This window comes from Gouania willdenowi, chromosome 15 (assembly GCF_900634775.1).
Source record: "Gouania willdenowi chromosome 15, fGouWil2.1, whole genome shotgun sequence".
NCBI classification, from domain to species: domain Eukaryota; kingdom Metazoa; phylum Chordata; class Actinopteri; order Blenniiformes; family Gobiesocidae; genus Gouania; species Gouania willdenowi.
In genome coordinates, this window is record NC_041058.1 from 26,913,061 (window position 1) to 27,057,239 (window position 144,179).

Genomic DNA, 144,179 nt, shown 5'->3' on the forward strand with positions numbered 1-144,179 from the left:
ATTATTATTATACATCAATTTTATATAGTGCTTTTCCTGGGTACTCAAAGTCGCTTTACATTCAAGGGAGTAGTGTTGGGGTTTGGTGCCTTGCTCAAGGGCACCTCGGTAGTGCTCGAGAAGTGCCCTGGCACCTCTCCAGCTACCAGAACAATTTATGATTTTTTTGGTCCGCACTGGGACTTGAACCGGCAACCCTCCGGTACCCAAACCCATGTGACCACCATCTAGCCGTTATATGGGGGGAAATAGACAAATAAATACAAACTAAATACATTTTTCTGAACAACTGTAGCATATCTGTCAAGTCACCCATTTTGGCCAGAAAACTACCGTATTTTACCTGTCTTTCATGTCATTCTCCCGTATGAATATTCTCTTGTAAATGTCCTGTATTATAATGTAATAATAATTAAAAGATAGAAGGAAAAAAAACTAATACATCTCAAAACTGAACGCTGTCACTAGCCTCGCGAGAACTGCCACCTGAAGTGGCAGAGATAACCTAGATAACCACTCTAGTGAGCATGAGAAATATGAAATTTATTATATCTAAAAGAAAATATGTAATGAAAAAAAAATGTAAATGTCTAACTTAAAGACAAGTGAACTCTAAGTATATTCATTTAAAAATGTTCTTCATATACCCATTTATGTTTTTATTTAGGCTGTATTATATCGTAGGAATGTTCACAGCGTTTCACTGTCAACAAAGGTTGGCCTACCACATTCGAATCACCTAATTGTGTTTAGCAAGTGGTTGACAAGTGGCTGTTCTAGATTTTTTGTACAGCTGAGCTTGGTTGAGGTGGTGGGACGGCTTGTAGCGGGCACCAGAAAATTTCCCATATTTTCAAATCCAAAACTTGACAGTTATGAACTGTACACTGTAGTTTTTTCATTTTTTTTATTTTTTTTTATCAGTCTTTTCATTTATTTTTCACAATGTTAAACAAGAAAAACACAAACAAAACAAAACAAATCCCCCCTTCCCAAACCCTGCTATACCAGATCATAAAATCAGGTTACATATTTATGTGGCACTGATTTGTATACAAAGTACAGAGCTTATGCAAAATAAGAAAGTTTATCAGCAGACACACTTTAAAAATAAGACAAAAACGGCAGCCACTGGTCATAAAATGTATTAATAGATCCTTTCAGTGAGGATGTGGATCTTTCCATTTATACAATATTAGCCTTCGAGCCAACAATGAGCAAAAAGCAATCATAACAATTTGATGCCTACTTAAGGGAGCATCCACAGAGACCACCCTGGATAAGGATGTCAAAGGACAAGGATGTACCGCTTTCCCACAGACGCTGGAAAAAGCCTCAAAGATGGATTGCCAATATCCAAAAGGTTTCGGACAGGTCCAAAATGTGTGCAGTAGCGTAGCAGGAGTTTGTTTGCAACGTTCACATGAAGGATCCAGGTCCAGCTTGTCCTTGGACCAGTGCAGATGGTGTACCACTTTAAACTGAACCACAGCATGTCTAAGTGAGATCGAAGAAGAATAAATGTTCTGTATGACCTTTTGCCAAACTGAGTCCGTTATGATTTCATTCAGATCGGGTTCCCATTTCCACATACTGTAAGTTCATCCAGGCTGGTCACATAGTATGTAGTGAGAAGAGCATAAATCCTACTTAAAACCTTTTTAGTGTTTGACCGGCAGTCCAGGAGTTCATCCACCAGTGACCGAGAGGGACATAAAGGGAAACACCGTAGTTTATCAACTAATAAGGCTTTAACTGAAGTTAAACGTGTGCTGTATCACTTCACAGCAGTGGGTGGGTTTAAGTCTGACTGGAAAATGTACTGCCTTGCATTGCTCATCTATCGTGAATGAACCATCTGTCTTGGGGATTTGTTCCATTTTTCACCTCTTCCTAAAGCGCATTGTCTCTGTCTTACAACGCCAGCCTACCTCAAATTAGAAGACATCTATTTGATTTCTGCCAGTGATCAGACGATGGTGGGGTTTATACTAGGTCTGATTATCAAATCCTGCATTACATTATTTGAAAAATGAGTGGGACACAAGAAAACCTTGTCAAGTGGCAGTGATTCACTCTGTACAACGTTTTGCCACAGGACACAACAAATGTTCTTTTTCACTGAAATGTAACTAAAAAGGAGAACAACCACACTCAGATTTGGCTGCTGTAATATGCAACACTGAAAAAAAACGTATATAACAGCAGATTCATAACAAAACGTACAATCTCAAGACGACAGTAAGATTTTCAATGAGAAGTCTCTCTCTACCTCATTTAATTGCTGATTTAGAATAAGACAGCCAAGCATTGTATTTGTTTTCCCAGTGCCTGAAGATGCTTAAACAAGTTGCACAATTTCCTGATAGACATATTTAGATACCGCAGCTTTCTTACAGGAACTACTACTGCAGGAGAAAACCCTGTCTCAAAACATCCCCCATTTAGAATGCAGGCAGATGAAAGTGAGTGGGAGAGAAAATGAGCGAACATCTAGAAAGTGCACCATGAAAGATGCCACAAGTTGTGGCACCTCAATGACACCATAAAATGACTCTTCAAAGCTCAATGGGTGACCTACTTTTGTACCACCAATTATATTATATATCCATGCAGTGTCTATTTTCATTCCACTGTGGGTCAAAAAAATAGTATAAAATAAAAAAAAATGCAAAATTCTACCTCAAGGTGGAGTTTTACCCCTTTTCATTCTATCTCAAGATGACTGAAGCCTTTTAGACTTTCTATGCTAATTGAATATGAGGCTGTCAAGCACTAAGGTATGGTAATGAATGGCAAGATATAACAAATAACAACACGCTTTGAGGTAAAAGCAGACTTGTTACAGTATTTTATGCACATTAGGATACAAGACACAATGGTTTCTTTTTTGTTCTGCCTCTGTCTGAAAAATCCAATAAGTAATTTACTTTGGGAAGCAACATTAGTATCACAAGCATGTCACACAAAAGACTGTGACTGATTACTATTGGATGATGAGCATCAGTGATAGCAGAAACACTGGCAACCTGTCAAACAATCTGCTGTTCAACGAAACTGCTGAGCTTGACTGGGATGGAGCATTTAAAAACAGAATCTTTACTTACAATGCACCAGATTTGTATCTCTTTGCTTAAACTGTTTTAGTTTATATCTAAGGTTGTGTATACACCAACATATAGTGAGAAAGTGAGGCACAAACAGGGTCAGTTGTAGGCAGGCATATATGAGGGGACAGTCAGAAATGTTACAGGGGCATCATATGTTCACATCACGCTCCAGCACTTTGTTTCCTATGTTTATAGCAACAGTGTTTTCTTCATTGAATTGGGTTGTTAGCTACTGTATGTGTCCAACCCTGACCTAAAGAAGTGAATTGTACTTAGTCAGGTCTCTACCTTCAAACCTGTCCAACTTGGGTGTCCCACCTGAAGACTAAGCTACTGCTGGTATAGCTCTTAAGGTCACTGAGACACACAAACCCCTTTACCACTATAAGGTGGCAATTTCTAAAGGGAGGAAACTGAAAAATAAAAATTAAATAAAATGAAAAAAATATCCTTCATTCAGATTTTATCAACCAACAACATAACATATATCTTAACTCGATTATTTTGATTTTGGTTCTGTGTTGATGAGTTCACCCAGAGGGAGTGGCTGTGGGGTCCTCTGGGGTTCTGGTGAAACTGTTTGGGTCAGATGGGAGCAAATTTCAACAGTAGTGGCTGTTTCATTCGCCCTAAATGGAGACCAATCCCTTGTTGGCTCTGTCGTTGTCGCCATGGTGGTAACCATTGAGTATGGTCTGGTGAGAACAGGGGGTGAAATAGGGGAAGGGGCTCCATCGCCTGCCAGTGTCTTATAGGATACATTTTAGATATCTGGTTCTAGCCTTCAGAGCCTTGCAGGGTCAGGCTCCTTCTTACATTAGTGATCTGATCCAGCCTTACACCCCAGCTCGGGCTCTGAGGTCTGTGGATTAGTATCTGCTGATGGTTCCTCGCACTCGTTTTCGGACCAGAGACTGATCCTTCCAGGCTTTAGAACAAGTTTCCGCTCTCTCTGCATTCTATTGACTGTAGACACCTTCAAAAGCCAACTAAAGACCTATTTGTTTGCGCAAGCTTTTAATTAGCTCCTCTTGTGCTGCTATGATTTTATGCTGTCTTGGCCTTTGATAATGTGTGTACTGTTTTTGCTTTTAAACTGTGTTGTGAAGCACTTGTGGCTTTTTGTCTGTGAAAGGTGCTGCAGAAATAAATGTTGCTTACTTACATACTTCTTCTGGTAGACTTGCTTGTTAATACATGTCTAAAAATGTTCAGGAATAGAGTGTAATAGATCCGTCTCTCGTGAAATGTAAGCATGGTGTGAAGAATCATATTTTTTTTTATTTGAGGGGGCAAGACACAGGAAGGAAACAAAATAAGGAATGAACAAATTCACTTTTTTGTGAGGCTTTCAGGAGAAAGGCTGGGAAGCACTTTGTACACCTGCCATGATAAAGTTTGGAGTAGGATGTAGATTTACAGCAACACAAAACCAATCCCCACCATCACCACCACCTTACCAAGAATAATGACTTACTTTATTAGAAGAACCAAACATCTCCACCTGAGCAAGCCTTTGCAAAAGAATGTTTAAAGCATGTATTGACCCCACTTACACACATACATTAAAGAATAATGTACAGGCCTATATCTGACTGGGCTGCTGAAAGATGGAAATATTAAATATGTTCACTCATAAAACACACAGTATATCAAAGTTATTGATTAAGAGCAGCTTCTCTGCTTTATCACACTGAAGTCACTGTCAGCTATGATCTCCATCTCCTGCACTGTGCACGTTTCCACAGGTTTTCCACATCCATCGGCCTGTATCATTTCCTGTGCATGCTGCTTTGTTCATCCCCATATTCAAGAATTTAACTTAATAACGTAGATCAAATACAGTTGCGATGAAGAGACCTGTTGGATCTATTTACATAATCCAGGTATCAAGTGCTGGAGAATGAATGAGCAGGTGCAGAGGATGACGAGGACAAAGAAAAAGAGAGCCAAATAATGTTTTGGCTTTTTGTGGTGCAGATTTGCTTTTAAACACAGTGAATCTATTTCCATAATTCATGTATTAAATATAAGGATAATCCATGTTCTTGTGCAGAAAAGAGATTGCATAAACAGTGGATGCTTTAAGCCAGCCTGCTCCAGATGACAGCACACAGTGAGTGCTGCGCTGCTGCACTCACTGCTATAGCTGTTACTAAGGTAATGACGTCAACGTATCAAATGCGCATCAAATCTGCCTTGGGTGTTCACACTGACGTTGCATTGAAAAAGATCCAATCTGTATCCGATTCAGCACCACATATGAAAGTGGTCTAAATATGATTTGAAAAAATCAGATATGGGTCGGAGTTGAGTGTTGACTGCTTTTAAAAAATCAGATCTGGTCAAATTTGGGCCACATTGCCTGCAGTGTTAACACAGCCTGTCATACAGTATGTGGTCCTGAATCAACTACAGATCTGATCTTTTTCAATGCGACCTCAGTGTGAACGGCCAAGGCGGATTTAATGTACGTTTGATACATTGACATCATTAGTAACAGCTGTAACAGTGAAAGCAGCTTCAGCGCTCTGTCTTCTACAAGCTGTCCTCTGCTCACCATGGAGCAGAGAGGGACAGTCTTGAAGCATCCACTGTTGAATCAATCCTTTTTCAAGAACATGGTTTATCCTTAGTTTTGATACATGTATTATATAAATAGCGCACCATCTATAGCTATCGCCACTTCCGGTTCCGGATTCATGACGTTTGTTTAGGTTCAAAAAAAAAAAAAAGGTCAATATTAAAAACGTTTTTGTACCGCTAAAAGTCATTTACGTTAATATTTCATGGTTATTTAATATTATTCCCATGATTCCAAACTTACTTTAAATCTCGGGTCACAGACTTCACTTTCTCCTTCATCTCCATGAGTGTGGGCGGTGGCTGTGCTGACGGTCGTTAGCCGATTATATCACAAACATTCTGATTCTTCAAACAGAGGAATGTAACGTTATTGTGAAAAATACACCAAACAACAACACAAATATGACAAATATTTATACAAAAAGTACACAAATAGACAACAGAAATTCATTGAAATATACAAAAAGGTTCCAAAAACACACAAAATTACTCCAAAAAGCATACGTTACAGAAAAATACACCAAACAAAAAACATATGAAAATGACTCAAAATACACAAAACTAAATATTTATACAAAAATTCACAAAATAACAACAAAAATGCACAAAACTACACTAAAAAAGATACAAAAATACACAAAAAGATTCCAGAATCATACTGCAATGGCAACAAAAAACAATAATTATACAAAAAATACACAAAAAGACAACAGAAAGATACAAAAATACACATAATGACTCCAAAAACATACATTACAAAAAAATACATCAAACAAAAAAAATATAAAAATGAGTAACAAAAACAATAATTGTACAAAAACACAACAGAAAGATACAAAAATACGCAATTATTCCCCTTATGCTCCCACATGAATGCATACTTCCGACGGGCACTGTACTAGTGCTGTTAATTTCATATCTTCTGTTGCGTTGGGTAACTATACGTCAAGATTTACCCAGACATGTGCTCTTTTCACAGCTGGATAATACAAACGGACTGGGTTTCCCAGGGCCCCTGAACGCAACATGCTAATTTAAATGACCATAACTCTGTTCATATTTGCTCTATCGGAGAAATTCCACCAGTTTATGAAAAATAAGAAGTTGTCAGCAAATTGCGCTAATTTTACTCACACGTAACAGAAACATTAAAGATGTCGCTTTGTTTTGACGAAATCGACTCGAGGAACAGAGAGAGAACCAAGTGAGTGAAAAAGAAAGAGAGAGATTAAACAGAACAAATAGTGGTGGATTTATTGAAAATGAAAACTCTCTGATGATGAAAACCACCATGGATGGATAGGGTTGGGCATCGTTTGGATTTTACCGATTCTTATTCTGATTCTGATTCCGATTCTCAATTTCGATTCCTGTTCAGCACGTCACAGATTTCACAGGAGAATTTTTTAATTTAATTTTTAATTTTATTATTCACTTAGCTGATAAAGTTTAATTTGGTTGCTGTACTGTATTTAGGGTATTCAATTACAAAGGTCCCCAACTGTAAATGTGAAACTTGCTGAAATAAAACTACAAACAAGTTGTCAGCAGTGTAAAAAAACAAAGAGCTACAGGTAGATGTGAAACTAAATAAAACAAACTCAAACCCTGGAAGAGTCATGTGACAAATCAATCAACAGTTCTTGTTGAGAAATATTATTATTATTCTGGATACAGTGGAAACAGAAACTATAAAAAATAGTTATATTGTGAACCTGTTTATATTGCAGGGAACATATTATATACATAAATGTAATCGGAGTCTAAAGACACAAAAAAGAACACCACTTTAAAAAGAAAATAGACTAATATAAGACCTCTTTACAGTTATTTGGGTCATTCTGCGCTTACGTGACTTTCCGATGACGCGCTGGTGACGACATAATTCAAGATGGAGGCGGCCTGGACTACAGCCGACACTATTTAATAAGAGCTTTTAAAGACATGGATATAATGAAAAGAGTGGATGGACGGAGGCATAAACATGTGTAATGGGGGTGGGGTGTTGCTGGGGAAGTTTGAATAACAGTGAATTGACCAAATGTTTATGGAGGGAGAGTAAAGCGACCGGGTGTGAGCACCTCTTAGTTACCAAGGAGGACAGCAACTGCAGAAGTCACAAATTTTTTAAAAAGATTAAGGTAAAACAGATTAAAATGCCCACAAATTAAAATCAATGTATGCTAAAATCCATTAACAATGTGGGCTAAGGAACGAATAAAATAGGGGAAAAAGTCACTGTCCACAATAAAGTGCAATGTGCAGCTACGCCCAGGTCCTCCGCTCTCCCTTGTCCCAAGGCAGTAGATCCCTCTGGTCACAGGCTCAGGGTCCCCTGAAAATGCAAAACATAGGCCAGCACGGGGGTCCGAGACTACGTCCGAAGGAGGGGTGTTGCCACGTCACTTACAGGGCAAGGCAGAGTTCCCCTCTGCGTGTATGTGGCTCTTAACACTCCAATCAGTCTCGATATTTCCCGCTGGCTCCAGTCCTCCACACGCTGGGACAGCTACACAGAACAGACGGAAGGCAGAGTCCTCCTCTGCCCCTGCGTGTATATCGCCTCGCAACACTTGTGATCCCGGCGTGCTTGTGGTCCCCAATGCGTGTGTCGTCCTGTGCCCTGGGAACCTGGAAGGCAGAATCATCCTCTGCCCCTGGGAACCTGGGGAGGACCCACAGCTTCCCTGCTGCTCCTTCTCCTGTCTGCCCCTTTTATTGTGCTCCAGCCACAGGTGCTGATTAACCTCAGGTGTGTTGATTAGCCTCAGGGGTTGGACATAGTCATGTGATGGGGTTGATCAAATTACAGCATGTGACTGGCAAGGTTCATAAAACAAAAGCTAAAATGCACTGCAAAAAAAAAAACCAATACAAAACACAGCACACAATACAAAATAAAATACCATTTCACAGCAGGATCACACATGCAGACTTTCACACGGAAACACACAGACTTAAAAAACGCACACGGACCTCGGTAAACACGGTAAATGGAACAGGCTCTATCGGACGGCAGGCACTAGGACCAGGAGGTGGAGTAAATGCACCCCCGTACTGCATTCACACACACATCTGGTCAATACCCATCACTTCCACACACAACAGACAGAATAAAGCTCAGAGTCAACATGAGACCATGGGATGCACTTATTTATTGAAATGTACATTAAATGATTATTTAATATTCGCAATTTTATTTTCTAGGAGATGTTTTTCATTATTTCAATAATTTAGAGACTGAAGGAAAGTTTATATATGTTTCAAGAACAGATTGTTATAATGCAAAAGGTGATTTACTTGAGTCACCACTAATTTAAGATTGTTTTGTATAAAGAGGATGTTTATGTGCGGTAAAGCGTTGCGCGGTACCAACGTCATCACATTTTGCGCGCCGGTAGAGTCAAGTTGTGTGTGTGCATGCGCGGCCCACCATGTCCGGCACACTGTTTGGCCCAACTCTTCTAGCAGGACCATCGGGCCGTTACTCCCCCTGCAGTACAATTCACACCCTGGTTGCCAGTGTGAGTACACCCTAAAAGTGCCAGAGTTCATTTATTTTTGTTCATGGCTGCAGCATGTGAAGCACCGCCAAACGGAGTCAATCACAGACAAAAGGTGTGTGTTTACTGTTGTTATTGCTACTCTGCCTCGTCTCTGTACCTATAGTGTGTTTGTGTGTGTTTCATTAACAGTAACAGTGACTGACATGCTGTGGAGGCCAGAGGAGCAGACATGACGTTATATTTAAAGCAATCTTTAAAGCATAATCCCTCTCCAACTCCCCACGGCCTTGGACCCAGTTAGGCTCACTCTCCGCTCTATGGCGGGGTCGGTGTCCCTTCACCCCCGGTGTGACTGTTGACCGGAGCAGTTGACAGTCCGCTCGATACACATTTTACCGTACTTTGTTTACGAGTTTCCTATATGTTTATATTGAATAATAAAGTGCACGTTTTGAAACCATTGTTTTAATGTTTGTGGCCAACAAAACACACATGGTTAGGTACAGTAGATAAGTAATAATCCAGAAATAAATTACATTTTAAGATGCTTAAAAAACAAAACATATTTTTCTGTGACCCTAAGATAAACAAGGCTTTTTTAATGCTCATTTGTAACAACAACACACAGCCACAACCTCCTAGCGGCAGGCGCGGCCAATCACATAGCGAGGCGTTCCCTCCATGCAGAAGTAAAAGGGCCAATCTCCGCGTCACATTGACGGCATTACCCTGGTGTAGGTCTTGACGCTGAACCTTAAACCAGGCTTTATTCCCTCCCCGTACAAATTGAGGCCGGTGTGTTAAAAAGTCAAATTTTGCAGGGGAGTGTTCAGTCCAAGTGGGCCCAGTTTGTTGATGCTGTGGGATTATGGTATTAAAGGCGGAGATAAAATCCACAAACAGCATTCGGACCATTCGGACCACAATGCAGTGTGCGGCTGAGATGTCAAATCAATCTGTTCACAGTGATGTTTGACTGTCTCATATCTTAAAGAGCCTATATCATGCTAAATCAACTTTTTAGAGCTTTTAGCCTTGTTACAATATTAATTCCTTATCAAAAACACCCCCAAAGTATTATTGGGCTTCCTTCCTGCATCTCTGCAATCCTCACTAATTCTGCTCTCTGAGCTGCTGCTCTGCTCTCTTCTGAAAAATGAGCAGTCAGACTTTTGTGACATCACAAAAGTCTGAACCACCCGCTCTCGGAAGTGCCTGCTGCCAGTGTACGTACCAAATGCAAGCATATCCAACTGCAGCCGTGGGTACAGTACAAGCAACACCCCCTACAAGCCACGCCTACGCAAGCAGTTTTTCAATACGTTGAGCCATTTAATTTTTAGTATCCGTTATATCGCCTCGCATCACCTTTGACTTGACTGACGTGTTTGTGACACGAAGCGACGCAGCGGTTGGACAAAACAAATGATTATCACCGTAAACACACTATTCCTGTAGTTTATAGAGATGAGGAGAAGAAAGTGACTTAGCAGCTTAACACTCTGGTATTTGAAGCAACAGCAGCTGCAGCTGAAGCACACGCACCACCTGAAGTGCTGAGACGGACTCACAATCACGATAGCCGCTTAAATATCCATGTGTTTTACTGTAAAGCACAGTCTTTTGACTGAAAACAATAACAACAGTGTATGGATAGCAAAAAAAAAAATTGCTTTGGTGATCACTGATCTCCCTCGCTAGAGCGAGGCATGAAGTCAGCGTCTACAGACACGCCTACTCATGAATACGCATAAGTAGGCTCCAAAACTGCTTTGTAATAAGTTATTAAAATACATTTTTCTTGATTTATAATTTTTCTTGTCTTGTGGTGTACTTTTATATTTGTATACATTTTCTCAGTAATTTTGTGTATTACTGCCTTTGTTTTGTTCATTTTTGTTGTAGTTTTGTGTATTACTGCCTTTGTTTTGTTCATTTTTGTTGTAGTTTTGTGTTTTGAGTATTTTCTCTGTTTTTCTATTGTAATGTACTGTATTTTCCTGCAATGTTGTAACTCTTTGTATTTTTTTTTTAAAATATTCTTGCTTTTGTTTTGTGTATTTTTTTTGTCATTTTGTACGTTTATGTTTTACATTTTCGGGGGCAGCATAAAATTAGACCGTGGACTGCATGTGGCCCCTGGGCCGCCAGTTGTCTGTGTCTGAACTAGCATATATGAGCTAAAATGAAATCAATGGATGCTGATTTGACTTTATTTTGCAATACAGATATACAGTATTTTCTGCTTTTTAAATTATATTTACAGACAATTTGTCACAAAAGTCCTTGGTTTATGATAAAAGTCCACCAAAAACATATTTGTACTGTTAACTTGGTTATTATACATGATGTACTTTATGAAAAGTATAAGTTGTGTTGGTGGTGGCACAGAAACTTCAAATTAAATTTGTGAGGATAATTTTCTGAAAGAGGTTTACATTACAGTTAGTCTGTTGATGCTTACATAGATGGAGTAGAACAGCAAGAACTGCAATGTCAAGCTTACCTTGAAATTACATGTCATCCTACACTGGAAGGGATATTCTAATTAAATCAGTGACAGGGTTTGATGTGCAATATATTCTTGAGGGGACGGGTTGTTTTACCAATCTATTATTGTGTATTTTGAGAGTTTGACAGGAACTTGAAGCAGAATATTATCATTCTGTCATGACCTAATTCGATAGGATATCAAAAAGTATTTAAGAAATCTAAACAACAACAAAAAAAAAAAACGATACATAAAGGGTAAAATGGTTTTACAGTTGGACCAAAAAAGGCCACTTTTTAAGTAAATCACAAAGCTAGGATATTAAATTATACATATCTGAATGAGTAAACACAGTTTTTTCTTTTTTCTTTTTTTGTGGATTATGTGTCTTTGTGCCAGGAGCAGCATTTATTTTGTGCAATAGTAAAAAAAAAAAAAATCCTGCTTAGGTTTGGGGAGAATCGCGCCTCACTTTCTGCACAATATCAGCATATATTAACATCATCCAGTTTTCAGCCTCTTACATGTAAGTAAAAATAAATCTGCGTGTGTGTGTGTGTGTGTGTGTGTGTGTGTGTGTGTGTGTGTGTGTGTGTGTGTGTGCGTGTGTGCGTGTGTGCGTGTGTGCGTGTGTGCGTGTGTGTGTGTGTGTGTGTGTGTGTATACAAAGCAAAGAGAGCTGCTATGAGAGTGGATGCGAGTGTAATGGTCTGGAGCTGAGATTCAGAGATCCCTTTTGGAAGCATGTGGTGGGAGGACAGGATGGGTGGGTGGAGGAAGTGGAGAGGATGAGAGCCAGAAATTCTAATTTGCTCAGGGTTGCATGTTAAATATTTGCTGTTCAAAATTTCAAGCTCAGAAATGCAGCCTGGTAAAATAGACCATCCTGTTTATATCATTTATAGGACAGTTACATACTTTAGATAAATCTACGCTAAAATATACTGAACCGTTTAAAGCAGTTTGGAGCTTTCAGCTTTCAGCCCCAATATTATCAAACTATGCAGCTGTTTTATAATCATTTGTAAAGAAAATACAAAAACTGCACCATATATTATCCAAAGTATTTGATGTACTTTTATGTATGGTATCCATCAGTCAATGTCACTGTAGCTCACTAGCTGGGATAGGGTTGGGATGGATAGATAAAGGCAATGTAGAGAGTAGTAAATTCTGCCAAATTAACAGGTCACACAACCATGTACACCAGCACATTAAGGAGCCAGCAGCTAGGGTTGGAGACTCCACCCATCCTGTTCATTGGCCGTTTCTCTCTCTGCCCTCAGGCTGGAGTGACACTTCAAAACAGTTTCCATGAGGGAAATGTCAGTCATTCTGAAATGCTCATTGCACTGACATTGGATTTATTTCATTAGAACGATACTTTGAACTATTGACTGCTGCTAACAATGCTCTTTTGTGCATCTTTCTACATCATTTATTGTTTATCTGAATTTTAACTTTTACAACAGGAGCAGAGACTATCTTTTTTGTTTTTGTAAATAATATAGGTCATTAAATAAATTGCTAAATGTAATTAGGTAGACTACAATACATCATTATCCTTTCCAGAAACATTTGATTGCTCATAGCTTCATACAAATATTTGTTTGAGGAACCATTTCGTTACACCCTGTATATGTTTGATCTAATTATACTTTTTAAATTTGAGTCCACATCATAAATGTAATCGACATTAAGGGGCAAATTAATTCCGTAATAAGTGCTGTATTAATTATTCTGCCTTTAATTTTCAGTTTTCAACTATGTCTCAATGGAAAGGGTTGATAGTAGTATTTTGGGACGTTTGTTAGGTCAACATTGATTCTCAAGCACTGTGGCTTTTATGATAAAATGCCTCAATGAGTTAATCCATTCATCCATCTCTTCAATTCATAATATCTACAGTATTTACTATTTACAGTAGGGTTCTGCTTCAAATGCAGTTTTAGTTTGGGAAGGGTCTCTGTTGATGATGTAGCTCTGTTGTGTATGTTCGGTATTGGGACACAAACAAATTCCTTGTTGTTTTGCTAAGTCAGATGCAGGAGGTTGTATCTTGTGTACATTTATTTGCTGTTCCCTACATTTTCACTTGCTTATGTCGAGTTGATCAAAATGTGTTATTTCTTAGTCTCTGTTAAATAGTCTCACTCCCACAACATTTAGGCATTATTTCATTGCATAAGTCTTTACATGCATTTGGGGCAGTGATGGCCTAGCGGGGCATTGGTGGCAGTTCGAATTTAACTTGGACAATCACTGTGGGATGTTGAGCAAGTCCCTTAACCCTAACTGCTCCCCACTGCATCCTCAGGGATGGGTTAAATGCACAATGACCAATAAAGTATATTCTAATATATTCTACCATTCAAAATGGAACAAGTTATCAAAATATGTCAAGCATATTTCTATACATGTCCAATTACATTCTATACATTTCCTGTCCTGAGCTCGTGGTAAGTTGCTCCCATGTAAATCTTCCTCTAACAGAGCTAAAAGTGTGAAGCATTAGATCAACTAGTGATCGAGCGGTTTTCTGAAATATCTCAAAGATGCATCTAGCATATATGGTCGGAGCACAACACAATGAGGACAACGATGGAGTCATCAGTCAGAAAAAAGAAGAGGAAGGGGAGTGAGGCTTTGTGGCAGATATAGATGTTCCTGAAGAGATAAGAGTTACATTCTCAATCATGGGCTTACAAAGGCCAAGACTGGTCGAAGGGTGCAGCCAAATGTTGGAAGCACAACTGTGTCCTCAATTATTCAGACAGCGCACTATATTATATGTTTGTTTGTGCTATGCAGTGCTGTCTTCTCCTTTCTGAGTTACAATGACATGGTCTGGCATCAAACAGTAAAAGAGTAAATGTGAATCTTGTCCGGTCACTTGCCAATCTCCCTCATACACTAAGGTGTAACTTACAATATACATCAAAACGTCAGCCATGGTTTACATCCTAACACCCCTGCAGAGTATACTGTTAAAATGACAACATGACTAAGCATTTTGGCTGTCTTATCATAACACTATGGCACAAAGACATTTTCATGAGAGATTTTTACTTTTGAGAGGTGAACGAAGAGAGACTGGCTTTTCCAAGGAATCGATATTTTGCTTTTTGTAAATGAAAAATACACTTACTGTTGTGCAAATGTTGAGGATGATTTGATAAATGTACCAAAGTGACTGAGAAAAACTGTAGCCTGGAGCCCAGTAACAATAATATAGTTAATCCTGCTGTACTGTTCTAGCTCACGCACTCAGCCCTCTGGGTAGGCTGACCTCTGCATTCTGGATCCACTGGTCTACCTGCCAAACACACATGATGAAGGCTTATTCATGGCAGTTAGCGTTCTGCCCATCATAGCAGCTGGTTTGTTTGTCATGCCATGTTAGTGCACAGTGCAGGTGAAGTAAAACTGTGAATGACTCAATGAAAAACCTAATACCATTTTTTCTTTACACTTGTGTGGATCTGGCTGATCATGTTGTTATGGATACACGGAACACAGCTATTATTACACACGCAAAATGGCAGATCATGAACTCAAACATTGCAACATTTTTTAAAAGGCTTGCATTGCTTTATTTACCAAAAGAAAAAAAAACCCACAAAACTAACAATGAAACCTTAATGCTTTATTACCAATTAAAATTGTCAAAGCGTTTCATTTCCTATTCAATCAGACAACTTATTACTGGAATTGTACACAGTTTTTTTAGAGGTCTAAGCAATGGCTTTGTCAAATGTCCGATATTTCAATAAATGAATGTAAATGGACAGAGCACAAACCATTTTTAAACATCCATTGTGTGTATAGAGTTTAGAGTGCAGCAGTAATACTTTACATGAGAAATGGGGTATAAAAGACGGGTAATGAAGTCAATGTATTGTGACATACCATGTGCCATCTCAGAGGTCTAAGCTAAGCTAACCCACCGACACATGGACTGGGCTAAGAGCTAATGACCAAGTAATAAGTACATGGCTTACTGTCATCAAAACACAAATGGCCACAAATAAACGTATGGTAAGATTTAACACTTGTATGGAAGGATAAAAGCTAACATGTCACACACTGTGTGAAATCATTTCATTTATTGATATTTCACGTGTTCACAGACAAAGCTGGCCCAGTTAGACAGTAATGTAACTATTAATAATAACAATAATAATGCATTGGACTTTAAATAGTGATTTATTATAGACACTCAAAGGGCTTTACAGAATTAAGGGATTATTCTTTCACTCCACACTTAGTGGTGGTAAGCTACTATTGTAGCCACAGCTGCCCTGGGGCAGACTGACGGAGGCGAGGCTGCCATGGTGCACTATTGGCCCCTCCGACCACCACCAACACTCACTCACACACTACATTCATACTGGGCATTGTGGGTGAAGTGTCTTGCACAAAGACACAACAGATACCACTGAGGTGACTGTCCCCCACTGTGAGACCTGGAATTCTCAGTGGTCTCCCATCCACCTACTACCCAGGCCCAGACCTGCTTAACTTTAGAGATCTAATGAGATAGGGCAATGACAGGCTGGTATGGCCTAATTATTATACCACAATATCCTGTTAGTACTGCTCTCAGTAATTCATGATTAAATCAATCCTGAGCTTGTTTAATTAGATGAAATCAGAGAGATATTTATCAACCATAACTTCATGTAATTCATTTTCAGATATAAAATAAACAAGATTCAACAGCAGTGGTTTATGTTGAACAGTAAAAACACTATTTGAGTTATTTTTCTTTCTCGTGTGCTTTTTTTTTTTTTTTTTGTTAGAAAATAATTTCATTATAAATGAGGAAATAAATGTAAAAATTCTCCCCATATTTTTTTCTTAATATTTCCATTACCAAGATGGCGCCGCGGATGGTTGCCTCGGTACTGCGCTCTCTCGTAGTTGTTGCGTTTTTGCTCTTCTTTGTAGTTTCTTGCTCCCCTTCTCTGGTCTCTTTCACCAGAGAAGAACTAATAAACGTTGGACAGTCCTCTGCTGATCTTTTTTCACCAGTTCTCATTGAACCAGAAAGTTATGCGGAGATTCTCACCGGAGGAGCAGCAGCTCTCTATGGAATTTGCAGGAGACGCCGCAGACGCAGACGGGGTAAACAAGCAGGCGCGCTCGTAAAACTGAGGCAGCAGGGATTACGCACTGCGCTTCCATCCATTCACCTGGTGAATGTCCGCTCTCTGGCAAATAAAATGGATGAACTGCTGCTCCTAAACACTAGAAACTCAGACTTTTGCAGATCCGCCGCCCTGTGTTTTACTGAAACCTGGCTCAGTGAACTCATCCCGGACAGCTCTTTACATCTACCGGACTTTCAACTCCTCAGAGCGGACCGTGTAAAAGAGCTCTGTGGGAAGACGAGGGGCGGCGGAATATGCTTTTACATTAACCAAGGTTGGTGTATAGATGTCACAGTGTTGAAGCAGACGTGTAGCCCTAATCTGGAGAGTTTTTTCATAAACTGTAAACCGTTTTATTCTCCGCGGGAGTTCTCCTCGTTTGTTATGGTCGGTGTTTACATCCCACCTCAGGCTTGCGTAACAGAGGCGTTACGGCACCTGGTCGACCAGATAGCAGACGTGGAGAAAAAACATCCAGACTCTTTGCTTATCATTCTCGGGGATTTTAACAGAGCAAATCTAACCCACAAACTCCCTAAATACAGACAGCATATAAAGTGCCCCACCAGGGGTGCTAACACACTGGACCACTGCTACACTGTAATAAGGGATTCATATCACTCTGTTCCCCGTGCAGCTTTGGGGCAACCTAGATGAACTGACTGACACTGTGACATCTTACATCAGCTTCTGTGAGGACATGCGTGTGCAGACCAAGACTTTCTGCACATACAACAACAACAAACCCTGGTTCACACCTCAACTTAGGATGCTGCGTCAGGCTAAGGAGGAAGCCTACAGGAGTGGGGACAGGGACCTGTTCAGGCAGGCCAAGTACACACTAACCAAGGAGATCAGAGTAGCCAAGAGGTGCTACACTGAGAAGCTAAAACAAAGCTTCTCAAACAAAGTCCCTTCAGAAGTGTGGAAAGGCCTGCGTGAGGTGACCAACTACAGGAAACCCTCCCCCCACCCAGCAGGTAACAATAGACTGGCTGAAGACCTGAATAGCTTTTACTGCAGGTTTTCTCACCCACCCCCGAGCTCATTAGCATCAGCCCATCACCTGGACTCTGCCCTTCCTGCTCCCCCCACTTCCCCCCCTACCTCACCCTCTGACCCCCACCTGCCCTGAAGATCAATGAAAGAGATGTGTGCCAGCTATTCAAGAAACAAAAGATCAAAAAGGCTCCAGGACCAGACGGAGTATCTCCCCTCCTGCCTAAAAGCCTGTGCTGAGCAGCTGGCCCCCATTTTCACACAGATCTTCAAAACATCACTGGAGCTGTGTGAAGTACCGTCCTGCTTCAAAAGCTCCAGCATCATCCCAGTCCCAAAGAAACCTGCCATCACAGGACTTAATGACTATCGACCCATTGCCCTGACGTCCGTAGTCATGAAGTCCTTTGAGAGGCTGGTATTGAGCCACCTGAAGGACATCACAGGACCCCTGCTGGACCCCCTGCAGTTTGCCTATCGGGCAAACAGGTCGGTCGAGGATGCAGTCAACATGGGACTGAACTACATCCTGCATCACCTCGACTCCCCAGGGACCTACGCGAGGATCCTGTTTTTGGATTTCAGCTCTGCGTTCAACACCATCATCCCGGACATCCTTCACCAGAAACTCACCGAGCTCACAGTGCCGGCCTCCACCTGTCAGTGGATCGCCAACTTCCTGTCTGACAGGAAGCAGCAAGTAAGGCTGGGAGGCATCACATCCAGCACCCGGTCACTCAGCACTGGCGCCCCTCAGTGGTGTGTTCTCTCCCCACTTCTATTCTCCCTCTACACCAATGACTGCACCTCAGGGGACCCCTCTGTGAAACTCCTGAAGTTTGCAGACGACACCACCGTCATCGGTCTCATCAGGGATGGGGACGAGTCTGCCTTCAGACGGGAGGTGGAACAGCTGGCCCTCTGGAGCAGTCAGAACCATCTGGAACTGAACCCGCTCAAGACTGTGGAGATGACAGTGGACTTCAGGAGAAATCCCCCCCCACTCACCCCCCTTACCATTCTGAATAGCAAAGTGGCTACCGTGGACTCCTTCAGGTTCCTGGGATCCACAATCTCACAGGACCTGAAGTGGACCTCCCACATAGACTCAACCAGGAAAAAGGCACAGCAGAGGATGTACTTCCTGCGTCAGCTGAGGAAGTTCAACCTGCCCCAGGAGCTGCTGATAATGTTCTACACCTCCATCATTCAGTCTGTTCTGTGCACCTCCATCACTGTCTGGTTTGGATCTACAACCAAACTAGACAGACACAGACTACAAAGGATAATCAGGACTGCAGAAAAGATCATTGGTGTTGATCTGCCCTCCATCCAAGACTTATACCTGTCCAGGGTCAGGAAACGGGCAGGTAGCATCACTGCAGACCCCTCACACCCTGCACACAAACTCCTCCCCTCCGGCAGACGCTACAGATCACTGTACGCCAAAACTACCCGCCATAAAAACAGTTTCTTCCCCCAGGCTGTCACTCTGATCAACACTATACAGTCAAAGAGTGTCAGACCTGTTTCTGTTACTGTGAAATAACCTGGAACTAAACATATCAACCCTGGAACAATCCTGTCACTGCAAAATGTTCATGGACATAATTTTTTCATTTAAATGTTCACCTGCACTACTCATCAATGCACTACTGCACTATTATCTTATTATTATTATTATTATTGTATTTTTTTTTTATTTCATTATTATTATTATTATTATTATTATTATTATTATTATTATTATTGTTATTATTATTATTATTATTATTATTATTATTATTATTATTATTATTATTATTATCTGTTATTTTTATTTAGTTTGCACATATTAGTCTAACTACTCTTATATTTATGTTTATACTTCTTTTTTTTTATTTATTTATTTTTCTTTATTCTAGTTGATTGTTATTATTTAATGTTACACTACCTGAGAGAGCACAGGTCATCAAAAGAAATTCCTCGTGTGTATTCATTCACCCCTGGCCAATAAAGTTGATTCTGATTCTGATTCTGATTCTGATTAATACATACCTGTCCATTTCTGGAGATGTTAGTTCTAGCTCAGGTGTGCACTGATTATTTATAAAATGTGTTGCACATTTTGTTTGATTAAGCATTTATTTGATTTCCATTTTTGTACATTGAATAGTTTAATTTTGATTTGAGTTTTTTAGTTCATTCCCATAATTTTGTTGACCTCTTTTTAAATTTTAAAGATTACATTTTTCTTCTGGTCCTCATTTTGAATAGGTTGAAAAAATTCATTCAATAATTATCAATATCGACTGATATGAAACACTTGTATCGCGATACATATTTAAGACATATCACCCAGCCCTATTTGAAATGCATTTTGGGAAACTTGGAAGTATACTTCTGTGGAAACGGTCACCATATTAATCACACTAATAGTAAAACCATTCATAGAACACACATAACTGGACAAAAAATACAAAAAAAAGAAACAATTCACACTGTTCACAAAATTGCACAGATAGTTACATTCATGCACTCTGGCACTGCACACTTGTCTAATACTTCTGGAAAAGCATTATAGATATTCTGTCACAAATCATGTGCAACTCCTCTGACAGCAATCATACCCCAAAATAGCAATCATTCATTTCTGTTTTTACAGAAATATCATTACGACTAATCTATTTTCTCTCTCTCTCTTCTCTTGCATACCCCCTTTTATATAGTTTTCAATCAGTATTATATTTACTGCTGAAGTGTATTAAAGTATTTACCATTTGATATTAAAAGGTTTATACTCCTTTTAATTAAAGAATTGACTCTAGCCAAATGCATGAGTGACCTAATGTGTATGAACAAAAGGGTGAGGTTTCCACAAGAATTTGGGAGTGTTATGATAATGTTGGAACAACATTATCTTTCCGACTCTGTGCTTATTATTTCCACCTTTGCGCAGTAAATTTTAAGGCTCTGGATATGTGAAGTTTAGCCAAAAATGAGGTGTAGCTCCATTAGGGAGGACAATCTTCATCCAACCCTGTTACAAAATGTGCACAGTTTCAGAGACCTATATGGAAGATCTTTAGTGTGCAGATGATTCTGTAAACAGGATACCAGATGTATGACGTGCATTCTTTAAGTTTGTGTACACTGTATCTGCTGGTGTTAGACAGGCTCGTATTCCAGTCCAAGTTCCTATTTGATTAATAGATTGTTTTCCTTATGTTGGTGCCCAGAACTAAGTTGATTTCTTATATGGTGATGAGCGAATGTTAAAGCGATAATTCGAGAAGATATGTTCGGTTGGTCTTCCTCGAAAGAGCTCAGAGTTTTGCGTCGACCGTGCCGCAGCTCTCAGCAGGTCTCATTTTTTTGTTACTTGTTTAGGACATTGATTGTATTAATAAACTGCCTATTATTTACAAATCACTTGTCCCAAATACTTTTTCTACACCACCTTTTTTGTCATCACCATCCACACCACAAGATGCAACACTGCTATTTTCACATTTGTTGTAATTATTTTTGCCAATTGGTGGATCAGCAATTTGATGATGAACAATTCCTTGGCTAACTCCAAACCCTCTCGCAATGTCAACGACAATCAAACCCGCAAACAGGTAGTTTTCTAGTTATTCCACCAGATGGACATGGTCAACTGATGTACCACTTCCTTCAAATACCAGTACAGTATCTAAGGAGCCGCGCGTGTTGGTGTACGATGCCAAATATAACACTGCCCCTCTGGAATGTAATCTATCCTACCAGTTTAGTCTTTTGTTATCTCATATTCCATTTCTTCCATTACAATCCAGGTAAACTATAGGCCATAATTGTTACGTGACATACCTGCTTCAATGTCTTACAGGATATATACCTTGCATGGATGTATGCCAAATCCCAATATGCCTAACCCTAAAATGTATATTATCTCTTCATTTCTCAAATAAACTCATCCTACCAGTTAGTTACATTGTTACCAAAGTATTAATCCGTTTCTCCAGAGATCAATTCTATGTCTCATGTTACTCTTTTTCCATTCGTACTTCAACAACATAACATTAAATTTAGATGAAGACACTTTCACACACTGTCAACACACACACACATCTTTCCCCCGTGCAGATGTTTCATTCGTGCAGACACATCCCCCGACACAGAGGCAAACCTCCAAGTCCTCATCGTCATGAGGAGACACTCACCGTTATTTAGAAGATGGGTAGAGCTGGAAACTTCGGACCCTGCACGCAGCGCCAAAAATGTTGCATTTGGTGGTGTGGATGGTGATGACAAAAAAGGTGGTGTAGAAGAAATCTTCGGGACAACTGATTTGCAAATATTATGACATTTATTGTACAATCGGAGTCCAAAAACAGGGTGTCAAAACCTGCTGAGAGCTGCTGGCCAGATCATTGCAAACACGGCAATCTCTGCAAACTCTAAAACATTTCCCAGCAAGCAAGTGCCTATATAGACAAGAGTAAGGTCATCCTACTGGGTCATATCTCTCAGTGAAACAGGGAGCTTGTTGTTTGACCCCCAAGTTTGAATATATCTCAATGGTACACTGACTCAAAAATGAAGGCCTCTAAGCTCTTTGCTGTGATGTATTGAAAACAGCTAACCTTTGTTCAAAAGAGTATAAACCTTATAATATCAAGATGTTAAATACTTTGATACACTTCACATGCTATCAAGTCAGGTTTTCCACTGCAAAAAGAAAATGACATTGACAGTGTTACTTCCTGCCACATTATCTAAGCACATCAATCAGCTATAAAACAATCTCCTGATTTTAAGAGGGGTCGCCTGTGTTGGCTCCTACCTGCCATTGCTGCGGACATCAATCAACCAATAGGCGAGGTAGTTTTCTTTTTGTTTTCTTATGATGTGGTTCACTGTGGTTGCAGTTCTGTATGAACGTTCTGCTTGTGTTCTCTCTCTCTCTGAGCCCCATTCAGCATGTTTTGGTTTCGATGTTATATCAGAATCAGAATCAGAATCAGAATCAACTTTATTGGCCAGGGGTGAATGAATACACACGAGGAATTTTCCCTTGGTGACCTGTGCTCTCTCAGGTAGTGTAACATTAAATAATAACAATCAACTAGAATAAAGAAAAGTAAATAAAATAAAGAAAAATAAATGAAAAAAGAAGTATAAACATAAATATAAGAGTAGTTAGACTAATATGTGCAAACTAAATAAAAATAACAAGATAATAATAATAGTAATAATAATAATAATAATAATAATAATAATAATAATAATAATAATAATAATAATAATAATAATAATAATAATAATAATAATAATAATAATAATAATAATAATGAAATAAAATAAAAATACTATAATAATAATAATAAGATAATAGTGCAGTAGTGCATCGATGAGTAGTGCAAATAGGTGAACATTTAAATGAAAAAATTATGCCCATGAACATTTCGCAGTGACAGGTTGATCCAGGGTTGTTATGTTTAGTTCCATGGTTATTTCACAGAACCAGGTCTGACACTCTTTGACTGTTTAGTGTTGATCAGAGTGACAGCCTGGGGGAAGAAACTGTTTTTATGGCGGGTAGTTTTGGCGTACAGTGATCTGTAGCGTCTGCCGGAGGGGAGGAGTTTAAACAGATTGTGTGCAGGGTGTGAGGGGTCTGCAGTGATGCTACCTGCCCGTTTCCTGACCCTGGACAGGTATAAGTCTTGGATGGAGGGCAGATCAACACCAATGATCTTTTCTGCAGTCCTGACTATCCTTTGTAGTCTGTGTCTGTCTAGTTTGGTTGTAGATCCAAACCAGACAGTGATGGAGGTGCACAGAACAGACTGAATGATGGAGGTGTAGAACATTATCAGCAGCTCCTGGGGCAGGTTGAACTTCCTCAGCTGTCGCAGGAAGTACATCCTCTGCTGTGCCTTTTTCCTGGTTGAGTCTATGTGGGAGGTCCACTTCAGGTCCTGTGAGATTGTGGATCCCAGGAACCTGAAGGAGTCCACGGTAGCCACTTTGCTGTTCAGAATGGTAAGGGGGGTGAGTGGGGGGGGATTTCTCCTGAAGTCCACTGTCATCTCCACAGTCTTGAGTGGGTTCAGTTCCAGATGGTTCTGACTGCACCAGAGAGCCAGCTGTTCCACCTCCCGTCTGAAGGCAGACTCGTCCCCATCCCTAATGAGACCGATGACGGTGGTGTCGTCTGCAAACTTCAGGAGTTTCACAGAGGGGTCCCCTGAGGTGCAGTCATTGGTGTAGAGGGAGAATAGAAGTGGGGAGAGAACACACCCCTGAGGGGCGCCAGTGCTGAGTGACCGGGTGCTAGATGTGATGCCTCCCAGCCTTACTTGCTGCTTCCTGTCAGTCAGGAAGTTGGCGATCCACTGACAGGTGGAGGCCGGCACTGTGAGCTGGGTGAGTTTCTGGTGAAGGATGTCCGGGATGATGGTGTTGAACGCAGAGCTGAAATCTACAAACAGAATCCTAGCGTAGGTCCCTGGGGAGTCGAGGTGATGCAGAATGTAGTTCAGTCCCATGTTGACTGCATCCTCGACCGACCTGTTTGCCCGATAGGCAAACTGCAGAGGGTCCAGCAGGGGTCTTGTGATGTCCTTCAGGTGGCTCAATACCAGCCTCTCAAAAGACTTCATGACTACGGACGTCAGGGCAATGGGTCGATAGTCATTGAGTCCTGTGATGGCAGGTTTCTTTGGGACTGGGATGATGCTGGAGCTTTTGAAGCAGGAAGGTACTTCACACAGCTCCAGTGATGTATTGAAGATCTGTGTGAAGATGGGGGCCAGCTGCTCAGCACAGGCTTTCAGGCAGGAGGGGAGATACTCCGTCTGGTCCTGGAGCCTTTTTGATCTTTTGTCTCTTGAATAGCTGGCACACATCTCTTTCATTGATCTTCAGGGCAGGTGGGTGGTCAGAGGGTGAGGTAGGGGGTAAGTGGGGGGAGCAGGAAGGGCAGAGTCCAGGTGATGGGCTGATGCTAATGAGCTCGGGGGTGGGTGTGAAAACCTGCAGTAAAAGCTATTCAGGTCTTCAGCCAGTCTATTGTTACCTGCAGGGTGGGGGGAGGGTTTCCTGTAGTTGGTCACCTCACGCAGGCCTTTCCACACTTCTGAAGGGACTTTGTTTGAGAAGCTTTGTTTTAGCTTCTCAGTGTAGCACCTCTTGGCTACTCTGATCTCCTTGGTTAGTGTGTACTTGGCCTGCCTGATCAAGTCCCTGTCCCCACTCCTGTAGGCTTCCTCCTTAGCCTGACGCAGCATCCTAAGTTGAGGTGTGAACCAGGGTTTGTTGTTGTTGTATGTGCAGAAAGTCTTGGTCTGCACACACATGTCCTCACAGAAGCTGATGTAAGATGTCACAGTGTCAGTCAGTTCATCTAGGTTGTCTGATGCAGCTTCAAAAACACTCCAATCAGTGCAGTCAAAGCAGTCCTGTAACTCCTGCTTTGACTCCTCTGTCCACCTCTTTACAGTCCTTACTACAGGTTTAGCAGATTTAAACTTCTGCCTGTAGGTCGGGATGAGGTGAATCAGACAGTGATCAGAGAGCCCCAAAGCTGCACGGGGAACAGAGTGATATGAATCCCTTATTGCAGTGTAGCAGTGTAGCAGTGTGTTAGCACCTCTGGTGGGGCACTTTATATGTTGTCTGTATTCAGGGAGTTCGTGGGTTAGATTTGCTCTGTTAAAATCCCCGAGAATGATAAGCAAAGAGTCTGGATGTTTTTTCTCCACGTCTGCTATCTGGTCGACCAGGTGCCGTAACGCCTCTGTTACGCAAGCCTGAGGTGGGATGTAAACACCGACCATAACAAACGAGGAGAACTCCCGCGGAGAATAAAACGGTTTACAGTTTATGAAAAAACTCTCCAGATTAAGGCTACACGTCTGCTTCAACACTGTGACATCTGTACACCAACCTTGATTAATGTAAAAGCATAGTCCGCCTCCCCTCGTCTTCCCAGAGAGCTCTTTTACGCGGTCCGCTCTGAGGAGCTGAAAGTCCGGTAGATGTAAAGAGCTGTCCGGGATGAGTTCACTGAGCCAGGTTTCAGTAAAACACAGGGCGGCGGATCTGCAAAAGTCCGAGTTTCTGGTGTTTAGGAGCAGCAGTTCATCCATTTTATTTGCCAGAGAGCGGACATTCACCAGGTGAATGGATGGAAGCGCAGTGCGTAATCCCCGCTGCCTCAGTTTGACGAGCGCGCCTGCTCGTTTACCCCGTCTGCGTCTGCGGCGTCTCCTGCAAATTCCATAGAGAGCTGCTGCTCCTCCGGTGAGAATCTCCGCATAACTTTCTGGTTCAATGAGAACTGGTGAAAAAAGATCAGCAGAGGACTGTCCAACGTTTATTAGTTCTTCTCTGGTGAAAGAGACCAGAGAAGGGGAGCAAGAAACTACAAAAAAGAAGAAAAACGCAACAACTACGAAAGAGCGCAGTACCGAGGCAACCATCCGCGGCGCCATCTTGGTATTTTTTCACGGTCTTATAATTCCCGCCTGCACAACCACGGGAACAGCAAAATATTGAAATTTTTTAAAATTTTTTTTAAAGAAATTAGTTTTTTTTTAAAGAATTGTTTTTAGGTATTGAGTTTGCCTCTGTATTATGAAATGAGTGCATATACGCAAACTAAAATATAATTATTTTTGTGTAGTTGTATATTGCAATAATAGTGTGTGTCAACGTATGTATAATGTCATGGCTTCCCACACTTGAAAAAGGAAGGACTTGACCAGACTTAGGATTTCACTCGTTCTTACTTTTATTCTTTCCAGTGACAAGAAAAGTGAAAAACCTTTGAACATAAAACACAATGCAAATAAGTTCATAATTTTTCATCAAACAAGGTAGGTATAAATAAACACAATTTCAGGTCAGTACAATAATTTGGTAATAGTATGTTTTAAAGGAGACATATCATGCTTTTAAATCCTTCCTTTTTACATATAAATCATACAGTTGTGGTCTATATACGTAAATGCTTGGGTCTGAATTCCTCATTATTATTGCTCCACAGGCCCCTTATCTACCCCTTTTCTGATGTGCTTCTGAGAGCAACTCATTTTGGTGCGGTCTCTTAAAATGCAAATGAGACACTTCATACCCCGCCCCCTCTCCAGGTTGCAGAGGTGACACTCAGTTCAACTCCACCCTGTTCGGCCATTTTTGTAGATTGATAGAAGAGATACGATTGTCTAGTGGTGCATAAACTTTTTATTCAGAGGTTATTTACAAAATGTTAACAAGAGAAGGCTTGTCCATCCAGCCTTACATGTTCGAGCCAGAGTCGGCAGTAGCGACAGACTTCTTATTTACAACAACATACCGTGCAATAGTTTGGCTGATATGTCCCTGGATAACAGTCACAGTCCGTTAAAATCCAGCCGCAGCGTTAGTTTAGCTTCATTGATAAATCTTTTGGAGACAAAAAAATGTATTTCCACTCTGAGAAGCTAGTCCTGTTCTCGCATTGACTCGCCATGATTGCCGCATGTGATGTAAACAGAAACACGCTGACAATGCTTCCTCTTCTACTGTTTTACCGTGTTTGGCACCGCGTCCCACAAAAATATGTAGCGCCACTGTAAAACAGGAAGTACACTGCTGCTAGCAAAGTAACGGAACGGTAACGGCGTTATTTCTTTAGAAAAATATTGCGTTATGGTAGTTACTGTAAAAAGTGATGTTGGGGCGATAACGCGTGGTTGTAACCCACTGAGCAAGCCAACGTTGAAATGACTTTTGGTCCGACGTCTCTGGCGGGTGCAGAATGAACGTCAAAGTCAACAGGACGTCTTTTAAAAATGGCCGTGTGGATGTCTTTTCAACGTTTTACACCAGATTTCCAGTGGATGCATAACTACTCCGTAAGGTCTCCGCTACATAATCTGCGGTCAGTCAATTCCCACCACCTCCGACATTAGGGTGAACCAAGGCCAAAACAACAAACAAACTCCTACATAAACCTGAACACAAAATCACTAAAAAAAGGGAACAAAAATGGCAGCTCACCCCTACAGCTTCTTTACAAATAAAACAATAATTCCGGGTATGGTTCTATCTTAAAGTGCTGGGTAAACCAGGTAAACACGCACTAATACAGAATTCAAAACTCTGGATAAACCAGGTAAACACGCACTAATACAGAATTCAAAACTCTGGATAAACCAGGTAAACACGCACTAATACAGAACTCAAAATACTTGGTAAACCAGGGAAATTGCACAGCACGAAGCCAGATACACACAATGTGGACAGCAAGCAAGGGAGAGCTAACGCAAACCACTAATGCTCTCCATCTGCTTCCAGATTTGACAATTCTTTTATAGGGCCACCCCTGGGGTGAACCAATCAGCTTCCTCTGTGTGTTGGCCAATCCCTGCTGACCTGCTAAATGAGGAAAATATGTAAAATTGTGGGAGAGCTCTCACTCTCCCACCAACACAGAAAACACAATACGGCACAAGCCGTAACAATGTTTAACTGTTCAGTCCTGCCCTTTAGATTTTCTGCTTTTGGAGAGATTATAGTGATTGAACCATGGATAAATGCAATATTTATATGTAAAATACAATCCATTTCTGTTGGCATGTCCCTAAAAACTAGGTGTGTTGTCGAGATTTTATGGCGCAGTGCTGGTTTGAGGGCATAGTGTTGTTTAGTAGATTTTGTGTTTTTTGATAGATACTAATATCCACATCTTGACATCCCTAATTACAATTTCCGTGAAAGCCTGACTGATTATGGACAAATGGTGAATGTCACAGCATTCATACAGCAAAAACATGTAAAACTGTTTAGTAAACGCCACATATAGAGATTTCCTGGCAATTGTGCTCTTAAAGGCCTACTTTTAGAGTTATTCACATCATTTCTTTAATCTTTACATTCTTTCTGCAAATGTTAAATAGGGCATTGAGGGTTTCGGGGAGATTTTTCCTTGCTCTACTTTCACAGTCAAGGATCAGAGGGAGCAGCAGAGTGGAAAACATGAAGGAGTGATACCTCTCAATACACAGCCTCAGTTTTTCATGGTTCACATGATTTTTCTTTTACTAGACTAGGGCATTTCCCTCTCAATTTGCACTCTCACTTGGAGGATGCAATTTATATAATGGGACAGATGGGAAGCTATGCTCATGTATCCCCTACGAAGGAATATATTAGGCTCACAGTCATGCAGGCAATCCTCAAAACTTCTCTGTTCCTTACTGTGTCCTTCACTCCCTCTTTTTATGGCCTCTATAATTCTGTGGCTCAATTGACTCTCTTGACGGGTCTGCAGGGTACGAAAGTTCAAATCCATAGCTTGTAAAAGACACATTGCGCTTATATTGTCATCATACAAGTTATTGACCTTGCCAACTTGTACTAGAAACTTGCTTCATCTAGCAAACCACTGGTGAATGTGTCTGAAGGCCAACATGTCACACTTCAGTACAGTGCATTTTCTTTCAAGCTACCAGTCCAATCATGACACAGGCATTAAGCCCCACTCCAAAATAAACCTGGCACAAGAGACAATGATCTATCTCACTGAGTCAAAACAGAACTAAGTTTCTCATAGTCCCTCTTAGGGTATTACAAGTTTTTATGGGGTGATTGGGGGTTCTCTCATCCCCCCTGCTGTCTCTGGCCAGAAAACTGTACTTGCAACTTTCCCTGCCTCCGACCTGGTGGCAGTCTCGCAGTTCTGTTCTCATTCTCGCGACAACACGTACTGCTTTACGAGAGCCAAATACATACACTGAGTGCAACTGTAGCGACTGCAATCACTTCAATCCCCTGTGATGAGTCACTTGAGCACAGTGGAGGTTTTTGATCACTTTATCACTTCATCACTTCATCGCTCCAGTGACGTCATTACCAAGGAACAATTGTGTGTGTGTCTGCGCAGCAGGGTGACGGGAGACAACTGGCTGATCACTTCACTTATATAAATGGTCAACTTATGGAGTTACTAAATGATGAGTTCACTCAGAATGTAGGCTTTTAAGAAGGTAACCGCTTTAATTTTGTCCCGGTACGTTTTGGAAGCCTCCCGCTGCCCGTCTTATTGTAGCGGGAGGGAGGAGCCGCTGCCTCGGGTCTGCGGAGTGTTTACAACACTAACATAACCAAAAGGGACCTTTAGGGGGAGCGCTAAGCGCAAGTTACTTAGTTCTGCTTTAATTTGCATGAGAAAACTCTGCATTACATGTGTTTAAAACTTTTGCTCATAATTCAAACCCATAGTTAATCCACATCTTTTCCATCATAGATTGATTGTTTCAGACATCAATGTTGGTGTTACCTTCCCCTATTTGATGTAATCCTCCTCAAATTTTGCTTTATCATGGTTTAGGATCTTTAGTCTGAGAATGTAAAATGTATGTGGATGCCAGTTTGGAATTGGTCAAAGATATTATAATTTTACAGAACTTAATGAACAAACCTTCAATGTAGAAAATAACTGGAATTCTGATCAAAACTGAAATGATTAAAAGCCATCCAAGCCATTTAAAAAGAAAATTCAAAAGCTGTTGCTATATGGTTGATTTGTTATGATTTTTCAAAGTTTTGAAATTTAGCACCTTGCTGTAGCACTTCACGGGGCACCTCAGCAGTACTCCAGCTACCAGAGCAACTTCCGTTTCGGTGACCCCCTGGTTTCCCAACCCATGTCCCTACTGACTAAACCACTGCCGCCCCAAATATTGTCTTGTGTTTCCAGTTGAGGACATCTGGAATCGGACTGGACATTTGGCAAAGGTTTGGTTAGATTGCTCATATGAAAATGTTGCATGAGATGAGGCTTGAACTTACAAACTTCAACACTAAAAAACATCCTCCATCTCACTAATTTGGCGAACGTCACATGTAGCTTCACAAATTGACTAAGCCAGTCACCTGTGTGCAAGACAGCAGCATGTGAAGGCAGATTTTAAACATCTGTAAAAAATGTAGTAACTATGACAAAAGTCTAACAATACACAATTTGCACCTGACAGCATGAAGATGTTGGTAATTTAACATTTTTTATTGGCTCCATAAGTGAAAAACTGATACATTTACTGTACTCTAAATGTTTACAGGAGATAGAATTTCAAAATGCTATAAAAAGGATTTTTTGAGACAACATTCTGATATTTTCCCAACATCATCTGCAATGACTTCAAAATGCTTTTTGTTTTTTAAATGAACATTGAAAATGCATTTAACAATAATTTGCAAGTATATGTTTAAAATGCTGTTTGCAGTCAAACAATTTGATGCACTGTAGGCAAAATTTTTGATAATTCAAATGTGTTGATCATTTGTCTAGGACAGTCTGAAGAGGCACTTTAGCAAGCAGGCCAGGAGTGGCTAATCGGGAGGACCGGGACAATTCCACACCCCCCTCCCATTTGCACCCCCACAGCCCATCAGCCTTGAATCCCTACTTAATTATGCTTTAAAAAAAAATAAGAATCTGAATTAAAACTAAATATGTTTGCATAATTAATATTTAATAACTAATGCATTTGATATGATTTGCCATGTTGTTTTTAATAAATGAAGCAGGTTATTATAGCTGAATTTAGTGTAGCGGTCATGTCCTAAAGATCTCATGTTCATCCATTGTAGTTCTTGTAAGTGATGCTGATATAAAATACATTTAATGAATTATGAAAAATAGAAAACGTTTTTTCTTTGCAATGTATTAATAAAGAGCTTTATTACTGTTCTAAAATATGTGATTGCAAATTCTACATTATTTTCTATGAGATTTGATTAAAGTCCAACTTGTTCGTTTGTTTTCAAAAAAGATTGCAAAGATTTTTTTTTTTACCCTTTTTTTTTTAATATTTTGTCACAATGGGGGGCACTGAGAGTTTTTTTTTTATTTTTCTAAGGGGGGTACAGCAGAAAAGGTTTATAACCACTGCCTTCATTGATAAGTGTAGAATCTGCTATTGTTGGAAAGGACGTGTTGACTAATGGTGGAGATGTGCGCAACCCTTACCTGCACTGAATTGAAACATTTTAGAACAATACACTGAAATACAAGGCTTTACAGAACAGAATGCTATTATAGACTCAACATGTAAAGTTAGAACATAATTTTTATAATATGTTTTGATCTAAAGTGGGCCGGTCTGAGGTATGAAGCTCCAGGACCGAAAATGAGTCCCACTGGTAGTAAGTTTGGTGTGAATTGAGCACCATTTGTGGGAGATTTGACAAGTTTTACAGTTTTTGAAATTGAGTAATGGACTTTACAAATTGCTGTAGGTTTAAATGTACAAAATGTTTCTTCATAATTGGGGAAACATTTCCATGAAAGTTGCAAATCTGTTGCACGTATGGTTGATTTGTTTGTTTGTTTTTGCGGTGGTTTACTTTTGAGCTACCATCAAAACTATTGGCCCATTTTTGAGCTGAGACAATCTGGACTAAACCTCTGGGCAAAATTTTGTGATTTTCTGTGCAAGGGAGGTAGGATTACCTTGGAATGCCTGGCCTCTAACAAAGATTACTTTTTGATTGACATTGATGTTTAAGGTTGAACTCTAAAATTTTGCAAATACAGCAGATTTTGCCACCTCAACTAACACCTATATCAAAACCTGTTTTAACATTGAAGTATTGTCAATGTAATTTATTTCAGTGATTGATTTTATTGACACAACGTCCAATTGTTTTTGTTTTTTCTCCTTGTTGTGGCACAATGAATCATACATATTTGACAAAGACCAGATCCATAGCTATGAATGAGACAATAACTGAGTGACAATCCCTCCAAAAAGATGTAGCTCAAAGTCACGTTTCTACTGTGATGAAAAAATGAAGAGCATCATTTATCTTTCAGGCACATAGCTGTACAAAAGATTAATCACTTCTCGGTTGATTTTCATCTTCCTTCAAATGCATTAAAACTTTTTAATAATTCCGCTGCAGTGAAATTTAACACCAAAATTGCCTTGGGATGAAAAAGGAGATCTTAGATAGAGATTGTTACGGATGACAATCTTATAGTAGTTTATGGAAAATCCTTAGATTATGAAATAACAGGTAACTGCCATGAACTGATAAAGTGTTATATACAATAACTAAGATACTTATTGAAACGCAATCATGGTACACAAGAAAACAAGGTTTTCCACAGACTTTGTGAGTAGCAGATGCGCTACTTCAAAATCCTTACTGCATTAATATAAGATATTGTCAGCCAAGGGACAGCTCTCTGTCCCTCATCTTTATATAAATGACTCATCAGTACGGAGCAAAATAAATCACCAAACACATGCTGGCAAACATTGGGCAATGTGACAGTTATTGCTAAATATGCATGCTGGGTGCCAATCAAACCCAAGACATAGCAGATGATGTTGGAACAAATCAGGGATATCCATCATCTCCAATGAGAGCATGAGCAGTGAGTCAATACCCTGATTAGCTGGTTCAACATATGCTCATGGAGATAAGAAGCTGTTTTTGTGACAGTCCAGCTCTGACAGCCCAGATTATTTTTAAATGTTAAAGTGTACAGTCAATCTGAGAAAGTGGGTCATTCTAAACTATACATAGATACCCAGGAGGAGAGTTTTGCGCTGTATCTTCTGGACACTTCTGGACTGAAGCTTCAGATGTTGTTCCTGGAATCTGTTGGAGCCCCTCTCCAAGTTTGGGGATCATACCCCTTAGTGCCCCAACTACCAAGAAGACCATGTGAACTTTGACTTTCCACATCTCCTCAAGATGTTCTTTTAGCCCTTGGTACTTCCATATTCTCATGCCCCTTCCTGATATTGCAGTCATCAGTTAAGGCCACATCCATGACCACTGTTTTTTCTGGTGTTTGTCACCCACCACTATGTCCGGTCGGTTAGCCAGCAGATTTTTGTAAGTCTGGAGGCTGAAGTCTGCATGATCTTAGCCCTGTTGTTCACAACCACCTTTGGTTGTGTGTTCCATCAGGATTTAGTTTCCAGTTCATACTGAGTACAGATGTTTATGTACTATCCCAACCACTTTGTTGTGCTGGATCGTCTCAGAGGCCTTTTTGCACATCCAGCACCGTGGATTAAAATTGCGGTGGAAAACTCTGGCCTTTATGGCTCTTGTGCAGTAAATAAAGTAAGAAATTCTGCACTTGTCAGTGTTGGTGAAATCTCAAGAAGACATTGTGGTGTGGATTGTCTATAGAATATTAATTATCATAGAACTGCTGTATCGTGATAATATCTGTATTGTAAACCATGTATTGTACATTGCATCGTGATGTACCCTATAATTCCCACCACTAGTGTTTTGTAATCAGCATCTTCCTCTACATGGCAGTGATGTGCTCCATATGGGGGCTTGTCCCTCCATGTTGCTTTCTGCTTTACCACGTTGCTCTCGTCTGCAATTGTCTGAGGCATTCACTGAGCAGCTTATCCTTTTGAGCCTAATGTTTCCTTCAGGGACGTGTTTTAAAGGGGTTAGTACTGAGGTAGCTTGTCTATCAGTCTCTCATCATGGATGTACATTTGAGTATGTTTGAGTCTTAAAACAACATAAGTTGCCTCGTCACCTTACAGACCACAAGAAGGTACACAACAACTATCAGAGGTCTACAGACGACTTTGAAAATGCCTTTAATGAATAAAGAAAGAATTAGGAACATGGCATGTACTGCATAAAAAGAAACCAAACCTGCTCATGTAATTAACCAGAATCAGAAATCTTTATTTTCATCATGCATTTGCTTCCATACACACATCACATTTGTGGTCGGAACTCCCAGTACAAGGAGTGTCCAGGCTGTGTGAAGTGGCGGATCATCTGTGTGGGATTGACTTACGTTTGGGCCTTTTCCATCAGTATTTGTAAAGCTATTATACTGTACCAAACCTAATGGATGCAGTCAGTAATCCATCTAACTGAGCTTTTCATGTTCTGAAAAGTAGCAAAAGCAGCAGCGACTCCTAAAACATATGAAAATATTTTGATACAAACTAAAATATAGAAAATATATATATATTTATTGATATAGGTGATATTGTAATTTTCTATATTGCCAAAATAGAAAACTCGATATATCTTGAATCTTGATATACTGTATCGCCCAGCCCTAATTGCAACACACATACATGCCACTGAAAGCAGAGAACATCCCACACTAGACACAGTCTTGGTTCAGCTCTTGTTCAGATTTAGCCCATGTTCCCACAGATTGTAATTTTTCTAACTAATGAACCTTGATGATATCATCATCACTTATTGCTAAAAGACCCCAACTGTATTCAGGTGTGTAAAATTGTAATTTTAATGAATATTCATGATTTTGAAGATGAGTTATCTTTGAAGTAGAGAACATAAAGTGTAACAAGACTTGAGTACATGTACAGAAAGGACCAAGTGCATAAAGTTCTAGAGATCGCCATCCGTGTCTATGAGTGAGTGGGTCTCACATGTATTGAATGTTCAATAATTCATTACCATTTGAGAGCTAATCCATATTTCATAGGACCCTGCTGGATAAACATCTTAAAGATGAATTGGTGTTACAGAGATTTTCAGAGCTATGTAAAGTTATCCGCACTCAGAGCCTGGATAATGCAAAGGCAGTTTGCTGCATGTTGTGGTACTGATGAAATATGAACGAGAGGCTGAGAGTACATGTGTGTACCTTGATGTAAACACATGAGTTTATAGAGGACATTTCAATGTTATCAAAGTGTTATGGGTTAGAGGGGGTAGTGTTGTGGTGGTCAAGACCGGTCTTGGTCTCGAGACCGGTCTCGAGAACAAATTTTAAAGGTCTTGGTCTTGTCTCGGACTCTGAAGCATTTTGACTCGGTCTTGTCTCGGACTCGGGCTGCCCGGACTCGGGATTTTCCGTCAAGACCGTTCGAGACCAGCACTAATTCCTGCTATTTTTAAACTTTTTTATAATGTGATAATAACACGGAGAAGAACGGAATAAAACAATCCTTTATTCATTATTTAATCCACCCTGTATAATGACCACAACCTTCCTTAATGTGACTGAGTGACGTGTGTGACACACTCATACGTGTGTGACACACTCATACGTGTGTGACACACTCATACGTGTGTGGCTACGGTGTCAGTTTGGACCGCGGAGAGCAAGGGAGATATGAACTAATCACCGGTAAAAATCCCAGTAAAACTCCAGAAAACAATCACCAGTAATAAATATTATCTCCTTGGTAAAGACAGTAGCTCTAACACCAGGTAAAATGATAAACTGATGATATTACAGCCTGTGAAGGCTGGATAGGGGATCCACTTACTCTGCTTCTGGGTCCTAGTGCCAGCCGAGCGGTGAAGCCTGTTCCGTTTACCGTGTTTACTGAGGTCTGTGTGTGTTTAATAAGTCTGTGTGTGTTTAAAAAGTCCGTGTGTGTCCGTGTGAAAGTCTGCATGTTTATGCATCTGTCCATCCACTCTTTTCATTATATCCATGTCTTTTAAGGCTTTATTACATAATGTCGGCTGTAGTCCGGGCCGCCGCCATCTTGGATTATGTCGTCACCAGCGCGTCATCGCCGCAGAGTTGCACTAGCCCAGAATGAGTCAAATAACTGTAAAGAGGTCTTATATTAGTCTATTTTCTTTTTAAAGTGGTGTTGTTTTTTGTGTCTTTAGACTCTAATTACATTTATGTATATAATATGTTCCCAACAATATAAACAGGTTCACAATATAATTATTTTTTATAGTTTCTTTTTCCACTGTATCCAGAATAATAATAATTCTCAACTAGAACTATTGATTAATTTGTTACATGACTGTTCCAGTGTTTGAGTTTGTTTTATTTAGTTTCACATCTACCTGTAGCTCTATGTTTTTTACACTGCTGACAACTTGTTTGTAGTTTTATTTCAGAAAGGTTCACTTTTACAGTTACAGTTGGAAACCTTTGTTAATTGAATATCCTAGTTATATTACAGCAACCAAATTAAACTATATCAACTAAGTGAATTAATAAAAATAACCTGTGTAAAGGCTTTTTCAAACTAAAAATTTATCTTGTGAACTCTGTGACCTGTTGACCTGCACAACTGAAAGAATCAGAATCAAGAATCATTATTTCTTGGCAGAAATACTTTTAAAGACTTGCTGTTCATTCAGCTGACATAAAAATCTTGTTTTCAAATATGTAGAATAATTGTGAATTTATCAGTAGCAGTAGTAGTTTTAATATTTTAGTTAATTTTTTGCAGGCACCTTTTTTGTCTGTCAAATGTATTTAAAATAAACTAAAATTAAAGAGAGATGTTATTTAACTGTTGAACCTTGACATAATTGTATTTATTTATATATTTTTTTAAATTGAAAAAAAAATGTTTATGGTCTTGGTCTTGGTCTCGGCTTGTCTCGGTCTTGGTCTTGACTCGGTCTCAGCTCCCGGAAAGTCTTGGTCTTGTCTTGGTCTCGGTGCATTCTGGTCTTGGGCAAGTCTTGGTCTCGGATAGTGTGGTCTTGAACACAACACTAAGAGGAGGTAATACATGATCAAATGAAGCACAAATGGTTTTAAATAAGTTAGAGTGGACTAATTCCCGTCAATTCAAGGGTTGAATAGCCTTTTACTGCTGGTTTGCTGTAAACTTGGTTCATTATTGTCTTTGAAGAATGATCTTTCCACTCTGTTTTTCCTCATTATTTCTGGGAACTTGAAGGTAAAATAAATAAAACACTGAATGCGTTCATCTGGCTCATCTTGTCCCACTTAATTTTTTTAATTTTATTTCACTATTTTACCTTGTCTGCATATACTATCGAATGTCAGCAACTCAGCACAACATGTATATGGGGCCATTATTGTAGCAAAACTATTTGTGTGTGTGTAATACAATCTATGTGTCTATCAGTGTGCATGGGTTTCAATCCGTGTGTGTAGAATTGTAAATACCGCTAGAAACCGGCAGTTAATGCTGGTACCAAGAGACAGACCCACCAATTGGACGCAAACTTCATCAAAGACTTCAATATATATATATCCATCCATCCATCCATCCATCTTCTCCCGCTTAGCCGTTTCCGGGTCGCGGGGGCAGCATCCTCAGTAGGGAGGCCCAGACTTCCCTCTCCCCGGCCACTTCCTCCAGCTCTTCCGGGGGGACCCCAAAACGCTCCCAGGCCAGCCGAGAGACATAGTCTCTCCAGCGTGTCCTGGGTCTTCCCTGGGGCCTCCTTCCGGAGGGACGTGCCCTGAACACCTCACTAGGGAGGCGTTCAGGGGGTATCCTAATTAGGTGCCCGAGCCACCTCATCTGGCTCTTCTCGATGCGGAGGAGCAGCGACTCTACTTTGAGCCCCTCCCGAATGACTGAGCTTCTCACCCTATCTCTAAGGGAGAGCCCAGCCACCCTACGGAGGAAACTCATTTCGGCCGCTTGTACCCGTGATCTTGTTCTTTCAGTCATGACCCAAAGTTCATCACCATAGGTGAGGGTTGGAACGTAGACCGACCTGTAAATCGAGAGCTTCGCTTTTTGGCTCAGCTCGCTTTTTACAATGACGGACCGGTGCAGACTCCGCATCACTGCAGACGCCGCACCAATCCGCCTGTCAATCTCTCGCTCCATCCTTCCCTCACTCGTGAACAAGACCCCGAGGAACTTGAACTCCTCCACCTGGGGCAGAACCTCATCTCCAACCCGGAGAAGGCACTCCACCTTTTTCCGGTCGAGAACCATGGACTCGGATTTGGAGGTGCTGATTCTCATTCCGGCCGCTTCACACTCGGCTGCGAACCGATCCAGTGAGAGTTGAAGGTCACGGTATGTTGGAGCCAACAGGACCACATCATCTGCAAAAAGCAGAGGCCCCCGAACCGGACCCCCTCAACGCCCTGACTGCGCCTAGAAATTCTGTCCATAAAAGTTATGAACAGAAGGTTGGGGTGCCTGGGGACCGGCGGGGGGACTCCCGGCGGCCCCCTGGTGCCTTATGCGGCTTGGGGTGTGGTCGTCCGCCCTGGGCAGGCTGCTCCTGGTGCTGCATCCGTTCCGGGTCCTCCTGGCCTGGGGTCGGGTCCCTGCTGGCTCTGGGCTCGCCGGCGGGTGCCTGCCGGCTGCCCATTCGGCGTGGCTCTGGTCGTCTGCTGGGCGTGGGCTTCGGCTCCTCCGCTGGGGTCTCGGGCGGGGAGTTCTCTGGGTCCTCCCCTCGGGGGGCTGGGCGCGGGGGTGTGGGTGGTGTTGGGGGGTGTGGGGGGCTGGGGGGCCTGGGGGTTGGGGGTTGGGATCGGTGGCGTGGTGCGCTGGGTCCTTGGCTCCTTGGGGCCTTCTCGGGTGTGTATGGCGGGGCAATGGCTGCCTCTCGGCTTGGGATCTTGGGGGCGTTCGGGGGGCTGCTTGGCCGTGGGGTGGTCGCCGGGGGCCCCTAGATTTCCCGCTCTTTCTGCTGGCCCGACTGCTTCTTCGGGCCCGGGGGCGGCCCATGGGTTTTGCAGTAGCGGTTCTTGGAATCACATTTGTCATGGACGCACCGGCCTCGGGCAGTGGGATAACACTCATACTGGGCTCAACCATAGACACGTTGTTCCCAAATACCTGTTTTATGGAATTTCCACTCACTTCCTCCTCTGCTCACAGCCACCACCATTATTCCTAAGCCGCACACTGGTTACCAAACTGGCTTGATAACACAACAATAAGCACAATATACACTACCACAATTTCACATCGCATCACTTGTAACTTATTGACTATTCCCCACCCATTCGTTTTCCTATCTTGTATCCCTCCTCCCTGTTAACCCCCCCCCCCCACCCCCTCACCCTGGTGTAACACTGCCCTCTCTTTTTTACATCCTCCCTTTAATAAAGTATTTACCCTTCCCTAGGGAGGGCTGGTGATGGTCACAATTATGCAATGAAATAAATTCATTTATTTAATTGCAATAATAAAATATGCATTGCTGTTAAAAGATTGCACTTCTTGTAGTGTTAACCTTCAACAGCATGTGCAGACAAAGTGAAACAAAAAAAAAAAAAATGAACAGAATCGGTGACAAAGGGCAGCCCTGGCGGAGTCCAACCCTCACCGGAAACGATTTCGACTTACTGCCGGCAATGCGGACCAGACTCTGACTCCGGTCATACAGGGAACGAACAGCTCCTATCAGGAGGTTCGATACCCCATACTCCCAGAGGACCCCCCACAGGAATCCCCGAGGGACACGGTCAAATGCCTTTTCCAGGTCCACAAAACACATGTGAACTGGTTGGGCAAATTCCAATGACCCCTCAAGGACCCTGCTGAGGGTGTAGAGCTGGTCCACAGTTCCACGGCCAGGACGAAAACCACATTGCTCCTCCTGAATCCGAGGTTCAACTATCCGACGGCCCCTCCTCTCCAGTACCCCTGAATAGACCTTACCGGGTAGGCTGAGGAGTGTGATCCCTCTATAATTGGAACACACCCTACGGTCCCCCTTCTTAAAAAGGGGGACCACCACCCCGGTCTGCCAATCCAGAGGCACTGCCGCCGATGTCCACGCGATGTTGCAGAGTCGTGTCAGCCATGACAGCCCCACAACATCCAGGGCCTTGAGGAACTCCGGGCGGATCTCATCCACCCCCGGCGCCCTGCCACCGAGGAGCTTTTTAACCACCTTGGCAACCTCAGCCCCAGAGATAGGAGAGCCCACTCTCGGGTCCCTGGGCCCTGCTTCCTGATTGGAAGGTGTGTCGGTGGGATTGAGGAGGTCTTCGAAGTCTTCCCCCCACCGATCCACAACGTCTCAAGTCGAGGTCAGCAGCGCACCATCCGCACCATACATAGTGTTGACGGTGCACTGCTTCCCCCTCCTGAGACGCCGGATGGTGATCAGAATCTCTTCGAAGCCGTCCGGAAGTCGTTCTCCGTGGCCTCACCAAACTCCTCCCATGTCCGGGCTTTTGCCTCGGCGACCGCCGTGGCTGCACTCATGCGGCCGCAAGTCCGATGACACGACTGCAAAGTCCATCATCGAACTGCAGCCTAGGGTGTCCTGGTGCCAAGTGCACATATGGACACCCTTATGCTTGAACATGGTGTTTGTTATGGATAATCTGTGACGAGCACAGAAGTCCAACAACAAAACACCGCTCGGGTTCCGATCAGGGGGGCCGTTCCTCCCAATCACGCCCCTCCAGGTCTCACTGTCGCTGCCAACGTGAGCGTTGAAGTCCCCCAGCAGAACGAGGGAATCCCCAGAAGGAGCACTTTCCAGTACTCCCTCTAAGGAATCCAAGAAGGGTGGATACTCCGAGCTGCTGTTTGGCCCATAGGCACAAACAACAGTCATGATCCGTCCCACCACCCGAAGGCAGAGGGAGGCTACCCTCTCGTCTACCGGGGTAAACTCCAACGTACAGGCACTAAGTCAGGGGGCAAGAAGTATAGCCACCCCGGCCCGGCGCCTCTCACCATTGGCAACTCCAGAGTAGAAGAGAGTCCAACCCCTGTCGAGAAGGCTGGTTCCAGAGCCCTTGTTATGTGTCGAGGTGAGACCGACTATATCTAGTCCGAACTTCTCCACCTCGCACACAAGCTCAGGCTCCTTCCCCGCCAGAGAGGTGACATTCCACGTCCCTAACGCTAGCTTCTGTAGCCGAGGATCAGATCGCCAAGGCCCCCGCCCTGGACGACTGCCCAATCCACATTGCACCGGCCTCATATGATCCCTCCTGCGGGTGGTGGGCCTACGGGAGGGCGGGCCCACGTCGTCCTTTCGGGCTCTGCCCGAAAGGACGACATATATATATATATATATATATATATTCTTTTTTATAACTTATGTCTTAAATGTTAGCTGGATGAGCTGCATTTTTTTCTGTTTTAAAATCAGAAATGGTTTCAAATTACTAAAACAAAATAACCACACTATTTATTTGTTATTTTAATTTGGTTTTGAAAGGAAATAAATAGCCAATGGATTGGCGTCGTATGTGTTTGTCTTTTCCGTCATTGACGTGTGGGGCCATTATGAAATCTATTTGTGACAGCAATGCATGTTTTATTTTCTTGCAAACATATAAAAAGTGAGGGGAGGAAGGAGTTTGGGTGGTCCATTTGAAAGAGAGATCTTGGTTGTGCTGAAAGTATTGTGTGATGCTGCTATTGTGTGTATTGTATTGTGGGGTGTAATCTACTAAACTAGTCTGGTGACAAATGTGGGGAGATTCCAGAGGGTGACGCAACACCCTGCTTAAATATAATGATGGTGGCCAAAAATGGAGAAAACTGACGAAGTTAAGACAACATCAATCGGTGTTTGTGAATCTGTGGGATAGTATTCATCACATCTTGCCCTCAGAATAACTTAGTGCTTTGTTTTTGTGTTTACACCACCCCTTAGATGATGTAGAGACTGCACTGTCTGACAATATTTTTTATGGTGTGTAAACTGTGGGTGAATTGAATTCCAGTTTTTCTTATCGGTTATTCATTAAACTTCACCAAAAAAACAAGATTCCATTTTTTCAGTGTGTTTGCAGAAATTGATGGAAGAACTTTACAAACAAGTTTGTTTATGAATAAAGGAGCTGAATAGCAGGAAGTCACTACAACATCCCACATTTGTTGTTTGGAAGAGACAAAACGTATTGTAATGGCTTAAGTGCTTAATGTTCATGCTGTAAACTGTTACTTTGTCATGGTTCCTATCTTTTATGTTATTGCCATGGCAACGGGGTGCCAGCGGCCCTGAGGGGAGGGGTTATGTGCGAGTGGGATGCTGTGATGAGAGAGTGAAAAGTGTGCAGAGGAGACAGCGTGTGGATTTTACGAGTTTTACTTCTTTTTGTTGGCGTTGTCACTGCCCACAGTGACAATTGTTGTTTGGTTAAATAAACCGACGTTTTGAGTGCTGACCTGCCTGGTTCCTTTCACTGTGCAATGTCACAGTATTGTTAGACTCTCTGGTAGCCTGAATCTAAAGCGTATGTGTGCACTAATGTTAGTGTATGTGTGCATATGTTTGTGTCTGTGTGTGTGTGGGTACACACATGTTCGTGTGTGTGTGTTTATGTGTGAGAAGCATTTAAAGATTTTTTTTTCTACCTAAAGTGTCAGTGAGAACCATTTACTTTATGTAAGTGTGTGTGTGTGTGTGTGCGTGTGTGTGTGTGTGTGTGTGTGTGTGTGTGTGTGTGTGTGTGTGTGTGTGTGTGTGTGTGTGTGTGTGTGTGTGTGTGTGTGTGTGTGTGTGCGTGTGTGTGTGTGTGTGTTTTGCACTTTGGTTTACTAACTCGCCTTAACCAAACACTGCAAATAAAACAAGTTCATTATTGAGTTATTGTACATTGTTGTATAAAACATACTCATACTATACCAATTTCATCAGAAAACAGCAAACAATGACAGGCTTCATGATGACAAACACATCATGTAAGCACAGCGAGAAACTGTATAGACTGAGAGCATCCTCAATAGGATTATCACTGACATGAGGCTTCTGTCGATGGCTGAAGGTGAAGCTTCACTACAATGATCCTATAAAGAGGCTAAAATAATTCAAAAAAATGTGTTTAAAAAAAAAATCTCTTTCATCAATTAATCAATTAATTTTTTGACCTATTAATCGATAATGAAAATAATAGTTAGTTGCTGCTAGAGCTGGTCAATATGAACTAAAAATCTCAATTTTTTTTCTCAAAATGGCAATATACATTATAAATCTCAATAATTTTAATTCAAACAAAGTCCTACCAGAAAAACAATTCAGGGTTACATTTTCTGATGCAAAATGCCACACAGGCTAAAATAACATCATAGTGCTTTGAAATTAGTAAAAGAAGAAAGAAAGAAAAAAACAAAAACAATTTATGCAGGTATCGCAAACATGGAAAACTAGTGGCTCCAGAAGTTCTGTATAAATGCACAAAATGACAGCAAAAAATACACAAAATCACTACAAAAAGACAAATTAACAAAGAAAAACACAACACAAATACTTAATAGTACAACAAAATACACACAAAAGAACAACATGAACAACATACATACCAAAAAATATACAAAACATCTCAGAAAGACATCTAAAAATATACTGAAAAACACATTTATAAACAACAAAAGTACAAAGGACAACAAAATACACAAAAGGAGGAGGAAAACCCCCCAATGGGACTGAGACATTAATTAACAAACAGCTGCACCGTATGGGACACTTTTGGCATGTGTGAGTGAGTTCTGTAGTGTGGCTTGTTTAGGGGAAGGTCTGGGTTAGGACGCACTCATCAATCCATCTAACTGTGCTATTCATGCTGTTCTGAGAAGTAGCGACTCCTTTAACACGTATTTTAATACAAAATAAGCTATAAAATTAAATATATATATATATTTAGGCAATATTGCAATTTTCTATATCGCCAAAATACAAAAATCAATATATCTTGATATATTGCCCAGCCCTAGTTGCAGCTCTACAGCATGCTTAGTGCACAGATGAGCCTCACTGTATGGACTATATCAGCTGATTGAAATATAATAATATTCTTTCGTTGAAACAAGTGTTGTTTCTATGCAGGAACATAACGACATGATTTTCTAACAATTTGGTCCTGTCTGGATCCCGTAGTTCCGCTGGTGTACGGTTGCCTAGCAACAGTAAAGCAGACAGGGTACTGGCAGCTTGTTCTCCGACAGGTTTTAGTTGCAACTTTAATTCAATGTTATATAACTTCTAGTAGTTATCTTAGCATACATTGTCGTTGGTATGGAATATGACATTCGGAAGAATGTTGTAAATTGTGCGATGCAACATTGAGGTTTGTTATCATTTAATATGAATGATTATTGAAAAACCTTTTGTATTGTCACCTCCACTTTTAAGGCATATTTGGTTGAACAGATAAAACGGCTCTGCAGTCAGCATATTGGTTAAGAACGGATCATTCCACATCTCTACGTGACTGTGCAGAAACTGTTTTACAGGTGAGAGCTGGGGACGGATTCAATGTTGTGCTTTATAATAATAAACGTGTCTTGTGCTGTGTCATAATGGCTGTATCTTAAACACACCGCTGTCAGGATTACTGTAAATTATCTTAAATACATTTAGCTTATTTTAGTTGTCAGATCATACTTCTTTGTCTAATAGGCCTGTGTTTCTCAAATGGAGGTATGTGTCCCCCTAGGGGTACGGAATGGCACTACGGGTGGTTATTGTGTGTGTGTGAGAGAGTGTAAAATTTACAAATGAAAACATTTCAAATATTGGGTTCTATGATGTTTATTTTTAGTGATGATCATGAAAATAATGTTGGAAATAATTTTGATAAGAAAATGAACTGAAAATACAAGCGTCAGGAGCAGGAGATGACCAAAATTATAAATAAACTATAGAAATAATTATATTCTTGAGACACTAAATACTGTTTTTTTCTACTTATTTACAAAATTATATTCTTTAAAATGTGTGTTATCACGCAGTCATTCTATCATTATGTTCTGTAGTTGTTTTTTTCATAGAAATCTGTAGTGTTGTGTTCAAGACCACACTATCTGAAACCAAAACTTGCCTGAGACCAGAATGCAGCGAGACCAAGACAAGACCACGACTTTCGGGAGCCGAGACCGAGTCAAGACCAAGACCATAAACATTTTTTGTTTCAATTTAAAAAAATAACAACAGTTAAATAACATTCTCTCTTTAATTTTACGTTATTATAAATACATTTGACGGACAAAAAAGGTGCCTGCAAAAAATTAACTAAAATATTAAAACTACTACTGCATTCACAATTATTCTACATATTTTTTATGTCAGCTGAATGTACAGCAAGTGTTTAAAAGCATTTCTACCAAGAAATAATGATTCTTGATTCTGATATTTTCAGTTGTGCAGGTCAACAGGTCACAGAGTTCACAAGATATTTTTTTAGTTTGAAAAAGCCTTTACACAGGTTATTTTTATTAATTCACTTAGTTGATATAGTTTAATTGGTTACTGTAATGTAACTAGGATATGCAATTAACAAAGGTTTCCAGCTGTAACTGTAAATGTGAAACTTGCTGAAATAAAACTACAAACAAGTTGTCAGTAGTCTAAAAAACATAGAGCTACAGGTAGATAAATAAAAAAAAATAAAATAAAAATAAAACAAACTCAAACCCTGTGGAATAGTCATGTGACAAATCAATCAATAGTTCTTGTTGAGAAAGATTATGATTATTCTGGATACAGTGGAAACAGAAACTATAAAAAATAATTATATTGTGAACCTGTTTATATTGTAGGGGACATATTATATACAAAAATGTAATTGGAGTCTAAAGACACAAAAAACAACACCACTAATATAAGACAGTTATTTGAGTCCAGGCGATGACGCGCTGGTGACGACATAATTCAAGATGGCGGCTGCCCGAACTACAGCCGACACTATGTAATAAAAGCCTTTAAAGACATGGATATAATGAAAAGAGTGGATGGACGGAGGCATAAACATGCAGACTTTCACACGGACACACACGGTCTTATTAAACACACACAGACTTCGGTAAACGGAACTGGCTTTACCAGGCGGCTGGCACTAGGACCCAGAGGCAGAGTAAATGCGTCCCTATTCTGATGTACAGGCTGTGATATCAACAGTTTATCATTTTACCTGTTGTTAGAGCTACTGTCTGTACCAGGGAGACATTAAGGAAGGTTGTGGTCATTATACAGGGTGGATTAAATAATGAACAAAGGATTGTTTTATCCCGTTCTTCTCAGTGTTATTATCACATTATAAAAGAGTTTAAAAATAGCAGGAATTAGTGCTGGTCTCTAACAGTCTTGACGGAAAATCCCGAGTCCGAGACAAGACCGAGTCAAAATGCTTCAGAGTCCGAGACTAGACCTTTAAAATGTGGTCTCGAGACCAAGACTGGGCTCGAGACCACAACTTTAGAAATCTGTGCAAAATGTTGTAGTCAGTACGGACATAAAGGGGTACTTGGATTCAGAAATAAAAGAAACGGGGTACTTGAGCCAAAGAAGTTTGAGAATCACTGACATAAACTGTATGCCCAATGTAGTGACTATGCTAAATTCTTTTTTTCCAATTGCTTCTTTATTTTATCAGGTTTATGTAATTTGTAACATAAATGAATAAATAAACAAATAACTAAATAAAGGAATAATATAGCATATGCCCCCCTTCTTACATTGGGCATACAGTCTACTGCAGTGATTCTCAATTGTTTTTATTTTTATTTTATCAAGTTTGTCATTTGTAAATAATAGTAATAATAATAATTTGTAATTAATGTTTTACTCTGAGGGTCAATTGGAAAGCCTGTAGCAGGACATACACACTCTGATCGTACGTTCAGTGTGGTTTTGCAAGTGCAAGTTCATGGTTAAGTAGCCCCTGGAAACCAGTTCTGGTAACCGCAGAACACAGGTATATTATTTTTAGCCAAACCTTTATACATGTTTTAACTATTGGCTGTCAAATGATAAAACATATTTTTTATTCTTTAAAACTTGTGTATCTGTGATCATATGACGTGATTAGATGACAAATGCAGTATCTTTAGCCTTATTTAGTTGTTTAACACAAACACTTTCATTCAAACAATTAATGGTTAAAACAATTGAATGGATTGAAAGTTGTGTTTGTAGTTGTCAGCTTAAAATGTGTTATCTTTGATAAGATGTACACATGTCATGCTCAAGGAGTCATTTAGTATCTGGTATCTAGTATCTTGTTTTATATCATACATCATACATTTAATTGAAAAAAAAAAAAAAAAATAGCCTTGAGACTAAAACTACATTTCCATTCATTTATGTTCAATGATAGTGAGTGTGTGGTCCTGTGATTTAGATGCTTGAACTGAAAACATTGAATCTAACAGCTTCATCAACGTCTTACAGTGCCCAGACTCTTTGAATAGGTTATACTTTTTGTGCGCTTATATACAGTATCTAATTAGAGGCAGTGTGGTGGCAGATGGATGTAAGACTGAGGGCAGCAGCAGGCAATTAGAATGAGCTTTTTTTGTCTTTGTAATTAATATTTGGAGGGTCCTACGTTTCTGAAGAGGATTTCAAATGCACAAATTAACCGTAAATGAAATTATTTTTCCTATTTCTTTGGCCCCTGTTTGCTCTTATGTCTCTGTTTTCAGCTGCATGGTCTGTTGGAGATGAGTGCATCGTGTCTCAAGACACACTTTGAAGACAACCCGCCTGCAGATCAGTGTCTGTGTGCAGCCCACCTCTGCCAAGGCCAGCTGGTGAGGTGGATTTGTGTACAGTATGTGTGAGTGTGAGTTACTTTCCACATGTAATTATGTGGCTGTGTGATGAAAGCCTGTCAGCACTGTATACTGCAGCTATTTGTCCCAGCTGTAATAATCAATGAGTGAGAGTGAACAAACTATTTTTTTCTGACTAATTTACTCAGACATGGCCCAAGCCTTTATGGGGCCCTAAGCGACTTTCATTTTGGGACCTTGTTAGAAATGTAATAAAACACAAAATATTACAACTAGTCAATAATGTTTTGCTCATTATTACATTATGGTAAATGGTAAATGGACTTGATTTTATATAGCGCTTTATCACCACACTGAAGTAGTCTCAAAGCGCTTTACATATGAGCTCATTCACCCAATCACTCTCACATTCACACACCAGTGGGACAGGACTGCCATGCAAGGCACTCGTCGACCACTGGGAGCAACTTAGGGTTCAGTGTCTTGCCCAAGGACACTTCGACACATAGTCAGGTACTGGGATCGAACCCCCAACCTCTCGATCAGAAGACGACCCACTACCACCTGAGCCATGGTCGCCCATTATGGGGCAGGTAACACATTTTTCTCTTTATAGTGTAATAATTGTATTACATCATAGAGTGAGTCAATAATGTATTGATTAAATGACTCATTGTTTCAATGTATCATACACAAATGTGTGTGTGTGTGTATATATACACACACGCATACATATACACATGCAAAACCCTTTCACGTTTTGGGCATCTTGTTACATTATTGACCAATTGTAACATTTTGGGTTTTATTACATTCTTTTTTAAATTACATTCCGGGTCTTGTTACATTTTTGGGTTGTTGTTACATATCAGTCTTTAACAGGACGCCTTATATGGAAGCACAAACTACTGTTAATGAATGCTTTATCATTCACATATATGATTATCATACATCTACACATCCATTATAGTATAGTTTTTATGTCTTCTTGTCTTTGTTTGAGATGTGCTCTTGTATTGATATGCACCGTAAGATTAAAAGTGGCAATCATTGCAGTGTACCATCAAGTATCTTTTATTTGCTCTAGGTTTGCAAAATGGACATTTCAAAAGAGCAGTCAAAAAACAAAAAACAGAACATACCGTAAAGAAAAGAAAAAAACAGAAATAATCAAAGTGTAATAAATGCAGCTTTTAGAAAAGGAAAGGACTAGACTAATGTACATTATACTGTTGTCATGCTTGTACACCTTCACAAAATAAGAATTTAAAAATTGACCATAGACTTTAGATAAACAAACTAGAAAAAAACAATTTAAGAATTAAGGGCCTATGCTACACATCTAGATAATTATACTTTATCCGGGCTAAATCTCCGTTAGCGGGATTCAACTAACCAAACATTCCCTGTCAGAGAGAAGCTGTCTTATGATGGTTGATCACAACATGCTAATTTAAGACATGTTTTTTCAGCCTCGGTACGTGCATGTTCACATAAAAGGGGTGGAGATAGCAGCTTCTGACCAATCAATGGAGAAACTGGCAGAGCGTCTTCACTGGAGGAACAGCTTATAATCTTAAATAAATATCATGAATTTAAATCCATGATGACAGCGAACACCAACAGTGTTAGTGCAGCGCACTAGGAGGCGGAGCTTTTATACTTGCTCTGATCCACTTCATAACCTGGTCCCGACCATAAAAATCTAAATATTTCCTAAACGATGTCATTGGTAAATGAAAGGATTGCATCAGTATCTTAAATTGTTAAGTTCACACATCACCTTTTATTGGACAGCTCGCTTTCTAAGAGAACTGACTAGGAGCCGGGACTTTAGCACTTTCTCAGATCCTAGCCAAAGCAAAACCTACTCCTCTGTCTTCAACTTCCCATGTTATCTCCAAGAAGTAGGCATATTTTTACTCTACATGCTAACAGAGATATATATGATTCAAATGTAAAGCAAAAGTTAATATCACACTTTTCTAAACATGTTTTTTATACCGTTAGTTCTTTCTGCAAGTTTAGGAATTTGTGATGTATTGTGTATTAAAATGCACTGTGATATTAAAACCTTTTCAGGTGTTTTTAATTAAGTTTTTAAGTATTGTGTTTTTTATATATTTTAGCTTGTAGAGACAAGGAACACACAAACTTCAAGGAAAACTGAAGAGAGCATACCAGCATTTCCCTGAAAGTGAACCTTAGCGCGATGATGTGAGTATTTGTAGGCTATTTGATATGTCCCATACATATACACTTTTTATGTTATAAATAAATAAATACACACGTGAACACAAACACTCTGTCTCTCTCTCTCTCTCTCTCTCTCTCTCTCTCTCTCTCTCTCTCTCTCTCTCTCTCTCTCTCTCTCTCTCTTTCACACACACACACACACACACACACACACACATACACACACACACACACACACACACACACAAATGAACAACCAAACTTAAATTAATTAATTTATACATTTACCAATATGCCATAGCCTATCCATGCCTTTGTTAGAGTATAATACAAAGTCTTTTAGCATGAAAGCCTGTATTTGTTGAATGTTTGACAGCATCCTGTATCAAAACTAAATCTCTGCCGTTTGTAACAAACTAAACCGTGTGAAAATCGGGTAAAAATTCGGGGAGTTATGATGATTATTGTAATTGGGGATACACATTCCTTAGTAGAAATAAACGCAGTACTGGTGCATTGGAGACCCATCCAAGATGGCGGTCGCGCTGACACGTCAGCTCAATTAGCCAGCGTCAATCTATGAGGCGTCTACGTATATTATGTCTATGCTGACACCCACCATCCACACACCTCAAAAATGTCCCGAAAAAGTGTACATCCGGGTATATCTCACCTACGTAATCTTTGCACACAATCGAATTGGGACGCACTACACACCAGTAATGACGTCTGACTTAAAATTCGAAATAATGCTCAGCGTGAGGTAACGCTCTTTCTAGGCTTATATGACGTCAGCAGAGACAAAGTCTACTCATAAACCACAGGATCGCCAACATTTCACAGTACGTTTTTGACCAGCAGATGTCCCTAGTGAACGTGTTGTGTGTCACAATGTGAGTTTTTACTGTGGTCAGGTTGTGTGACATCATTTAAAAGTGTATTTATATCTTGTTGTGCAGTATTTGATGTTGTTTGTCTTATACCATTCCAAATCCATGCTCTTATTTTAAATGAACTGAAAGAAATGCAAAACCTCATTTTCCATATTCTTGAAGCTATCAGTATGCATTATAAATCAATCAAACACCACCCTACGCCTTAGGGCGGATATTGTTGTCTTTATTATAATAAATAATTAGTTTTTTTAACATAACAGTGTAACACCCATATTTGCAACTTTTTTTTAATTGCATGTCTAACAACATGCATCTAACTTGACAACCCTTATTAGTATTAAATAATGTAATGTCTATAAGTATAGATGCAGTAATTTTGCTTTATGAAAAAAGAATCAATAAATATTAAATAGAAATAACTTAAAACTTAAATAACAAAAAAAACAAAAACAAATCTGAGTCACAAACAGAACTAAACTTGCAGCAGACTACAGTGCAAATGAAGCACGAGAGACACGAACTAAATTCTGAGTTTTCAATAGTTGTCATGTTTCATTTTGGATTGAGCAGGCAATAGGAAGCCTTGGTACATGCTCCTCCCACCTTATCATATTTTTTTGTTTCTGTAACTAGCTAACTAGTGTTTATTTGTACCTATACCAGGGGTATAGTAGGGGTGTTAAAAAAAGTCGATGCAGCAATATATCATTGCGCAATTCTCGAATTGATTCAAAATGCATTCATATTGATTTTTTTTTTAAATATTATTATTTTTTTAATTTAATATATTAATTTATTTTTTTAATCTTTATTTAACCAGGAAAGTGTTTTCCACTGAAGGAGACATTGTAACTGCACAAAGAAGCGCGCTGACCAACTTGTGTGTTTTCAAAAAAATCTAAAAAGAAAGTACAAACTTTCTGCATTTCTTTGTTGTTCTAGGCACATACCTCAGTTAAGTTGCACTAAAGTTATGTTGCACTAAAGCCAAGTAGTGTTGCACTAAAGTCAAAGTTGGTTTAAAAGCCACAGGCAGATTGTATGTTATTTTTTTATTTGAAGTTGTTGGCATGTTAAAGACAATGTTTTGAGTGTAAAATATGCCAATAAAATGTATTTCATACATAATGTTCTCATGAAGGTGTACACATTTACAGATTAGCTGTTTCTTAAGTCATATATTAAAAAAAAATTGCAATACCGGCCTTGTACTTTAATATTGGATATATCGTATCGTATTGTGACCTATATATCGGGATACAAAGCATATCAGAATTAGAATTCCTTTATTAATCCCAGGGGGAAATTGCCAGATGCCAGGCAATACACTCCCCTACAAGTTAGTATACTCTTTTACCATCACTAGTTCAATAGTGCTGCTGCAAATGGGTTTACTAGTCAACTGTATCAATTCAGTATTTCAGCCTTCACTAACTAAACATACAACTGTATACACTAGTGTACTAGAGTGTAGGGTGCTGGGTGGGAGGGGCAGCGCTGAATTTTCTTCTTTTTCCTTTTTAGGATGGATGACTTGGAAGAGGCTGTGAGGCATTTTTCAAAAGAAATTGAAACCTCAAAAAAAGAACCAAGGTAAACGCTCCTTTATTTCTCTTCTTAGCATTTGTTCATACAGTGTCAAGGAAGTTGACTTTTCCACAATTTCCACAATGTCTTTAAAACACCCACGGCATGGTTTAGTTTTTCTATTAAGTACTGTATTTCATAGGTTACAAAAAAATGTGTTCTGAAAGCTGGTGGGGAAATGGTGACACCTAGAGGAGCTTTATGCCAGATTAGGGATTCTTGTGGATTTTTGTGGCAATGTTGCTTTATGGTTCAGGAGGCTCTCAGTCTGGCTGTTTGAGAACAGGAGAGATTATATAAGCAGCATCGCTCACCTCTGTAGCACCGAGGAGCCCCACTGAAGACTTGGCTGTTAGAATATAACCTTCTAGGTTGAGAACTACCTTAAGAACAATTGATGTGAGGTGTGTTATTGTCTGCTCAGTTTGTTTTTGAAATCATTTTTGCTTCGTAATGAAAATATTCAAGAACTTGTTCATTATACCTTTTTGTATTTCTATTTTAGGAGATATAGAAAATAACAATATAGCCTTTAATAATGTAATTTTTTCATTATTGTTATTTTGCGTTTAAATAATAGTGTTTGGAGTCACTGCTAAAGCCCTGCCCTCACTCAACACATATGTTGAGGCAAGAAGAAGGACATAAACAGCAAAGTGGCAGAATTGTGTAGATTTTCTCAGCGTGCCCTGGCGAGGGAGGCACAGGGGAGATATGTGGTTGTTCCTTGCAAAACTCCCTCAGCTATATAAGTGTTTGAATCACTAAGACAACAAAGATGGAATTATGATCCCTCCCCACTTTAAAGGGCCCACAGTCATTTGAGTAGCTCTATTTCACTCTGCAGAGCAGTAAGATTTTCCAAATTATTTCAATTTAGGTATGTTAGTTTTTAGTGACATCTAAAACATGCAGGACGGTAGATCTGGATCTCCAGGAGCAGGGACACAGAGCCCCGTTGCAAATACTGATCTTGCCTCTCTCTAGTTTAAAGAGCATGCTACGATTCACCTGACTAGCAGCAGTATTCTTATTTAGTACTTATTCTAAATATTCTGCCATTTGGTTTTCTATGTTACAAGTCCTTTTGTTAACCAACATTTCAGTATCACAATGCATGAGCTCCCTTGATCAACATGTGTTATTACCAAGGTGCAAAACCTTTAACAACACTCTCCAGTACCGGATAACTGAGGTGGCAAAAGTACTTGTCTTCAATACTCAAGAAAAAGTATAGATACTTGAGAAAAAAATTACTCTGGTAAAAATATTGAAGTTGCTTCATTACTTGAGTTAAAGTAAAAAAGTACATGCTTGCTTCTAAATGTAGTTCATTAAAAAGTAAAATAAATGTCCCTTTAATAATAAGACAGGGGTTTTAAACAATCAAATGCTCTCTCTCTCTCTCTCTCTCTCTCTCTCTCTCTCTCTCTATATATATATATATATATATATATATATATATATATATATATTTTTTTTTTTTAATTTATTTATTTTTTAAGAATTTGTAGAATACTGGTACATGGAAACAATTTAAATCTGTTACATTTGAACACCTGAGGGGTATTCCATAAAGCGGGTTATGTTCAAACTCTGAGTATGTTTGGGCTCAAACGATCGAAACTCTGAGTATCCCATTCCTAAACGCAAGGTATGTTATTCTCTGAGTGTGTTACCATGGCAACATTGTCCGTGAACTAAACCTGCTCGCTGGCAGGATTTTTCGAAGATCTACTTTGCCCCGCCCACCTGAACACCGTTTCTGAACACTTAATGAACCTTGACACTGTTCTCTGAAACACATTAGTCACATCACACACCACAGACGTGCTCACAACATTACTAATTATTTTTGTGCAAACGGTAGTTTTCTTTATAACATTGTGGATACAGAGCATTTAGGGAAAATCACTGAGCGGTTGATCTGCATTAAAACATCTACTGACGTCTGTAGTAAAGTTCCCCGGATACAAACCTTTGGATAATATAAAGGAGGAGATGGCAATTTAAATGAATCTAATTTTAAGGCTCAACATGTTTTATATTGTAATACAGTTTGATCTACAGATCTTTGAAGTTATGATGGCGCAGTGAGTTATGACACCACTTTTTTATGACATTTTTTGGACGTTGACATGACTGGCGACAATATTACATTAAAAATCAATATAAATGATTCGATATCAAGCGGCAGTCACTGTCTTAATATCCAGTGTAAGGGCTCTCCATGCAGCCATCCTATGCTGCTGCCACGTCACATTTTATTCATATTATTCCCAGCTCGTCACGTCACTGAAAAGATAAAGTGATGAAGCGACCAAAAAGTGCGACTAATCACGGGTGATTTGAAGCCACTATAGTCACTGAAGAAGAACTGGCTCATGTTCCTCAAGCACCGACTTATTTCACCCATCAGGGTGAATAAATCACTCTCTTCTGAGTGGTTGCCATGGTAGTTTGTGTAACCCAAGGTTTACATACTCAGGGTTGATTGACCCACTTCATACCAGCTGTAATGGAATCCAATACCCAGAGTTTCCCATCATGGGGTATGTTGACCCAGAGTTTATGGATAGACTCAAAGTTTGTTAACCCTCCTTTATGGAATACCCCTCTGCAGAATTTAACACTCATAATAAATACAATTTGTAAATAAAATGTGGAAGAAGAACAATACCCAGATGACATGACTGTTGTTTTGTTCTATGCTTTTGATTTTGATTTGAAGTCCTTCCATAACCACTGAAATGAGATTACAATATAAACACTAAAGTCATTTTTATCTTTAAAAAGTTAACCTCAAGTAGGCGTATGAAAAGCATTGCCTCTCCAAGCAATCATGTGTGAGTATCCAAACTAATGAACACATAACCTGTCAATGAAAGGGCTGACTATGTAATCCCAGTGAATGGTGAATAAATTAGGAGGGCTCAGCCTGTCAACACATTTTCCTTTTAAACAACTTTTCATACTGAACATCTCATCATGCAGCAGAGTGCTCTCCAGTGGCTCGTTGGAGCGTTGTTAATACAAACATCTTACAGAGATCATAAAGAGTTTAGCCCATGCATGAACTGGGATATGATATTACTTGCATATATATGAGATAAATAATTCAATGTTGTGTTTGTGGTTGTGTCCTACAGTTACCACCATATGGTTTTCAATGCATCAGTGCTGTACTTCCAAAAGGTGCGTCCTCTCCTGCAGCCAGGACAGAGTGGTCACGTAGCCGCCTCCCTCAGGCAGGTGTTGGACAGTCTGGAGGAGGTTGAAGATAAAAACCACTGCTGGAGGGCTGAACTTATGATGTAAGTGACCTTCAGAATTGTGCCCTTTGTGAATTTTCATTTATACCCATTTCTAGTCTGTATTCTCATATTTTTACTGGATTCATAGAGATCATATTCAAAGCTAATTACCAAGCACTTTGTTTATGATGCTGGTGCCAAAGTGTCCAGTTAATTGTCTTCTTTTAATGCTTTTTTTTATAGAGGAAAATATTTGTGTTCCCTCGACACCTCAGCTAAATGTTAGAATTGTCTTTGTTTAGAAGATCAAATGAGCCATCAGTGTACAGTGCATTGTTAAAATTCTAATGAGCTCCTGTTTTTATACCAACTTCAAAATGATGCTGTGTTGTGTATAGTTGCGGTCATCACTCAATGTTTCACACAGTGACCATGCAGTAATCACAGAATCCCAACAAAATAACATATTTTTTAAATGATTTTACTTGACTTTAGGGGTAGTACCCCCATTAAATTCATAGGGTGTACATTTTAATTCTCATTTCAGTAGACTACATTCATAAAGCTTTAAATTATGAAAACTGTATAGAATTTAGTTATTTTAAATAAAAAGCTTAAATGCATGTGTTTAATATACCGTAAACTTGGATAAAATGCTCTATCAAATAGTTTTTCAGATTTGATAAAGACCACCATCTGATTGAACTGAGCTAGTCACATTTTTTATCAGTCAATATTTACACCCTTTTGGTTCTTTGCCTTCAATTTACAACAATGTGAAAAGGATTGAGGCCCAATGAATAGGTTTTGTACCTGCAGAAAACCCACACAAGCATTTAAAGAATGTTCAAACTCCACGCAGTTAATGTGATTAAAAATATGAAAAATACTTTAAAAGCCAGCCAGTTTATGAAATTGTACATTCTGCATAGTACAGTAGTTCCAAGTAATAAGGAGCTTATTTAGTAAAGTCACTATTCCACCAACTGCATTAAAACAACAGAAAATGTGATTTAGCTGGTTCTTTTTGGGGAATAAACACACCAAATCAGTCTTGTCAGGAGGCATTGGTTCAAATCCCACATCTGACAACAGTATGAACTACCGTATTAACACATAGCAGCACTCATTATTTAGCTTAGAGCTATAAATATCACTAAATACTAGTTTGGCATGTGGTCAGGATGTTCAGGCATAAATTATGCTTTGTATCTCCAAGCAATAGGGAAAAATCTTGCTTTGAAATGTTGCAGTTGCCCCATTTGTAACATTTTCAATATTTTGCAGATGTCTGTTTATAATAGGTAAAAAATTTAAACTTAACACGTCCTTAAGGAGAGGTTCTTGTGACTTGTAATCATTTCTGATCTTCCTGTTCTCCATTTCTTTGCAGACATCTCATTGCATGCCTTGTTGATGCTGGAACAATTGAAGATGCTGCAAGTTATGCCAAAATTGCAGAGGATTTCATCAAGACTCATGCTTCACATTTGTATCCCAAACTATTTACATTATTGGTAAACAAACAGCACATTCCATTTTTTTAAACTTGCAATGATGTGTATTATAAATGGTTTCATTTAGCTTACAAGTTTATTATAATAAAGTGGTGGTGCAAGGGGGTAATAGGTTCGATTATCTCGCTATCTCCAAAACCAGCTCTGTTTGTCACTATAATCAGAGCTTCTTTGGAAGAATAACTGAATAAAAGTCCTTAAGAGGGTATGAACTTGCTCCTTTTTTGGAGTTGCTCACGATGAGAGACGGAGGGCTGTGGTGGGCTTTTTACTACCCCCAGACACTCTGCATGTACATTGAGGTTTACCCCGGTCGACCAGAGGGTTGCGTCCCTTTAATTTCAGTTTGAAAATGGGTGCTCACTGTTATTTGTGCGTCCGCACCATACCCAACATTTTGGATTCATGGATAGTGCACCGCCTGAGGACTCTATTGTTCTCTTGAAGAGCATCAGCGCTAATGTGGGCAACAACAGTATGACCTGGAGGGACATGATTAAGAGGAATCTAAACCTAATCAGTGCTTAGTAGGACTTAAATGCTTTTCACAGCTTCTCCATAATGAACACCATGTCCATCAGTTAACTTGGCACGAGGACAGCTGTGGCTGCGGGTCGATGATCGACTTTGTTGTTGGTTCATCTGACCTGTGGCCATATGTTCTGGACACTGATGAAGAGAGGAGCAGAGTTGTCATCTGATCTCCACTTGGTTGTGAGTTCGGTAAAGTGAGGGGATTATTGAGCCTCATATAGGCTTAATTCTGCAAATAGGTACTGTTCAGCCAAACGGTGCATAACAGTCATAGTTACTGAACAAACACTCAGGTGTGGGAAAAGTTTGATGAGACCATAGAGAAAGATTATTGGTGAGCGCCAAAGAGATTCTGGGGAAACACCAGACGCCATAGACAAGCTAGGCAGCAACTTGCCATACTTTGTACAGTGGGAACTGTGTGCTGCTGACATCCATTGGGGATATAATCAGGCGATGGAAGAATTATTTTGAGAAGCTCTTCAACCCCACCAACACATATTCTATTGAGTAACCAGAGCAGGCACATCTGGTGTGGGGTCGTCCAATCTCTGGGGTGGAAAGAGTCGAGGTAGTAACACAACTCTGTAGTAGTGTTGTCCCGTAAATGGATGACATCGGTCCTGGGTATCTTAAAGTTCTTGATGTTGTGGGGCTGTCATAGCTGACACATCTTAGGCAGTGCTTTTGAATAACTTCAAATAGAATTTGATAAAACAATTTGTTAACCTAAAAATAAATCACATACGTTACCTCATGAAACCTCTACTGACCATCACCTTACCAGGTTTTAAATTCCTGGTAAGATAACTAACAAAAAGAATATTCTGGAAGAAAATAGATGTTTTATTTGAGTTGGGAAATGTTTTTTTTTTAAATTTAGTTTAATATCTATGCTTGATATGTTGCAAGAAATGATCACTTAGCATGTGTTGATCGACATGATCATGTGTTGTAGCCCTTCAAATACATTAACTCAAAAAATATTTTTTAGATGAAATGATTTGATATAATTTTAACTGTATAGAATTTTATACACTATATTGTTTTTATTGAGAACGTATTTTTTTGGCTCTGGAATGACTTTAATCCAGGTGAGATTAGGCAAAATGGCTCCTTTGAGAGTAAAGTTTGCAGATCCCTGGCCTACACCAATTGGGTGCCAGAGAGGAATCTTGGATTAAGGAGGAGAAATGTGTTTTTTGTCCTAGTCGTGGAACTATGAACCAGCTTTCCACCCTCAGCAAGTTCACCTACCAGTTCACGTGTTTTGTGGATTTGGAAGAAGCATCCTGTCGGGGGTTCTCCTGGCATTTAGGTTAGACGGCCTTTTACTTAAGACCCTTCAGTCCCTGTACCAAATAAGTCTATAAGTCAAACCTGTTTCCAGTGAGGGTTGGGATCTGCTAGAGTTGCCTTTTGTCACCGTTATATTCATTACATTTATGGACAGAATATCTAGGCGCAACCAGGTGGTGGAAGTCGTAGGGTTTGGGACTCGGTCAACTTCATTCCTTGCTGGGTTGGTTTGCAGCCAAACTGAAGTAGCTAGGATCAGGATCAGCTCCTTCAAGCCTGAGGACATGGTTCTCAATTGGAAAAGGATAGATTGCCAACTTCAACAGGGGAGAGGTATTGCCCCAAGTAAAGGAGTTTAAGTATTTTGGGATCCTTTATGAGTGAGGGTAGGATAGAGCAGGAGATTGATCGGTGGATCGGAGCCACATCTGTAGTTATGTGGATGCTTAACTGGTCTGTTGTGGTGAAGCGAGAGCTAAGCCGTAGGACGAAGCTCTCTGTTAACCGATCAATCTGGTCATCCTGAAAAGACTTAAAGTAAAACCGGATTATGTCCCTGCAATTTAAGTTGCAGACAACAGTAAAGAAGAAAATATTTGTCACAGTGCAGTGTCAGTCCAGTGACAGTGTGGTTTAATGGTAAGATTGCTGGACAGCAGCTCCCTAGGACAGTTTAACCTCTATTAACATTATATATAGATTATCAAGACCTTAAACATTTTTTTTTTCAAATTATTATTGACAATTACCCAGTTTTTAGTCTGCTGCTTGAGGTGTAACAGTTTTTGTTATTTTTGGCACAGGTGAAACACAAGCTGTTTGAGATGGATATCCTCCTCAAAACCAGCAGCCAGAGCACTGCATTAGCTGTGATTTACCAAATGCAGCAATTTAAAAGGTAAGAGAAAAAAGTTTACAATTTAGGAGGAAAGCTGCGTTTTTAAAAAGTTGTTTCAGTATGTGATTGTTTGCATGATAATGCAGTTTTGCATGTTTTCAGCTTGGAAAACAGATTTTCAAAGTTTGAAATTCCAATCTCCATCTTCAAATGTAGTATTTGTAATTCAAATCCAAGATTTGCTTTTCTTTTTTTGTTTATACACATTTACTTGTTATTGTGAGCTTGTTTTCACAAGCTTCTTGTACTGAGCATATTTTCCTTCATAGTTTGACTCCATCAATGGAGTCAATGGTTTTAGAGGATTCTAGTTTTGCAGACATAGACTTTTGTTTTCTTTCTGCTTGTTTGTAACAAACACCTGCTCTCCCGGTGAACAAAAATAGAAAAGTTAAAACTTCCTTAACTGTACTTCTATAATACATCTGCTGTGAGCCTGGGAGAGAACTAAAAAATGCTTTGTGTGTGTGTGAGATAGCAATAATGCCATACCGTAGAATTTCTTGTGTTAAATTGAGGTCAGTAGGACATCATGAGTGTACAGCATTGCCTGTAGCGTCTTTGAGTTTCCCAGTTGCCTGCATGTATTGATAGTACAATACAATGTTTTCTGTTGTGGCATTTAGGACTACAATCCTGCACTGCATTAACCTGGTGGGTAAAGCGTCAGAGCTCTTTATGGCACTTTGTTTTTCCAATAAATGTTGGCGGCATCAGTCATTCTTACCCAGTCATGTAATGCAAGATTTTGAATGGTTCTTTTAGTTGGGGTTAGGGACGCTCATACAAATTAGTTTAAAAACTATTCAATGTACATAAAATAATATGTATTTAGTATATTTATGTGTATAGAGATAAGATTGGTTTCCCTGTCATTTGCAGCATGTATACGGAAATAAATAAGTACAAAGTATCTGAGGAGGATATCGCCAAACTCGAGGGGATTTTCTCTCTCCTTGCGGAATGCCCTAAAGCAACAAGTAAGCCTGTTCACTCAAGCAATCTTCATCACCCAGCACCTATTGTGCCATCTGACAGGTGTGTGACCTCAAGTTTCCTAATCAAATTTATGTTACTCTTCCAAAAACCTGCTGCCACCCAAATCTGACATGGAATTCCCAAGGGCAGCACTGAGTCGCTGTGAATTGTATGAATTATGTTTTATCTGGGATTTGCAGATGTGCCTTCCTCCTGGAGTTGGCTCTGCTGGCCTTGCAAGTAAAGCATCAAAAATTGGCCACAGACTGTTTGAAGGAGCTGAAGTCGGCAGGACAGGCTGTGAGTGTGTGTTAGAATCTCAGCAATAATTACTGCAACTAAACCAAATATTGCAATATAAATTACTACATCTGCTCTTAATTAGGGAGGCACTTTATAATAAATCAATATAATGTTTTTAAGGCCTGATCAACAGCTAAAAACCTGGTGGATTTCACTTCTGTCACAAGTTGTAGTGGGCAAGACCATACAGACTTGATACATTTTTTTTTTATCTAAACAGTATAGACTGCAAATATTGATGCAAGATCTTACACAGAGCTGCAAGTAGGGAATTCTAGTGCCTCTGCACACACACTAATCGTTTTAGGTGGAGCGACTGTACAAAAATATCTCAACTTTAACATTAATTCACTGCCAGCGGCCAAACTGGTTGCTTCTTTAATTAGATGCTACTAACAGGGGTTAAATAAAGGGAAAACAAATAATGAAAAATGGGTGAGGCAGATAATAAGGGGAGAGTTATCCAGAGTTTGGAGAGAGAGAGAGAGAGTGGTAAACATTACCCTAATCCCATTAAAAAAAACATAGATTTGTTTATTTTTGAAAAAAATGTGTTATTTTATCTGTCATTTACTGCTGTTCTCCCACATGTGTTTTCCCTGTAGACAATTGATCAATGCATAATGATGGAATGCATCAGCAGTGAGATCAAACTCCTAGAGAAAAAAGTAAAGATGAGTGACTACTCCAGAGGCAGCGTTGAGGTAATATACTGTATATTTTGTTTCAAATGTTAAAATGCATCTCACTGGATCAGTGTTTTGATGAGGAGTTTAGTGCAAATTCCTGTGTGAGCATCTTAAGATGGCACACAGAATTAACCCTGTTTTTTTTTTTTTAAGAAAAGGCATTTCAATTGTTGAATATTTGTGATGGTTAAAGTTGTAGAGAAAACCTTGTAAGAATGAGAATCTTGTAATTCTATGCCATTCTTCACTATAAAATCTTTTAAATCAAAGACTTGTGTGATGTTAAGTTATGTTGAGTTTTGTCCAGATACAATTTGCCAAGGATTACTGTAGTGCTGTTGTTCGCACATGAATTTAAATCATGCTGTTTATTCCACAGGCTCGGCTAAGTGCGATCCACAAGTTGGATCAATTGCTGCAGACTGCACTGAGAGAAGCGGCCCCACAGACTGTGCAGGCAGTTTGTGTTGCACAGTGGAACACTTGTCTAATGCTGCTGCAGCACAACCTGAGAAATCACATCAAGAAGCCTCTGCTCAGGATTTCCCAAGCACTAGAAAACATTCAAAGGTTTGTGTGTATAGTTCCTGATCATGTATGTTTGTTCGAAGGCTTTTCACTTAGTTGTTGTTATTCCAAAGTTTCAACGAATATTTCAGATTTTTTTCCCCCACGTTTTAAGAATATCAAAATTAAAGCAAAGAAATTACTTTCAGTCATTTGGCTACATACAGAATGTAAATAAACCAACTCATTGTGGACCTTGTTTTAAAGTATGGTATTAATATTTCTCTGATAATATACCCTCATGATCCTATTTTTAATCACAGCACCTTTTTATTTACTTTAGAATTTGAAATGGCAGTCTGTTAAAATTTTGAGAGTAGAGTGCGCTACAGTAGAACACCGTAGCTAAAAGACCTGATCGCTTCATTGTTGCCTCAAGCCGTGATAATTCAACAGAAAGCATCTTTTAAAGTCCTACTACAGACAAAGTAGATTTTGTCATTACCAAAGCATGGTGTCACTGCATACAGCTCTGGATACTGTCGTTCCATTTAAAAAAAGATTTTATAGAGATAGCCCTTTGTATAAATAGGAATTGGGCTCCTTAAAACAGTCATTGTGGAAACTGAAAACTGGTACATTAATGTATATAAGTCCCTCCTTCGTCCTATAGACCCTTATACAAATGGAAACATTGTGCCCAGCCAATAGGCTTAGACTTCTTGTTTTTGAGACTGTCAATCAAAGTGAAAGCGGAACTGTGCACGGAAACACAACAGCAAACACGTAAATATGTATTTGGCTCTTACCTGACCCATAGACCTATATCAATGCGACCCGATGCGACCTTGTTATGTTTCGTGATGTGCGTGCAGAAAAGAAGAGGCGTGGCTTCTGGTAGATTGGGAGAGGCAGGGCGAGGAAGGCTGTTTAGGGCGGGACATTGAGACATTTCTCAGAAACTCCTGATCGCAGCTTTAAGTTTTTACTTTTTCTGATCATGAATTCTCCCACTCTAGGTTAGCCAATGTTCCGAAGAGTATTTAAATTAGAATTTCTGGTGTGTAATGTAAACATGTAGTATCTTACTGGATAGAACCAGCTGATCTGTTTTGGTGCTCACTTGTGGTGTCTGTTCATTTTACAGCATGTTGGTTGAAGTACGCTGTCAGGTCCACTCTGAGCTTGCAGCAATTGAAGAAGAAGAAGGGCGGCTTGAGATCTCTTTAACCCACCTTCAGAAAGCCATGGTGCTTGATAATGGCTTACATCAGGAACGCCTGTTATCAGCAATGTGCCTCCTTCAACTCAAAATAAACTTCTCCCAAAGTTCTTCACGGGTGGAGGATAAAGCTGCTTTTCTCATGGACCAGGTCTTCTAACACACATTTGAAAAACTACAATTACATAGTACAGTGTACTTTGCTCTAATTCCTTTTGATTGTATGCCTTTTCACATGAATTGTAAAGCCCTTTGAAATAGTTATTTGTAAAATGGCTAGATACAAAATATCCTTGTTAACACTCAAGTGTAACAAGTCAAAAAAATCAAAGAAAAACCTTGCTCTAGTTGTGTCCTCGTGGTCTTCATTGTTAGTATCCATCAAGCTAAGTTGTAAGTTTTCTACTATGGGATGATTATGGGCTGCATCCGTTCTTAGAAGATATTCCTGTTATGGAGTTGCTAAATTGTTATTGTCCATATTTTTTAACATTAACATTAATGTTAATGTAGTGTGCTTTAGTGACAAAAAATGGAATACCACCTTGAAAATAACTAAATTAGCTAAGAAGACTATACAGTAAATAGCTCTCTGTTGTTTCTCAGGTTAAGGACAAGCAACCTGAAGATGATTGTCGTCACGTTTTGGTCACAGTGGGTCTGCTTTTGGCTTCTGATGATTTCCAGGAGGTGCTGAATGCAGATGACCCCTCAAGAAGTATGGTTTCTCTTATCTTACTCAAACCTTGTTTTACAAAACTATTCTTGTATTTAGAAAACTGCATTTGAATGGTGTGCGTGTTTTAAATAACCAAGAAATCAAATGACAAAATGTAAATGCAGAATATATAGTAGTATAGTATGTCACGAATTTTAGGTCAACATCAATGCTTGCAATTTTTGTGATTGTGTATAATATGCTTTGTTTTGTAGCACAGTATTTTTTACTAAACTTTTTAAAAAATGTTTCATTCATTTAAAAATCTTGGTATGATCTGCATTGGTCCCTGTGAAGAGAGAGACCCCTATAGTGACAGCAGCTCACTTTTTTGCGTTGCATTGTTCAATGTTCTTGGAGAAAATGCTTTTAGACTGGGTTTAAGTGTTTCCTTTTTACTAAAGTGTCAGCTTGAGAGATTTTTTGATCCCTCTTTCATTTTCCAACACCTTGCTGAGTACCTTTAGAAGACCCAGTGACTTAGTAAAGAGCTGGCCTGCATGGGACAACGAGTATAACTGCTTTTACTCCAGGAATATGTTAAAAGTTCTTCTCTGCAGAAGTGCCTCTTGTGTTTGTGTCCTAACTTCAAATAATGATGTAGCTTATTTATTGCATTCTAAGCTTCAAACCCAGCAGACAAATTAAACTTAAAAAGGAGCGTAGGGCAGGATTTGTGAAAAAATAAACATTAATTTTAAGTAATGAAGCATTCAAAACCAAAAAGAATGAGCCCACACACATACTGCATCTCCATATTGCCTTGAACAGGCTGTGTGATTTTGTACTGCAATTCTGGGCCCAAATTTCCTGGGGACGTGAGGTCAAATGACGCTGATGTGCATTCTCGATGGCGAAAGAAAGCTTGAAGACTAGAAGAAGACAATTGCGGTGGACCAAACTACTGTTTGGTTTTGGTCTTGCAGTTAGAGTGCGGATTGGGCCACATTTTTTCATCTGAGTTCGACCTAAACCTGGGTCCTATTGGGCTTCGGTCGGGTATCCCTCCTCTACTTGCAGTAAACAGTCACGTGAATAATGTCTAACTAAAAAGCAAGGAATGTCTGTGTGTGTGTGTGTGTGTGTGTGTGTGTGTGTGTGTGTGTGTGTGTGTGTGTGTGTGTGTGTGTGTGTGTGTGTGTGTGTGTGTGTGTGTGTGTGTGTGTGTGTGTGCGTGCGTGTGCGTGCGTGTGGAGCAAATATCTCCCCAACGCGGTGCAAGTTTGACCTGAAACTTGGTCAACGAGTTCCAAATACCCCAAGTGTGTGTATTTTGGAGTAATTTGGTCATTTCAAAATGTTTATTTTAATTGTATTTCCCTTCTGGACAGCAGCTTTTGACCTCAGAATGTGAGGGGGCGCTAGCCTACCATCTATATCTATTTTACTGCACAGCTCCTCACCCGAGCAAGAGTCATGTGTCCGGCCAGAGCCAATCGCTGCACACACAGCCAAGCAGACACGGACTGTAAACACACGAGCGATAGAGAAGAAGATAGTTTAGATTGAAACATGGGAGTTCTCTGAATAGATCATTTGAAACCGTCAGCCACCAACCTGTTCAATACTCCATCTGGAAGTAGATTCTCTGTGGTACCCTGCATGGAAGCTAAGCTCTGACCTACGGTGGCTGGGAAGTGTCAAGTGAATGCATTTACAGAAACGAACACAAATGCAAACAGGTCACAACACGAATGCAAACCGGCCACAACGGAAGTGTTTCCGACGGACCGATATTACAGTCGGACAGTCGGACGGGTATTATGATATGATAGCCTGATATGAAAAATATAAGAGTATCCTAATCAACTTTCACTTACTTTCATACGCGTTTCGATGTCTTCTTCTTGTTCTTCTCTGTTCTGGTGGGTTAAAAACATCCGCCAGAAACGTGTCCGTCTGTAATACCGGTCCGTCGGAAACACTTCCGTTGCGGAAACCCGGTGGCCGGGAAGTGTCAGGTGAATGCATTTAAAGAAATGAACACAAATGCAAAAAGGTCACAACACGAATACAAAATGGCCACAACGGCCACAACAATACCCGTCCGACTGTCCGACTGTAATATCGGTCCGTCTGAAACACTTCCGTTGTGGCCGGTTTGCATTCGTGTTGTGACCTGTTTGCATTCGTGTTGTGACCTGCCTGCATTTGTGTTCGTTTCTGTAAATGCATTCACCTGACACTTCCCAGCCACCGTACTGACCACTCGGTTCAAAGGTAAAAAATGATTTTTGTTTTTAATAAAAAAAACAGCCGAATTGTAGATAATACTTTAATTTACTTATTCACTCATGTAGTTTGGAGCTTTACGTTTTGTTTTGCGCAGTTTTGTTACTTTTCTGATTGGCGCTACATTGTCTATGGAGTTTGGTTATCAGCGTCTCAAACATTTCACGGAGCACAAACACGGTATTTATTTAGTTAAATATACTAAATGAGTAAAATAAAACACAAAAAATGCATAAAAAGACAACTGAAAGAATAAAAAATACACGTGACTCCAAAAAACATACATTACAGAAAAATACTACAAAAATATGAAAATGACTCAAAATACACAAAACTAAATATTTATACAAAAAATACACAAAATGACAACAGAATCACAATAAAATGGCAACAAATAACTATAATTATCCAAAAAATGCACAAAAACACAACAGAAAGATACACAAATACACATAATGACTCCAAAAAACATATATTACAGAAAAATACACCAAACAAAAAAATAAGTAAATTTTGCACCCAAAAATAACCCCCTTTTCTTATTTGGTGATGATGTTGTTTCAAAACATTAGTTTGATCATACGCTATTTAGACCGGACAGACCTCACATGGAAGTGATTGACGGCAATGGCTGCTGTGTTGAAAGCTACACATTTCTCTGCAGCGCGTGTGTGAAAGAGAAAAAAAAACATGACCCAGTTAGCCATAACACTATGTAACTTATCGGCACGTCTTTGATTAGTTGTCTATATGGTACTCAAGTCTCAAACCATGTTTCTTACAATACAGCCAACATGGATGTGTAGGTCAGTCAGGCATTAACAGCACAACCAAGATGAGCCCATAGTTGTTCAATAGGGTTAGATTCAGGAATTCTCCACTCTCTTCAAAAATCGACTTGTGCTGATTAAAGAATAGTATGTCATCCTACAGTATGTGACCAGACTGATGATCAGCATGTTGAGAAGGTGCCAGAATGTTGTGGCTATGTTTGATTCTTTCACACACTATGCGAAAGCTTCAGTTTGGTCAACAGAACAAGTTGAATTACCAATATATCTTGATTCTTTGGACTGAATTCTTCTAATCCTCCGAACAAACATCAACAGCAAAGAAAAACCGTGGCTTTGTCAGAGAACATTTGGCAAACATGTGGCTTTGCTGCTCATCCCCCACAGCACTTTTACAAATGTGGGACCCTTTTAAACACAAACTTTCTTACTTTATGTATTTATGTGTGTCTGATAATCTCCGGGCTATGTGATATGGCATAGATTAGATATATTTAGTTCTGTATAAAGTAAAATAATGGACTTCCCTCACTCTAATACTAAATATTGTGTAGCTTTACTGAAATAATTTTATATCAAGTGCCATGAAATCACTAAACTAAATGGTTTACAAATAAATTAGCCAAAACTTGTTGTATTTATTCATTGAAATACATGATCTGTTCCCGTATTAAGTATATATGTATATTTCTAGTTCCAGTAGACGGGGTTGGATCAGGACCAGCATCTCATCTTGCTGCTCGGGCTCATCATCACCTTTCAGCAACGCAGAATGTAAATGGACACCTCGCCAAGTTAGGTAGTCACACGGACAGACTTGAAAGGTACATGTACACCTTTTGATTATGTATATAGACAAATGTATGTACAACCGTAATTCAAAGCTATTTCTTTCAACATTTAAACTATGTAAATGGAACAACACAAAATAAACATGCAGTAGCTACTACATGCAACTTGACTTCAAACACAGACAGTAACAAAATAGACAACAAATTTGTATGATTACCGTATTATCAGACAATAAAGTGTGACTTGTTGATTTATTACCCCTAGTGTTTACAAAATATTACACAGTAATACAGTTGTTATCACAAGTCACACTTTATTACCTAATAACTGCCTGCATTAATTGTTTTTAGAAAATCATTGCATTTCATATACGTATGCTCACTTTTCTGTTTGAAGCAGAGTTGTGCTTTAAGAATAAAATATCAAGCATTTGTTATGTATCACCCTGCAAACAAACAGGGAAACTCAATCAATTGTTTTTTTGTGTGACTGTTCCAGGTTGATATTATGGGCGACACTGTCAAAGACAGCCAGAAAACTCCAGGTCTGGGATGTGTGCCGAGCTGCTTGTCGATTCTGTTTGCTTTATGATGACGGGAAATGGAGTACTTTCTTACTACGGCTATTGGCTGAGATTTACTTCGTCAGTGCTGAGGTATGCCCATATAACCTCTCATGTCTGCAAATACATTCCGATACATGGCAATTCTTGTAGCTAAAGTTGCATGTAAATAGAAAACGAATAGGAAACAACTTCATGTAAATATCACTTGACTTTGCCCAACCTGAATCTGGGATTTCAGATTTTTTTTTTTAAGTTGTTCTGAGCATATTGTTTAAGACTTTTGTCTCTAATTTGATGAATATTGATAGATGTTCTAAAATTATAGTATAGGGAACTCTCAAGGCCCATGCCATGACCTTTTTTGTGGGTTTTGGATTATAGAGCACCCCAGATTAAATAAACAACAGCGTCAGACTGGAACCTAAGAATTAAATTGCAATTGACAATTTATTTTCTGAAAGGCTTAAGATCTGTTAATAGATTAATTTTAGCTACTGTATATTTGAAGATAATATACATTGTTGGCCTTAACCTTAAAAGCTTTAGAACCTTGTCCAAGTCCATAGATTGTAGATCTATCATTTTATCTCAGATGTCCAAACAAATCTCTCTTCTTTGTTTTCTCTGCTTGATGTTCAGTGATGTGTATACCGTGATAACAGGTTGACAGACTTTTCAACCTTTAAAGAGTCAATCATGAGAGGATTGAACACACGTTTAGTTTGACTGACTTTCATTATTGTACTCTACATTTTGGTCATATTTACTGTAGATCTGCATATACTATAGACAAATGTAGTGAGACTGCTGATTAGTGAAAGGCTTGGCTTTATAAGGCTTGGGAAAGACACTGATTCCTATGTTTCTCCCAGTGGTTGACTTGGCAGCTCTGTCCCATTAGTGTGTGAATGAGCTCGTGTTTTAAAGTACTTTGGGACTACTTCAGTGGTAAAAAAAAAAAAGAAAAAGAAAAAGTATAATTCTTGTTTATTTCTTTGTTTTTTGACACAGGGATACATTTCTAGAACAGAGTTAGAAATGTGTTTCCTACCAATATGAAAATAAGGTTGTCTTTTTTGTCTTTTGCCTGTCTGAGTTTCCACTACTGGCATATGCAGACCCACCTTGTCTTTTGTTTTTATTCTATGATACTTTACACTGTATAGCAAAGCATTAACACTTCCATAAAGTGTGTGAGCTCCTTTGCTCTATTAAATATGAATCTGTGGAAGCAAAGGTTCTTTCATTCTGTCCTTTGTGGTTGAGAAAGTAATCTGTTCCTTTTTACTCAGGCCACCATTCAAAAGTTGTTCTCAGAAGGGGTGCGGCTCAACAACCCTGGTGTTCTCCCCAAAGGTGTGTCTGAAACAGATCCACACTGGATTACTTACAGGTAAAGCACTACACACAGTCTAAGAGTCTGTTTTGGTTACTGTTAGGTAAAAACTAAACCGTGTGATATAGCAATCAACCAATGGAGTAAGTGGAAGCTGGACCCAACACAAACATTCCTTCTTGAAGAAAATGAAACGCTGAGTGGAGAAACATTAAGTAGAATGTTTGTAACGGTGTGCTCATAGAAGCAAAAAAGTTAACATCAATGCTGCAACTCAGATTCTTTATAAAAACCCATTATCTCCTAATAAAATATGAATGAATGAAAAAAATATTTTGGTCAATTTAAGAGCATAAACTATGGTTACAACTATTGGGAAGGGGCGTAAGCCACGGCTTATGTGTCATAGCTTGGTCATGCATATCTTAATAAGGAAGCAATAAACTATTATCTTATTCTTAAAACAAATTTTTTTTAAACTAATTGAACATTGTCATGTCTTATTTGCAATATTTAGCATTTTTTTTTTACATCTTTAAAGCTGGAGTATGTAGAATTGTGGAATGGAATCAACTACGCTCCCCTCTCCTCTCCCTGTTTCAAATTCACGGGTACCCTTGTGAACACGCACAACTGTGGCGCTTTTTTTTTTTCCTCAATAGCAACTAGTGACAAATGTTCAGACTTTATCTTGTGTTATTGGAAAGTTTTCTGATGTTTTAGAGACTCTGACATGAAAGCACCTATTACTTTGTAGTTACTGTCCTCATTTTGTAGCAGTTGCTGCCGTGAGCCCCTCCCCTGTCCCAAAGCATTCACACAGTAGCCCCTGGCCCGCAGCACTGCCATGAATTGAAATGAATTGTGCATGTTCTCTCCACCTTGGATATGCATAGTTTGTTCCACCTGAGTAGGTTACAGCCTTTAGACCTCATCGGTCTTTCTTTTCTGCTTGCTTTGCCGTGTAACCATTGTGCCTAACGGACTTTTCCTGCTGGAACATTCGCCATTGCACTTTTATTATTGATAGGACGTGGACACGGAGCCAATAGTAATGCCCAAAACAGCTCATGGAGCACTCTGTTTTTAAAAATATCTCTGATTGGCTGGAAAGGAGCATCACGCTTCTGGATTTCTAAAAATAATGAATACAGAGCCAAGACAAGAAGACAGTGTCCTCTCAAAATACTTTGAATTACAATATGCTCAGAGGAGATTATGGATTTTTTTACCAAAAATGCCAAGAAAAAATACATACTGCAGCTTTAACTTTTTTGCTTAATTTAAGTGACCCACTAGAAATAGCACAGTGTTGTTAACACACGGTCTTTCTTTCACGTAAACTCCACTGCCATATCCATTTTTCCCACTTTAAAATGAATCTCTTCCTTGTTCAGAAACTGGATCCAGGCTTTGTCTGCCCATGCCACCTCCAACTTCTTACGGGCAGGCGAGCTTGGAGAAGAGATTGGCGCGCCAGGCATGGTAACAAACACAGCCACTTACCTGTGGAACTACAACAACCACTTGCTTGCAGCCGGGGACTACCAAGGCCTGCTTCAGACCTTTCAGACTGTGATGGAGATGCTTGAAAGGGCAGAATGTACCAGGTAGGTCTGATTCAAAATGTACCATATAGACACATTTTGTAACTATTGTAGCCTGAAATCTATGGTTTTTGATCTGCTGTGGTTGCGCTAACATAGAAGTGAATACAAACTTTTAACATTCATATAAGATTACAACCTTAAAAGTTTTTGAGAAAATTATAGAAAGTTTTTCTGTATAGCTTGCCAGTGTTGTCATTAATACACTGGCATCTGTCCATTTCTAATTATTTGAGGGATTAAACCACCTTTTCCAACTTTATAGTATTTTTCTCTCTCTGAACAAACCAAATTGTTTGTGCAATGTTTTAAAATCATTACACTTGTTGAAATACTCAGCTACTAAGCTAAAACGTTGGTTACTAAAACCCAGATTTCATTCACTCAATTTATCAGAAACTGCAAAATTATGTACAAATATACTGTTTGCACAAAACTCCCCTGTTCTCAAAGTGTCTTTTTTCCTCATCTTGACTTATTAAAAAAAAAAATGTTTGCCCTTTTTTGCCCAACAAGAGTCAAATATGTGCTTTTAAAAATATGTGCTTTTATTTTGTATTTTTTTGTGTATTTTGTGTTTTTAGGAACAGCAACTCTTATGTGCTGCTATGTGATGCTGTGGCTCGTGGCCTCATTCAACCGAAGTCTGAACAACAAAGTAATGAGGTTTCTCAAGCAACATACAAGAGCAAGGAAAGTGTTCAAAAGGATGCAGAAGTCCCTAATCCTCCACAGGATATCAGCAAGGCGTTGAAGGTACATTAGAAATATTTATGTCAAAGATGAACCTCTATGAAGAAAGTTTTCAGAATGTTGTTTAAATCTGTGCCTTAACCAATTAAGAAGGTTCTTGAAGCAAAAAGTTGCCCAAACAAAGTATCGTAGTCAGTTTATGTATAGCTCAATTAAAGTAATTGATCTGATATTAAGTGACGATGTTCTCTAGAACAGTGATTCTCAACTGGTGGGTCGGGACCCAAAAGTGGGTTGTGGACCTGTACTGAGTGGGTCACAAACGGTAGGTCAAAAATAAATAAACACTTAAAGTCTCTCATGTTGGAATTGTCTTTTATTTTGAAAGAAACTTTTCTTTTGATGGGCATACTGTGAAGTGCATGTTGCACAGGAAAAAATGTGGGTCCCAGGGTGAGACCAGTTGAGAACCCCTGCTGTAGAACATATCTACATATAATTTTGTTGTGTCATGATTTATTACACTGCTTATTGTTTGTGAATTTTTTTTCTGATGCTGTTGTTACTCTACACTTCAGCTCTGTGAGGAAGCTCTTCGTATGTGCAGTCGCCAAATACCAGACGAGACTGTCTCCATTGCAGTGATAAAAAGGATGATTTCGACGTGGGTTCAGGTTAAAAGACTCTTGCAGCAGCAGATCAACATAAACATGGATCTTCCCAAAGATGAGGTATTTATGTTTCCTAATGCTTTGTAAATAGGTTGTAAACCTGGATAAATGTGATATTTATCACCTCAACTGTAATTTTCAACATAGTTTATCTAAAATCGCCAAGTCTATCTTGATGTGTAAACATAGGTGATCATACATATGAAATGTATTGATCTATTAATATGTATTAATAGATCAATACATCATGTTTTTTGTTTGTTCTATAAACGTAAAAATAAAGAAGCTTAGGGAATATATTACAAGACCTCTGATTTCACTGCTCAGTGAGCTTGGCTCAATGGATTTATTTTTAGTTCACACATGTAATGGCACACAAGATTAATTTATTCTAAGACAGCAGTTGTTCTCTGTAATAGCATTATCATATTACATTCATATTGCATGCTGCTTTATATTCTGATCTTTTAAGTGACCCCACAAGACTGCTGGTACATTTAAAGCATTTTATTAACATTTGTTTTATCTGGGTTGCAAATAAAGAGATACTTTTCTCATATATGGGGCACATCTGTAATTGCAATCAATAAATCAACAGGGAGTCATGCATTAACAACAAGGCCGGCCATTTCCCCAGCTTCTCTAACACTGATAGGAAATTATACTACATGCTTATGCGTAATTTATAAACTAATAGGAATACATATATAATATATTCCTTGTAATCACACTCAAGTGATTTGCTTTGTAGTCACTCAGCAGTAAAATGTGCTTGTTCTCCCCTCTTTGTAGAGTGAGAACGAGGAGACATCAGCGGTAATGCGTGTGTTGGTTGGAGTCGAGATGTTCCAGTGCAACAGGAACTTTGAGCTTATGAACTTCTCTCTTCCCAGTCTTTCCACAGTATGTAGCTTCACATTTTTCCAAGTAGCCGAAGTGTCCAGATGGTACTGTAACAGCAGATGTCAGAAAGACCCACAGGCTTGCAGAGCTTGTCTGTGTCTTATCATGTGGCCTAATGAAAAAAAAACACACAACAAATTAGCCTGATTAAACTGAATAGCCTAGAAATGAAAATAAATGTAGTATTGTTAGAATAATATACGCTATGTTTTCTCTGCTATATCTGGTTTCTAAGGCACCTCATCTAATCTGTTTTGTATTTGTATTTCAATTTTATGTATTTTTGCCTACTTCCTATTTTCAATTTATTCTAATATTTCTTCTAAAATTTGGTCACTCAAAAACCTCTGCTTTGCTTCCTCTTTACTAGGCTTCCTTCCAAACCCCCCACCCCTCATTTAGTGTATTAACATCCATTTAATTGTTTTTTCCCTTGATGCCTTGGTTATGTTTCACCATGTTAATCAGTTCCCATTTTCTTCATTTTTGCTTTGCTAACTCTCATCACACAATTTCTTTGTTTGGTATCTTATATCTCTCTCTTTCTCGCTCCTCACCTGCAGTTGGTGAGCATGGCTTCTGAATGCAGTTGGTCTGACCCTATGGTGGAGCTGGAGGTGTGGTGCCAACTGGCAGCCTCCAGCCATGAAGCCAAAGAGTATCATTTGGTGCTGAGCTGTACTGCCAAAGCGCTGCAGCTTGAGAAAGCAGCAGTGAAGGCACTTAACTGTACAACCCTCAATTTGTAAGTACATAATCATTTCAGTTCATTATTGATTTCAATGAATTCGAAGAGCTTGCTGAATAAAGAGCACGAGTATGAACATGTAGATGTTCTCAAGGCAGCAATAGATTTACTTGATTTTTATTTATTAACACCAACTACACTTAACACTATCAGCTTAGATAGACAGCTGGGACATGTCATAAGCGACTAGATCGGGGTTGTCAGGGGTGTCCTTGATGTTGTGGCACACTTACCTGGGGGACCCCGCAGGGGATAATCTGAATCCAATCTCGTGTCAAAGTTTCATTCTCTAGTTTAATCTTATCAATAATTAATTAATAATGAATCTAATTTAGTTTAGTCATCAAGCATTCTCTACCATTCACTAATAATTGTTTTTTTTCTACTTCACCTCTCTGGCACCAACCTTAAATGTACTGAGCATAGAATGACCAGCAGCCTATCTTGTTGGGTTTTACAGCAGGCTTTCTACCAGTTTCTTTTGTGTATTTCAACAAGCTCCTGGTGCTTTTCTTTCATTTTTTTTTGCTCATGAGCTTCAATCCAGTCATCCCAGTGGACTTTGTGTTCAACGGCACCATTAGCTTGTATGCTTTCTGTGGTAAAACCATAGTACAACCTAAGTGCTATTGTTGTGCAATGTGCTCTGAAAATGTCAAGAGTTTCCCAGGTCCATCTGTAGCACACAGTCACAAGTTGAAGATAGTAAACCTATTGAAAGCTTTTGCTCATCTTGAGGCCTCAAGGGAAAATTTGCATCTCCTTCAGTAATGGTGTTTTGCAGGCTGAATCTGTGCAAATGGAAAAGGCTACTGCCTTCAAGACCTTGTTAGACCATATGCTCCTCCTCTCACCCTTTGCTGTCAGCAGCTCAAAATATGCTCCAGGAACTATCTTTCCACACAATGGGCAGACTGGGATATCTGCTCATGGGTCTTTTGTAGACCGCGTTGCCTTGGCAGAATACCGAGCCTCAGTGAATCAAAAACAGTGTTTTCTATTAGTTAGCATCCAAGCTCAAAAGATCACCACAGAGCCTTCTGAGTCGAGCTGTCCAGTCTGCCTGCTCAGAAAGTCTCTGGTGCATGCTGAGTCTCTTTGCAGCAGCACTTTGGCCCTGAATCATGTTAAATCCTGTTAGGCTGGTAAAGTTAAGCTGGAGATTACTGGTTTCTTCATTGATGTTTCTTTTGAAGACCTCATGGGTTAATATTGGGACTTTGTGAGCAGCTGTGCCCAGAGAAATCAAGCAAGACATGTTCATGTCCAGGAATCGCTTGTTTTCCTCATTCTAGGAGTTGGCAGGCTCAGGGAGGACCAGTTTTAGGGACCTTTAAAGGGTAATAGTGAGTGATTATGAGAAGGCTTAACTTGTTCAGTCACTCTCAAGGGGCAGGCCGATGATGTTCTTTTTCTTTATGTATTTATTTATATTTTCTTAAAATAATAATTGCTTAATTTATTTTTTTGTCTCAAGTAATTTATTTAACATCTGGTAGGTATTTGTAGTGGTTGGGTGCATACAAAGCAGTCTGTAGATAACATTGTATGGCAGTTAAATAAATGAGCAAGCACTTCTTTCTGTTTTTGCTACTGTCTGCACAGTTGCTGTTGGTCCGTTTCACAAAATTCATGATTGACAGCATGTATTTTTGGTGTCTAGGTATGGCCAGGCGGCAGTGAATGAACTGCTGAGTAGCACAGCATGTTTGAGGGGTTTGTGTTTACTTCACGAGTCCAGAGGAAATCTGAAAACATACAGGGAGGGCATGAGGATGCTTCTCTCTAGTGCCAGGTATGAATGTATAGACCATGTGCCAATATCTTCCCAGTCAAATGTTTGGACACACTTTCTGGTGCGTTCAAGCTTTTGACTGGTAATGTATTTAAGAGATCTTTTGTCACAGCTTTGCTGAGAAGGGGAAGAATCCAACATTGTGTGTCCGAGCTGCCAAACATTACTGGAATGCTTGTCTACCCCTGACCAAGACGCCAGAGGAAAGATCACAGATCCAGGGAGACTTGGAGAAGATTCTGAGTGCCCTCCTTCCTTCAATCAAGCGACACAATGTAGGAAGACATACTTGCTTAAGTCCTCATTTGATTTCTATAATGTCTGTATTAACTACACCTATCACTGGTTGCATATGTATTATTTAGGACAATATTTAGACATCAAAACTGAAACTTCCCTCACAGTGCTCCAAAAATGTGTTGCCCTGTATGTATACACATTGGCGTTTCGCTCCATCACCATTAAATTCTAACATATAGCTTTTCAAGAGATTGAAGCTTTCCAAATATCATAATGTATTCAAACGTTGTCATTGGTTTTCAGTAAAACTAATGACAATATAGCCACCAATGTAAAAAGTATACAACAAACAACAACTTAATAATTTACATTGTATCAAACAAAAAGGTGAGTAAAGTACTATGACATATTCTAAAATGACAAAAATATCACACAAATAAAACTACCAAAAGTCTGGATTTAGGGAATATTCATAACTACAAAACAGATTATTATTTATCACTTCCACCAATGAGGTATGATTTTCACCAGCGTTTATTTATTTGTCTGTTATCAAGATTACATCATATACTTAACAGATTTTTTACAACATTTTTTACAAAATTTGAACCAAAGGTAGACTAGATTTTACAAAATCTACCATCTCTATAATGTGACGAAGCAATAAAACAATGAACATGTATGTGAACTGTCTCATAAAAAGGAAGATTTTGTAAAATACATTAACCGCTTGGTCACTGCATCAGCTGTCAGCTCTCAATCCTCATCTCCACATAGCGTTTACCGACATTTAAACAAGGAGAATCACTCTCTGTGACTCTTTTTGTTCATAAATGACTAACAACCTTTTTCTAACAATCTGTGGAGGCAATTTTCAGCATCCTGCCTTTACAGTAAATAAAAATGACTTTGGTCATATCACCAGCTGCTGCGCTAAAAAGACACAGCCCACTGTCTCCAAATCCTCGCTTCTGATTGGTCAATCCCACACATGGGGGAGCGGGGAAGGGAGGGGCCATTTCTACGAACATGAATCAGTGTTGCTACAGACGTCTCGCAAAATGTGTTGCAAAACTCAAGCAGCGCAGATTCACACGAGAAAAGTAGTTTGTGTATCTGTAGCAGTAGATTGGAGAAGTTGTAACCGGAGAGTTGTGATTGTAAACAATAATTTTTGCAAGTAATTACAAAACATGTGAATAAATGTTAGATTACAAGTTTGCAGCTGTAATTTTACATCAGTCTATACATTTTTTCCTCATCATTTGTGACATTAAATTGATTTCACGTGTGTGGATTTTTTATACACAACTTCACATCACATTTTACAACTTCACATCACATTCTACAAGCTCTCACATTTTGCAACATATCTACCTTCATAAAAACACACTCAAACTAGCAAAACCTGAGCACAAACACTCACCGATGTCTGAAGGCAGTGGAACGTCAGTCACGGAGAGAGGGAGGGAGGGGAGAGAGTCCAGGGCTATTACTCCGTTTTGCTCACTGCTCACGGCAAATGCGTAAGTGTTGGCATCTATGTTTTTACCTCTTTCCTCTCGTGTGCCAATGTAAACAATGCACTTCCGTGACGCTCTCGCGATACTTCCGCGTCTTCTTCGTTGGTGTTTCAGAACGTTGGCTCCGCTGTCAGGAAGCAGCAGTGGGGTATTACCGGTTGGCGGACCGCGGCCGTATATTTCCGTGCACGTGTGTACAAAGGTGGCAGCAGGGGTGGCTTTGTTGTGGGGTGGCATCTGCCACCCTATGCCACCCCGGTAGATCCACCCCTGATAACAACTTAAATCACTTAATTCATCTTTCACAACACAGTTGTTCTAAAACATTGGCCTAATGATACCCATGCAAGTTGTGGAAATCCTAAAAAACTAAAAAGATCTTTAATTGGAAAACACATTTGTAGATTAAAAACAACAGCAAATGAAACAGGTGACACAAAGTTAAAAGTCTAACAACAGCAGTAAGCAAAGGGTAAATGGTTGGAGGAGAATGGAGAGAGCAAACCAACTTGTTGTTTGCTTTCAGAATCAAAACAAAGTGAACTACACATCAGCGCGTCCTGAAGATGGAAAACTCAGAGCAGCAGGTATGTGGCAAGATTTCAATATGTATATGTACAGCCAATGTTTGGCTTTTGATATTATTGTTTCTCAATGTTTTTTTGATTACCGTGTTTGACTAGTTTTTATTTTGACACTTACCTGCGTGTGCTAAAAGTACTTGTGTTTGTCCATGTTTGAACAGATGAAGGACATCTAGACGTGAGAACAGGCATTTACAGCTTGTTGTACCAGATTCGTGTTGACAAAGGAGACCTTGCAGGTGCTCTGCGGCTCCTCAACAAAGCTTTAGAGAATATGTCTGGCACCGAGCACTGGTTGTGAGTGACAAACTTTAGATAAATAGAGCAGAAATAACTCATTCAAAAGTTGATGTCTTTCATGTACTGTTTATTTTTCTCTATAGGACTTTGGTAAAATATCGGATCCTTATGAATGCACGCATGGGTGAAAGCATACAGGTGGATATGCAGAGATTCCAAAATAAAGGAGAGCAGTGCTGTTCACAGATGTGGCACCAGGCAGCACTTTGTGCAGGAACCAGAGCCCAGCAGCAGCACTACTACCAGAAAGCCATCGCTTGTCTTGAAGTAAAAACTCTGCTTTATGTTTTTGACAGTTTAACATCACCACTTGTAGTTTTTTTGTGAAGAAAAGATAAAAATAACTTTGTTATGTTGGTAGGAGTAGCAACATGATGTGTTTCCTTTGGCTAATGCTTTACCACCATCTTAAGGAATTAATATGTAATTGCAGTGTTGTTGCTAGTGGTCCATCTGAACTTTTTACATTACATTTTTTCCTTTAATCCTCTCTTTCTGTATAGTTTTGTAATAAGTAATAATACATGGTTTTTAGGGGTAGACCACAAAAAAGGATTTTCCTAAAATTGACAACTCCCTAGTAAAACAATGGTGGCAGACTTTATCTGTTGAGTCTTTGAACATTGTAATTTCTGTTATCTAACATGCAGAGTCCAGAATGGCAGTGGCAAAAAATCAAACTCCTGCTTGAATTTGGAGGATGGCTTTACTGTCATAACTTTTCCATGGAAGAGGCCCAGCAGCAGGTCCAAAGAGCTTTACAAATCCTTCAAGAAGTGGATCCTGAACAGGATGAAGGAGCTGGTAAGACTCAGTGGAGATTTAAGCACACTAACCCAATGCAATGGAGGCAACAAAAGTGAACACATTTGTCACGCTTATTGGCAAGTTATTTTACAGACAATTTGTATTATAGTATTATAAATCTGTATTTTTCTTCTAGGGGTCGAGTTCACGCAAAGATTGAGCTCATTTAATTATGACCAACTGCTTGGAGAAAATGCCTCTTTATTCACACAGTCAATATCTAGCCAGAAGGTTGTGCGTTGCCTTGACCTTCAAATGCAAGCGCACACTCTGCTCGCTGTCATGGCTCACAGAGCTTCACCTGACAACCTGCTCAACCTGCTGCGAGCCTACGTCTGCGTACTCCGAATATGGGAGGTGAGGTCGATTTACTACTACAGATACATTTAGACGATTAGGGACTCGGGATGCAAATGAATTTCAGTGTGTAATTATTATATCTTGTGTCAGGTTTCAATGTTGGTAGTTTCTGATGGTTCCAGTGAAATATCAAATAGCCCGGCACTCCACCCTCCCCCTTCAGCTGAGTCTAAAAAAGGAGGAAAAAAGAGCAAATTGAAGAAAATGAAAAATGTAAGTCCTTCAACTAATCTGCATGTAAATAACTGCATACATGTCTTCCGGTGAACAATTTTACGGTGAACACATTTAGGTTACTAATTAAAATAAAATATGCATGATTATGGGCTTATAATTGGGTAAGAATGATTATAACCCAATAGAATCCAGTCAATTGACCTTTAAGATGATTATTATAAAAGATCCTAAGCGTGGAACTATTTTGTTGATTATAATTTCTAACTCGTTTTTTTAACTTACAACACTTGGACCTTTTGTACAGAAATAACATAGCACTTCAAAATATAGGTAATATAATGTGTTGTTTGTTTTTAACTTTGCATATATGATTTTTGCTGTATATTCAGCCAAAATCTTTCTGATGGAGTCAATATTACAAGTAGATTTCTTACTTCAAATGAAAAAAATGTAATGTTACTTCTGTATTCTGTATCTACTGGATCAGCCTACCCCTGCAGATGGCAAACCTACTATCGTGGATTTTACACCTCCATCTACCCTGAGGGAGTTTGCATGCTACGTCTGTCCAGACCAGGCCAGGCAGACATTCAGAACCACCTGTAACCCCCACTGTATAAACAAACACAGCATCACTAACGGGGTAAGACTACAACACGAACAGCTAAATTCTGCTAAAGGTTTTCTGAGCATCCGTCCTTTTTGTTTTTTAACAAGAAAATGCATTATAAGTCAAAGTGCTGTTGAAAATATCATACACGCTTACTCTTTTTTTATTGTGTGATTTTCTCCTATGTTTGTATGGCTGCAGAAACAAAGCCTTCATTATTTGGACATCCTGGAAAAACAACTACACTCACTATCTCTTGAACATATGACACTTCCAATTATGCATTTAGCTGAAACCATTGCCCACGACATTTTGGATGGGAGGAGCCTCTCAGACCTATACAGACTCAGGTAAGAAAATGCATTACAGAAAAAGAAGATTTTTTTGTCAATGTAGGAATGTGTATGCTCTAAGAGGAGGACAGAGACTGCAAGTGTCAGGTGTTATCTGAAGGCTACAGATCACAGGGTTATCTTTAATGTTATGCTTCTCAGATGCATAAAATCCATTGTAAACAATATTATTATATTTACAATCTTTACATGATCTGATTTTAAAACAAATTTTTAGTTATTAAAATGATAAACAAATTAGAGTTGAGGAACTACCCATAAATTGCATTTTCCTTCTCATTAACCTTACAATATTCTGAACAGAAAAGCTGTCACATTGTGCTAATATTTCACTGTGGGAAGAGCTGGACCTATTTAGGCTAATCATTCCTGTAATTTTAACCTGCTATTGTTTTGGTAGTAGTGATTGTGACAGAGAATATTATCGCCCGTACATTCCGAGGTCAGGACCCCTTAGCGGCCAAACACAACAGTGTAAAAACAATAGCTGCCCGTTTAGATGCCTGAACAAAACCACCGGAACACAAATGAAACAGGAAATTTATAGTAATTACAAAAAATAAATAAAGAAATAACACAAATACATTATAGCTGATTGATGCTTCTGTCGATCCAGTCCTTGTATTTTTTCAGCATAACAGGCACATTAAATTGATCAATAGGATCAAATGATACGGCCAGTTTAATATGCTAGTTATAGATAGCATTTTTGGTTCATTATTTTTGAACAATGGACCAAAGCATTTCATGTAATTCAAATAAATTTAGCCTGAATAAAAATTGTGAAAGTGGAAGTAAAATTTGTTTTGTTATTTTTACAATTCATTGGGTAAATATTGCCATCACCAAGGTGGAGGTCAGGGATCTTGGGCTTGAAACAGTTGGAGACCACTGCAGTAGAGCATATCTCCTGAGTTATTGAGTTCCAGAGACTAAGGCCCCCAAGTTGAGTATGTAATTCTAGTTGTGGAGAGCTGCCAACCATCACACTTTGAGTGTGAAATTCACGCACTTTGAACCATTCTCACACCACACGCCACACTTGACATTTCTCACGCTTATATTTCCTCTATTTTTTTTTCACGATAATAAACTTTGGTCCTCGTGGCTTGCTGTAGTTCGAGTAACTCTGATTGACTGACCTAGATAAAGAATCCCAGTTGTCTTCGTCATAGCGGCTGCCTCTACTGTCCTTCTGGCTTCTTACGGCACAGTCTACGCTCACTGCATGCTACTTACTTGAAAACAATTCAACATGGCAACCAAACGACACAGCTGCTGAATGATTAGTGTTTGCCTGTCAATGGTGACAAACGGGCATATGATAGGCTGTTTCCGCACGCTGGTTCCAACCGTCTGTTAGCTGATTGGCTGTTCGTGTGTTTCTGTTGGCTGAATCACAGACTGAAGGTGTGTTCTCGCTGAAGGGAGGCAGGTACCAATGTGCTCAGGATTGCGCTCCTTATTTCAGTTGAAAAAAGCTCCCTCATTACTCAGGAACGTGGTTCAGGAAGATGAACCTGTCTGATGGATCCACATTTTTTAATGTAATATGAAAAAGACTACATTTGTGAAGTAATTTTATTTACTGACCGTCTGGTTCTGTTAGCTCATGTGTGCTATGTGTTCTACATTAACCGTATTGCTTTTATTTCCCTACTCTTTGACTTGTTGGATTTGAGTTTTTTTAATGCAACGATTAATTTGAATAGGTAAACTCTTCATCTTCCCTTCACAATTCCCCAAATTTCCAATACTTTCCTTCTGGTTAATTTTTATTTTTCTCCTTCAGCTTTTTTTTTTTTTTTTTAAAGAGTTCCTTTACTGTACCTGTCTGTAATTGGCACTGTCCACCCTCTTTCTCTCCTTTGCTTAGAATTGTGAGGACCTGTGCGGAGCTGGGTTTAATGACATGCTCTCCATATGAAGAGAAGCTTCAGACTCTGAGTGCATTTCAACTACAAGAACAAATGGAGTATGTCAATTCTGGTTAAATATGTCAATGATTTGTTTTTTGTTTTTTTTTCTCTCAACAATAATCTGCCATATTTGTGAGCGCAGGGCCCGCAAAACCATTTTTCTGACAAAGGAGAAGAGGAATCATTACAGTGGATTCAACCAGGTATAGATGGCTCACTAATGGGCAACTCTTAAATGTCTGAATTCTCTTTCAAAATTGTTTATCAGAAGGGAGGGATGAAAAAAACATATTTTGCCAACAGAGACATAACACATGTGTTCAGGAGGAAGTGTGGCTGGACAAAGCAGAAGTATGCCAGAGCTTGGGGCTCTATCAGTCTGCCTGGCAGCACCTAGCAGAAGCCCACCTAGTGGCTAAGGTAAGCAGTAGAAGAAGCTCATTGTCATTCATTGTTTTAGAAATCTCTGTTGTAAATTAGGAAAAAAATCTTCTTGTCTTAGTCAAAGAAATATGTTAGTTTGATGTGAAATGATTTAGATATTAAAATTAGAATTTAAGAAGTTTAGAAGTGTGCATGGTGAGGCATTGCTGCATAATGTGGTGGGACAGCAAGTGAACCTTTGTTTTGAAATGTCGTCGTGGTTACAGCAGGGAAAATGGCAAGCATTAGAGTTTCTGCTATTTTGACAAAAGAAAAGATTTGACAGGAATCATCATTTCTAACACCTCGGAAAGCGTAAAATGACTATGCATCATCTGCCCAGTCTTTTCAATTTCAACTTAGCTGAAATTAAATATTAATAACCAGAATCCTGACCCAAAACCCAATCTTGTAATGAAATCCAAAACATTTTGTGTACTTGTAATTACATAAATAAATAAATAAATAAATAAATAAATAAATAAATAAATAAATAAATAAATAAATAAATAAATAAAAATAAGAAGCTAAATTACTTCACAATTAATACCTCCAAACAGTTACTCAAATCAATAATACACATTTGATGTAAAGAATCATCACTCGACTAGATATTACTGTATGTAACATTTGAAATTATTTTCTTTAGCCTTTGGAGCAATCGGCATGGAATTTCTTGACCGAAATGTAGTTTTTTTTTACAAATAAAATAAATTTTGTTTAATGCCTGTCTAATGAATTTTTAATAAAAATAAATAGTTATTTTAAAAAAAGAAAAGTAAAAGCAGGTTTATAATGACTCATGTCACCCTATTTTAAAGATGTTTTTTTAAATTTACATCATTACAAGGTTTCAAACACTACTTTAGGCTTGCGGTGTGGAAATATAAAAATGTAAATGAATATAATGATAATAATGATAATGATAAACAAATTATGTAATACATATATATTATATGTAATAGTGTCCTTAGCAACACCATAACAACTAGGAACAAACTACGGATTGTATACATAAACCCAATGGATACTATGAAAATTAACGGTTAATTTCTCACTAGAAATGTTATCAAAATGAAGCTACAGGCACAAGCTCTCTTAATATATAGCAATTTCCAGTAAAAATCTAAGGAATGTCTGACAAGTCAGTGCCGTTGAGAAACGGAAAACATGGCGGTCACATGACCTGAACTATGTCCCATTGAAAAGAATGGGTAGATGATGCATAGTCTCACATAGCTAAACATGCTGACCGATGTTGATCACTAAACAAGAGGAACACTATGTAGGAGAGTATCACAATAAGGGGAATGACCTTAAGAAAGCACTGTCTTTGTCGGGCCACTGTTGTCAACTGACCAAAAACTGTTTTTATCACCTGAGAAATATATCTAAAGTGAGGAACTTGTTATCAAAATCAGGTCTCAAATTGATCATCCACGCATTCATATCATGACTATTGTAATTCTATTTTCACTTGTTTTAATAAGTTGACCCTAAACAGACTCCAGCTGATACAGAACGCTGCTGCCAGACTTTTGACTGGTGCCCCTAGAACTTACCACATTACCCCACTGGCTTCTGGTCAAGTTTTGCATAGCTAGGCCCCTCAATATATCTCAGACTTGTGCTCCTACACTTCAGGGCGCACCCTTCTGTCTTCAGACCAGGTTCTCCTAAAGTTCCCAAAAACTAATTTTAAAATCCGAGGAGACCTGGCGTTCCAGGCTATGGCCCCCAGACCCTAGAATAACCTGCACCAGTCTGTCCGGAAGCTCAACTGTGTGGACACTTTTAAGAAACATTTGCTTTTTAGAAAAGCTTTTAGTTAAATGGATTTTAATTTTTATTATCCTTTTATAATGCTCCGCCTGTTGATGTAAATACATCTTTGTTTTATTATTCTTTTATGATGTTGCTCCTGTTATTTTAATTTCTCTTCTGTTCTGTACAGCACTTTGTGATTTTATCTGTAAAAAGCACTATATAAATAAATTACTTACTTACTTACTTCTTGTACCTGCAGCAGGCCCCTGTCAAATTGTTGGGAAACATTTATGAGTGCTTTGGATTACTGAATACACTTTATCCTATTTCAGCTCTGTACACACTCATTGATTTAAAAAACTATGATGTGTGTTAAATGTAGATTTAGGCACACTTTAGGACATTCACATCAAAGTTTAAAGACCATTTTAAACAATTATTTTTCCCTCTTTACTTTTTGAAGAACTGAGAGTAAAACATTGACTATATTTTTTGTTGTTTACCACAGAAAAAAAGTTATGGGAATTTTCTCACTGTCAAGAAAAAACAAAACAAAGTCAAATAAAAAGCCTCGATAAGCCAAAAAAGTGACATTGGTTAGTTGCTTTTAAAAATAAAATAAAAAAAGAAACTAAAGATAAAAACTAAAATAATCTGACAGAATTATTAGAAGAACAAAAGTATTGACAAGGGATGAACTAGTAAAGATTGAAAAAACATCACCAGATGTGCTTGGGTTCAAGACTTCAGACTCTCATTGACTGCATTGTGTTAATCAATTCTTTGTTGTCGATTAGATTTTTTATTTATGGTATTTTGTCATTTAGCCCCTTATGGCCCCTATTAAAAGTGTTTTCATTCTTTAATCTGATTTTTATTTATAAACCTTGAAATAAACACAGATGTCAAAACTTAAATACATCGTCTCACTTCAAATTGACTGTTGCACAGAACACAGCTGAAATGCTGATAGGCCACAGTTAAAAATATCTATGGGCCTGACTGTATCCTAAGGTACAGCCAACTTTAGAGATAATGTGGAGTCCAATAGTATTTCATTAGTGTTTTCTTTTGTGCAGGAATTTGAAGACCAGAATATGAAATCCAGAAGCTTGGTTTCTTTGGCCAATTTGGCTTGCAAAGAGCTGGACTTTTCTCAGGTTTTTACCTTTTTGAAACAAGCTCAAACTCTGGGTGGTGATGAATATTTCTGGTACCAGTTTACTCTTACCACAGTCACAGCTGTGGTAGGCCAGAGAGACCAGGAGTCATACACCAAGGTACTAACTAATCATGTCCTATGATACTGCACAGTAAAAAATGACTTGCACTTGTTTATAGTCCTCATCGTTGCCTTTTGTTCAAATGTGCAGGTTGATGAAATCATAAGAAAAGGCTGTGGTGCTCTGAAGCTGCTTCTTAAGGATCAGGTGAACCGACTTCAAGAGCTCACCTTCTTGATCACCTCATTAGAAATGAGGTAAAAAGTCTTAAATCTTTCACTGGAGAAGCTTTTGGTGATTTTTGTGTTGAAAAAACTGATATGTCTTTTTAGAAAGCAAAATCTAATTTGTGTCTAGTGAATTTTTTACTTTACTGGCCACTAAAGGGCGCTAGACCAGTAACGCGCTGTGGCTGGAGGAGCAGCCGCCGCCCTCCTCTCCCCGCCACTGGAAGCCCCATGCTCTGCACCCCCCCACTCCGTGACCTCGCCGCCGTTGTCGTCCCCCTTCGACGAGGGTTGGCGCAGTGGCCGGGGTCGGGGGGGATGGGCCGAGCACCGGGTCTCCAGGGGCGGGGAGAAGAGTGCGGCGGTGGCGGCTCCTCCTCCAGCCCATAGACTGTAAGCCCCAAGAGCCAATCCTTATCCCGAAATTACAGATCTGACTTGCCGACTTTTCTTACTAAAGATTCCACATTAAACTGAACTATTGTGGTGATTAATGCACCATTAACCCAACATGAAACTACCATATTGTGCTTTTTTGGCTGTAAACAGCGATAACTCGTTTCAGCTGCCCACAGCAATGGCGCCGGATTGGGAAATGCCCTTATGGTGTGACATCACGTGGGAACTATATATATCTGAGCCTGTGGTCACGTGACTGCCGTAAAGTGAAATGTTTTCAAGGTCACATGACCTGGCCAAAGACGGTCCGTCTCTCCAAACTTACATAGTCGGTATTTCAAGAGGGAAACCCTGCTCGGAGCATTGATATTGTCAAGCGCTGTATCTTGGCCTGAGGAATCATTTAAGATAACTCTGGGTCAACTCTTTAGGTCAAAAAGTACGCGGTCCGCCTTTAACTCAGAGAATTACCTTTTTTATTTGCAAAACTATTCACATCTAAGAATCAAATCGTGAAATGCAAAACTTCAAAATCCAACAAAAGGAACTGACAGAACGAACCCACAATTTAACAGCAGAATCAAATATTTACATAAATCTCAAAACTAACCCTGAGCACCCCAAAGTTGATGAAAATGATAAAACTTATCCTATAGACCCTCATTATCTGTGTTCTGGAACTAAAGTCATGGATTGTGTTTCAGAGGAGCTGTGGCAAACATACACATCATTGGTGGTGAACCTAGAATGTCTCTCAGTACTGAAGCTGTCGACAGACTACTTACAGCCTCTGATACACTGAGAGAGTGTGCCAGTGCTTTCACTAAGCTCAACTATCAGGAAAACGCAGCAGAAGCACATGCAGAATGTGCACATGCCTTAAGGTAAGTTACACTCAACCCAGATACAAATGTGTAATGAAGTGTTGTTATTGCAGTCAATGTAGTGCTAGTTTTAAAAACATCTGTGCTTCACAATGGATTGGGAGATACATTTCCTTGAAATAAGACCTACTTTTTTTTAGGGATTTTGTGTTCAGGAACACTCATAGATTACTGTAATTTAACATCTTGACAATTAAAAGACTGGATTCAAAAATGTCAAGATAGAAGTAATTTTTGCAGTACTCATTCAAATATATGTATTTTTCTAAATTAAATACTCAACATTACAAAAACACCCTCTAATTTGTATCTATTTATATTAATATTTTTTTTATAATGTTAATTTTGGGGGTTTGGCAAAATAAAAACTTAATTTTTAAAGACTGCTAAGAGAGATTAACCCATCTCTGCATATCCTTTGGGGTGTTCAAGTAAGAAAACTGTTTTTCACAATCTTTTTTATGGGAGGGTAAAAAGGTATTAAATTCAAAAGGAATAAAGATGTTTTGTAACAGATTTTAGTGCAACAGCTCATTTCCATCTGCAGTCCCCAAAATGAGGTCAGAAATAAGAATAAGAGGTGTTGTTAAAAAGAATGAAGGAAATTACAGATATGGTTCAGATATATGGTATGGTTGAACAAAGTCTTTTAGCAGATTATGGATGATTTTAAACAGCAGACGGCATCTGTAAATCAATTACGTTTTAAAAGTTCAAACACATTCCATATTTGGAAAATATACTGTATTACAGTGATGGTATGGTGTGTTCTCCTATTTGTGATTAAAAGATCTAATTAAAAAAAGTGATACAATATTTAAAATGAGACATACAAATGTTTTTGATACATTGTAAGTGAATTTCTTATACAGCTAACCTTTAAACTCCCTTTTTTACACATCTACTCTTGTTCTAACATTACTGTTCTGCAGTTTCCTAGCCAACCACATTAGCGTTCCAGAGGAGAAACAGCGGGTCTTACTCGATGGCCTCTACCAGATGGAGTTAGCTGTCTCGACGCAGCAACATTCAGTGCTAAATGTTGTCAGTCTGTCCCCTTCACAGGAGGAGGTACGTAAAGTGCTGGTTTGTTCTCTTGACTCAGTTAACCCTGATAAAGTATTTAATTTCAAATTTTCTGCATATTTAATTCGAAATGACGGGTTTGCCTGTTTACTGTATATATGTTAGAAAACAAAAAACATTTTTCAATTACATTTGTGTCTTCAATTATCCCTGTTCAATTACAACTCAGTATGATTACGGTGACTGGCATTTTTTCCAAATACAACTAAAAGTACAATTATTATTTTCCCCCTGAAAGTCAATTACAATTACATTCTTAATTACTGTGCCTTTAATTAAATACCCCCAACATTTTATCTTCCTCTTGTGTTAGCTTTCTGTCAGCATCTCTTATGATAATGGGTCGGTTTTGACCCACGTCTTAAATCAGCTGTAAAATACACAAAAAATATTATCTATCACCTAATTTGTTTTTCATCTCTTGGTTACCTTGATAGGCTTCCCTATCTATGAAAATATTGATATTAATATTATTGGTGTGAGTTTCTGAGCCTTTTTTCTGTCAGGATACCACTTGATTTAAAAAATAAATGAATAATAATAATAATAATAATAATAATAATAATAATAATAATAATAATAATAAAATGATCCTGAAGAGCAAATACAGGTAGTGGTAAAAGTTTATATGAAACACATTTTAATAATTGTTAACTGTTTGTGTACGCCCTAGAACTGTATTGTATTACAATTTCAATTATAATCACACCATAATTATAATTATCAATCACCCGATTGAAATGATAATTGACCCGACCCTGCCTACAGTCAACTTATCTGTATGTGTTTTTTGATGCATGGTTAAAGAAATGATAGATCTACATTTTCACAGTTAAGACAAAATATCCAACACGTGCATATACTGCCATTACGTTGTAAATATTTAGTTTATTTTACCCTTTGTCTTATTTACATGTCTCTGGATTAACTGAGCACTTTCTTTGCCTTTTTTTTTCTTACTCCAGAATCAAAGACTGTCACTAGTAGCTATGTCCAGGCTGATGTGCCTTTACTTGGTTCTAGTAGAATTCTGCCTGGTTATACTGGAGGAGCACTGTGCTTTGGAAATAAACCAAACCCTGGGCCGACAGAAGATGACTGCTGCTGAAAAAGTAGTGGAGGAATTTACTCGCAGCTCACCTGAGCCACAAAGCAAAGAGGAGGTAAAACAGTGTAGTATAGAAACCTATTGAACAATGCGAAAACATGGGACAAAGCGAGAAAGAAGCCATACTTTAGTGTTGTCACCCATCACATGAATGACACGTCTACTGCTGAATCAACTTAGTTTCTAATTTATATCAGTATTTACCTTTCAAATACACATAGCTTTATAAATGGGCATGGGCATCGCCATTTTTGAGATTCCAGCCAATCAGCATTTGCATGTCATATTTGCAAACACAAACCAGCTCCTGACAAACACCTTCACAGACATGAATGTAAGCCTTGCAGGAGAAAAACACAACCCAACACACCCTGCCCAAGTTTGATATACTCTCCATAAGCAGGAGAATGTGAAGCATTACTTTAAAAAATATTTAAAATTTCCACTACCCTCAAGCTGTGTGGATGATAAACTCTAGAGGACAAACAATTTAAAAGGGAGCCCATTTTATGCTCCCCAATATCCGTCACCTCATTTTATATCCCTACATTTTTAAAATGATTGCATCTTTTGTATACTAAACTCAAATATGAGTAAGTGTTGATGAACTATAATTCAGTATTCAACCCTCTTCATTGATTTTAATACATGTGTGCATATGGATGGACTTTTACATTGATCTGTAGGTAGAAATGCATCTAATAAATTAAAGAAGATTAAAAATTAAATTAAGATGTTTTTTGAACTCATAAAAATTTTTATTTACCTGCCACATTTAAAAAAAAAAAATAATAAAAAATCTAGTCAGTTAAAAACAAATATTTGACTATAATTAACCTTTATTTAACCAGGATAGTCTCATTGAAGATTAGGAAACTATTTTTTCAAGCGAGTCCTTGAAGCAGTTGCTCAAGGCCCCACAGTGGATTCAAACCAGAAGGGGCCACCACTGCCCCATCATGTCATGGGTAGATTAGTTGCCTAGTGTTACCACTAGAGGGTGCTAACATATAAAAAATAAACACCCAGTTTTGTAACTACAAACACTCCTGAGGTCGACCTGTGGCTCACTCTTAAACTCAGTGGTCTCCGCCAGGTTAAATATATTCGATGTGGGATGGTTCTCCAAAGTGCTGGACTACAGAGAACGATAAAGTGATGTGTGTGTAATTTTACTGAAAGTTGCCAAGGCTCAAGTTCTTCTGCTTTTCTCCTGGCACTGAATGCCTCTGTGAAAATGTATCATTTATATCATCCACTAACTCTATAAATAAAATTAATTCAACCCGTTTATTTATTGGATTATAGAACATTTTAAATAAGAAAAAAAAACGCCACTTCCAGAAAGCCTGATTATTTGCCTTCTGCTGTCTCAACTTATACATTTGACAATGTGTTTAATGTTGTTGGCCTTTAAAAAAGCTAAATACTGTATTTTGCAAACACATTTACATTCCTTGTCAAATCTCTTATTGTATTTGGGTTATTGTTTATTTTTTCCTTTTTAAACTTTTCATTGCACAGTGGTCAGTTTGATTTAATCTTAATCTATTCCAAACACAACATGCATTGTAATGTAATTCCTCTTAGAAATTCAATAATTTTTTTTTTTTTTTGCCCACATGAATGTTTTATGCCTCCTCCTCCTACAACTGTCCTAAATCTCCTTGTTTAAGAACAGAAGTTTGTTTGTTTTGTGTTTCCTTGGTTTGATCAAACTGACTTTGTTTTTAATCCATCTTTTTGTATTTTATTTTTGTCTTGTCCAGGAGTGGGCAAGAGTTGGCAAAAACTTGTGGCAGACAGCTCTGAGCCATCTAACGGCAGCCAACAGTTACTCCCTCAACAATGTGAAGGACAAGGCTTTTTCTCTGAGCTTGTTGGGGAAATATCTAAGACTGATGGCTGTGCATGAAGATCCAGTTTATATGAGCGCTCTTTGGACTGGAGAGAAGAAGGTAAATGAGTTAGAATGAGGTAGAAAGGGCTTATTCCTTTCTGCACAGTATCTTAGTTGTTCCTACCACTGCACATTTCTGGAATGAAGCTTCAGATTGGATTCCAGGCTGAGATTGCAAGAGTAGGAAGGCCAACCTGTGGATTGACTATGACCCAAAATTGACCAGTTCCTCCAGGATTTCGCAGCCAATTTCTGTGATTGTTGTGTCATTTTAAGACTTTATTGTTTTCCATAACTCTCCTTAAATAGGTCATTTTGAATTAGTTTAATTATTTCATAACATTAAAGAAAACTGCTTTGATTAATAACAATTTACCAAGATATGGATCCTTTCCATCACAATTGAAAGGCTTTCTCTCTAGAGTATATTAAACAGAGAATAAGTACTTACAAAAAAAAACCTTTCCTAAAATAAATCGAAGGCACTTCAACTCATCAGCAAAAACGGTTTAGTTTACACATTTACACATGATCACTATAGGGCCATTATTGTAACTGTAAATTTTTATTTGGATCTTCTGTAACTATCAGGCCTCTATGGAGTGTTCTTACACGTGACTTTTGCTACACTTGCTGCAAAAGATTCACGTGATGCAGTGATTTGTGCGTGGAGATAACACTAGGGGTGCAAACACCCCCAAACTAGGAGAGTGGCTCCAATAGATTCCAGAAACATCTTCAGTCCAACAGTGTGCAATGCTCAGAGGAACAGCTAATATACTGCACAGAACCCTCAAACTCCCAGGCCTCTGGTAGAGAACCTACATAAGAGGACTAGACTACTTTTTTCTTTTTTTTTGTCTTCATTTTTTTCATCTATCCTTGATTTTTTATTTTTTAGTCTGTTTCACAAGTGGAGACAGGCAGTGTGTTTCTGAGTGGCTGGAAGAAGAAAACGAGTGAAAATGACTTTGTGGGGTTTGTACATTCCTCTGGAACCCCTCGCTCACGGAGAAAATCCAAAAATTAAGTCATTTTCACTTGTTTTCTTCCTCCAGCCACTCAGAAACACACTACCTGTCTCCACCTGTGTTTTGTGTGGGAGGAGCTTGCAGGCTTCCCAAAAGAAAAGAAAAGAAAAAAAACAGGACTGGAAAAAAAATATTGACTAAAAAATAATTTTTAAAAAAATTAAAAATCAAGGATAAAAAAAAAAAAAAGATTACTTCCACTACACTATGGGAGGCCGTTTAGGAGAAAACACAATGAAAATGAAAAAATAAAACACAAAGAAAACCAAAAAATAAAACACAAAGAAAACCAAATGAAAAACACAATGAAAACCATGGGTTTACACATTAGATGGCGCACTTCTACATTAAAGGGCATTTTTTTTTTCTTTTTAAATGCATTTTTTTTTTTAACATTAAAAATGCAGGTTGTAGATCAGATTAAATTTTTCTCACATTGATAAAGGTCATCGGGTATATGTGTTTTTTTTTCCACAATGAAAATGCGTGTCTGATTTTTTATTTTATTTTATTTTCACATAAAAAAAAAAAAAAAAAAAACATGTGCAACCGGACGTTGATTGATGTGAGTGGAAGGTAGCTGTTGTTGCCGTAGACATAATCCTGTTGCCGGAAGGTTGCTGGAGACTAAAAGTACTGCTACGTGCTGTTGCAGTGACTCCACTTACTTTTCTCTTTTGCTGATACTGGTAATTTATTTTGTTGCTCTGCTAATAACCTGCAAACAGGTGACTAGCAATGACAACAATTAAAGCTTTTTCAACAGCGTCATAGACTATCCAAGGTATAGGCCTTTTCACATTCTGAAAGTGCGCATGCGTGACATGGGGGGGTCATAGGTCGAGAGGGATGAAAAAGTCAACAAGCTCATTCACTCTGTTGATATTTCCAACCTAACAGCGTTTCTAATTTTATTCCAGAGATCTTTAATGTTTTAATCGTGTTTCCATTATTAATATTACACATATTCAGACTCAAGGAGGTAACCAGGGTTTTCTGCTGATTTCATTTTCGGCACTTTTAAAAACCGATGGAGCAGCTCAGCAGCAGTGTAGAAGCTAGGGCAGGATGGAAGCCATACAACCATGAGAACATATGATAATGCACAGAGAAAAGTTGCAAACTCCACAAATAAATGTCATACCAGTTAACATTTTTGACAACTACAGTATTTGCAGCAATGCACCTCAAATCACTAATTGATATTGTACCTAAAATAGAACAATGGTACATTTGCTTTCCTGAAAGTCTTTCTTTAAAGATATTCTAATGTCTTTCCTGTGTTGTACATATGGCTGTTAGTGAATGTTGTTATATGTTGTGTAGGAGAAAAGTCACAAAGCTGGTGAACTCTTAGCGCAGGCCAGTAAAGCTCTGGCTGAGGCCTCTGACCTTTGTCTTCAACACAACCTGCCCTCCTCCATCCTGACTGAGGCTGCTGTCAACATGTTGGAGTGTTATGGTCAGTCAGACCTTGAGATGACGGGTCAATATCTTGCGCTTTTTCAGGTATGTTCCGCCATTCACTTGCTTTATTTATTGTTGAAGAACTCAGAATGTTAGAAGCACGTTTTACAACTTCAGAGCTCCCTCATGTTTGCATATTAGTGATATTTGGCAAGCTGTTATTAGCCTTTGATGTTTCTTTTCTTACAAACTGCTCCTTAACAGCGGTCTGCTTCACTTTTATCTTGATTGCCAGAGTTGTTGTACTGCTGCAGTGATGGATGAGAGCCAGAATCCTACCTGTACTGACACCAGAACATCGCAGCTTGCTGCTTTGTTGGACCTCCGCAGGAATATGCTGGAGGAGGGGGAAAGGTTTCACAGCATTCTGAAGAAAGTTGAGAACTCACATGCCACCTTCTCTAAGGTACTGGGTTATGCGACTTATGAATATTAGATTTGACCTCTGCTGTAGTTGTACTGTAGGTATAGAAAACCACACATACACAAGATCTTAAGTATAAATATTCATATTTAAAATATCAGCTTATCATATGCTATCATCTCTGGAAAAATGTGATCAGGCAATTTGTAGAATAAATTAAAACACTTGTTAGCATTTTATTTTTGACTATTAATTTAATAATCCTCTATAACTGCCTATCAGATACAGCATTATGAGTACTGCCAGAGCCTAGATGACTGACAGCGTAAGGCGTGGTACACTCTAGACAAAGCACTAGTCTGTCAAAGGGCCAAAGCTTTAGGACATTCATCATTTTGCTCATTTACCTACTTGGCCAATTTGAATTTATCTTTTCCCTTTATGTGTGTGTGTTTTGTCTGGGTACTTTGGTTTCCAATCACAATCTAAAAATATTGTTGAGGAACCTATTTTTTAAAACTTGCTTTTTTTCTTTCTTCCTTCATATTTCCGATGAACAATCAATCACCAAATTTTGCATGGGTCCTGTAAAATCCCATGCCAAGTTTTCTTAGCTGCAAAAACAGGCAAAATAGTCATATTTAAACCTTTTGCACATTGTGAAGTCCATTCCTCTGTTTTAAAAAAAACTAAAACAAAAAATAACAACAACAAAACTGTAAAGACTATTAAACCTATTTCCTCCCAAACAATGTTTGCTCACTTGACACCACACTTGGTACAGCACAGTCCAACACAAATGATCCACGGTTATATTAATTATTGATAATTGAGCAGTGCTTCAAAAAGTTTGACTGTCAATGCCGTCGTAGACATACACTTACAAATTCTTGCAAAAATAATTTTTCAATGAATATTGTTAAAATTTCACTGTTGTAGAACTTTTAACATTTTTAATTTTGCTCTCATGCAAACAATTGGAAGTAATGCAATAAATCATTGCTAAAAACAAATGACCAACATATCCATGCTGTCTAGATCAGTGGCTTAGTGGTTTGATCAAACCCTACTTGTTTGTTGAGTCAGTTTCAGGGGTTCGGCGGGGGTCGAATGTGTAAACATGTGTTACACAAAATGAATTTCCAACTAGTTTATTAAAAAAAATTAGATTTTCATTATTTTAGAATTTTATTTTATAAAAATTCAAAATGTTCAAGTTTTGAACAAAGGAAAAAATTGGCCTTGGCTTGTATAGATGTACTGTATGTAGAGCCGTGTCCTGTCTAGACTGTACCATACCCTGTGCCCTGAGTGAATTTAGGTACACTTTGTAAAAAACGATTTGGTATAGAAGATGAATTGATGCAGAAAAATATAGAAAGGTTTTCTGTTGTGCGATCCTTTCTTGTGCAGGCCTTTTCTTATTCTTACACATTTAGGATCATACATGCTAAAATCAATTTCAGTTAAATTGTTTTACATGCTGTCAAATTAGACACTTTCAATTTGCCTTCTGATCTCCAGGGATTTACCAGTGAAAGCATTAATCCAAATCATCTCAGCATCCTCACAAAGCTCCCACCCAACCAGAAGATTCTGCTGCTTCAGCATTCCCAAGACAGGTTTCTATTTATTCCTTTTTTTAATGTTGTCTAGTGCTATGCAGTCTAATCCCTTTTGCTCCCATGGTGCATAAAAATGACTGCACATCACAGTTGTATCAGAATTGATGTTGCAGTCAAGTGAAGAGCAAAGGGGGAGTGTTTTCAATTTTTTAACACAGTGAGATGTTTGAAAATATTCTTTACTATGTTTTAGGTATGAATTATCAAACATACAAGTGAAGGCAGTTTGTGTTCTTTATTTTCTTTGTAAATCCTCAGATTCAGGACAGATAATTTAGCAAAGAAAATACTGAAAGAACATTTATAGTGGGTTCTCATGGCGCGTCATCAACCAACCGCATCATCAACCCGGAAGTTGCCATTTTGGAGATCAGCAGCCGGTTTACAAACAGCAAATGGGCAAATCCCGAATTTCTAAAGGAAATGGTGAACTATTGATGTGTTTTTGGCTGTACTAATCGATCAGACCGTGAAATACAACACTTATAAAAGATCAGGGAGAACAATGTCTGCATTTTATAGTCAGTAGTTCTACATCAGGAGAGCAGTGACATGAGACTAGCTCACCGTTGTTGCACCAGTTGTTATTGGTGTATATGCAAACACCACCGCCCTCATCTCCCATCTTACATTTAAATCCAGCTTCAGGTAGTCCAGTTTGTTCTCCAGGGAACGGACATTAGAACGCAGGATGGAAGGAAGCTGCGTTGTCTGAGGATTAGCTTTTAGCTTGGTTGCTAGCCCCGCTCCTGCTTCTGATCACACCGCTTACGTCTCCTCCGCTTGCGAACACGGCTGGTATGAAGCTTCGCTGCTTCCTAGACCGCTGGATGTAGCAATCCGTAGCAATCCGAGGCTCGAGGTCCAGAGTAGTCGCATCTAACGGACTATAACTGTTTGATTTGCCTGAATCTAAAATTCCCTGGTGGTCGTATACTATTTTACAGTAACTACGTTGCAGATTCACTGTGAAATTATTAGAACTGACTGAGTTATCTGCCAATATATAGTATATCCGTTGCTAACGTGAGCCTCTGCAGCCGCAGGCGACCACCAAACTTCTATAAGTTTGACCGCTGTGTAGTTCTTTGTGAAATCCAGGTAGTTGACGTTATCAGCATACATAATAGACAGAAGATTCTCCAGGTCGTCATTGATCCAAGACGAGGAAGCCGACTCATTTGGATCTGCACCTCCAATAAACCATATTTTTTCCAAATATCGTGCCTTTTCCTGCGGACCGAATTCCTTCCTGTATGCCTTTGCATCTATAATAAATTTTGAGGAGCTTTTATGTGATTTATCCATCGCAGAGTACACCTCTGTGAGCCTCCAACATGTAGTATCAACAACCACTTACCTCCAGCATGGCCGCGCATCCGAGTACCTGCCCAGAAAGTGACGTCAGTGAAAACCCTCAATTTTAACTTGCTAATAGTGGGCATTCTTATCAAGTGATCGACTGATTACAATAAGAAGATCAAAGAGTAAAACTCTCTGTTCTGTCATTTCTGTAATGTAACTTCTCTATGTCATTTATCAGGGAAGGTACAGTATGTCCTCGTTTCTTTATTACTCTTAATGCTCACACAGGACTATGAGCTCTATTTTCCCATGTGCGTAAGTCCAAAAAGCCACGCAGCTGCGTTGTTTTTGGCTGTGTGCTATTCTCCCCCTGTACTTAAGTCAGTCGCTGTGGGTGGAGCAGCCCTGAAATGTGGGTGTTCCCATTCAAATCTGGCTTTACGCACATTCTCCGGTGTGCGTAAGTCCTTTTCCTCTTATTCTGCACTTATTCCAGGGTTAACCTGGAATAAGTGCAGCGCCCCGATAAGGTGAAACATTATATTGCACTAGAAATATGGACTTAGTTACATTTGAAGCCACAATGTAACTCAGCAGCAGCTGTGATCACTCAGCAGCAGCTGTGATCACTCAGCAGCAGCTGTGATCACTCAGCAGCAGCTGTGATCACTCAGCTGCTGCTGCTCGATTAATTAAAACTCTGACAGATGCAGACTTCTGTCCACGTTGGTCACAGTGATTCAACTATTTTCATACTATGTCCAACTTAAAGTCACAGTTTGATCCACTACAGAGTGAAACAAGCTGTCATATGCAGATGAGGATCAACCACAAACTGTTTCCACACATTTTTAATGAGGCTCAGCTCAGGTCGCTTTAAACATTTGATATTTAAAACTGTGTATCATGGAAGCTAATAGTTGTGCTTCACTGCAAACATCCCTCTGTATTAAAGCAGGATGCTCTGCGGCCGCGTTATTTCCTCATATCTCCAGCGCATCTAACTCGGTCACGCTTTACAGTGATGATGATGATGATCAAGGAATACGATTTTAACTGTGACTCAGTCACACTGCAATAATCTTATCAATGATCTGCTGAAATCATCTTGTTATATTGTTTATCAATGAAGGCGTTTCAACGTTATCATTTTCATGGATTTCAATGACATTTACAAGCGTTGGGAAAACTCCATGTTTCGTGATTTCTATACAGCCCAAAAAAATGACATCACCGCCTCCTTTCCTTAAGCCCGCCTTCATTCACACATACGCGCTTTTTGGCTCCTTACGCATAGAAGAGAAACGATAACTGCAGGTCCAGACGGGAGAATAGACCCCTATGTGATTAGTAACATTGGTGATTACAGTGCTAATACTGATGCAACATTGTGTGCATGTATCATTCCCTCACAAATTTAAGCATTTAAGGAATCAAATTCATTTTGGTTTTGTTTGTTTTTGTTATTCAAAAAAGACATGAAGAAATTTAAGCAAATGGCTACTTTAAGTGTGTGCTCATCGCTGACAGTCAGGGGAGACATCGGAGACAGGGTCTCTCCTGACATCTTGTCAAGTGAGTGTGCATCAATTATATTTCTGACGAATTATATATTTTTTTCAACGTTTTGTAGAATTATTAAAAACTCAGAAATTGTGTATTTCCTGTTAAAAATTGTAAGACGTAAGAGGTGGCAGTTATGACCTGAGCCTCATCATTGCCTTCTCTGCCATGATCCTAATCACATGTGACTGATGGCTTTAAATGGTTTAGCAAACAGCCAAAATGCTGGGCACCAATTACTATCAATTCCTGCTTTTGTAATGATGGAACAATTGAGTTACATAATTGTGAGTTGTAACATAATAAACAACAATAAACTGGACATGCTTGCTTTTATGTGTTTTGTCAAATTTTCAGAGACTACCTTTATGGGGCGTTCTATGAGATGATCCAAGCACCGCTGAAGAAAAGCCCGCAAGATTCAGGTTTGATATTTTCACGTTTAAAATAATAGCAAGCTATGTTAATATAGCAGGCAGACTTGTCATAAAGGATGCATGTCATGTCATTGCATTTTCACTGTATTTAGTCTCTCCCATTGACTTTGAATGGAAATAGTCGGGAGGTGGGGGGTGCGGGTGTAGAGAAACATGGCAGAAGCTGCTGCTGGAGTCACACACGTGTCTTATTACAGGTAACCTGACGTGCTCCAGGGTGGCAAAGGTTGCAGTTTCCCCTCAGGCTCTTCTGGAGCTAAGAGAGCATGCTCTCACCTATGGTCAGAAGAGCAGACAGGCCTTCCAAGAGACACAACCCTGGCCCCGTGATCCAGGCAGCCTGAATGTCTCTGAAGCAGTACAGGTTCTTACCTCATCAGTCACCTGTGTATCAAATATTGTTTTTACACTACCCACAGTGGGTCTGGTGGATATAATCACTGCTTTGTATTTAGAACATGTCCTGCCTTGTTATGTGTCTTAAAAAAAGCTCTTAAATTCTGCATCTGCTTTCTTTTCCAAAATACAAAGGATGTTAAAAAGTCATCTCCCCACTTCATACAAATGGTCAAGAATATGGACGACTATTTGAATCCACTTCTGGCACAGTTAAACATCTCTTGCTCAAGGTAAGCTATACAAAGCTAGATTATTTATTTTGTTTAACACAAAACCCTGCCATGTATTTCAGTGTGTTATATAGTTTAGTTTATTTGTTTTGTTGTGTATGTGTTCACTCATAATGACATATCCATTAGTGAATATGTTACTGTCACTATAAGAGATTCCTACAACTGGACTTGATTGTATTAAGCCATCTTTTAAAAAGATGTTTCAGCTGTGTTTTCACTACTGTGTCTTGTTTCTTTGAAATAGTTTTCACTTCTTGTGTGTTTGTGTGTCCAACAATTAGGCCACAGGCTGTAGAACCACTATCCCCTGAAATGATCAAAACCAAAGATGGAAAGGAAAGAGGCAGCTCAGGTAACAAGAGAGGGTGTTTGCTCCCTGTGTTACATTGTGTACAGAACTGCATTGTGTCATAGTTAAGCATTTATATCTTATAAGATATGCAACATGAATGAAAAATGTGTCTTTTTTGCTCAACAAATTGAACATAAAGCAGATTAGAGTGAATGGTTGACCAATGCCTTTGGCTCAGTAACCGAAAGGTTGGCGGTTTGATTATACTAGTACAGTGCCCGTCGGAAGTATGTATTCTCATAGTGGGCGCTTAAGTAGAGTTGTCAATTATGGACATAATAATAACAACATACTAGCATTATAAAGGGGTATATTTGCAGGTGCAAAGTAAAATAGCTCATGCAATTTCCGTGGTTTAATTCTATGGGACATGCTCATGATGAATGTGTTGGGTTTTTTTTTTTTTACTCATTTTTATATTTTTTTTCGTTTGGTGTATTTTTCTGTAATGTATGTTTTTTTGGAGTCTGAGCATTTTTGTATCTTTCTGTTGTCTTTTTGTGCATTTCTGTCATTTTAGTGTATTTTTTTGTATAAATATTTAGTCATATTCATATTTTTGTTGTCGTATGGTGTATATTTCTGTAATCCATGATTTTTAGTCATTTTGTTTGGTTTTGGGGCCTTTTTGTATATTTTTGTGCATTTCTGTTGTCGTTTTGTGTACTTCCTGTATAAATATTGTTTAGTTTTTTGTTTTACGTCATTTGTGTATTTTTGGTATAGTTATTGTTTTTTGTTGCATTTGTCGCGTAATTATGGAGTCAATTTGTATCTTTTTTTAGTGTAGTTTTTTGCATTTCTGTTGTCTTTTCTGTACTTTTGTATAAATATTTAGTTTAGTGTATTTTCAGTCATTTTCATATTTTTGTTGTTGTTTGGCGTGTGTGTGTTTGGGGGGGTTAATTCATTCTAAATTTATGCGCACCAGTCCATCCACGTGTACCTGCCTAACTTTCACTAAACGTATCTATTTTCAGTCGTTAGGTGTAGTGGCAGGTGTGTCGTGAGTGAAGCTGCACTAATCAGGTGACCTTCACTATGTAGCAACATGTAAAAACTTAGATCTGACTCAGAGCGTAACACCTACAGTCACTACCATGCTATGGACAAATGTTGTGACACAGACTGTAACCGGACTAAATGGTGGTCCGTTATACACTCAACACTGACATACCTGCACGCATGTTACGTAGACGGTGATTGATAGTGAAGCCCACCTGATCGATGTGTGTGCGTGAGACTCTCTACCTGGGACTCTAATCTCTTCCGTTGGTTCTCACACACGCGCCACAAAGAAATGTGCTGCTTTCAACACAGCAGCCATTGCCCGTCAATAACTTCTGGGTGAGGTCTGTCCAGTCTAAATAACGTACGGTCAAACTAACATGAAAATAAACATCACCAAATGAAAAACGGTAAAAAAAAGGTTTCATCAAAAGAGAAGTCCACAGGAGCTTTTGCATGCATCTCAAGTGAGCTGTGTATTGAAATAGATATAGATGGTGCGCTAGCGCCTCCTCACACTTTGAGGTCAAAAGCTGAATAGGTTTCACTTGCCGTGCTGTCCAGAAGTTAAATAAAATTAAAATAAACATTACTCCACAACAGATGCACACACTCTGGGTATTTGGAAGCCGTTGACAAAGTTTCAGGTGGAACAGGCCGGGGAGATATTTGCTCCACACACACACGCACGCACGCACACACATTGTATTTATAGATAGATATATAATTTCATAACTATATAACATGATACCTTATCTAATCATATGTGGTACTTTGTAAAGGAAGTATGCACATTGTGTGTGGTAGCTCAATAAAGGTTAAAGTTTCCATATCGTGCTATTTTTCACCCATCTCCATTAGTTCTAAGAACCCCAAAAACATAGTATTTGAGGTTTATTTTCCCAAACTCGCCTGTTTTCCAGAGTTTTAGCCTCTGTGTAAAGTTGCTCAGAAAACACTTTGGGCATGTGTATGAAGCCCTAATAGCACTTTATGATGTTTAAAGCTCAGAAAAGTTGATTTAGCTTTACATGGGCCCTTTAAAATGTTCTATACATCCTGCTGAGAGGAACAATGGTTCGCTCAGCTCCCTCACTTGGTGCAAAATGTGGGTTTAAGTCTTGCTGCTGTACCCCAGCTTGTCTGTGTACTGGTGCAGTGATCATTTCAGGAGTGTTTATTTCTTGTGGTGTCATGTTATGAAAAGAAAAATAATGCAATGACTCTGTGTTCAAGGTGAATTATCTGCACACCGGGAGGATGGTTTAGTGATTCTGGCTGACCAACTATTGCACGAGTTGCCATTAGAGTCATTGTCCATGCTTCAAGAGGAAGGTCTAACTTCAGTTTCACGGGACTTTTCGTTGCAACATTTTTACAGCCGGCTGAAGAAAGAGGAACCACATGAAGGTATCAGAGATTCTCTACTACCACCTTAGACCTGTAAGGTAAAACCCAGCCACTCACGGGCCATGAGAAAACCAGTAACATGACAGCCAGGGGCTGTTTTGAGTTATTTACAGATTCTGAAAGAGTGGAAACTTTCCAATAGTGTCACATACATGGAAATGAAATAATATTTGAACAAAAAAAGGCCTAAGCCATTCAGATGAATGGAGAAAGTGTTTTCCATTCATTATAGTGTTTGATATTGAGCACATCAGTGTTCAACTGGTTCTTATGAATGTCTATTCATATGATGGTTTGTGTGTATCATTTGAAAACAAAATACCATTTTGAATGTAAAGTTTCATTTTGCAGGAGAATTGAGGGGTTTTGTCTATTGTTTGTGTTATTTTGAATTTGTGTGTAGAGTTCTGAGAGTATGAGGCATGCTTTCAGAAAGTGTGTGTAAACACAAGGGAGAAAACAATCTTCAGAGATTCTGAAGTTTCCGTGAAGTCAGAGCTGCAGGCGGAGGGGGCGGAAACAAAGGCTGTGCATTTACATTACTTTGCATTAACCCCACCCCCAGCAATGGTTGTGAATAACTGTTTGAACCGTTTACACAATTTATATTCTGTTCAGTATAAAGGTAAATTGAAGTGCTTTGTGAGCGTTCACAAACAGTTTCACTTCTAGGAGCTTCTTGTATTGCCTTTATCAGATAAGCTGACCTGGGGCCTCATTTATAAAAGTGTGCTTAGGTAAGCACACTTCAGCTGGCATACTCTAAAAACCAGGAAGTGCATAGAAATCTTTTTTTAGAAATAAACGAGTGCGCACGTACATCCCACGCCTGTTTCTGTTTATAAATCACAATCAACTCGAAGGTTGACGCACGTGAAGAAAAACCTGTCTATATTTGTCGCTGGTCTCTGTAGATCCTCCCCTCCAGAGTCTTGCGTACACCTCATCCTCCAGCAGTGCCAAAGAAGCCATTGTGCGTCTTTACGCATTAGAGTGTGTTCCTTTTTATAACAGCTACAGGTGTTGCAGCCAATTGATCGGCAGTGATCATGTGATTTTGATTACTATTATTATTAACATAAAGCTGTATTTGTAGGCGCACGCACGTCACTCACTCCCTGGGGCGTCAGTATAATTTTTTGCAAATGTATTCTTCAAATATGTGTTGTGAAATCTTCAATGTGTTGGATTATTTCACACAATTTATATTAATTTCACAGGAGTCTTTAATTTCATCCTTCTCCTGTTGGCGCTGGCGTAGGAGTTTCTCATGATTTTGTGTGCAGAGCAGGGTCAGAGCTGCCATGGAGGTGTGCACATTATCTCGCCAGGTTTTTTTTTTTTTTTATGAATCCCAAACTTTGCTTATATGTGGCGTACGCTTTCTGTTGTACATACACAGCGTTGATAAATGAGGCCCCTGGTCTCTGCTTGTTTTTTCTCAATGCGATGCAGCGGTAAGTAAAAAAAATATGGAAAATAGATTTAAATGGATTATTTCTGTGTCAAAGACGTGAGGAGAGGGTTTCCATTTTTCAAACACAAAACATTTTACTGTTTTAAAACTTCCCATATGGTTATTTGAAGCATTGGAGTGTTTCTTTATAGCTTCATCTACATTTTTTACAAAAAAAACTAAAATCACTACTTTCTCAGAAAATGAAAGTTTGTGTCCTTTTTCTACGTTTCTCTAATGCCGACATTGGAAAAGATTTGATGAGCCATGGATTTAACTACCTGCTACCATGGGCTTTATAGAAGTAAGTCTTTGGAAAACATGACTGCAGGAGAAAAGCAGTGTATGTTATCCTGTTTGAAAAGAGTACTTGACAGATTGGTGAGTCTAAATCAAGAGATTCCTTCCAGGCGTATTTGGTTTTATTTTACTTCTAAAATGTTTGTATCTAATTTAACGCTTCTGATAAAATAAAATAGAATAAAAATGTTTCAATCAATGTTTTTGAGAACAATCTTTGCTGAGATGCAATTTGTCTCACAGAATTGCAAGATAAAGAGAATCAGGTTTTCATGGGTTGACTTTCTGCCGATGAACTAATTCAAGTACGAGTGGATGTACACTTCGCAGGATTCTTTTCTATAATCTTTATAATGGAATAAATTATGTAAAAACACTTTGACATCAGGAAAATTACACTGCAGTTACTTATCCTTAGAAATTAAATCTCTTCTGCAGAAAAAGCTCATTTTACATCCTGCCATCATTTAGAATTTCAAGCAGACATCCTGGAACACTGTGGCCTGTTTTACCAAAGTGGGTATTCATGATGGGCAGCCATTACAATGCATGATAAAAGCTCATTATTATGCTGATTGTTTGCTAACAGGTAATGTCTAAAGCCCGAATCACACTACTGCGTCATGAACTATGCCTTAGTCCCTGCGTTGAGGGAACATGTTGCATGCAGCTAGAGAGCTGTGTGTGTGTATGGTGTTGGAACAGGCATCAAAACAATGGCTTCAAAACAAACTTTATATTGAAGTGTAAAGTGCATGTTTTATGTTTAAAACATATGCAACATGCAAACAATGTATAAAAGTGTAACATCCTCGTGGATCGAGCTGTAGACATTAAAAAAACAAATGCCCACTAAATGACAGATAGTGAGTATAAATTGTTAGGCCCCATATAAAGTATGAAAGAGACAATAAACATAGAGCCACAATGATTAGTAAGTTTGAAGATTTAAATTTAAATCAAAATGATATCTCAAAGTATAGAATAAATTAGTTCGGTGAAGACGTTGATCCAGATATTAATTTCTACAATAACAGAAATATATTCAAAAAAGCAATTTAATGATGTTAACATGGATGAAGACTTTGGTAGAATAGAAAGAGCCTCTATAAAAATCAGGAATGTATCTTGCTTTTCACAGAGGCTAAAATATTTTTGCTTGGTAGAAACTTCCAGTTCTTCGGTCACAAATGAAAGTCACTGAGTTTGCACCGTTAAAGTTTTATTAATTTTTATTTCAGTTTATGATCTGTCATTTTCTCTGCAGACAAGTCTATGTATTCATTCTGCTCCCTGTTTGTGACAGTTAAAAGCGACAACAAAAAGGACACCAAAGGTGGGAAGGGAACCAAAGGGAAGCGAGATCAAGGCCAAGCCATCAAAGCGGTGAGTTTATGAAATTAATCTGAGGCTACCAGATACTGAGAGCAATATTACTTTTACCACTGCACATGTTTTGAGGTCTACCCATCTCTCTTTAAAGTGGGATTTTTCAATCAATTCCATCATCTGATTTCATGCTGAGCTGTCCCATTACCTACGTTTTCTCCTTATATCTCTAGAGGATGTGCTTTGTGTTTTAATCAATCATTTACTTATTTTGCATTGACTTTTAATTCAACTGTACATTTTTATTTTTAGGTGTGATGAACTGCTCAGCACTTGGGTTCTTTTTGTGTGGAGTTTGCATTTTGTCCTTGTGCTGCATGAGTTTCCGACTGGCATCCTGTCCAGGGTGCATCCCCGCCTAGAGAACAGTGTGAGCAGGAGATGGGCACCGGCAGACCCCCGCGACCCTGAATAACAGAAACAAGCGGGTCTGAAAATGGATGGATGGACGAACTGCTCAGTGAAGCAATGGTGTCTCTCAGCCAGAGGCCTAACACTTGAAAATTGTTTGAGAATAAATGAAAATCAATAATAAAAAATCTACAGAAATAAAATTTGGATTTTGAGTTGATAAATTGTAGAATTCCCTAAGGTCCTCTCAACTCCAGGATATTTATTCTGTGAGAGTTCTGAAGGATAGTCTAACCTCAAGTATTTTAGGTTAGTTGAAGTCTTGGGGTCACCTGAAATGTCTAGTATTTGATAAAAAAAAATAAAAAAAATAGTCGTTTTTTTTATTATTATTCTTTTTAAATCAAACCAACACACAATCCTAAACAACTGTGTTAAATAATTTCTCAAATATAAATCTAGTTCAAATAAAATGCAGTTTAAAAATATCTGAGCTGGCACAACTTCTCAATAATCTTGGCACTCTGTATTTGTAACACACAATAATAAACATAAATGAAAACTATTTTCAGAAAGAAAAAAGTCAGATATCAAAATGGGGGCCACGATTTAAACAGGGTTGGGAACCACTGCCCTAAAATGTCTCAAGCAACTTCTATTTGAATGTTGTGGATGTATATTTGTATCTGTAATTCCTGTCAGGAGATAGAGCATCTGAATATTTAGATAGTAGTTAGGGGGACAGCCACACACCAGAGCAGCTGTGACTCCAGATGTAGCTTACCACCAATATGAGTGTGGTCCTTTAAAAAAAAAAAAAAAATGTTTTTCCCAAAATCTAAAATAAATTGTCCAATGAAAACAATGTCAAATACGTTAAGTCCTCCCCCTCTTTTTTTTTTGTTGCACAATTATATGACCTTTTGTCTGAAAATTGTGTGCTCTTTGAATAGGACTGATCTATGTCATGAGGCCCAAGGTGCTGTTTTTCATTTTGATAGTTTTTTACCTTATTTTTAGGTTAGGACTAAGGTGCATATTTCTCTTAATGATGTTCATTAGATTTATTTAAGTAATGTCATTTTTTTAGGTGCCATGTAGTTTCTCTTTAAATTGACTCAAAGTTTCAAAGCTCCACCTATGACACGTTTTCCTGATTAAAGAGATCTTGACTGATTGGCTTGAACAGGATAAAGGGAATGTTGTTTGATCACTCAGAAGCTGAGACAGTTTTCACAGCCCCTAAAAACTCTCAAAGGGCATTCATTACTCAAAAAGGCCTTAATTGGCATGTCTAGAATCAGTCTTTAAAGTCCTAAAAATGTTGACCTAATGGTAAGTAGACAATGGTTAAAATGTAATTGTATATTGACATTGAATGGTTATAGGCAGTGCTTAATTTGTAAATCATTAGGGCCCGGAACACAGTGTTGTTCCGGCAATAAGAGACAGACAAAAATGTCACCAAATACATTTTTTAAAGCGCCTTTTGTTTACTAAATGAGTTAATAATGTCATGTGAACACAAACAACTAATTGACCTAAATGTTTAATAAAAGAATGATGAATTAACCTTTAATAAGCATGGACAATCACCCATAACGCAGTGTATCCGTCTCTCTCTGAGTGGCAGCTGTCAAATTTTCCATATTTTAGCACCAAGGACAGTGCAAAATCACTGCTAATTTAGCGACTTCCATTACAAAGGTCACCAAACTTTCAAAACACAAAAACCCTCTTCTGGGTGTGGGCCTTTGCTTCTCCGGTGGGGTCTCGGGCGGGGGCTTTCTGGACCCTCCCTTTAGGGCATCGGGGGGGGGGCGCAGAGTCCTCGGCTGATTGGGGCTTTCTCGGGATCTCTAGGGCGTCTGGGGGAGCTGCTTGGTCGTGGGGGGGGCTGGCCAGGGGCTCCTTGGCTCTCGTTGTTTCTGCTGGCCTGGCTGCATCTTTGGGTCCAAGGTGGTGCCTGGGTTCGCAGAAGTAGTTCTTGCACAAACATTGGGCATGGATGCACTGGCATGCCTTGGGCTGTGGGATACACTCGTACTGGGCTTAACCTTAGACACGTTGATCCCAAACACCAGTTTTAGGTATAATCACTCATTCCTCTCTGTTTACAGCCACCGCCATTATACTTGAGCTGGGTGCTCTGTAACTCACTCCAATTTTTCCACACTTGTCACCAGACAACTCCCCCGGCCGTCACTGTCTGTAGAGCTGAGGCAGCATTCCCTCCTTCCCGCTACAGTGAGATGGCTGAAGCGGGAGGCTGTACAAATGTACAAAATGCTGGTGTATAAATCTGTGAATGGGTTTGGTCCAGAATACATCAGTGAGATGTTAGTCAGATAAGAACCCAGCAGGTCTCTCAGATCTATGGACACAGGTCAGATAGTGGAGCCCAGAGTTCACAGTAAACATAACGATGCTGCTTTTAGCTGTTATGCTGCAAAGAAGTGGAACAAACTGTCAACAGAGCTGAAGTCAACATGATTTTAGATGTTTTGTTGCCTACTTTAATGTTCTTATTGATTTTAAGCTGTTGTCTGTTGCACTTTTTGATAATGTAAAGCACATTGAGTTGTCTTGTGTATGAAATGCGCTATACAAAGAAATCTGCCTTGCCTTACACTTCCTCAACTTACCGGGCCAAAATTAAAGCAGTAAACTCCATGAATAAGCTTACATTCTGAGTGAACTCATCCTTTAGTAACTCTGTAAGTTGGTCATTTTAAACCGTAAAAGCGAAGCTGTCTATGATAAGTGCTGTAAATGTAGAGAAGAAGTGATCTGGACCCCTTGATGGAGCTGCCCTCTGAGCACTCTTCCTTGCTCACTTTTTACATTCAATTTTGTATGTACAATGAAATTTCCAGTGATTTTAACTCAATAAAAGGCACAGCTGTCCAAGTATGATACTTAGAAATGATATCTTAACACCTCAAAGCAAATGAGGTGCTGAAAAAAAGAAAAATGAGTCAAATAAGTGCCGATCAAAATCTGGGAGGATTTGCAGCAGGATCCGGACCTGATAAAGGTCTGGTTATAGGCTACTGGTCGTACTTTTTACAAGCATATTTTTTTATAATGCTTGAGGTGACAAAAATACTACAGGAAGATAAATTCATTGTCAGTTGTGCAAAATTGTGTTTTATGCACAAATAATCATTTAGATCAAGAAAAAGAAGTTGACATGCCAACAGCTTACATGCCAACAGTTGGGAGATAGAGACCCAAGACAGACAAGAGTGGAAAATTATCAATGACCTATGTTCTGTGAATAACACAAAGGGCTAAACATGTTAAACTCATGATTACCATGACTACCTGTGAACATTGAGCTGTTGACTCTGAGAGAACCCATGACATCATCACAATTTCCACAGTGTGGATGGGAAAATGAATGGTGTGTGTGTATATATATGCTGGCAGGGAAAGCTTACATAGAGCACCATAACCAAGTGGCTGGCATAGTGTACAGAAACATCTGTGCAGAGTATGGGCTGGAAACCCCAAGGTCAAAGTGGGAAACACCTCTAAAGGTGGTAGAAAATGACCAAGCTAAGATGCTGTGGGACTTCCAGATACAGACGGACAGATTGGTAATGGCGAACCAACCAGACATTGTGGTGGTGGACAAAGAGCAGAGGAAAGCCGTTGTGGTTGACACAGCAATACCGAGTGACTGCAACATCAGAGAAAAGGAACATGAGAAACTAGAAAGATACCACGGGCTTAGAGAAGAGCTGGAGAAGGCCTGGAGAGTGAAGGCATCAGTGGTGCTCGTGGTCGTCGGGGCACTCGGGGCAGTGACCCCTAAACTGGATAAGTGTGGCTACAGCAGATCCAAGGAAATACATCAGACATCTCGGTCCAGATAAGTGTAGTGCTAGGAACAGCAAAAATACTGCGCAGAACCCTCAAGCTCCCAGGCCACTGGTAGAGGACTCGAGCTTGAAGGAAAAAGAGACCGCCCGCGGTGGGTGAGAAAGAATCACCTGCTCCTTGCCCCATTTATCAATTTTCCTGAAAATTTCATCCAAATCCGTTCATAACTTCAAGTTATCTTGCTAACTGACAGACAGCGTCACACTGCATTAGCTTAGCATTAGCATTGATTTGAAGCTTCACTTTTCTATTAACTTGAAAAAATTCTGAGAAACTTCTCGATGTCCCGCCCTAAACTGCTCCACTTCCTCCCCTGCCTCTGCCAATCTAGCAGAAGCCACGCCTCTACTTTCCTGCATGCGCATCGCGAAACATAACAAGGTATGTTATATAATATATAACATATTATATTTTCACAATAGAATACATGTAATGTGAACACCATGCCAAACGAATACTAAAACACAAATAATTCACTCTAAGCTTTTTTTTAAAGACAAAAACTGAAAATGACTCGACCCTGCACTTGACATGTAAATGGCATTTTCTCCTGAGAGTTCACGATGCATCACATTTAGCTAAGTTTTGCTGAATCGGCGATTTAACAGCGGCTCCATTCAAAAAACTCATCTGTTCACAAACAGGAAGTCCATCACAGCTGAGGAAGCGACAGCTGCTCACACGCACATGGGATTTCAAGTAAAATACAGTCATTCAGTAGTGGCGGAAGACCCTCCATTCTTCATATGTGAGGTAGAACTCGGTAAACGTACTCATTCTGTGGCCCTGTAGAAAATACCAGCTCCCTCCAAAAAAACACGTGGTCGCACAGCAGCAGCTTTTTCCAACTCATTCTCTTAGGTTTTTTAGCTGAAATCATACAGGCTGGTGTCTGGATTAACAGGTTCCCACAGGTTGTATTTGCTTTCAAAGCACTTCTCAATGCTCTGTGCACTGAGAAGTGTCTCAGGTTTCATCATCGTAGGTTTAGGCAGGTTGGAGTATGACACAGAGGCTGAGGAGTCCCTCCTTTGCAGACTGAGCATGCTGGGTATGCTGGACTAACAGAGGATATTATTCAGATAAATAAATGAATGTGGTGATCACATACAGTATTCATAGACCAATGGACCATCATTTCAACCATCAACTAAACAGAAAAGTGTAATGTGACAGAAATAGCAATCTAAGTCTGTAAGTGTAGGAGGTGTCGTGTCTGGTGTTTGGGGGTACAGTCCTCTATGTGGGGTGCTGCTGATTGGTCCACTGTGGTAGAGTGCAACCGGGTCATTGGGGGTTTAGTGCAGGAAGTTCATCATGGTCCAATCAAAGCACTCCATTGCTGCCCACACAGGTGGACACGTTCTCTGCAGGGCCTCGGCAGCCGTGTCCAGACCCGGGGATTTAATCGGGGTCTTCATGCTCCTGACGGTGAGAATCAGCCTGTTGGACCCATCTACTGGTGATGGTGTGAAAAACAGGCTGAAACTAGGCTGGTCACTGGTTTCTGCTTCCTTCTCACTGGGAACAGAGTACTACAGCTGCCTAGGCTCATTGCGCCAGTGGCATCAAGGAAAGGAGATCTGGTGCACACCTGGGGGCCGGTGGGGCGACTTGCAGCATCCCCTTGGTGCCCTCGGCGACTATGGGCAAGGTCGTCATCCCTGGGAGCGTTGTTCTCAGTGCTGCATCCGTTCCGGGTCCTTCTGGCCTAGGGTCCGGTCCCTGCTGGCTCTGGGCCCACCGGCGGGCGCCCGCCTGCTGCCCATTCGGCGCTGCTCTGGCCGTCTGCTGGCGTGGTCCTTGGCTCATCTGCTGGGGTCTCGGGCGGGGGACTCTCTGGGGCCTCCCTTCGGGGGATTGGGTGCTTGGGTGTGTGTGGGTGGGTGGGGGAGCGGGATGCTGGTGGGGGGCCTTAGGGTTGGGGTCGGTGGCGAGATGCACTGGGTGCTCGGATGCTTGGGGCTTCCTCAGATGTGTGTGTGGGGGGCGGTGGCTGCCTCTCGGCCTGGAATCTTGGGGGCGTCTGGGGGGCTGCTCGGCCATGGGGGAATGGCCTGGGGCTCCCTGGCCCCCACTCTTTCTGCTGGCCTGGCTGCATATGCGGGCCCAGGGCAGTTCCTGGGTTTGCGGTAGCGGTTCTTGCACATATACTGGTATACGATGCACTGGCACACCTTGGGATGTGGGATAAAACTCATACTGGGCTTAACTTTAGACACGTTAATCCCAAATACCTGTTTTAGGTATTACCACTCACTCATTCCCCCTGTCCACAGCCACCAACTTCATAGCTAAGCTTCACACTTGTCACTACACTGACTTAATTACACAACATACAATATGTTCTACAACTTCACATTTCACCCTCACTGTAAAATAATTCTTCCCCACCCTTTCTATTTCCCACCTTGAGGATCTCCTCCCTGCTCCCTGTTCTGCAAGGATGGTGTATGTTGAGCAATGATGCTACATTGTTTCTGTGGAGTGTGGGAGGAAAGCTGGTGGGGTGCTTCCGTTTCTGGTTTCCCTCCGCGCTGTTCCTCCTGCTACAGTCCAACATGATTTTGTGAACTAGCAGTTTGCGTGATCAGATCCTCTCGATACATGGTTTTAAAGGAACAGACCGGCCACGCCATTGGGACCAGTGCAGGTTCTCCACTGGCTGCGTTGGGAAAAGGCCCTTTGAGGGACAAGTTTAACGGCTCCTCCACGTCCTCCATCTTCACATCTTCGGGGCTTAGCTTGGGGAAGGTGTACAGTGAACACGTGATTGGCTGAGGGAGCATTCCTGTGCTCTGACAGCAGGAAGCAATGGTTTGATCCTGTTGGAAGCAGGAACTTTGTTCATGTGTTGGTCTTTCATAGAGGAGGAGGAGGAGGGTCCGCTCGGGCTCTGTAGCGACGTCAGATCCTTGTGACGACGCTCAATGTGATATTTCAGCGAGGTTTTCCGAGCAGCAGCGTAGTTGCAGTGAACACATTTGTAGGGTTTTTCACCTGAAAGAAACACAAACGCTGGTTAAATATGTAACTTTGACTTTTATTACCTCTACATCCTCTTAAAATGTAACTCTTACTAAACCATTGCACCACTGTTAGCCTAAAGCTACGTAGCATTAGAATAATAGGCTAATTGGAGGAAAAACACCTCATTAAATATTGCTTTTAAATAAAGAATTACAGACAGACATTTTTGAAGAATATTCTAGAATTGAAAAATGTGAAAAAAATAACGTCAATATAGCCAAATATATTCTTAAAATCCAAAATGGACATTTTAACTTGAACACAATGTCATACAATTGAATAAAACAAAAAAATAAAATAAAATAACCTTAAAACTAATATCAACAATTTAAACTTGAGATGCTTTTTTTCTTTGCACTTTAATAATGATTAATGATGATAAAGAGATTTTCTGTTCGTGTTCTAAAATAATAATTAAAAATAATACACAAGTTTTAAACTTGTGTAATGTACAAACAACAAAAAACAAACCAGTTTAAAGACGTGAACATGATTTGATTGTCAACTATATGCAAACAAAGAAACTAACCTGTGTGAATCCTCAGATGAATGATGAGGTAGTCGCTGGATTTGAACGACTTCCCGCAGTAGCTGCATTCTTTGGAGCGTTTGGACTGATAGGAACCATCTTCACCTTCAGGATCAAATACCAGAGAAAGTTAGAGAGAGAGAAGTGCTCTCCTCGACACAATCTTCTGGTTGTTCTGGCGAGCTCGTACTAGACTGTTTGGCATCGAGCAATGGAGGCGGAGCTTCTGCCTCGTTCTTCTGCTTCTTGTGCACCATGGAGTGCAGCACTAGTTGGTGGTACGTTGTGAAAGTCCTGTTGCAGTCGTTGCAGGTGGTTGACTGCGGCTGAGCCTGACGCTTTCGTCCCAGCTGCTTAGTGTTGCCAACTTGGCGACTTTCTCGTTAAATCTGGCGACTTTTCAGATCTTCTTGGCGACTGTTTTTGTCAAAAGCTACTAGCTACAAATCTAGCTACTTTTCCCTGTGTTATTTAAAGACTTTTCTGACGTTTTTTTTTTTTTTCTTCAGATTCTGACGTGATGTGAAAGCACGTATTGATCTGCATTTATTGTCGTCAATGAGCAGCTGGTGCTGACGTGAGCCCCTCCCCCATTCCAAAGCACTGACAGGCTGTCAGTCTCACAGGAGCATCACGCAGCATTCCCAGCTGCAGTCAGAGCAGAGGAGACCCTCAGCCACACCACTCCGCGTCCAGACCTGCTTTCTGTGAAGTGTCTTGCCATAACACGTGTTATGAATTTGCGCTATAAGAATAAAGATCGATTGATTAGTAAAGTTCTTTTGAGACATAATGGCTTCTTTCAATGGCAAATAAAAAAAAATAAAAATCAACAGAAGAAAGTGGATTTGTAGTTCTAAACATATAGTATTTACAGTGTTTTTTAATATTTTTTGGTCTCTCCCACAAGGTTATTATTCTCCTTCAGCATCAATTGCAATTACATTAAATGGTCAATTATGCAAAATAGGCGATGATGTCATTTAGCGACTTCTCTGGCCTTTTGGAAGAGCCAATAGCTACTTTCTTTACTGAGGAGTTGGCAACACTGCTCCTGTTTCCCGTAGAAGTTCAGATCCTTGTTTACAACATGACGGACACCGCGGGTGATCATAAGTCTGTTTGTAGTGAACAGTGAATGAACCAACCCTGCATTTAGTGCACTCTTGTTTGGATATAAAACGGTGGATTGTAAAATTGAATTAAAACTCAGATCATTTATTTTTTTGGGTTGTTTATATGGACCAATAAAAGCTTCAGTTTCAAACCATTGAAATTTTCAGTGAATTATTTAATGATTGAGGCTTTACAAGGTTAATGCATACAATCCTTAGTGCACATGCAGAAGGCCTTTTAGTGGGAGACATGAAGCCTGTCCCTGGGTTTTAAATCTCAATGATCTCTCAATATCAGGCTGCAAATGATTTAATGACAAAGTGAGAATGTTGTGCAGATGACAGTCAAAGAGTGAATTTATCAATTTACACTTTGAGAGTGGAGATCAGGGATGGGCAACTGTTATCACAGCGGGGCCACATTATCAACATTCATGCCAGTTATTAAGAATAATAACCAATCTGAGCATTAACACAGGAAAGAACAAAGGGTTTTATTTTGTTGTTTGTTGTCTTTATGTATTTATGTATTTTATGTAGTTTTTAGTCATTTTGTGCATTTACTTATTTGTCATTTTGGGATTTTCTGCTGGTATTTTGTGTATTTTAAGAGTCATATGTATTTCTGTGTGTGTTATATTTGCATTTAGTTTATTGTCAATCTGTCTTTTTGGATTTTTTTTCACTATTTTGTTGTTTTGGGTATTTTTCCTGTCATTTTGTGTAATTGTTGTTCTGTGAGTTTAGGTGGTTCTGTTTGTCTGATGTCTTTTTGAATGTATTATGAGCTTTTTTTTGTGTATTTTTGGATATTTTTTGTGTTTACGTTCCGTGCATGTTGCTGTTGTTTTGTGTGTTGTATTGGGCTTCATATTATTTCCAATTTCTTGAATTATAATTCACAGAATTAGAAAGTGGGCCACATGTGGTCCCCGGGCTGCCAGTTGCCTATGTCTGGTGTCGATTAACAAATGACATTCAATAGGGTGAAAGCCTGCTCACAGACATACGTACCGTACTGCCAATTGATTGATCAAATACCAATGTTTCATGAATCACGACCATTTGTGCACTCAGATTAACACCCGTTTTCACGCAATGTTGATACTGTAAATGACCTGATCTCAGACTGTTTTTCATTACCTCCATTAAACAAGTCTCTTACACCCAACCACTAGTATATTGTCAAAAACAGATTTATAAGTTTGAAAATATAAATAATGATCTGACCTAAAATCTTTAAATCCAATCTTGAATTGAAATGCACAAATCCATAATCTTACCAGAAGTCCGTTTACAGGAATATTCATAAAATGATTTAGAAACTGTGATCAACAACCAAACAGGGAATCTAGGCACTTTTCATACTCTTTCTTTTATGTTAGATCTTTCAAAGCCGGTTTCTCCATGGCATCTTTCTCTGAAGCAAACAAAGCCTGTCAAGGAATGGATGGCTTTTTATTTTCTCCTATGATTGGCAGCGTCACATCCACCCTCAGGGCCGACACATGTGACCCCACCTGACATGAATGCTGCTCAATATAACGTGGCTGACATCAGGATCTGTAGTGCAGCTGTTACCTCACACTTCACAGCTAATAGACCGTCATGATATTATAAGGTTCTAGAATAATTTCCAGGAAAAACCAATGTGACACCACCATCTTCACTCAATCAAAGACTGCATGTTGTATGTATTACATACCTGTTTGTCTTTTTAATCCCTACAAAATAAACCCAAAGACTGTAACATAAATTCTGGTTAAATTGCAGTCAACCTAATATTAATTACGATATGAGGAAAATATTAGGAGACTCATCAACCAGTTTAGTGTCCAACCAGTTTGTTTATCCCTCACCGCTCCACAGCCATCCTGCTGAATAACACGTGTAGAAAAGCTGTGGAGTTCAGCATTTAACGTGATATTCCCCCAAAACAAATACCTATTTTTTTTTTCTTCTCTTGTCTGCACATGCTGTCAAAGGTCAACACTACAAGAAGTGCAATCATTATGAGACAGCAATGCATGTTTTGTTATTGCAATAAAATAAATCAATTTATAAAATCCTTTATTTTATTGCTTAATTGTGACCATCACCAGCCCTCCCTAAGGAAGGGTAAGAAATCTTTTATTATAGGAAGGATATAAAAAGTGAGAGCAGTGTTACACCTAAGTGGAGGGGGAGGGGAAAGGGAACAGGGAGGAGAGACTCAAGATAGGAAATAAAAAGGGTGGGGAAGAATAGATTGTTATACAGTGAGGGTGAGATGTGAAGTTGTAGAATATATTGTGCTTATTATGTTGTGTAATCAAGCCAGTATAGTGACAAGTGTGAAGCTTAGCTATAATGGTGGTGGCTGTGGACAGGGGGAATGAGTGAGTGGTAGTACCTAAAGGTATTTGGGATTAGCGTGTCTAAAATTAAGCCCAGTATGAGTTTTATCCCACATCCCAAGGCGTGCCAGTGCCTTGGGATGTAGTACCAGTACATGAGCAAAAACCGTTACCGCAAACCCAGGAACTGCCTCGGGCCCGCAGATGCAGCCCGGCCAGCAGAAAGACTGGGGGCCAGGGAGCCCCAGGCCATCCCCCCACGGCCGAGCAACCCCCCAGACGCCCCCAAGATCCCAGGCCGAGAGGCAGCCACCGCCCCCCACACACACATCCGAGGAAGCCCCAAGCAGCTGAGCACCCAGCGCATCCCGCCACCGACCTCAACCCCCAACCCCAAGGCCCCCCGCCAGCACCCACCCACCCACCCACCCACACCCAAGCACCCAACCCCCGAGGGGAGGGCCCAGAAAGCCTCCCGCCCGAGACCCCAGCAGAGGAGCCAAGGCCCACGCCTAGCAGACGGCCAGAGCCGCGCCGAACGGGCAGCCAGCGGGCACCCGCCGGTGGGCCCAGAGCCAGCAGGGACCGGACCCCAGGCCAGAAGGACCCGAAACAGAAGCAGCACCGAGAGCAGCGCCCCCAGGGACGGCGACCACGCCCACAGTCACCGAGGGCACCAAGGGGATGCTGGAAGTTGCTCCGCCGGCCCCCAGGCGCACCGACCAAGCACCCCAGAGTGCGCCAGATCGCCTTTCCTTGATGCCGCCCTCGCAGCCCCCCAGCGTCCGCACCCGGAAGACCCCCGCCAGGACCGGCCCTTGCCCCAACCCCGGCGCAGACCCCAGCACCCCCCAGCACGCCCACAGGCCATCCCAGACCCACTTCCACGAGGCGCGCCCCCAAGGCAACCAGGAGACGAGACAAGCACCAAGCCCCACCTGTAGAGGAGGGGCACCCCCACGCCCCACCAGGTGGCACCGCCCGGAGAGACCCCGCAAAGAGAGCCCCCAACAACACCCCTCCACGCCCCCAGAGACCCACCACCTCGCCACGCCTGACCGCACCCTCCTGATCCCCACACGGCGGCCCAGCCATCAACAGAGGGGCCGGGCCCCCACCCGAAGGGGCCAAATGTGTGAAGTTACCCACCACCCTGTTATGGTGCCTCTCCATTCCCCAAAACAAATACCTATTAATTCCACACTACAGTGGGGCAAAAAAGTATTTAGTCAGCCACCAATTGTGCAAGTTCTCCCACTTAAAAAGATGAGAGGCCTGTAATTTTTATCATAAATGTACCTCAACTATGAGAGACAAAATGAGAAAAAATCCTGAAAATCCCATTTTTTATGAATTTATTTGCAAATAATGGTGGAAAATATGCAATTGGTCAATAACAAAAGTTAATCTCAATACTTTGCAATAAGTTTTTACACACTGTTGCTGGTATTTTGGCCCATTCCTCCATGCAGGTCTCCTCGAGAGCAGTGATGTTTTGGGGCTGTTGCTGGGCAACACAGACTTTCGACTCCCTCCAAAGATTTTCTATGGGGTTGAGATCTGGAGACTGGCTAGGCCACTCCAGGATCTTGAAATGCTTCTTACAAAGCATTTCAAGATCCCGGGCGGTGTGTTTGGGATCATTGTCATGCTGAAAGACCCAGCCACGTTTCATCTTCAATGCCCTTGCTGATTGAAGGAGGTTTTCACTCAAAATCTCACGATACATGACCACATTCATTCTTTCCTTTACATGGATCAGTCGTCCTGGTCCCTTTGCAGAGAAATAGCCCCAAAGCATGATGTTACCACCCCCATGCTTTATAGTAGGTATGGTGTTCTTTCTCTTCCAAACATGACAACTTGAATTTTTACCAAAAAGTTTTATTTTGATTTCATCTGACCATATGACATCCTCCCAATCCTCTTTTGAATGATCCAAATGCTCTCTAGTAAACTTCAAATGGGCCCGGACATGTACTGGCTTAAGCAAGGGGACATGTCTGGAACTGCAGGATTTGCTTCCCTGGCGGCGTAGTGTGTTACTGATGGTAACTCTCGTTACTTTGGGCACAGCTCTTTGCAGGTCTGGTGTATCTCGACAACATCATCGTCCTGGGGCGGGAAAGTGCACAGATGCTGGAGCGGCTGGAAGAGGTGTTCATTCGACTGCGTGGAGCCAACCTCAAGCTGAAACCATCTAAGTGTTGTTTGTTTCGTGAGCAGGTGGCCTACCTGGGGCACATTGTGTCCGCTGAGGGTGTTGCTACTGACTCCCAAAAGATTTAACAAGTGGAGGAGTGGCCTGCACCACAAAATGTTTTGGAGGTGCGACAGTTTGTTGGTTTGGCTTCATATTACCGTCGTTTTGTTGAAAACTTTGCAACCATAGCCCGACCCCTCCACGAATTCACCCAAAAATATACACGGTTCCACTGGACACCTGAGTCTCAGGAGGCGTTTGACAGACTAAAAAAAATGCTAACTTCGGCTCCAGTCCTAGGCTATCCCCTTGGCGATGGCGACTTCTTTCTTGCCACTGATGCTAGTGACTGGGTGATTGGAGCAATCCTCTCACAGGTGCAAGGAGAAGAGGAGAGAGTTCTAGCCTATGGGAGCCGGAGATTGTCCGCTACTGAGTAAACCTATTGCACAACAAGATGTGAGCTCCTTGCAGTGGTTGAAATCACCACACACTTATATCTACTTGGTTGGCCTTTCACCGTTCGCACCGACCACAGCAGCCTTCACTGGTTGACCAGACTAAGGGAGCCTGAGGGTCAGCTGGCTCGCTAGCTTGAGAAGCTTGCAGAGTATGATTTTCAGGTCATGCATCGGCCAGGGAAAAACCACCAGAATGCTGATGCTCTCTCTAGGAGACCCTGCCGCGCCTCATGTCCATGCACGGTCACAGAACCTGACTTTAGAAACATTCAACATAAGGGGGTGCAGTGCGACCTGGGTGATGTAGTGCTCCAGACTCTAACATGTACAGGGTATCCTCCAGTGGGGGTAGTTGGGGCTGACCACTGTGTAGGAAAGAAGAGGACCTCAGCTGCAGATTCTGCCCTAGTGGGGGTAGAGGGCTTCAATCTCGACACCTGCAGTGCTGTCCCAGCTGATCATCCCATCATCCACCTGGTAAGTGAGTCCCCTAGTAATAACTTGTTTCCCGGCTTGACCTAAGAACAACTCAAAACTGCACAAATGACTGATCCAGATATAGCACAAATAAGGGCATAGAAGGAGGAAGGCTGTAATCGTCCACCCTGGGCTGACATCGCAGTTCACGGCCCCGCCACCAAAGCCTACTGGGCGCAGTGGAAATGACTGTGCCTAAGAGATGGACATTTGCTGAGAAAATTCTATTACAGTGAGGGGAAGGTGTTCTACCCACAAATTCTGCTGCCCTGCACTTTTCGCAACTCAGTGATGGAGGAGCTGCATGAAGGCGCAGTAGGTGGACACTTTGGTGCAGAAAAAACACTATCACGTCTTAAAACTCGGTACCATTGGTACAACATGAGGGATGATGTGACATTGTGGTGCCGCACTTGTGTTAGCTGAGCAGCTAAAGCTTGCCCCAGAAAAATGGGCACCGTCCGGGTTGGCTCCCCATGGAACGAATTGCAGTTGATCTGATGGGACCTTTAAATGAGACTGAAAGGCACAACTGTTTCATACTGGTGGTTCAAGACTACTTCAGGAAGTGGGTAGAGGCTTACCCAGTTCCCAATGAGCAAGCAACCACGGTGGCAGAAAAGATTGTTTCGGAGTGGGTGTGCAGGTATGGTTCACCACAGGCTTTGCATAGCAACCAGGGCTCCAACTTTGAGTCGGCTGTCTTCAGGGGGATGTGTGAACTCCTGGGGATTGAAAAGACACGTACCACGCCCTTTCATCCACAATCGGATGGACAAATTGAGCGCTTCAATGCCACTCTACAGAAAGCTCTGGCCACGATGTCAGAGTGGTGCCACTGGGACTTGGATTTGATGATCTCCTACTCACTCATGGCCTATCGTGCAACCAAACACAGCTCCATTGGCCTGACCCCAAACATGATGCTCTTTGGGTGGGAAATCACAGAGCCTGTTGACCTGGTCGTGGGTCTTCCTCCTGATGTAAATGACACGCACACCATCCCTGAATATTTCATGCAGCTCAGACAGCAGCTGGAGCTCACCCATCAGCTGGCGCAGGAAGCCCTGGGAACATCCTCTGAGCGCGCCAAGAAACAGTACGACAACATCTGTCAAGTCCAGTATCAAGTAGGTACTGCAGTGTGGCACTTAATCAAAGGCACCAAACGAGTAAAGAATAAAGTGCGGAAGTTCCTGCCAGCCTACGAAGGCCTCTACTTCATTGTGGGTGTATTAGACAACTTAATCTATTGCGTCCAGAAGAGCCCAAGGTCCAAGATTGTTCACCATGACAAATTAAAGCCTTTTCACTCCAGAACTCCGTTGGACAACAGCTGGGTTTTCCACAACTCTGATGTACCGGCACCAGTGGAGGTGCTGACCCCTTCAACAGATGAAGAGACCGAGGACATTGGACCACTGAACCTCTGGGATACGCCTGCAGAGGAAGAGGAACCTGTGGTGAAGACCCCCAGAGACACCAGCTCACCTGGTGGCGTCCTGCTTTTTGACCGCTCTGCTCAGCCTCAGCTGGATGAGGATGTCATTCGAGATTTAACCGAGGAACCACACAGTTGTTCGCCTCCAAACTCTTCATATGCTCGGAGGGAGCATAGACCACCAAACTGGTTTGGTGATTGGGTTGTTGATTAGAAAAAAATAAAAATTGTAATGTTCTCAGAAGTATTGTTCATATTTTGCAAAAGTAGACTTGTTTTATACGAAGGTTTAATATAATGTTTTGTATAGAAATGTGATATAGCTCTGTTTTGTGGCTATGGTTATAACTGCTAATGTTGAACCTTTCTATGGATGCTGGTTATTATGTTGATGTCTTCATATCTGACCATAGGGTAAAGTTTAACTCACAGATTTTGTAATGAGACAGACGTAATTTTTATTGCCATTTGGTGTTGCCTTTTCCATAATGCACCCTTTGTCAGGTACAGTATTTTGTTTTGCCATACTTTCCTCTTTGCTAACAGTGTGCACCTGTAATAAGAGTGAGAAATGTGTAATGGCTTTTGTTTTAATTTAATTTAATGTGTCAGGGTATGAACCAGGTTTGCTGTGTAAAAGGTGGGTAATGTAGTTTTTTCCGGTCGGTCAGGGGGTAGATGTTCTCTGTGTGTGCTCATACCTGTCAAGTATCCCGTTTTGGCCGGGAAACTCCTGTATTTTACCCCTCTTTCCCGCTATCTTCCCGTATTAGTAATAATAATTAAAAGATGCCTTACTGAACTAAACGCTGTCAATGGCCTCGCGAGAACTTCCTGAAATGGCCTGAGTGGCAGTTCTCGCGAGATTAGTGCCGACAGCCGCAAAAAACCAAGAAACAGAGATGGATGAATGAAGACGTTCCAGCAAAAAAAAACAAAGAACTCGTGTAAATACATTGTAAAATGTGACAGAAAGTTTACCTTCCTAAGGAGCAGCAGGATGGGACACAGTTACACGTTTTGTCAGAGATTTTCACATCTCCCACAGAGGAAGGAACATGTAAGTCACTATGAAAAACCAGCCAATCACAAGCACCACAAAAATACACTGCTTTAAAAAAGTGTTAAAGGATGTACAGTCTGTAACAAATGTGTCTAATAAGTCATTAGTGAATACCAGAGAACCACATGAGTGAGCATGAGAAATTAAAATAAAATATATAATGAAAATAAAATGTCAATGTCTAGCTTAAAGACAAGCAATGTGAAATTAACAGTAAATATGCAACGTGATGGCTTGTATATAAACTGTAAGTATATTAAATAAACAAATGTGCTTCATATACTCCTTTATGTTTTTATTTGGGCTGTTTTATAATTTAGGAATTAGGGCTGGGCGATATATCGAGATTCAAGATGTATCAAGTTTTCTATTTTGGGCGATAAAGAAAACTATAATATTTCATAAATCATATGAAACAAAATACTAGTTTTAGGAGTCGCTGCTTTTACTTCTCAGAACAGCATGTTAAGCTCAGTTAGATGGATTTCTGAGTGCACATATTGTGTAGCTTTTTGTTAATAAATGTCCCTGTGTAGCATTTTGTATCAGCAAATTTAACCCAGAATTGTCTTTCTGGTCAGACTTTATTTGATAAAATTATTGAGATTTATATCATGTCACACCATTTTGAGAAAATATATTGATATACGAGTTTTATTCCATATTGCCCAGCCCTAGTAGGAATGTTTTCACCTTTATTTCGATTGTAGTTCTGAAGCAGCAGTTCGACAATAACACACTTTGGTCAATGAAGCAGAAAGGAGATAAGACTTAATCTCCAGTAAATAAAGCTCAGTAAAACTCCGGAAAACAATAACCAGAAATAAATAGCTCCTCCCTGGTAAAGATAGTAGCTTTAACAACCAGTACAATGATAAATTTGGTGCAGCAGTATGGGGACGCTTTTACTCTGTCTCTGTGTCTTAGTATCACATGTCCAATGAAGCCTGTTCCATTGGCTGATCTCCGTGTGTGTAATAAATCCACGTGTCCGTGTTAATGTCTGCATGCTTCTGGCTCCGTCCATCCCCTTTTTTCATTATATCCATGTCTTTCAATGCTCTTATTAAATAGTGTCGGCACTCTTCCAGGCCGCCATGTTGGATTATGTTGTCACACAGCGCGTCATCGCCACAAGTCTCACATGCGCAGAACAACTGGAATTAACTTAAAGCGGCTTTAAGTGTTGTTAACTGTTTACAAGAAAGAGGAATTATTTAATTCAGAATTAAAAATGGAATAAACCAGCCACATAATTCGGAATTAAGTTTAATTCAAAATTAAATTAGCATTAGGAATTAAGTGTTTACAAGGTCAGGTTAAAGAGGAATTAACTTTTATTCCCCTTTAAAGAGAAATTAAAGCTCCCATGTAAACGTGGCCATTGTTGTTGTTTTTGTTTTGTGTTTTTTTTTTTTGGGGGGGGGGGTCTCATAAGTAGCTGTAAGACTGGACTGCATATATTTCATGCACCACAACATTTTACTCCAACCACTTTGTTGCCTTTTGGCCATAGACTGCTTATAAAGAAGATATAGTAGTGTCCGCATCTACTTTAATAAAAAGCAGATTTGGTGATATGACCCACATGAGCCCTAAAGTACTTGTATGAGATAAAAATAAAAGCATCTGTTTTTTTTTGTTTTTTGTCGACTGGCTCAGAGTAAGCCCTTCAGAATTTAATTTTGTGGTTCGTTCTTCTGTTTGATCTTAAAACATACAATAAATCTTTTTGGTTCTCCTAGGTGAGGCTGAAAATGGGGTTTGCAGAGCCGTGGGATTCATCAAAAGTCTGTTTAAAGAAAGCCTGAAAGGACTGATCACCCCTTTACTTTTTGATGGTGGTGGTGGTGAGGGGGGGGTTCATCCACTAACCTGGCATCGTTTTATTGCACACAATTCCCCCATCAGTTGTAAAGCTTGTCAGGAATTCGGTTTTCCACATTTATGTCTTCGCAAAATCTTGTTATCCTCACTAAAAAATGCAATTAGATGGTGTAATCGTATCACAAAAGTAAGGATTGCTGCATGCTCCTGGAACACACACATGCTTTTATCGATTTCATAATAGAATGTGGGAGAAGTGCTGTGCCTGTCCCTGCTGGTTCTGCTGGGGATGAAGCAGCCCCACTTCTTTATGTGTGAAATAACATCACTTTGCCATTGTCATAATGAGAGATTTGCATGTGGAGAAGAAATGGTTGCATAGTGAGTTTAATTATGTTACAGTTCGGACACTTCAAACTCCTCACAGAAACATGAGGAGGTGACTGCATCACACGGTTAGGAACAGTGTTAGCACACCATTTACACGATGCACACTGAAAATATTTGTCCTTTTGTGTATTTCTCTCAGTCATTATGAAATCGTGCATAGTAATGTTTTGGAATCAGTGGGAAACATCAACACATAAGTTTGATGACAGAAACCTGACAGTGTTGTCACTTATTATTTGGGCTCTAATCACGATGCATCAGAGGAATTGCTGAGGTGGAATTTGTAATCGTAGATAAGCCGGAAAATGTCACTGTTTAATTCACTCTAGTATTGCATATTTGTGATACATCAATGTGTGCATACATAACTGCTGTAGACAGTTCAGATTTATCAGGGTTATAAGCCAGGACCAAAGAGCAAACAATGAACCAAACAGTGGAGTCTATATTGTTAAAGAAACCCTGTAAAAGGCACCAGTGTATCACATACAGACAGAGGGTCATTGCATTCTAAATTCATGGAGTCTAAATTAATCTTGAGATTAGGATTAATAAAAAAAGTCATACTATATTTTTTCTAAAGTAATGTGCAACCACTGTGCAATTAATACATTTATGGGTTAAAGGCCTTGTTAGAGGATGATTGGTTTAGATTCTGGGTGGATTTAAATTAACTTTATAATGATTTTGCTACAGTGTTATACATTCCTTTATCCTCATTCAGTTGAAAATGTTCGGTTTCCTCCCTCCCTTGTTATTCCACATTTTGTAAAAAAGTGAGCTCCAAACGGGTAAATTGGATTTTTCTCACATTGTGACATCACAATACGGAAACTCCTCCTCCTGACAATCCTGGCTACTCCTACCCGACATAAGAATGTGAGTTCCTCCCACTCAAACTACCTCACAGGTGAAACAAACATAGCAATGGCAGGTTGATAATACAGTTAATATCTTTACTTTCAGTAAATAGATAATCCAATATTTAGAAAAAACAAAAGGGCGCTGACAACAGTTTCACTTTTAGTAGCTGTACCTTGTACCCCCTTTATGGGATGATGTGTTTGTGACCCAATGCAACGCAGCAGTTGGACAAAACAATGGACTATCGTCTTAAATGGACTATTCCTGTGACCAGAAGAGGTGCGCCATGGTATAGTCTACGTGATACGCAGGTGTACCCTGTATAACTACTAAGAAAGCCCCAGAAATTCCAAATACCCACTGCAAATTTCCCTGTGATACTTAACAGTGTAAATGAACCAAGTGCTCGCAAATTTTTCAAGTTTTTTCAAAAGCGGATAGCAGCCAGTCACCATTACCGTAGATGATATAATAGAATTAAAAATGCTTTTGCTACAGTATCTGTATTTTTTTCTAGATGTTAATTTCTGGCCAGCCCTGTGGACTGATAAAAGTCAGGTTAGAGAATTTAAAAACAGGCATCCTTGGTTAGAACGGAAGGACAGAAAGTTAGGTAAATACCAGTCAACATGCAAAACTGCAGAACAATGAATCACGTCAGATGTGTTCATAAAAGTGTAGCATATGCATGTCGATGGAGGTTATTTAATATTTTTTATACAACTTATTAATGAATTGATGTAGATGTTAAGAACAATTCTAAGAATAGCTTCCAAAAATGTGGTAATGTAAGTTGTAACTTTAAAAGTGCAAATAGTGCAATGTTACTTTGAAAAAACTGTTGTACAGTTTTAACCATTTTTTTAACTTTGAACTTTCAGGTTGTAGAGTGTGCTGGGCCTTCAAAGCAACTGGTGCCGACAGAAAAATTAGTGGCCATATCAGAGGCATGGGTTTCATTCAAGATCCATTCATCAAATGGAAACAGGGAAACCACCTTGGCCAGCCTCACGTATACCGTTTCAATTCCACCATGTTGTCTTTATAATATATGACTGATCGAATATACTTTATTGTAAGATATGTACAGCTACATATACAAAATGTGTTCTCTGCATTTAACCCATCCCTTAGGCACAGTGAGGCGCCCAGAGAGCAGTTAGAGTTAAGGGACTTTCTCAACATCCCACAGTAACGGCCCAGGTGAGATTCAAACCAGCGATGCTCCGATTACGAGTGCCCGTCGGAAGTATGCATTCATGTGGGAGCATAAGGGGTATATTTGCGGGTGCAAATTTCCTGGTTTAATTCTGTGGGACATGTTCATGATAAATGTTTGTTGTTTTTTCTATACTCATTCTTATATATTTTTTGTTGATGTATTTTTCTGTAATGTATGTTTTTGGAGTCATTATGTGTATTTTTGAATCTTTCTGTTGTATTTTTGTATAATTTTTTTTTTTGTTGCCATTGTAGTGATTCTGGAATCATTTTGTGTATTTTTGTATCTTTTTTTTAGTGTAGTTTTGTGCATTTCTATTGTTATTTTGTGTATTTTTGTATAAATATTTAGTTTTGTGTAATTTGAGTCATTTTCATATGTTTGTTATTGTTTGGTGTATTTTTCTGTAATGTATGTTTTTAGGAGTCATTTTGTGTGTTTTTGGAGCCTTTTTGTATATTTTAATGCATTTCTGTTATCATTTTGTGTACTTTTTGTATAAAAATTGTTTAGGTTTTTGTTTTATTTTACTCATTTAGTATATTTTTATTATAAATACTGTGTGTGTGTCTACATCCATCTCCTCCGTGCACGCGCATCAGCCATGTGTGTCTACATCCATCTACTCCGTGTGTTGTTCAGTTGTCTTTTTATGTATTTTTTGTATAACTGTTTTTGGTTGCCATTATAGAGTGATTCTGGAGTAGCGGCCTAGTGGTGGGGAGTGGTGGCCTAGTGGTTAAGGACGCTGGGCTTGTAATCGGAGGGTTGCCGGTTCAAGCCTCACCTCAAGTCTCTTAACCCCGAACTGCTCCCCAGGTGCCGCAAAATGGCTGCCCACTGCTCCTCAGGGATGGGTTAAATGCAGAGGACGAATTCCATTAATGTACTAACATTACATGGCCAATTAAAGGCGAAAGCCCCGGTTTAATTTAATTAATTAATTTTGTGTACTTTTTGTATATACAGTATATTGTTTAGTTTTTTGTTTTATTTTACTCATTTAGTATATTTTTATTATAAATAAATAAATACCTTGTGTGTGTGTTCCATGAAATGTTTGAGACGCTGATAGGGTGACGTGCTGGTGACGTGCTGACGTGGTGACGTATCGATCATTTCCTGTTTACACTCTACCGCTGTTTGCAGCGCTCTACTACTGTGTTCTGCTAACTCTAATCAAACTTGTTGTCATTGATATTTTAGCCTTGAAAACACTTGTTTTAATTTTTTACCGTACAGTTAAACGTACGAAGGTTAAGTAAAAAGCAATCTCGCCTCTTATAGGCAGTACAATCTCCTTTAAACTTCCTTTTGTCCTTAGCTTAGCTTAGCTTAAATTTAGCACCTATGGCTTCTCTCTCCTCCCCTCCGCTCTCCTGCCCGGTGTGTCAGATGTTTAGTTACTCCTCGTCCTCCTTTAGGGACAATGGTAGTTGCATAAAGTGTAGCGTACTGTTAGATATGGAGGCGAGGATCAACAATCTGGAGAAGCGGTTCCGCACCCCTGATACCAAAACCGAAGCTAGCAAGCAGGACCTAGCCGGTGCGGACCGTGCTAGCTCTAGCTTAGCCTCCCCCCCGGCCAGCAATGAGTGGGTTACTGTCCGTGGTAAGCATAGTCGAAGGTCAAAAAGCCGCTCGGGACACCACCATGTTCACGTCTCAAACAGGTTCTCCCCCCTCTGTGAGGACAACACACTCACCGGGGAACAAACTCTGATAATTGGCGACTCCATAGTGAGAAACGTGAAGCTAGCGAAGTCAGCGGGCATTGTGAGGTGCATCCCAGGGGCCAGAGCGGGCGACATAGAATCAATCTAAAGTTGCTGGCAAAGAGTAATCGTAAGTTTGATAGGATAGTCCTCCATGTCGGCACTAATGACTCCCGACGTCGCCAGTCGGAAGCAACCAAAGTGAACATTGAATCAGTTTGTGCTTATGCTAAAACAATGTCGGACTCCGTAATTTTCTCTGGTCCCTTACCAAATCTGACCAGTGATGACATGTATAGCCGCATGTCATCATTTAACCGCTGGCTATCGAGGTGGTGTCCAGAAACGAGGTGGGCTTCATTGATAATTGGAGATCCTTCTGGGGAAAACCGAACCTGATAGGAAGAGATGGAATCCATCCTACTTTGGAGGGAGCATCTCTACTATCAGAAAACATGGCACATTTATGACATCTCATGAATGAGACCATGTTACAGAGGGGGAGTCCTCCACGCCCCTCTGCGCTTGCCTTAGGACAGTTTCCCTCCCATTGCTATCAGGATAGCTGTGTTCATCGCCATGACAAACTGTTGTGATGGTGATGAATATTATTTTATGGAGACGGTATCAGTCCCCCGACCCATATTTCACAATGATTTTAACATAAAATCAAATAAAAGAGCTATCAATTATAAAAATCTGAAAAAAAATTAAAATCTCAAATCTAGAAACACCAAAACATAAAACCATTAGATGTGCTCTATTAAATATTAGATCACTGAGATCCAAATCTCTACTAGTAAATGACCTTATCTCAGAAAATAACTTTGATTTATTCTGTTTAACTGAAACATGGCTGTATCAAGATGAATATGTTAGTTTAAATGAAGCCACTCCTCCCAGTCATTTAAATACTCATATGCCACGAGACATAGGCCGTGGAGGTGGTGTAGCAGCTATTTATCATTCCTCTCTCCTAATCTATCCTAAACCAAAGGCCAGTTTCACTTCCTTTGAAAGCCTGGTTCTAAATTTATCTCATATCGAATCAAAAACCTGCCAGCCAGTCTTATTTGCGATAATTTACCGTCCTCCAGGCCCTTATTCTGAATTTCTATCAGAATTCTCTGAGTTTATATCAAACTTAGTCCTCAGTTCTGATAAAATACTGATAGTAGGAGATTTTAATATCCATGTGGACAAAGATAGTGATAGCCTGAGCTCAGCCTTTATGTCCCTAATAGACTCAGTTGGCTTTTTTCAAACTATTAATGAAGCTACTCATCGTTTAAATCATACTCTTGATCTTGTTCTAACATATGGCCTTGATATTAATGAACTAAAAGTCTACCCTGAAAATCCTCTGCTATCAGATCACTTTTTAATATCTTTTAACATTATCCTAGAGGATCTCGCACTGTGCAATAAAATAGTTACAAGTAGAAATCTATCCAACAGTGCTGTGGCTAAATTTAAAGAGGCCATTCCTGCTGCCTTAAACTCAGTGCACCATCCAATAAATAACTATGATATTAATTATAACCCCTCTCAACTGGATCTGCTTGTCGATAGCTCTGCTAGTCTACTAAAATCCACCTTGGACTCAATTGCCCCATTGAGGGAAAAAACTATTAAACGTCAGAGGAAAGCTCCGTGGTTTAGCTCTGAAACTCACACACTCAAACAAACAACCCGTAAATTAGAGAGAATGTGGCGCTCCAATAAAACAGAGGAGTCACGAATACTTTGGCAAGAAAGCCATAGTAAATACATGACAGCCTTACGACATAGTCGATCTACATACTACTCCTCACTAATTGAAGAAAATAAAATAATCCGAGGTACCTTTTCAGCACTGTAGCCAGGCTAACACAAAGTCAGAGCTCTATTGAGCCCATGATTCCTCTAGCCCTCAGCTGTGAGGACTTTATGACATTTTTTAACGATAAAATTCACAAGATTAGAGATAAAATTAGCCACTCCCTGCCTTCACCTGGGCCTGCTGTACCATTAAATGTAAATAGGCCTAACCTAAACTGTTTTCACACATATAGGACTTCAGGAACTTAACTCTATTATTTCATCCTCCAAACCATCGACCTGCCTTTCAGATCCGATCCCAACTAAGCTGTTTAAAGAAGTTGTTCCCCTAGTCTGCCCATCTTTGTTGGAGACAATAAATATATCCCTATCAATAGGCTACGTGCCACAGTCCTTTAAAGTAGCTGTAATCAAACCCCTTCTCAAAAACCTACTCTTGATTCCAGCACTTTAGCAAACTACAGGCCTATATCTAATCTTCCTTTTATTTCAAAGATTCTTGAGAAAGTTGTGGCAGCTCAGCTCTGTGAATTTCTTCAAAACAACAGCCTGTTCGAGGACTTCCAGTCAGGCTTTAGAGCTCAACACAGCACAGAGACTGCTTTAGTTAAAGTAACTAATGATCTACTCTGGGCTTCAGATGAAGGACGACTCTCAGTGCTGGTTTTATTAGATCTTAGTGCAGCTTTTGACACTATAGATCACTATATTCTACTAGAGAGATTAGAGAAATTACTTGGAATCACAGGGACTGCCCTAAACTGGTTTAAGTCCTACCTATCTGATAGGTACCAGTTTGTACACGTGAATAATAAGTCTTCTGTGTACACTAAAGTAAGCTACGGGGTTCCTCAGGGCTCTGTGCTAGGTCCAATCCTCTTCTGTATCTATATGATCCCCCTTGGTAATGTTATGAGAAAATACTCTGTTAACTTTCACTGCTATGCTGATGATACCCAACTGTATGTATCAATGAAGTCAGGTGAGACAAATCAGCTATCTAAACTTGAGGCCTGTCTAAAGGACATTAGGGCCTGGATGGACCAAAATTTTCTTCTTCTCAACTCAGACAAGACTGAGGTTATTGTACTGGGCCCGCGACACCTTAGAGAAACCTATGCTAGCCTAACTGCCCTAGATGGCATTACTCTGGCACAAAGCACAACTGTTAGAAACCTTGGGGTTCTATTTGATCAGGATTTATCCTTCAACTCTCACATAAAACAAACTTCAAGAACTGCCTTCTTTCATCTCCGTAACATTGCTAAAATCAGATCTATCCTGTCTCAGGGCGACGCCGAAAAACTAGTCCATGCTTTGTTACCTCTAGACTGGATTATTGTAATTCTCTTTTAGCAGGCTGCCCGAGCAAGTCGCTTAAGACACTTCAGCTGGTTCAAAATGCTGCAGCACGTGTACTGACTAAAACTAGGAGAAGAGATCACATTACTCCTGTATTAGCCTCTCTGCATTGGCTTCCCATAAAATATAGAATAGAATTCAAGATTCTTCTTCTCACTTATAAAGCCCTAAATGGACAGGCACCAGTCTATCTCAAGGAGCTTGTAGTGCCATACAATCCCCCCAGAACACTACGCTCTCAAAATGCTGGACTACTCGTTGTTCCATTCATCTCTAAAAGTAGTATAGGAGGAAGAGCTTTCAGTTATCAGGCCCCCCACTTCTCTGGAACCATCTACCAACCACGGTTCGGGGGGCAGACACCCTCTCTACCTTTAAGGTTAGGCTCAAAACATTCCTCTTTGATAAAGCTTTTAGTTAGGAACCAGCTCATAGCTCATAATTAAGATGCAATAGGCATAGACTGCCGGGGGGGGGGGGGGTCTGGCATGCTCGGTTGGAGAGAGGTTGGAGAGGGCGTTAAGAGAGAGGTCATTTAGGTTAGAGAGGGACCGGAGAGGGTCCCATTCCTCTTTCAAACACTCCCTCTATGTCTGCTTACTCCCTTGTGTGTTTGCTCCTGTACTCCTTCTGGCTTTGTCTTGCAGGTCCGTGGGATCCTCAGTGTGGAGTTACAGAGACTCAGCGGCTCTGTCTCCACCCTTTTCTCTGCACACACCCAACACAGCATAACGTGGATGGCTGTTCATCATAGGAATGGGATCCACACAAGGTTCCTGCTGCTTAACAGAAGGTTTTCCTTGCCGCCATGATGAATTCATGTTGGGTGTGGGATACATATGTATGTGTATATACGTATATATGCATATGTGTGTATCCATAAAATGAAGAGTCCGTCCTTAAGACTGCTCTACTGTAAAGTGCCTTGAGATACCATTGGTTATGATTTGGCGCTATACAAATAAAGATTGATTGATTGATTGATTGATTGATTGATTGATTGATAACCAAACTCCATAGTGATTGTAGCGCCAATCAGAAAAGTAACAAAACTGCGCAAAACAGATTGTAAAGCTCCAAACTACATGAGTGAGTAAGTAAATTAAAGTATTATCTACAATTCGGCTGTCTTTTTTTAAAAAACAGAAAGTTATTTTTTACCTTTGAACCGAGTGGTCAGAGCTTAGTGTTACCTTTCTACACTCCGAACCGCAAGCTAATACTTTTCCGGCTCGTGGCAGGCAACTTACGTCCAGTGGTCCGGGTTGACACGTTGAAGAATCAGGCAGCGAGGCGGTGGCTTGTAATAGGAACTCGGCTTTTATTTCTGTCTCTGTACTGCACTTGGAGCATCACAAAAAGGCACTGTGTAGTTTTCCCTCATAATCCGCACGGCAACACTGTTTACCTCCCAGAATACACCGCTTTCACACGTCACACACTCCCACAATGCACCGCTCTCCCACGTCACAGTCACATGCATTTTCTCATATTTGCCACCTGGGGCAGAATTTCAACACTACCCCCACTCTGGAGGATGATTAAAACATTAACATTTCTCCAGCATCGTGGCACTGTACACAGGAAGATACAAACTAAATCAAAATACACATTACCCACACTTCCCATAGTCTTTGAAGGGTCCCTCCGAGAGCAGAAAGTAAAAAGTGAAAGGGCAATGCCCATGTAAGCAATAATTCAAGCATACTGCATATTCCTTCCTTATGTAAGTATAAACAAACATCTCAACATGACACTTGTGCATTCAACTAACGCAGTCAGAAACAGGTCCATACTTATCACGCAAATACATTTTTCCACTCCCTTGCACAACACCATTCCTAGCAGTAAGCTACTGCTTGGTGAAGTTGCCGGTGATGATGGTGCAGAGAAATACCTTGAAGGGCTTCCACGTGGATCCTCCGTCTCCAGCCCAGGTTGGTCTGCCACTTCCCTCCTCCATCCGCTGCTTCACTGGTGCTATATCCGGGTCTGCTTCTTGGGCCCTGATTAACTGCTCTTGAGTCCAACCACCGAACAGGTCAGCCCTTTGCATAATCCAAAGGGCATCACATTTCATTCAAAAAGGCCCTCGCAGGTGCAGAATGCTGCTGCTTTTCGGGCTCTTGGCGTCATCTCCACCTGCCAATACCCTGATGTTAAATCCAGCATGCTGAAATACTTGGCTCCAGACAATGTATCTAAAGTGTCCTGGATGCGGGGCAGTGGATAAGCATCCTTTATTGTTCTCTCATTTAAGGGCCTGTAGTTGACACATAGCCACGACATCTGGTCATTCTTCCTCACCAAAACGATTGGTGCAGCCCAGCTGCTGTTACTGGGTTGGGCCACACCAGTGTCCAGGCTCTGCTGCAGCTGCTGGTCTGCTGCAGCTTGTTTGTCCCTCGTCATACTGCGTGGTTGTTGTTTCACAGGTGGACCAGGGGTGGTGAGGATATCGTGTTGCACGAGGTTGGTGGGCCCCGTGGAGAAGACGTCGCTGTATGTTTGTAGCAAACGGGCCAATATCTCGTGGTCGCCCTGGGGCAGACTAGAGCAGCTCTCCTTATACAGGACCTACAGATGGCTGGGTAAAGAAACAGAGACAGAGTCAATAGATTCAGGGCCCGATTGGGATAAGGGTCCCAATACCGTAGCTGGCTGCAGGATCTCTGCGACAGCGCCCCTCTTCAAGGTGACAGGGTTGAAAACGCACTAGGGTTGAAAACTCTGATGGGAATGTTTGTGGACCGCTGCGCTTGTACAATCATGTGAGCCACCAGAAAGTGGTGCCTCTAAACCCTTTGGTCAGGGTCAGCATCAGGTCCCCATCGGCAGCACGGTGGAGGCGGGCGGTGCCTGGAACGATATGACGATATGTACCTGGGGCTCACTTTTCGAATTAAACCGTGGCATCTTCTCTCCAAGGAGCATAATCTTGCGGCGACCGTAGTCCAGATGTGCACTTGTCTGCTGTAAGAAGGGGTGCCCCAGGATAACCTCTGTGTTAGCTGCTGTGTCAGCCATGATGAAGTTCACACTTGTAGTTCTGCTCCCTACTTGTACTGGTAGATGGATCTCCCCTAGCACCGCCAAACCACCGGGGCCAAGGCGCTGCAGGACCTGTGCGGCAGATGGTCCGAACTCTGTGGGAATGGCATTAAAAAGATGAAGGGGGAACACATTCCTCCGAGCACCAGAGTCAAGCAAAGCACACATTTCCTGTCCAAATATCAGTATTTTGACACGTAGTATTGAGCAGGTTGGGAAACGTGTCTGCAAAAGACTCACCAGTGGCTGACGGTTTGAAATGATCTATTCAGAGAGCTCCTGTGTTTGGGTCTAAACTATCTTCTTCTCTATCGCTCGTGTGTTTACAGTCTGTGTCTGCTTGGCTGTGTGCGCAGCGATTGGCTCTGGCTGCACACGTGACTCTTGCTCAGGTGAGGAGCTGTGCAGTGAAATAGATATAGATGGTGCGCTAGCGCCCCCTCACATTGTGAGGTCAAAAGTTGAATAGGTTTCATTTCGGGGCTGTCCAGAAGTGAAATAAAATTAAAATAAACATTTTGAAATGACCAAATTACTCCAAAATAACAGATACACACACTTGGGGTATTTGGAACCCATTGACTAAGTTTCAGGTCGAACTCGCATCACGTCGGGGAGATATTTGCTCCGCACGCACGCACACGCACACACACACCTTGCTTTTTAGTGAGATGGGATTAGTGACCAGCCCATAAAAAGCTAAAACCCTTACTTATGTCACCTTCCAGTAAAGCTTTGTCCACCAATGATAATCCCTATATAAACATCAGCAGCTATGGCACATTTGTCCAAAGATAATTAAGCTATAGTGTTAAAATAACAGGGGTTAATATAAGAGCTGTCTCACATAAGAGCCACTCCATACTCACAATCAGATCAAAGAGTGCCTTGAAGCAACATACAAATTGGTTTTTCTAGAAATAAAACAGGTAATGTCCTAATTATTTATGCTCCAGTAGAAATGAGCAGCATTCTAAAATCTAGCAATGTGACTCGATTGATTCCTTAATCTCAAGAATAGGACCCCCCTCATATAAAACATGATGATATTGCCTGTAACATAACAGGCTCATTCACATGATGGGGTCTCGCATCCTCTCTTCCTGTAGATCTGCTAAATTAACTGTTTTATTTGATGCTGTAATATAGAAGCCTCGGCTGTTGTACCAGCCTGACACATTACACAAGATCATCCAACATCTGATTGTCTCCATCAGCGACCTTTTCTGAGCTCACCACTTGTTTCATTTCTTATATCCTGCATGTGTGCTTGTTTGTTTTATAAACTGTGAAATTTCAAGAAGTAAAATACAATTTCTATGTTTTTCTCAGTTTTTCTGAGCCTAATACAATGTTTATTTTCTGACTTTGCTCATCATTCTCCATTGTATGCATTATTCCACTTTTTTACCTATCCGCTGTCAGGTGTAAACCTCTAAGTGGTCAAGAAAAATATTAAGAAATACTAATAAGTGTTTAAGCAGTGTAATTTTGTTCTATGGTAATGAATAATATTCAAGAGCACCAGTATAATGTTTTGAACCAAAGTCATGTAATGATTATTTGTTGTATATGTGTCAGTGGATGGACCACTCCAAGATAGTCAAAAGTATTGGTTATGTTTATCACATTGGTAATAAACCTAGCCAATATCTGGAAAGTATTTCAACATGAACTACAATATATTTGAATTTTATAATTTTATGTTACAGACAGATAAATTGTCATAGAGGGTGTACTAGGTTTTATTGGAAACATGGTATGTTTCCAATAAAACATACAGTACTTTCAAAACTACAGTGTTTTTATCATTATTTAATCACAAATTTTAATAAATATAGATGAACATATTCAAATCATCATGTTTTTTTACCGTAATTTTGGTAGTAACACTGGGTCTGGTGGTATTTTCAAAATATACTGTATATCTTTCCACCTAATATAACACGTGATCTGTTTGGATTATTGGGTACATTTTATACACAGGAAAAGTTCATTTTTAGGGCCTGAGCACAACGGTGCGTAGGACCCTATTGTAATGCACCTTGTTTTTATGATATTTTTTTCTTATAGAGGAAATGATCGCATATTTGAGGGCCTAAACTCAAAAACTCATAACTCATTAGGAATGGCAAAACAATTGCCATTTTGGGGGAATTGCATATGTGAATGTCAAAATGACTCAATAGCACTCCCTTCAAAATGTTATTGGCTCCCAGCATGGACTGATGACATCATCACTGTGGAACTTCTACGAAATTCTGACATCATCACTGTAGAGAGTGATGATGTCAGAATTCTTCAGTGTACTGAAAAACTATTACTTCAGTACACTGAGGATTTCCCTGATCTGGGTAAGTACTGCTATTTTTTTCTACCACACTACCACAACAGCGTTCTCACCAGAAACTTTTCACAGCATAGGGGATCACGTGGCGTGCGAAGCTTATGGTAGTTATTTATGAGTTTGCCAAAAAGGCGAGTTATGGTTTAACCCAACCGTCTTTCATAGTTATAGTGCCACCTATTATATTTGCACGGAACATTGCAGGAAAGTTTTTGATAAAATCCTTGAAAATGGTCAGCTACGTCTCAACACTTTCAAATTTCTGCCACACCCCAACATGCAACACACCTCAACGTGTGCCACATCCCGACATGCGTGTGGTTGCGAGGGCCTGTTCAACGCTGCTTGCAGCTTTAATTTAGATTAAAATTCTATTGAGAAGAAAATACAATGTATTTTTTTCTTATAATTAATTTTATTTTATTTTTTAAAGAGGGAGATCTTACATGTTCCAACATCTTACCAACTTCAAAATATTACACATACTACACACATCACCCAACAATGCACAATTTACCTGTTAGCCACTTCTCTTCCCCTCATCTTACACAACACTTCAAATATATACATTTTTAACCCAATAAATTAATACAATTAGATGAAATGAAACATAAACAGCACGCTGTCACTCTCACTCGTTCATTCATCAAGAAACACTCACAACTCTATTTAGTAGTCCTGTAATTTCTATATTTTATAGATGGGAAATCAAATCAACTCTCACCTACAAGGACCAATGTACCCAACCCAATTTGTCCACCATCTTTGGAATTTCTCTGATTGCACCTTAATAGAAAAAGTCAGTCTTTCCATAATGTAGATCATGAATCATTTTATACCAATCATTAAATGTTGGTGCATCTGGTTGTAACCATCCATCCATCCATTTTCATACCCGCTTATTCCCGTTTAACAGGGTCGCGGGGGTCTGCCGGTGCCAATCTCCGGCTCTCATAGGGCGCTGGGCGGGGGTACACCCGGGGGTTTTTTTGCCCATGCTGACATGATCATCTGTAAGTGCTCATTGATTAAAAGCGTGTGATAATAATGCCCCAATTAATATTCCCTCCAACCCCACCCCACCCACACACACCTCTGTCAACGTTAACGCGTAGAGTGGACACAAACAGAGGCATGTTGTAGCAGCAGACACTGCACAGCTACAGCCCGAAACACACCTCTTCCCCTGCCCACCAGCCAGGTAACACATAAATGAACCGAGTGTTGTTTGCCCCTAGGCCTTGCATTTATTAAACTTACATTTATTTGTCTCTGTTGTGAAGTAGCCTGTCTTAACGCCACACAGCTGGGCATAAATTAGCCTACTGCTCACTTGTTTAACAAGCCAGACGCTACCCAAAATCAATAACAGACATGACGTATTGATGACCACCATAGAGTTTGTCATTGGTATCCTACAGCATGGGAATCTATCAGTATACTTACTTAATGTGAATATTTAGTAGACTATTTTGTAGGTTTGTATTAGGTTACATAATTAACACTTGCAGTAATTTATTTGCTAAATGACAAACAGAAAAAGTAGTCCTGTTGAAATATAACCAAACAGTCTTATTCATATTGTTGGTCTCTTTATTAACCATTTGCTGTATAATGCCTGGAAAGGAGAGGATAAGAAAGGAATAAGAAAGGGAGCTACAGCAGGCAGCCCAGTGGAGCAGTTCTCTGCTCTCCTGGATAAAAGCATCCACCAGCAGCAAGGAGGAAGATGAAGATGGAAGGTCAGAGTCAAGAGTCATGTTCACTGTTTAGGGCAGATTTTAAAACTGTTCTTCTAATTTTACTGAAATATTTTAAAAGCTGTCCACATTTTATTTTAACTACACAAAGCAGTTTGGCTGTACTAAATTAGGCATTAAAGGAGACATATCATGCTTTTAAATCCTTCCTTTTTACATATAAATCATACAGTTGTGGTCTATATAAAGCGGAACTGCAATGCTTGGGTCTGAATTCCTCATTATTATAGCTCCACCCCTTTTCTACCCCTTTTCTAATGTGCTTCTGAGAGCAACTCGTTTTGGTGCGGTCTCTTTAAATGCAAATGAGACACTTCATACCCCGCCCCCTCTCCAGGTTGCAGAGGTGACACTCGGTTCAACTCTACCGTGTTCGGCCATTTTTGTAGTTTGATAGAAAAGATACGATTATGTAGTGGCACAGAAAATGTTTATTCACACGTTATTTACAGAATGTCAACAACAGAAGACTTGTCCATCCAGCCTTACATGTTGGAGCCAGAGTCGGACCCGGCGGAGCGAGATGAAAATGAAGATGATGAACCTGCAGAACCCTAACAAGTGAGCTAACACAAGCACAGAGTTAACGCTAGCGCTAAGCTAACGTCACAAAATGCATTTTAATACAGTCTTTTCGGAGACAAAAACGACAAAATGAAATGACTAATGAAAACTTCAGACTTAAATTAAATCACGTAGGCCATATCATCAAGGATCTAAAACAAGCACACAGCGCTAACATATGAAGACGGTGCAACTGCTAATGCTAACAAAACAATGACAGGGACGTCTTATCATCACACTTTTTAGCGTTATTTACAGCTTACTGAAGTGCTCTGTTCGTCGTCTCCAAAGATAGAAGGAATTGAACCCTCAATCAGACAAAGTCTTTCTGTAAATCCTTCTTTATACTGGCAAAGCAGTCATCCTTGAAGTGCTTCGCGCACACAAAAACGACCTTACCCACAGATGTGGGTACATTTCCGTGAAAAATAAAACTCAACCAGGCACTTTGAAAAAGGTTCTGATTCTGGGAGACGGTGTAATGAAGCGTGTGGGTTACTACATCCAACAACCAAACATTTTGACTTATCCTCTCGTAACTTCGGCATCCTTGAGCTTAGACTACAAAATAAAAGCAAGAAATAAAAATGGCGGATTGCTCGAAGTGTTGGGCCTGGAGTCGATGTACTAATTTGGCAGTTCTGCTGCAAATAATGTGACGTTATTGTTCAAAAAACGTAATAGAGAATAGAAAAATCGAAACAGATTGAAAAATATGACCAAAACAGAATATAAAGATATCTACGGAGCACCTGAAGTGACTAATTTGAACTTTTCTGTACTTCTAAACACAAATATTTAAGGGCTAAAAAAAGTGGATTTAGCATGATATGTCCCCTTTAGGCTATTTTAGCTAATTATATTATTTTGTACCAACAAGTTATTTCTATGTTACAAGACTTGCAGTAATCTTGTATTTACCCTAATAGGCTACAGTATATTCAACTTTAAAAAATAGGCTGTTACTAAAACTATTATTATTCAACTCTAGGCAGCTACAGCAGGGAAGCATTGGGCCATCTACCAGCAAAGAAGTTAAAAATGACACTTTTTCCACTTCTTTTGTTCTGACAGGGGAAAAATACTACACTAATCTATCATTGTAGCTTGTAACTTGCTTAAAACATCTCCATATGCATTAATTCCAAAGAAATAAAAACAATAGTTATTGATTAGTGATGTAGTGTGATACTGTACCAGTTCAAATGTCAAGTAATTTCATTAAGATATTGACACAAATAAATATGCAAAGAGATTCAACATGTGCCTTTAATGTTTAGTTATTAGCCGTCAGTTCAACATGCAGCATAAAGTGCCCTTATTTTTCAGTGAGCACCTGCCCCCCAAAATGTCTGTGCACGTCACTGCTACAGATTGTGTGTGCAGTTCTGTTCCTCTAAAATACAGTGTAGAAACATCAAAACAAATAGTTGTTTTAAATACCGTTCCTAGACATTTATGAACCTCTCGCCAAAATGTTGTAAGTTTTGGGCAGCTCTAGAATACATGGTAATGATTAGCTTCAGTTGAACCAAACAACCTCCAACAGTTTGTACCAACATCTTGATGTCTCTTTTGGGCAGGGGTAATAAAAAATTACATTTTTCCACCCGAACTCCCTCTAGCTGTGTGAATGAATCATTTTCCATTGCAATTTACAAATATTCCTCCATTCTTCACAGTCCTCCTTCCCTTTCCCGTTTACTTTTAACATGTAGAGTGTTTAGGTTTGAGGAGCTCTGTAAGATTTTGTATAATCTAGATATTATTCCACATCCACGCCCAGATACATAGGCCGTCACAAAAACACTTAATACTGTCTAATTTATTACAATATAACAGCAAAACAAAACGTAAAACAATTTAGGAAATATTCATGAGTGGGTGTGTCTAAGGATGGGACAATGACTTCCTCCTCCCGCACGGTGATGTAGGGCCAGAGGACACCTCTCACCCACTCCGAAGCCGAACTCATGCTGCTTTATAAACCCGAGACAGAGCATGGGGGCGGGGTGTTCGCCGGTACATACATAGACTGTAGAAAATACATACGTAGCACTGCGCGAAGGATGCTGAAATGCTCATCTTCGTGGGCGTGTCTGTTTACATGTCAATCAAATTGGAGTGAGGTGTTTGGGCTCACCTTGCAGTAAGAAAGGAGCAAATCACCCTCTAACTAACGATTGAGGGAATCAATGAAAAAAACACTTTAGGCATGTGTATGAAGCCCTAATAGCACTTTATGATGTTCAAAGCACAGAAAAGTTTATTTAGCTTAACATGGGCCCTTTAATGAGTGGCACTTTTTTGGGCTTTTGGATAAATCTTTGACAAAACTGGCCCCACTGATGGAGTTTGGATAATAAGGAGACTGTAGCCAACAATTTATTTTTGTAAAAACGGGTTCAAAATAAAAATAATTCAATAAGATAAGATTTAAAAAAGGAGAAAGGTTTCTTCTTAATATATGCCGTCTATAGGGTAGAATGCCTGAGTACTATTATGAAAATGTAACACATACATAGACAAACATCTTGCCATTTTGAGAAAACTTTGTGACGTGTGACATAACCTGCTGTTTATGACACTGAGCAGTTGAGAGCTGGCACAGTGATAAAGCATCTTCCAGATGAAACCTCTCCCCTTCAATGTTTTTATGTTTAACCATGAGTCACAAAGTGGTCTCCACTGCTTATGCACTATGTGTATCTTACTGCAGTGTCGCACTGATTAACCAGCTGCATGTCAGTAATGGCTGTGGAAGGAGCACTGATGGATCATTGCTCACAATCTGTAGTTGGAGGCGTGGCTCATGTGGCAGTCCTCTGGGAGCCTTAAAGTGGATAATGCTGGCAAACCAATTCCATCCAAACCTAACTGACAGTGTCTCAATACCTCTGTCACTTCTCTGCTCCCACCTTGACTAAAGCATGACTACATATGGAGAAAGTGGCTGGCTGTGTATTTAGCACTGGGAAAGAGCAGATGTTTTTATGTGGCTTTTAAAAGGCAACACTTTAATCATGAAGGAGGCTTGGGAAGTAAATATAATGGCATTACATAATTAGAAAAGAAACGGTAACGTTTTTCTAATAGTTGCAGAAAAAACAAGGTAATCCGATTACAGGTAAATTTAGTAAAAGTATGCATTAATTAAAAAGGTTACAATTTGAATCAACTTAATATTATTACATGTTATTATCTGAAATTGCTCGAGAAATAAATGTACATCAAGTGCCTATCTCCAGCCATAATCGGGCCCGAGGCGGGGATACACTCTGTACAAGGTGTCAGTCCATAGCAGGGCACACACACACACCTTTTCAGATATGGAGTAATATACTGACCTCATTTCTTAGCAGAATGTCTGATGCCCAC

General features: G+C 39.8%; 1 protein-coding gene across 6 annotated transcripts; it reads left to right on the plus strand.

The window, feature by feature from the left end:
* Positions 1-44,437: 44,437 nt before the first annotated feature.
* cfap46 (cilia and flagella associated protein 46) lies at positions 44,438-107,421 on the plus strand. Of its 6 annotated transcripts, XM_028468706.1 has the most exons (51): positions 44,438-44,579; positions 44,663-44,745; positions 47,935-48,042; positions 50,154-50,241; positions 52,641-52,709; positions 55,853-56,017; positions 57,351-57,474; positions 60,111-60,205; positions 61,088-61,243; positions 61,384-61,483; positions 62,092-62,190; positions 62,555-62,745; positions 63,830-64,055; positions 64,511-64,622; positions 68,340-68,469; positions 68,936-69,092; positions 70,295-70,395; positions 71,736-71,948; positions 72,530-72,701; positions 73,217-73,369; positions 74,102-74,212; positions 74,776-74,957; positions 76,624-76,755; positions 76,868-77,030; positions 79,045-79,105; positions 79,264-79,399; positions 79,486-79,669; positions 80,053-80,206; positions 80,346-80,566; positions 80,660-80,782; positions 81,234-81,389; positions 81,558-81,706; positions 83,586-83,684; positions 83,771-83,831; positions 83,932-84,048; positions 86,898-87,098; positions 87,192-87,298; positions 88,372-88,551; positions 89,484-89,622; positions 90,603-90,800; positions 92,515-92,703; positions 95,003-95,185; positions 95,379-95,549; positions 97,032-97,129; positions 100,358-100,425; positions 100,635-100,801; positions 100,969-101,066; positions 101,351-101,421; positions 103,666-103,839; positions 106,902-106,981; positions 107,237-107,421. In XM_028468706.1, exons 4-51 carry the CDS (start codon positions 50,237-50,239, stop codon positions 107,240-107,242), a joined length of 6,447 nt encoding a protein of 2,148 aa, XP_028324507.1. In that variant the 5' UTR covers positions 44,438-44,579; positions 44,663-44,745; positions 47,935-48,042; positions 50,154-50,236; the 3' UTR covers positions 107,243-107,421. The 6 variants fall into 6 exon arrangements, with proteins under 6 accessions (XP_028324507.1, XP_028324508.1, XP_028324505.1 ...); XM_028468707.1 differs by lacking the exons at positions 44,438-44,579; positions 44,663-44,745 and having other exon boundaries at positions 47,912-48,042; XM_028468704.1 differs by lacking the exons at positions 44,438-44,579; positions 44,663-44,745; positions 47,935-48,042; positions 50,154-50,241 and adding an exon at positions 51,001-51,113.
* Positions 107,422-144,179: the final 36,758 nt, after the last annotated feature.

Bases quoted from the DNA above. Each gene is read 5' to 3' on its own strand.
- cfap46 (XM_028468704.1), top strand. From the start codon at position 51,082: ATGTCCCTAGTGAACGTGTTGTGTGTCACAAT. The intron at 64,056-64,510 runs GTCTTCTAACAC...GTTGTTTCTCAG, and splicing joins CTGCTTTTCTCATGGACCAG to GTTAAGGACAAGCAACCTGA. The intron at 83,685-83,770 runs GTATGTCAATTC...TTGTGAGCGCAG, and splicing joins CAACTACAAGAACAAATGGA to GGCCCGCAAAACCATTTTTC.